The sequence below is a fragment of the Cavia porcellus genome, unplaced genomic scaffold (assembly GCF_034190915.1).
Source record: "Cavia porcellus strain 051 isolate PalLab524CR breed Dunkin Hartley unplaced genomic scaffold, mCavPor4.1 scaffold_1, whole genome shotgun sequence".
Lineage (NCBI taxonomy): Eukaryota > Metazoa > Chordata > Mammalia > Rodentia > Caviidae > Cavia > Cavia porcellus.
Genome location: NW_026947484.1, coordinates 195432462 through 195576640, shown reverse-complemented (window position 1 = coordinate 195576640; position 144179 = coordinate 195432462). Strand labels below are relative to the sequence as shown.

Sequence of the window (144179 nt, the reverse complement as noted above, 5' to 3'; positions counted from 1 at the left end):
GGAGAAATTTCCTCCTGAAAGGACTTTTGTTCTCATTATATATCAAATTATGATGGCAGAGACATTACAGTTGAATCACCTTTTAAAGGTCCCATCTCCAAACACTCTTAAAATGATAATAACATTTCAGCATGAGATTTTCCAAAAACAACATTCAAATCACAACACTAAGATTCACCAAAATGAATTATGAGAGCATAAGAATCACAACAGAGTTGGAAGGGAATAGGCAATGGAGATGATACTAATGGAGAGATCAAAGATTGAATGGGAATGCAAAGGCACAAAAGAAGACTTGACGATGGCTTTAGGACAGTCCAATTATGATGGTATCTGAATAAATGTAAATGGATGAAGGACTACATCATTGTGAAGGTGGAGGTGACAGCACTAGTGGAATTCTGGACATAATTGTTGTTATAGATTTTCTGAGTGGCTGTGCATTGGGTATAAGAGAAAGACAGACGTTAAGGATGATAACCAAAGAGAGAAACAGCTCAGCAGCTGAAATACTGGAGTTATAGTACCAGTGACTGGGTTGGGAATGATCACGTACATTTGAATACTGGAAGTATTTGTAAGATGAGATTTGTAACATTTGCAAGAGTAGAAATATATTATGACAAAATACTAAACCATGAAATGAAGATACTTGCAAAAATGAAGATGTCAAAAAATAGGATAAGTTATATAATTTAAAAGTGCATTTTCTTTCTGTACTCATTTTGAGTTACTAATTTGGGTTTCCTTGCTGTAGCGTAATTATGTGTACCCCAAGAAATGGAGAGCATGTGTGGCTGTGAATCTCAGCTCATGTGACTGATACACTGACAACATGGCTATACAGGTGTTATGGATTAAGAACTGGTGGTCAACTTAACGCCAGCTAGATTACATCAGCATGGCATTGAGCGAAGATGTTTCACCTGAGGAATGTTGCCAGGCTAAATAGGTAGAGAAGAAGGGAGGTGTTGAGGGTTGAGGGATTAAGGAGGCATTGTGGGTTCTCCTATGAGTTGCTGTCTGAGCTGTTGGTTCTGGAAAAGCTTTGGTCCTCACATCGAGCATTGCTTCCTGGCTCTGGAGGGAAAGACATGCTGCTTGGACTCCAGGATGAACTCATCATGCTACTTCCTGGCATGTACCTGACTGTGCTTGTCATCAGAGGAGCTCAGGGGCTCCGTGTTGCTGAGGACGGCTGTGGTGCCTTTCAGGATAGCCCTGGCCTTTGTTGTGAGTGTGACTTCTCCACTCCAGCGTAGAACACATTCCTTTACATAAACACATTCCTCCAGTGTAGAACACATTCCTTTACATCCCACTAGCACAGCTCCTTCATCCTGCTGGCATAGACTTTCTGGCTTCCACCGCTGACCCTTGGGTCTTACCAGTATGGCTCCATAAAAAAGACTGGTGTGAGTCCTTCTTGTGGGCTCTGGGCCTCCAGTTGGACTCGTGGGAGGCACTGTTCTGAGCTCTGGGTTTTTATCTGGGCTCATATGGGACATTGCTGTGGGGTTTAGGCTCTTGACTAAATAATCTATGTCTTTGGTGTTGCGGATAGATTTCCTGCATTTTCCTGTGTTAGCTCCCGGTGACCATTATAAAATATTATAAACTCCATGTCTTGATCCTGATCTCTGTGTACGACCCCTGACTACAACAACAGGGAATATTCTGTGGTTGTAACTGTTGATCATGGATCTGTCAGTTATTAACTCCCAATATTTCACTTTGGAAGGCACAGGCCTGATGTTTCTTCCATGAGCTTGATGTCTTTCAAATTATTATAACAGAAGCTTAATATTAATCCTCTAGTTCTCTTCACTAGCAACACCTGTGTTGGCATCAAGGCAGACAGCTTACTGACAAAGGCAGAGGAGTAAATCTCCCTGGATGCAGTGGTCCCTGAGATGTTGCTTTCTGGGAAACTGGATATGACCTTGTTGGCTGAAGAAGGATATAATGATACCCAAGTATTATTTGTCTTGTGTTTTTCACCTGGACACTAGAACTCAGATGTAGATCCCAGGGTGCAATGGTGGCAAACTTCCCCAAAGACATGGAGCAACCACTTCTGACAGGAGTCAGGAGCATCAGAGTGTTGACCTGGATCAGAAACAGTAACACACTGAATCCACACATATATATCTGGCTGATGCTGCAAGTTTGTTCTTCATGAAGCCAAACATTTGTAGATGTGTCTAATATGTTCCCTTTGCTTGTTAACTTCCTTTTCCTGCAGTTTTCTGTCTTAGTGTTTACCTTCAATAATGAAGCCTGCCTTCACCAGTGTGCACAAAGATGGAGATGTGGTGATTGGAAGCTTTTTTTTTTCATTTTATTTCTATATGTACTACATTAGTATCACTGATAAGACACCTAGGAAGGAATTTTCTGTATGGTGCTGTTCTTCATTTATTATTTCCTGGTTATCAGGATGTACACTGGTTATCAGGATGGACCCATTGATAGATTATCAGTTTTCTGTGTAATGCTATCCTATCATTCCCACCCACATTTATGTAGTAGGACTATACTTGTTTTCTTGTGCTCTTTAACTCTTTGAACGTGGGAAGAGAGTCTTGGTTTGTTTTCTGAGCTTCTTGCTTTCAGTCCTGGAACCTGAGATAGACATCACTGTCCAACTCATTCCATGATTAGTAGTCTTCCTCCTATATGGAAGCCACTACATGACATTAAATGATATTCTGTATCAAATCAATCCCAGCCCTTGGAATGGTCTCAAGTGAGTACTAAGTAACTTTTCCAAATGTGCCGTTATATGGTAGAAGGCCTGTTAAAATTTTTTAACTATGCATAAATTTCCTTTTGTTAGTATTGATTATTCTCCTTTTTTCAACCAGTCTTGCTTGAAGACTCTTCCTGGTGCAGATATTCACTTAGACCCTCAGCCAAGCGCTAGGTAAGCATCTCACAGCAGGGAAGGTCCCAGACTCCTGGCAGGCAGGGAGGGCCAGGAATAAGGAATGAGTGAGCTTTGTGTTTTACCCTGCCAGCATGATTTTTTTCTCATTTAAATACAGGTTTATTTTAGGTTTTCAACTACCACCACATCACTTCTGTTCTCATCACCAAATGTGCATTTCAATTATAAAATTGTCAAAGAGATGCCACAGAAAGAATGATTGATGATGTGTTTTATAAAATGCTGGACCTAGATTGGCATCTGCCTGTATTTGGAGAACGGGAGGCAGTACAAGGGATTAGAGGTTTTTTATCTGTAGATGGGGGTCTTTGCCTAATACTCCTTAGAATATCCAGATGTTTCTTATATTTTTATTCCTAGACACTTTCCCAAGTTTAGATAGTTACTGAGATGGAGTCCTGTGGTGTTGATTATAGTAGCAACAAATCCCTGGGCTCCAAGATTCCTTCTGATTCAGCCTTCAAGCAGCTGACATTACAGGCATTTGTCACTACACCCTGCATGTATGTTCTTTTTTCCATCATTTTCTTGCATGTATTAGACATTATTCTCAATTTGTGTTGTTTAAAAACTTTTATTATCATAGCTGATGCTGAGAATTTCTTCTCTGATTGAGACAGACCAGAAAGTTTTTTGAGTGGTTGACACAGACAAGCACGTACTGAATATTCTGAAACCTATTAAAATCATTAATTACCCATTAGCACTTATTGAAAATCATACAGAATTTATTTGGTCAGGACACAACCATTAGTATGCAAACTACTATATTATGGTTTGTTTTTGAAAAGCAAAATCTAAATGATGGGTGGGATAGTGGAATTTTAGAGCCAATTAAAGGAGAGGACACTGGAGGGGACATTAAGGAAGGACCACATGGGCAACACCGTAGTCTGGCTGAACCCATCTTACAGGATTCTAAACAAGGCCAGGCCAGCATGATCACACATCATCTGAGTTTACTGAGGAATGAGAAACTGATCAGAATAGAGAGTTATAAGACTTTAAGAATAATTCAAGAACGATGGATGCAGGCTCTTTTTCTCTTCCTAGAAGAATATGGAGGCCTTCATTTTACCTTTGCTATCCCCTTTCATGCCCAGAAATCTGGCTGCTTTTGCAGTTGTCCCTGTTCTAGACCCAAGTGCTGTGATCCCTCTCTATAGTGAGACCACACTCACACTTCCAAAAGCTTTTTCATGCCGACACAAGCTCAGGTATCCATAAGATTTTAAGGTCCTTATTAGAAAGTTTACATTACTTTTAGAATCAGAAGTATAAAGAACTTTTGGAAATAAAGTTATTTACAGATAAACTATATAGATAATACATATAGTTCATCTGTATATAGTCAACCTTAGAATATATGTGTGTGTGTATATATATATGTGTGTGTGTATATATATATATATATGTGTGTGTGTGAAATATATATATATTCAACCTTACATTGCAGAAGTGCTTCTATTATTTTAAAATATTAAACTTCCTTTTTTTGGATCTGATACCAGATTTTTCTTTGGATTCTTATGTCAACAGTATTTTTCTTCATGGAATGTCAATGCCTGATGTTCCTTCAATTCCTTTTGGTCTGCCAGTTTTCTGAATATTTATTCCTAGGCTTAGAGCTCCATACAGTGCTGTTATCCCAATACCAATACATAAGTACTGCATTGGTCACTTGTTTCAAGCAAAATGCTCTTGAGTTACAGCTTCTTAAAAAGCTTCATCCCGACTTCCGGGAGAACATGGCGGACAGATAACAGATAATGCGGAGGCTCTCTGAAAGGCTTGGTTCAGAAGTCAGGAAGGGTGTGGAGTAAGGAGAAACAAGCAGGTGGAGATATGCTCTGCTGACTCAGGAACGAACTGGGCTGAGAGAAGCCAACTGGGAATGCAGTCCTGGTGCTAAAACAGGAACAGAAAAGCCTCAGTGTGGAGGCTAGACCCCACGCCATTGGAAGCCACGATTTGGGTTTCCCACCGCGCGGCAGCTGGCTGGCTCTACAGCGGCTTGGCAAGGAGACTCGCGGAAGCTCTGAGAACTGCAATCTGCGAACAGAGTCAAAAACAAGACGGGCAGGGAGGCGTGCACTGACTTGTGGTGAGGTGAGTGAGAGAAACTGACACTGAACCACAGTTTGACTCCAGCGGAAGACTTTCTGGGCCTGGGCAGTCCTGCGGGAGCAGGGTGCGGTGACGACTCCAGCCACACATCCCCCTCTCGGGCAGGATTGGTGAAAAGTGCCTGGCCTGTGTGACGCTGCTGGCGGACCTGGTAGGCTGTCCTAACCCAGATCCCAGAGCCTGATGGTGGCCGGGAGGGGCGACCCCCATGTAGGCTGCCTGGTCCATAGGAAGAGAAGCTGGGTCTCCTATATAAGCTTGCATATATAAGGAACAGAGAATATGGGAAGAGGCAGCAACAAGAAAGGCTCCTCGGCCCCCAATTCTGAGAAACAGGCAATAGCGGACACCGCACCAATAGACATAAAGCGCCATATAGAGAACCTCATAGATCAGTTCAGGAATGAAGTTATCAATGACCTGAAGCTAGAAGTATACAGAATAGTTAGAGAAATGGTAAGCACCACCCAAGAAAAAACAGATGGTGGAATGGAAGAACAGAAAAAGAGGGGACAATTGTTTGATGGAGAAAACAGAGAAAGCATAGAGTACGTGAAGCAGGTTCAAAGGGACTACCAAGAAACTAAGAAGTCTATCGAAGACTGGCATAACAGCTTGAAAGAAACTAAGGACAGACTATCTGAACTGGAGGGCAGACTTGTAATATGGGAGAATGAAATGAAAAAACTTCTTAAAAATAACAAAGAAACAAACAGCAATAATACAAAGACAAGAAGATTATAAGAGGATCCATAACTTAAGGATTAAGAACATAAAAGAAGAAGTAGGGACACAAACAAGTGAACTACAAAAGCTATTCACAGAAATAATCCAGGAGAATTTTCCTAATTTAGCAAAAGGTAAAGATACTCAGATGTATGAGGCATACAGGACCCCAGCTACCTACAACCCAAACAGAGCAACACCCAGGCATATAATAATAAAAATTCCAGAAATTCAATACAAGAACAGAATATTAAAAGCTGGCAGAGACAAGAAACAGACCACTTACAAGGGAACATCCATCAGAATTACAGCAGATTTCTCTGCACAAACCATCAAATCACGAAGAGCGTGGGGGGAAATAATTCAGGCTTTGAAAGATAATAACGTCCAGCCAAGATTGAGATATCCTGCACAACTGTCCCTGGAAATTGATGGAAAAACAAGGTGCTTCCAGGATAAAGAGGAACTGGGGGAATTTGCAACCACCAATTCAACTCTACAGAGAGTATTGCAGGATATTCTAAAAAAAAGAAAAATACAAAGAATCCAGAAATAGTGGCGGGGAGGCCACAACGAATGGAGCAGAGAACAAAATGAAGAAGACAAACTGACAGCTACTGACAGAAAAAGAGCTCAACAGAAATGAGGCAGAGAAGATTGGATGATAGGAACAGCTATTTTGGAGAAAATGACATCTTAATAGGTAATACTGATTTAGTATCATCTTGTTTTGAAGTCTCATCTAGCTTTTGTTCTTCTGTCTCCATTGGTCTAAATAGGTTGTATCTTATTGGATTTTATTATGTAAGATAGTATAAGCAAAAACCTTTTAAAGACAAGGAGATTATACAGAAACCATTGTTCATTTTCTGTTAGTCGATTCTAAATACTCTGTAATGCTGTCATTCTCTTAAATGGTTTTACATTGTTTTGATATACTTAATGCTACAGTATACGAAGTTGTACTCAAGGATTTCAAGGAAAGAGACAATATGGTAACTACTTTTAGGTCAGGATTATCTGGTGGTGAAACACTATTCTGCTTAAATGGTTATGTTTTGATCTGCGCTGTTTCGCTGTTATGCCCTCTTTTATCTCAATCTCCACTCCATTATTTACTTTCTTAATTTTATCCTTTTAACTAAAGGAAAAAAATAGCAGGAAATGTTATAGTAACCCACTTTGACTTTCTATTATCTCGATTTGAAGCCCTGTATTACTCTCACCATCTTGTTTTTGACTGATGTTCCCCTATTCTGTTTTGCTGGATAGTATCAGGTTCAAAAGTTTGGGCATCAGCTGTGAAGATAATGAGATTCATTATAACACCCATTCTCGTTGACTTTTATCTACTTTTGAAGACCTACAATGTCTCCAATGTTTTGGTTTTGTCAGTTTTGTTCTTTACTGTTTTGTTCAATTGTATTATAACTAATGATATAGGCAATTCTATTAGAGATAGCGGGAGGCATTATGGTAACCATTGTTGATCACCTTGTATTATGTTTTTACATTATCTATTATGTCCACCCTTTTGACTTGACCGATTCTGTTCTGTTATGTCACATTTGGTTTTACTCTCTTCCAAAAAAGTAATAAGAACCGTGGGAGCAATGAAACCCAAAATGTGTAATAGTCATTGTACAAAAGAGAGGAAAAGAAAGTGCTCTAAACTATATAACTGCATGTATATTTAAGTGTATAAGGTAGAAAATGATATCACAGAGTTTTATTGGATCATTGAACAGAACTGTTTGCAGTATCATTGATGGAATGTCCACTTTACAAGCTTTAATTTTGTGACTTGAACAATTGTTTCTAAGATGACAATATGTAATTCATTAACTAGTGATTTCCTACTGTTTTTTTTCTGTTAATCTGTATAACTTGTACCCTTTCTCTGCTTTTTTTTCTTTTCTCCTTAAATAAAATTTTTTTAAAAAGCTTCATCCCCAAATATTCAAACTTTAATGCTTTATCAACAGCATGTTTACACTATTCTGGATGAAAGGTCTCTTAGGAGGGGATGAGTGGAGCAATTCTCTGCTTTGAGTCCTCTGGAAGGAGGATGAACTTCTATTCCTGACCTTCACCTATCTTTCTGGTGACTCATTGCTATATTCTTAAAGCAAAATCCAAGTATTGCCTTGAGATTGTTTTACCTTTTTATTTAATATTATCTTTAAATAGTTATCAAATACTAATTATATATATATTATGGTTGCAATGTGATGAGCCAATATGCCCATAATCAAATAGGTAAATCAGGCAGATCCATAATCTATGGTACCTCATAAGGTGGGTAAATGTGAAGAGCAGTTTTCTTTGAGTTTCACTGAATTAAAAATATTATAGAAATATTTCTTCTAAACAAATGCTTTCATCAAGAAATAAATGCTTCTTAGCATCAAAATACGTATGTGTATCAATATTTTGTTTTCCTCCTTGAAAAAATTAGAATATTTAAAATATATCAAATTTCTACTGACCTACATAGAGCCATTCTATACTCAAATTTTTATTTAAAACAAGCTTATGTCAATTTTATAAAACAGTCCTTTTGTCTTAGTGTTCTGTATTAAGTGTTTTGTAAACAAAAATTTTGTCCAGTAAACTTTCCTTCAGTACTGTGCATTGAACCCTTGGTCTTCATGCTGAGCCTGTCTGGGGATCATTTTTACTATATTGAACAGGCACGTGGTAATTCATGATGTTGCACAGAATGGGCCTTAACTTGGGTCTTCAGTGTCTCACGAACTGGGATTACAGGTGCAAGATACATGCCTGGCTTGTAGTTCTATGTTTTAGAAGCAACTAATTGTTCTTTGAGGCTCAGTATATAGTAAACATTTTATTCAAACTATTTGAAATTCCACAGAAAAGGATGTACAATGTTCACTTTTATTGTTGTAACTTTGTTATATTAATTACAATGTTAAACTATATTACTTTAGAAATTTCATATGATGAACTTCAAGTTGTTTTAAAGAATTTGTACATGGTTTCATGATTTTTTATTGCTGTCATTGTTTTTCCTAAAATTGTTTCACTTTATCATTCTTTTCTGAATAATAATTATTGTACTGATCTTAAAGCAGAAACAGATCCATTGAAAACCGTTCTTTGTACCGATGATATTGGTTTCTACTCTCAAATTACTTTATATTTTAAAATTACCACTTCTGATTCTTTTGATGTGAAAGCTTACTTTTTGTGCCAATAGTCTTCTCTTTATTGATTTGTCAAGAATTGCAATGCTTCCACAATTCCTTCAGAGCAGGCTTTTTTCCCCAATTTTCCCTTTCTCTACAGGTATCTGGAGAACCTCAATACTTTTTGCTGCTCAATGGTCCTACTTTCTGTGTGACTTAACAGTGATTCATCTCAGTGATTATTGATTTTTACATTGTCTGACTGGCTCAATATATTTTTGAATTGAATGAGGAATGTGTGTGTGTGTGTGTGTGTGTGTGTGTGTGTGTGTTCTATTTAGCAAGGAGTATTTTACATTTTCTTACACATTCAACAAGCTACTGGATCAGAAGGTCCATTTGTAATCAAAATCTTTCTCTTGTGAATATTTATTTGGCTGTTTTTACATAAAAGTGTCTTTAGTTGTTGCAGATAAAATATAATTTATATTCATTGGTTGGCCTTTTATTGAAGTTAGTGTTTTAGTTTTATAAATTATTTTATGGTGTCTTCATGTAAAATTAATCCATGCTAACCTTATACCCAATTGCCATATAGATATTTAGGGAAGAGGAGTGGTTGCTGTTATTGCTATCACAATAGAGTTTAGGTCAAATAGTGACAACAAAAATCTCTATTTAAAAAGTGGTACCATACTATTGTGCACTAGTACAGATCTTGATGTTCTCAGGAAAAAAGGCAGCAAGAGGATGGGAAAATAAAGAAAAGAGATGAACACTGAGGTCAGGTGCAGCCCTCTTTCCTCATAAGAGCAATAGGACTGCTCTAGCACTGTAGCACGTTTATTTTTACACTAAAATTTTTTATTTCAATTTCAAACCTTGTGCCTAAAAACTTGTTTGTCTGTCTGGCCTGGTCCCTTTGCTTTCTCATAACTGAAACAGCTTATTTATTTTTCACTTGGGGCTGCCACTGTTCTCAGGGCTAACCTTGTGTTAGTCACACACGTGTGATCAGTGTCCAGCTTTAGTCCATTCCTGTCTATCACTTTTCTGTTTTGTAGTTACAAGCTATGTGTAGTCAGTTGAAGTTGGAGGAGAGGTGTTTGGAGAATTCTGTAGATGCTCTTTTCATTTTTGTGTGTACTTTTTGTGAATGTATGTGTTTAAGTCAAAGATTTTCATTCCAAGAATTTTAAGTGGCTTCTGCAATTTACCCTTGTATGGTTCATCAATCCATAACAGTGTCAGTTAGCAGTACAGCTGGCAATTGTCAGAAATTGTTAGTGATTTGAGTTTCTTTCATAGCTAGCATATTTCTATAGAACTGTTTTACACAGTTTGTGGTTATACTTTTCTGTTGGATGCTCAAGACCACGTTAAAGTGAGATCTGTATTAATTACAATTAATGTCTTGCTATCTACAAAGGACAATTAACTCTCCTCAGGAGTTTCCTTGGAACCATGCATAGCAACTTTTAGTACTTCCATCAGTGTCAGCCATCTGGCCACTGCTTGATCAAGTTGCTTTCTATGAAAAGTTGTGAGGTTTTTCTCTTGGTGAGTCTCCTTAGACACACAACATGTTGTTGTTCATTTTCCTCTATCACCCCACAATCCCCTTGTTCAGATGATCAGGAACCCACAAATTAATAGGAATGTGGTAGCAGAGGTTCTCTTATATCATGGGTCTTCACTGACCTTAAGACCTGGGGGCAAAATATTGGCTCCCCTCTTAGCCCATCCATCATTCTAGCTCCTTGTTCTCCAGTGTAAAGGTGTTGCACGTCCAAAAGAAAAAATTGATAGCGACACAGGGTAGTAGAGGCAGTAAGCTTAGCATTATTACTTTATCTAAATATCAAGCACCTTAGAATGTAAAACGGGACCGTTGTTTTCTACTAACCATGGATGTTTTAATATTCGGATACCTATAGAATGTTAACAGTTGCATATTTTATATAGAACATTAGAAATCAAAACCATATACAACATTGTAGCATAAAATCATGGTGACATTTTTTAGCACACTTGAATTTACATTTTCACATAAAATATCTCTTCTAGTCAATTGTCTCATATATTAGAAGTTTTTACTTGTTAAATTTCTTATCTTGTTTTGAAAGTGTATATTGTTATTTTTGGGGGGTTTGTTGTTGTTCTTGTTACTTTGTCTCTTGATATTTGCTTTCATTTTCTGTGGTTTTTCTCTCTTTCAAATGAGAAAATACTGCTAAATTTAATGTCCCCTTATTCCATGTAACTTTCTCTTTTGTTAACTCCAAACACTCTAGAACCTATTCAGACCTTTGATATATGTTTTTAGTTACCATGTCCTGGGCATTATGGATCATTTCCTTCAATTGACTCCAGGTTGGTTTAGCCCTAACTCCCTAAGGCAAGTCATAGGACTCAACATCAACTTCTTGCATGGTGAAATCAACTCTTCCATACCTGGGTTGATGATAGAGCCATACTCCATGCTCCAGTACTGAGATAGTCCATTCATCATTCTCTGGAAAGACATAGACACTCTCAAGCCCAAATTAACACTCATCTGTGTCCTTTCCGCTGTCTTGTATGAAGTTCTTTCCAAAGGACCATTCCTAGCTTTTTTTCTTTTACCTGATTAAATTGTCTTTCTACTTCTGTAGTCCCATCCCTAGTAGGATTGATTTAATAGCACATACTTCCAAGTGAAGTCTATCATGAGGTGTAAATTTGGTAAGGAAGGATTCCTCTTTTTGTTTTTTAAGTATAATTTTGAGCTTATGGTGAGCATGTTTAACAATTTCAAGATGTTGAGGGTTATAAGGCATTCCCATGGTAAGGGAAACATGAAATGTTTTATAAAATATTTGGCAAATATCACTTGTATGTTCTGGGCCATTGTCAATCTTAAGTGCCCATGAGCAGACAAATGTACTAAGGACAGCCAAGTGCACTAAAGACATTCAGACAGTGAGCAATGATGTATTTAGCAGCTTTACTAGTGCAATCAGAAGCAAAACTAAATCCTGAGGAAGTGTCCACTGAAACAGGACCCAGCATGAAGAGCTAAACTCAGGAATGTGAATGGTATCCATTTACAAGAGATGATTGGGGTGTAATCCTTGTGATTAACCGCCGTAGACAGTGAGGGAAGTTGTATTGTGCGTGTGAAACATTGTTCATCAATTTGCTGAGCCGCTTCCCAATATTAAATGGAACTGTTTGTATAAGGCAGAAGCATTTTGATGGGCAGTGGCATAGTAAACAGAAGCCTCTTGAATAACATCTGAGGGAATAGCAGTTCATGGCAGTGGAATACAGTAAAAGCAAAAGGGCAAAAGAGGGGGAACACAAGCCTTTTTCCCTACACTGTACGCAGGTTACCCACATAAGGTGGGTGCACCATCCCTGTGCCTTCCTCATGCACAGTATAAGGATGTTTACAAAGTGAGGACCCCAACATGCCCCCAGCTAAGTCACTCAGCCAACCTTCTAAACTTCTCGAGTTCACCCAAGCTGTCCACCGTTCCAGTCCCACCTTGTCACCTTGGTAACCAGATGCATTTTTAAAATCAATTCCCAGATACAAAGAGATTCTTATTTTTTATCATCTCACAGCTTAAACATCAAAAGAAAGGTTTAACAATCCTTAAAAAGCAGTATTAAGTCCATCAACATTATATTACATTAGAACCATAATATTTCATCCTTGCAGTGAAAAAAAGCAACATTGTTCCACCCACCTCCCTTGTACAACCAAGCTAAAGGCTCCGTGTATCTGTTTAATTTTCTCCTCCACCTGGAATGTCAGTGAGAAGTGGTGAGTGGAGCTGAAAACATTAGTTTCACCCTTTAAGTCTTAGAGGTCTAGATAGATTTGTGCTGTTTTTTTTTTTTCTTATTGCTTTCTTACTTCCTCCTAAATATATAAATTTAATGATTTTTTTGTCCTTGAAATAAACAATCTCAGCTGGGTGTGGTGGCTCACCCCTGTAATCCCAGCACTCGGGAGGCTGAGGCAGGAGGATCGTTGTGAGTTCGAGACCAGCTTAGGCTACAAAGTGAGCTCAAGCCCAGCCTAAACTGCATAGAGAGACCCTGTCTCAAAAAGACCAAAAAAAAAAAAAGAAAAGAAACGAAAGAAACTCAAGAAATTTATCGAGCTATGCACTTTCAGTATATTGAAAACTAAAAATTAATATAAGAAAACAAAAAGAACTAAATAAATGTAGAGTTATTGTGATTGTAAATTTGAAGCAAGTACCCCTAAAATAAACAACAATTTTAAAAAACAACAGAGTTTGATAATTTACACTGACAAATATCAAGACTTACTACAAAGTCATAGTGAGATAGTGATTTGTTGGAGCCAGCCTGTTATCAGCTCATGAAAGCCAAATGTTGAGTTTTTACAGGTTTCACAGGGTGACTGTTTTATTGGTTATTTAAATTGTCTTTTGTGAGAGTACTTTTAAAACAAAAATCAACAAGCTATTAAATCAGGAACAAACTAACACTTAGCCTGCTGTGTCAGGCAGGGCCATGCCAACCCAAGGAAGCTGTCCACGTTGTAGCACCTCTGCTGATTGGCAGAGCTGCTGTGGCTCCCTGAGCTCCAAGCCCCTTTTAAAGACTGGGATATGGATGTGCCTCAGCATATGGGAGCCAGGGCCAATGCTTAGTACCTCAATGCCCACATCTGAAAGAAATAAATCTGTTTTCTCTCTTTGCTCTGGGTAGATGAATAACCTGAGTGATAGCTGCAAGTCTGCACTGATTTGAATCACCTCAGTCAGTGCAGCCCTTGTTTTGTAGGCTCTTCAAGCCTTTTCACACCTTTTTTTATATTTTCAATGGCCAATTATTGAACAATTAACTTAAGGGATGACTCTGTTCTATGAAATAGCAGCCTGTGATGTCACAAAACTTCCCTGAACTGGGAAGGTGGGAATTGCCACTTATGGCTCGGTTAAGGTTACTAGGGTGGCTGTTGTTCTGTCATCTTTTTCTATTCTATTTGATTTTAAAATGGTGCTCTGAGCCAAATCCTTTGTGATTGTCCCAACAAACATAATCATTGAAGCATCCCTTAATAAAAGTCCACAGAAATAGAGTAAATACAACAATCAATAATATAACAAACAGTTCCATATACATTTGGGGTTCTACAGAACTTGTTTGCCCCATACTTAACAACTGATAAAATCAGTACATGTATGTCCCTTTTGTTTCTTGTGAGCTATTTCATCTTTTGACTTCTCCTAAGCCTATTTCTCACTTTGGCTTCTTTTAAACCTGTATCTGTCTTTGACCACGGTGAATTCATTTTTTGATCCAAGTTTAACACCTGATGCTGTTACAATCAATTCATTCTAGTGATGAATGTTTACCACTACCAATGCTCTTCTCCCACTTCTGCATACACAATAGTAAGCGTCCCCACATCTGCTGTTTCTTCTTATCCAGATCCATGTTCATTCACCAGTTGCTGCTTATGCATGCAGCTCTAGATATTTCCAGGGGAAAGATAGTGAGAGAGTCAGAAAATAAAGAAAGGAGATGAAAATGGAGGTCAAGTGGAGCCCTCTGTCCTGATAGAAGAGAAGAAATTTATGTTTATTTATATACTCAGAAAGATAATATCAATTTCAACTCTGTCTAGCAACTTATTTGCCAGGCTGGCTGGGCCGCTTGCCTTCTCCGAGCTGAAAAGCTTTTTTATGTGGCTTTCTTTCAGCTTCCTTTTCTCAGTGCTTGCCGTGAAGATATCTTCAAACTAAAAGCACTATGTGAACAAGGGCTGACATCACTTGAAGCATACAGCATTTACCTACCCTCATGTATTATTTCCTCCTTGTGATAGATTGCTTCAATTAGAGGGTTGTTGTTATCCAGGTCAACTTTGACCTCTTTAATAATGAAATCATCTTCTTTCTGCATTAAGTTGGAAAGATAGTTCTGAGGGTACATCAAACTGGGTTGGAAGATGTTTTCTTTCAGGACTTAAAATACTTCCTCTTATTGAATTGAGGATTTGTGTTGAGAATTCAGCCATGATTTAAATGGACTTAACTTTATAGGTGATCTGGTTTTTTTTTCTCTCTAATAGCTTTTAATACTGTTTGCTGCAGAATTTCTGGGATCTTGATCATTAAGTATTTTTTCTCTTGTGCTCAACTTTGAAAATACCCTGTGTACTGCACATCTACAATCAATTTGCAGCACATTGAAGTCCATGAAAGAATAGTTGCTGAGTGAAAGAATCAGGAGTTAACATAGATTCTAGGTAGACCAAATATCAAGATTATTGAGCAAGATAAGCCAAGATGATTAGACATCATCTGTTAGATGGTGGGAGATGAGGGGCATCATTAGATACCAAGAGTGATTAGTTATAAATAGTGGGGGATTCTTGATAAAATACCTTTGTCTATCTAAATCTGGATTTTATTTATGAAGTACATATGCATCTGAGATGTTTAATAATTGTGACAAGTTGTGCTCACTACAGTGTAGTTCTCATGCTGTGCCTCTAAGTATATTCAAGTCAGTCTCTATTATATCGTTAGGTCAGTCTCCAGAACTCTTTTTCATCCTGCACTGAAACCCTATGTTTTCTGAAATAAAGTTTTCCATTTCCTTTCTCAAACCTCGGGAAGGCCCATTCTCCTTCCTTTCTTTATAGATTTGTATATTGCAGACACTGCACTGTTTGTCATTTGGTGACTGATTTATTTTTGTTAACGTAAGATGGTTAATGTCATGCCATGTCATATCATGTATTAGAATTTATTCCCCTTTTCAGCAATAAAATTACATTTCAGTTTAAAAAACATAAATAATGTGGTAATACTGTGGTATACTATGAATAAAAAATATGCAATAATTTAAAAAAGAAAACAGTATTGATGACAAAAAAAATCCATGTTGACTCTGAAAATACTTCCCTAAAGGAAATCACATATAAAATGCCATGTATTTTTCTGCAGAATGTACAGAGTAGTTCAGTCCCAGAATTGTAACAGTGAGTGGCGGTTGCAGAAGAATGATGCAAAGCTGGCTGAAAAGTTAACGTGCAGTGAGTGTACGATGGGGAATAGGAACCCTTTTAGGAAACTGAGAAGTTCTCAAATCATATAATGGTGGTGACTCCACAGTTTCATGAATGAATTGAAAAGTGGGACTGCATTAATATTTACCCATATCAGTTGTAGGGTGAGTGGTATGTATCAAAAATTGGTGGGATGTTTCCATATGTTTATTTGCCATTTGTATTTCTTCCTCTGAGAAGTGGATATTCATCTAAGATGTCAATTTTGGGGTATTTAAACTTTGGGGTTCTGATTTTTTTCAATTCCTACTATGCTCCAGATTTTCTTCTCTGACTTTGGGACAATTAGCAAACATTACTTCAAACACTGTAGTTTGTCATTTAATTCTGTTGTTGATATCTTTTTCTGTGCAAAAGCTTTTTAACAGAAAGATATCCCAGTTGTTGATTTTTTGTAGTATTTCCCATGCAGTTTGGATTTTGTTCATGAAATCTTTGCCTACACCTAAGCCTTCAATAGTTCTATCTATTGTTCTTCTAGAAGGATTAGCATTTCTGTTTTAATATAATGACTTGTCCCAAGTGTTAAAGAATTCTAGTAAATGACATGTTCTTTTGTGAGAAATGGAGATGTCATTGGAACACTGACTAATTGAGACTTATGGAAGATGATGTCCCAAAGTATTCTGGTGGCAGCTGCCCATGTTAAAGTTAAATACACAATAATATTCCATGATCATAACACAGTACGACGGCATTAGTTTAAGGAATACACACACGGACGCTTGTTGTTATTAAGGTGAGGGTGGGAAATATGACTGGTGTGTGTTTTAAGGGTAAGGCCCAGAAGCAGGGCATGTGTGTGTGTTGAGGATGAGCAAGGGATACAGGGCTTGCTTGTGTTTTAGCGTGAAGTAGAACAACGGGACCTGTGTGTGTTTTTTGGGTGAGCATGGGGAAGAGGCCATGTGTGAGTTTTTAAGGTAAACCTGGAGAATAGTTCATGTTGCATATTTTAGTGTGAAGTTGGGGAACTGGGCATGAGTGTGTTTTTATGGTGAGCCATGACACATTCCTCCTCTTGGAATCCGAGACCCTCATTTGGAGCACTAAAACATGACCCTGAACCCTAAAACATAAACCCTTGGCCCTAACCCTAACCCTAAACCTAAACCTAACCCTCTAACCCTAACCCTAACCCTAACCCTAACCCTAACCCTAACCCTAACCCAAGACAAAAGCTAGGGAAGGCAATGGTTAGCATCTCATGGCACTCATTGTCACCATCACAAGTCATGGGCATCAGAGGAAACGTGGTGTGATCCTTGGAGCAGATGGCATTCTGGGCAACTAGCTCCAGCCTCTATGGCTGAAAAGTGAGATGGGGAAAAAACCATGGGCTCAGATGCAAGGCCACAGGCAACCCCAGGAAGACGCGGGTCCCTGTGAAAGCCGGTGTCAGAGCACCTTCCCTAGCTTCCACAGCCTAAAGCTCTAAGGCTGAGCGTAAGCCTAACCCTCCCCAAGGGGGTGCCAACTTGCCTTCTGTGCCCCCCAACCTCCACCCCCATGTGACACGTACATCCCAGGATGAATGTGTCGCGTGCCATGTCTGTGATGGCTTTGCCTCTCTCTGTCTCCATCGAGTTCTGGATCTTCAAGTGTGGCTGGGTTTGCAGCTGCGCCCTCCAGTGGTCAGAAGATGGAATAGGCAGAGGTGTCTGAGCCCTGACACTAAAACTGCCAGCTTCCGAAGCCGATGCCAAGGGACTGAAGGTCCTGTGAGCAGCCAGGCTGTCCATCACACCCTTCCCACAGACCCCCTGCCCCAGGAGGGGAGGGTGCCCTGGGTGTTGGGTTCGGGGGTCTTCCCTAAGCCACTGGCTCGCTAATACCAGGGGCTAGGCTCACTAATCATCACTCTCTGCTGACACTAACCCCTGTCATTGCTGGCCACTCCTCCACTCTGTGATACCTATGGCAAACTCTTCATGGTAACACCCTGTATCAGTGAAAGGAGGTGAAACGTTTTGAAAATGCAAAGACACGAGATAAACACGACCATTCCAAAAGTTATAAATGGGGGGAATATACAGCATTGGGAACAAAGCCAGTCTAAGATCCCACAGGGCAAATATTAAGTCTTAGGGTTTTACACTCAGCAAATCGAAGCAACCTCTCTCTTTGTAAACTCTGATAGGCTTGGGTGACTCCATCCCCATGGAAGGCACTTCCAGGGATTTCAGCTCCTGTGGCAGCTTTTCTCTTAAAGCCTTTCTGCTCGCTGTTTGCAGCTTTCTTTTCCTTGGATGATCTCTGTACATGTTTGGCTTTTTAAAACTTTTGGGGTCTCCATTGCACCTTTGGCTTTACCCTGCTTTATCTTTAGAAATTGCCCTCTCAGGGGCACACTGCTTGACCTAACGCAGGCCCTTTGCGATCAATGTGGAAGCTGTCTTATCCTCGGAATTTGTGCGTTATTCTCAAATCTAAAATTGGCACTGTGTGGATGCCAGCAACTGCCAGTTTCCTGCCAGAAGGAGCTGTAGCCAGGTTTTTCTTCCTCCCTCAGCCATAGGGGTCAAGCGCCTGGATCACTGGGCTCCATTCACCTGACTATCTTGAAGAAAAGCTTCTCTGTGTTGCTGCTATTTTGGAACCTCATGTGGCATCTGCCAACGATGCAGAACTTCATGTGGCCTCTGTCACCATTTTGGAGCATGGTGCTCTGAAGCCTTCTCCTCTGCTCTGAGAAAATTCTTTCCGTTTTACTGTTTTGACCTGAGCTGTGCTGACCTGAGCTGGGCGGCCCCCACTCACATGGACGCCTCGTTTCACACAGTGGCTGCACCCAAACCGGGAAAAAAAATCCACAAAGACTTTGAACAGAAAAAGAAAGCTGTCTGGCTGGGAAAGTTTTAGTTAGAGTCTGACACTGATTTTTGGTTCAGCAGACAGACACCCACCCACACATTTGTCTCCCGCTTCCTTGGTGGAGCGAGTGGGTTCATTTGTCTGTCCTGCATGTAGTTAAGGTTCATTCTGCTTTTCTCATGGGACTCAGACCCTCCCTTGATGAATGTGGATCTTCCATGTTTCACAAAGCTCTTGAACCCATAACTGCCAGAAAAAGACAGACCTCTCCCATCGGAAAAGGTCGAGAGGGAATCTAGCATTGCTATTTGGTGTGCATGTGTTTGTTGGGGTGAAGAAAAGGGAGTGTGTGTGTGTGTGTGTGTGTGTGTGTATCAGGGTGAGGCTGGTGAATGGGACCTGTGTGTGTGCTTTACTGGGAGGCTTGGGAATGATGCATGTGTGTGTTTTTAGGGTAAGGGTGGGACTGAGGTTTGTGTGTGTGTTTTAGTGTGAAGTTGGGGATTGAGACGTGTATGTTTTTAGGGTGAGCCTGGGAAAAGGGGCATGTGTGGTTGTTAGGGTGACCCTGGAAACATCCGTCTGCTTGGCACCCCAGAGCTTTGCTTGGAGCACTGAAACCTGACCCTAACTCTAACCCTAACCCTAACCATAAGCCTTGCACAAAGGAAATATACTCCTCCTCGATCTGAGCCGACAGATGCTCATTGCCCACACCATCGAATGCCATGCCATGCCATGTCATGTGATCATCTGCAATAGAGAGAGCCCTCACTACCAGGCTATCAGCTTCCCTGAATGCTACTCTTCTGCCTGGATGAGACAGCACCCCTTGGTGGCTAAAAGGGACACGCACATCATCCCCAGAGCCACTGCCAGGATCCAGGTGCTCTGACAACCCCAGGGAGCCCCTCCCTACCTGCCAACTCCCAGGGGCAGGACGATAGCTAGGGAAGGCAGCCCCTGCAGTAGAGGGAGGACTGTGCTGTTCTGTTCTGCAGGGCATGTCAGGCCAGGGGGCCAGGCACTCAAGGCTCCTGTTTGCAGGGCAGTGGTTAGCATCTCATGGCACTCATTGGGTCCAGCATCACATTGGCACGGGAGGAAACATGGTGTGATCCTTGAGGCAGATGGCATTCTGGGCAGCTAGCTCCAGCCTCTATGGCTGAAAAGAGAGACAGGGAACAAACACTGGGCTCAGGTGCAAGACCACAAGCAACCCCGGGAAGATGCCAGTTCCCAGAAAAGCCGATGTCAGAGCACTTTCCCTAGCTTCTACAGCCTAAAACCCTAATGCTGAGCCTAAGCCTAACTCCAAGTCTAAGCCTAACCCTCCCGAAGGGGGTGCCATCTTCCCTTCTGTGCCTCCCCAACCTCCACCCCCATGTGACAGGTCCATCCCAGAACAAGTGTGTCATGTGCCCTGTCTGTGATGTCTTTCTCTGCCTCTCTCTGTCTCCCTTGAGTTCTGGGTCTTCAACTATCGCTGGGTTCGCAGCTGTGCCCTCTGAAGATAGAATAGGCATTGGGATCAGACTGCTGCCATGGAAACTGCTGTCTTCCCCTAACAGATGCCGATTGACCCAAGGCGCTAAATGTGACTGGCCTGGCGGTTGATCACGCCCACCCCAGCCACCCCCTCACCCCTTCAGGAGAATGGGGAGGATGGCCTGGATGTTGGGTCTGGGGGTCTTCCCTAAGTACTGGCTCACTAATCATCATCCTCTGCTGATTTAATCCCTGCCTTTGGCCACTGCTCTGCTCTATGATACCTATGGCAAACTCTTCACGGTAATGCCCTATATCAGTGAAATGAGGTGAAACATTTTGGAAATGCAAAGACACGAGATAAACATGACCATTCCAAAAGTTATAAATGGGGCAATACAAAGCATTGGGAACAAGCCATTCTAACATCCAGCAGGGTGAACATGAAGTCTGACAGTTTTATACTCAGCATTCAAAGCAACCTTGCTTGTTGTAAGCTCTAAAGGCTTGGATGATTCCACCCACATGGCAGGCACTTCCAGGGGTTTCATCTCCCATGGCAGCTTTTCTCTTAAAGCCTCTCTGCTCACCATTTTCAGCTTTGTTTCTTTGGGTGATCTACTTACGTGTTTGGCTTTTTTTAAACTTTTAGGGTCTCCATTGTACCTTTGGTTTTACCCTGCTTCTTTGGTTGAGCAGGTTTTCGTTTTTCTCATTGTATAGGTACTAACTACAGCTCATTCTGCTTTTCTCATGGGACTTGTACCCTGAATCATCTTCCATTTTCCTGGGTCAAATACAGGGCACTAGTAAAATGAAATGCCAGGCACAAGATGGATGGGGTCAGTTATGCCAAGCTACAACATGGGCCAGAGAGCAAAAAGAGGCAAAGAGACTGAAGTGGGTTCGTGAATGACAGACACAGAGAGGAAACCAAACAGCCAGATGGAGTTATTCACAGTCCGGTGAGCTGAGCTGAGCTGAGCTGAGCTGAGCTGAGCAGAGCAGAGCTGGGCTGGCAACCACCCCTTGCTTGGATCTCTTGTTTCAAAATCTCAGAGAGTGGCTGGCCCTGAGACAGGAGAAGAAAAAAATGACAAAGACTTTGAACAGACAGTGAACCACCACAAGAAAGATGTCCCACTGGGAAAGTTTTAGCCAGAGTCCGACATGGATTTTTGGTTCGGCAGACAGACAGACACAGACACCCACCAGTCTGTCTCCCGCTTCCTTGGTGGAGCAAGTGGGTTGATTTTTCTCTCCTGCATGTGGTTAAGATTCATTCTGCTTTTCTCATGGGACTTAGATCCTCCCTCCCTGAGTATGGATCTTCCATATTTCACAAAGCCTTTTCACACAAAACCACCAGAAAAAGACAGACAGACATCCCGTCAAAAAAGATCGAGAGAGAATCTAACACTGATATTTGGGTGGCATGTGTTTGTTAGAGTGAGGAACAGGGCCTGAGTGTGTGTTTTCCTATGAGGTTGGGGAGCAGGGCATGTGTGTGTGTGTGTTTTAGTGTGAGGCTGGGAAACAGGGCTTCTGTGTGTGCTTAAGTGTGAAGTTGGGGAATGGGGCATGTGTTTGTGTATGTGTTAGTGTGAGTTTGGGAAATGGGAAATGTATTAATGTGAGGCCGGGAAATGGGGGTTGTGTGGTTTTTAGAGTGAGCCTGGGCCCATCTATCATGTTGGCACCCCTGACCCTCACTCAGCACTGAAACAGGATCTTGAACCCTAAAACACTAATGCAGAGCCTAAGCCTAAGGCTAACTGTCCCAAAGGGGGTACCATCCTCCCTTCTGTGCCCCTCCAACACAGGACAGGTCCTTCCCAGAATGAATGTGTCACGTGCTGTGTCTGTGACTTCTTTCTCTGCGTCTCTCGGTTGAGTTCTGAATCTTCCAACTGTGGCTGGGTTTGTAGCAGCGCCCTCCGGTGCCAGAAGGAGAACCTATTCCAGAAGATGGAATAGGTGGCAGCGGCAGAGCACTGACACAGAGAATCAGCTTCCAAAGCCAATGCTGATCTCCTAAGACACTAACTGGGAATGGGCGAGCTGTCCATCTGTCTCAACAGACAAACAAAAGGGACAGACAGACCCTCAAAAGCAGAGAGAGAGAGAGAGAGAGAGAGAGAGAGAGAGAGAGAGAGAACAGAGGCAAAGGACTCTAAAGAAAGGAGAGCCTGAGGTAGCGGGTTCGTGAACAACAATATCAGAATCCCAATATCGGAATCCAGACAGCCATATTGATAAATTTGGAATTTAATTAACTGACCTCAGGATCACTCATTCATATACAGACCCCTCCTTCTGGTTCAGGGTTCCAAACAAATGACCCCAAACTGGAAATTGATAGAGTTTTTAAAAGAGAGAATCACAAAAGACATCCTGTTGGAAACAATTTGGCTCAAATCTTTCATTCATTTTCAGTTGACTGGCACCTGTATTGTGCTTCTCTACTTGAGGAGGTTTTCATTTTTCTCGTTCTGTAAGTACTACACTCATTTTGATTTTCTCATAGGAGTTGTACCCTGAGGAATCTTCCATTTTCCTGGGTCAAAGACAGGGCACTAGTAAAATGAAATGCCGGGCACAAGATGGACAGCGTCAGTTATGCCAAGCTACAACATGGGCCAGAGAGCAAAAAAGGCAAAGGGACTGAAGTAGGTTCCTCAATAACAGACAAAAAGGAATCCAAGCAGCCAAATGGATGCATTCGCAGTCCAGTGAGCTGATCAGAGCTGAGCTGAGCTGAGCAGAGCTGGGTGACCACCACTCTCATGGATCCCTTCTTTCCAAGTCTCACAGAGTGGCTGGGCCAGAACCAGGAAAGAAAAAAAAAATGACAAAGACTTTGAACAGATAGTGAACCACCACAAGGAAAGATGTCCCACTGGGAAGGTTTTAGCTAGAGTCTGACACAGATTTGGTTCAGCAGACAGACAGACAGACAGACAAACAGACACCCACTCCTCTGTCTCCCGCTTCCTTGGTGGAGTGAGAGGGTTGATTTTTCTCTCCTGTGTGTGGTGAAGGCTCTGTTTTTCTCCTGCAGCTTAGACCCTCCATCCCTGAGTGATCTTCCATGTGACACAAAGCTTTTTAACCCAGAACTGCCAGAAAAGGAGAAAAAGGCATCCCATCAAGAAAGATCAAGAGAGAGAGAGCATCTTGCATTGATATTTGGGGTGGCATGTGTTTGTAAGGGTGAGGAACAGGGCGTGTGTGTGTGTTTTAGTGTGACACTGGGGAATGGGGCATGAGTGTGTTTTTAGGGTGAGCAGGAAAATCGGGCATGTGTCAGTTTTTAGGGTGAGCCTCGACCCATCTTTCATTTTGGCACCCCAGACCCTCACTCAGAGCACTGAAATGTGACCCTGAATCCCAAAACCCTAACACTAACCTTGACCCAGAGGCAGGGGTCCTGGGGACTGATGGGGCAGGGATGGCGGCACTGGGGGGCCAGGGGACCAGGGCTGTGGGCCCATGCCCAGGGCTGGGGCCAATTGGGGCCTGAGCCAGGGACTTCTGGGATGAAGGGAGGGCCTGGACCGAGGGACCAGGACCGGAACCCAGACCAGGACCTGGTCTCGGTCGGGCTGAGGCCAGCTGCTGGGGCTGGGGGTTGCTGGAGCTGCCTGAAACCAAGACCGGTGCTGGGGCCGGTGGCCCTGAAGACTCCCCTCCCCGCAACCACAAGGAGACCTAAAGATGGAGGGAGCCCATAGGGAGCTCAGAGGAAGGCCGGGAGCCTGGGACAACCACGCCCCCAGGACTGAACCACCACTGGTGCGGTGCCCATCTACCTGCCTGTGTGTGGGAGACCCTAAGCCAGGAGGCTGGGAAGCCTGAGACTCCCTCCCCATCACCACCACCGCCACAACCCTGACCCAGGGAAGCTTGGGAGGCTAAAGGAATGCTTTTTTAGCTTTTTTTCCCCCGAAAAAAAGCTCTCGATCCGAGAACCACCAAAATGGGACGACAACCACGAGGGAGGGTGGCCAGTGGTGAGGACCCCGGGGTGAAACGAAGGAGGCAGGGAGCCTCCAGGCAGGGAGCCTGAGGAAGGCAAGGAGCCGGGGAGCCGAGGGAGAAGAAAGGGGAGCCAGGAAGCCGGGAGATCGGGGAAGCCATCCAGGGCAGCCAGATAAGGCAGAGAAGCCTGGGGAGGCAGGACATACCCAGGAAGCTCAGGGAACCCAGAAAACCCAGAGAACACAGGGAACCCAGGGAACCTTGACTAAACTGTGCTCACCTTTGGGACGCAGCGAGCCAGGGACTTGGGGACTGGGGGAACCTGGGGAGATGATGGGGAACAGGAGGCAGGGAAGCCTGGGAGAATTCGATGTTTGGTCAGCAGACATTCCCCCATGCCCAGGAAAACTTCACCTAGGGTGCCACATTCATTTTGGGTAGACAGGCAAAGGCAAACCTTCTTGCTGGGCGCCGATCCGATCCAGCCTCAGATGTGGCTTGGCTGCGGGGGTGTGGTGGACCAGGCTTCCCTAAACCCCTGGTTTACTAATCCCAGCGGCTGGCTCATCCTCACCCTCCACTCCTCCTAATCCTACCAGCCAGGGCCACTCCCCTGCCCTCATCCCGAACTCCTCTGAGCCTCACGAATTCCCTGGTTACACTCTATTCCACTCCCGGCACCCCATCTGCCACCCCCAGGCACCCTGCTCACTCACTGACTCACTCTCCCCTCTCTCTCCCCACCCCAGCCACCCAGAGCCCAGAGCCAGAAAAACAAAAAGAGCAGAAACTCAAAGAGCAGAGGGCCTGACAAAAGCAAAGAAAGGGACAGAGAGAGAGATGCAAAAAGAGTCAAAAGCACAGAGAGAGGGCAGGCAGGCAGGCGAGAAAAGGGAGAGAGCAGGCGAAATCAAACTGGGGAGGCAGGGAGGGATCGGAAAGAGGCAAAGGGACTGAAGCGCGTGCGCCTAGGACAGACGTGGGAATGTGGGAATGCGAGCAGCCAGGTCAAGGCAGAGGCTACATCTAGAATTGACTGAGCTGAGCTGAACTGAGCTGAGCTGCACGCATTAGGCTCCCGGGTGAGGATCAAGGCATAGGGGTGTGTGTGTTGTCAGGGTCTGAGAAAAAGCAGGGAGGGAGACAGTGAAAAGAGGCATAAGGCCACAAAAACAGCTGAGAGACGGCCAGTTGCATGACGAAAAGCAGAGAGAGGGCGAGTGAAAAGAGACCAAAGGAATGGAGAAAAGCTGAGAGTGCAAAATGCCCCCAAAGGGCCCTGAAAACAAAAGCAGAGAGAACCAAAACTAGGAAAGGTCCCTAGAAAAGCAGAGACCGAGAGAAAGCAAACAGAGGCAAATGGACTCAGGTGGGTTCCTGAATGATCTAGGAGTCCGTCCCATCGGGGGCAAATGGCTAGATACATGCATGCATACATACATACATACATACATACATATATTCGGAGTTTAGTGAGCTGAGCCGAGCAGAGCTGCATATGGTAGAGTGATGGGTGATGATCAGGGCATGTGTGTGTGTGCAGATGGAAGTGAGGGGACACGTGTGTTGTGAATCTGCAGTGAAAGGAACCCAGTGCGAGTCCGGGAGGCTGGGAGCCAAGAAGCTGAGCCTCAGCACTCTTTCCGTTTTTTCCCACAGAGCTCTGGACCTGGGAACCACCAAACCAGACAGACGGGTATCCTATTGGAAATGAGATTCAGATAGTCTGACATCGATTTTCGCTCAGCTTCAGACCAGCAGACAGACAGACAGACAGACACCCTTGTCTCCTGCTGCCACCGCCTCCTTTGGTGAAGCCAGAGGGCTGATTTTTCTCTCATGTGTGTGTGTGTGTGTGTGTGGGAGGGGCATCGCTCACCCTGCTGGCTGGCTGTTCTGCTTCTCTCATGGGCTTGTACCATGAGTGGGTGAGTGGGTGAGTGAGTGGTTTCACAATGCTACCTTTGGAACAGAGGAATGCAATAAAATGTTTCCATGGGGAAAAATTCAACCGGAGTCTCAAGTTGTTTTTGGTTGAACACAGCAACTTCCTCCCTGGGGTTGGGGTGGGGGAAGCGTCTCATCCAGCCTCTGAACCGGCATTCCTTCGTGGTGGGTGGGTGGGGAAGTAGGAAGTGGGGGCTCACAGGGATGGAGGCTTACCTAAGCCACTGGCTGGATCATTCCAGCAGGTTGTAATCCTCACCCTCTGCTAGACCTAACCTTAACTAGGTCTAGGGCCACTGAGGGCCACTCCTCTGCCCTAATCCAGCACTTCCCTAACTCTCCCAAAGAGCATCCTGGCTCCAGATGTCAAGTCCCACTGGCAATGATTTAACTAGCATCTGACATTCATTGGTCATCAGCTCATCAGAATTAGGGGTCTGTAGCCCCCTGTGAGAGGATGGTGGCAAATGGGTCACATTAGGCTCTGCTCCAGTGAGAGGCTCAGTCTCTCTAGGCGGAACTGGCACTGCTCACTCCTGAACCTCAGAGGAGGACCTGATGTCAGGCTGCTCTGTGGCCCCCAACATCCTGTTGGGGATGTTGGCTCTGAAGGGGAGCTAGTGGGCACAATGCAGAACCTCGTGTATGAGCCTGAAGTATGTATGCAGAGCCCAGGCTGAAGGTAGGGAAAAAGAACCCCATGGAGGGAGGGAAGACCACTGAGAGCAGGGATTCCAGTGGCTGTGCTCCTTTACAGAAGGACCCAGGCCAGACCTGGCAGACACTGGAGGCTGACCCAGCCTTATACACACACAACCCTGAGTTCACCTACAGCCCAGAGAGAGACAGAGAGACAGAGAGAGAAAGAGAGAGTGAGAGAGAGAGAGAGCAGACATCCCTTTCCACCACCTCATCAGACACGGCCACCACCATAGCACCCTTGGCAACAGGTATAAGGATGGCTCCCTCCTGGCCAGACAGACAGACAGACAGACAGATGAGGATGGGGCTGCAGGTTCCTCGAAGACATGGGCCTCCGGACAACTTGCCTGTCTGTGTGTCGTTGCAGTTCTTCTTTGGGCTCTGGCTTCTCGTCACCCATCAGGTCTTGGATGCAGCTCGCTCCTCACTCACACAAATAATGGTTCTCATGCTGCATGTCTGTGTTTCCCACATCTGGGAAGATTTTTGCAGGTGTTTAAGGACCCACATGAAGCCATAATGAAGATGGGGAGCTGCACCCACCCTGAAAGGGGCACCCATGTGGAGAATACTCTGCCTAGCCATACATGGTCGGGGACCCCTCACCCATTCCTGATTGAGGGAGGCCCATCTTCCCTTCTGTGCGCCACCCCCCCCCCCGCCACGCGACAGGTCTGTCCCAAAGTGAATGTGTTGTGTTCTGTCTGTGATGTCTTTCTCTGACTCTGTCTCCCTTGAGCGCTGGATCTTCAAATGTGGATGGTTTCACAGCTGCGCCCTCCGGTGGCCAGAAGATGGAATAAACGGCGACTTCAGAGTGTTGCCATCAAAACTGCCCGCTTCAAAAGCTGCGGCCAATTCCAATTGACCGAAGGCGCTGTGACTGGCCGGGCTGTCCATTGCACCTTCCCCACCCACCCCCTCGCCCCAGGAGGGGAGGGTGACCCGGATGTTGGGTCCGGGGGCTTCCCTAAGCCACGGTTTCACTAATCATCACCCTCTGCTGACCCTAACCCCTGCCACTGGTCACTGCTCCGCTCTATATCCATGGCAAACTCTTTTTTTTTTTTAAATTTTATTTAAAAGGAAAAAGAGAAAAAGCAAAACAAAACAAAGCAGTGTAAGTGTACAATTAATACAGAACTACAAAAAAAAAACAGAAGTCACCAGTTAATAGATTACAATTATCATCCTAGAGACAGTTGCTCAAGTCACAGTATCAAAGCATACAAAGTGGACATTCAAATGGTGAGACTGCAAACAGTTGTGTTCAATGACCCAACCAAAAACATTAATATGGGGATCGATTTAACATCCCTAAACACACTTGCAGTTGTATACTTTAGAGCACTTTTTTTCCTCTCTTTTTTACAACAAAATTTACACATTTTGGGTTTTATTACTCCTTAGTTCTTATTACTTTTTTTGGAAGAGAATAAAGTCAAATATGGCAAAACAAAGCTGTCAGTCAAAACCAAGGGTAGACATAGCACATGATGTAAAAACAGAGTACAAGGTTATCGACAATGGTTACCATAATGCCTCTTGCTTCCTTAAAAAGAATTGTCTATCTCATTAGGTATTATAAAGTTGAACAAAACAGTAGAGAACAAGACCAATAAAACCTAAACCTTGTAAACATTACAGGACTTCCAAAGAAGATAATAGTCAAACCAGAATGGGCATCATAGTGAATCTTATTGAATGGCAAACTCTTCACGGTAACCCCGTTATCAGTGAAACGAGGTGAAACGTTTTGGACATGCAAAGGCATGAGATAAACATGACCATTCCAAAAGTTATAAACGAGGGGACTATAAAGCATTGTGAACAAAGACAGTCTAACGTCCTGCAGGGCAAACATTAAGTCTTGGAGTCAGCATTCGAAGTAGTCTCTCTCACTGTAACCTCTGATAGGCTTGGGTGACTTCACCTCCATGGTGGGCACTTCCAGGGATTTCAGCTCCTGTGGCAGCTTTTCTCTTAAAGCCTCTCTGCTCGCTGTTTGCAGCTTTCTTCCCTTGAATGGTCGATCTATCTACCTATTTGACTGATTTTTTAAAACTTTTAGCGTCTCCATTGCACCTTTGGCTTTACCCTGCTTTATCTTTAGAAATTGCCCTCTCAGGGGCACACTGTTTGGCCTAACCCAGGCCCTTTGCAATCAGGGTGGAAGCCGTCTTACCCTCAGAATTTGTGCATTATTCTTATACCTAAAATCGACACCATGTAAACAAGCAGCTGCCTGTATGCTGCCAGCTGGAGCCGTAGCCAGGCTTTTATTTTTCCTCCCTTGGCTGTACGGGTCCAGGGCTCTGCTTACCTGATTATTGTGAGGAAAAGCTTCTCTGTGTTGCTGCCATTTTGGAAACTCACATGGCCTCTGCTGACATTCTGGAACCTCATGTGGCCTCTGTCACCATTTTGGAGCATGGTGCTCTGAAGCTTTCTCCTCTGCTCTGAACAAATTCTTTCACTCTTGCAGTTTTGAGGCTGCAAAAGAAGGCTGGAGACCCATTGCTTTCTGGGATGCCCCCGGCCATCCTGCTTATATTTTTGGGTTTTTTTCTCAGCCATTGAAATCTCAGCTCTATCTTTACAATCCACAGCTTTACTGGAGTTTCCCTTCTGGCCAAACTCACAGCACTTTAAATGATATCTTTGGGCTATTTGCTCTTGATCTATAACATATATCTGGCTAACAGCCCCCCAATGATAGCCATGCCACAGCCTCAATATTCGACGGCCTTGAAATTTCCTTTGCCAGACTAATTGGTCCATTTCCCTTCATCTCAGTCAGTCTCAGTCAAAGTCTCTCGGCATGAGCAAAATGCAGACAAACCTTCTGCCAAGCCATAACACACGTCGTGGGCAGTTCAAACAGCAACGCACTCCTTTTTTCCAACAGAAACCTCCCAAACCTGCTCTTTTTCCATCAGGCTTTCTATCAGGCTTCTGGTCTCCTGAGTTAAGTTCTGACCAGAATCTCCTCTACAGAACAGCCAAACCTGCTCTAGCTCTATGCCTCCAGGTCACACATCCAAATCTTTTAAACTCTGCCCACAAGCCATTTCTAAAGCCTGTCTCTTGAAAAACACATTCAGGTATGGTCACAGCAGTGACCCCACTCTTTGGTACAAACGCAGAGAATCAAAAATAGGCTCAGAGCCCTGAGGAGAGCAGAGACAGAGCAAAAAGAGAGTAAGAAATGGGGCTGAAGTGAGCTCAGGAATGATCTAAGAGGCCAATCAGTGTCCAAATGGATATATACATTTGGAGTTTAGTGAGCTGAGCTGAGCTGAGCTGAGCTGAGCTGGGAGACCAACTGTCACTTGAGTGGACCCCTTCACAGAGTGGCTTGACCTGATCTGGAAAATCACAAAGATTTCAGACATAGAACAACCACAAAAAAGAAAGACTTGCTTCCCCCTGGAAATGATTTAGGTAGAATCTGACATTCATTGATGTTTGGTTTGACAGACAGACAAAAAGAACAGGCAAACACCCAAAATCTGAGAGAGAGAGCAAAATGAGGCAAAGGACTTGAAAGAAATCAGAGGCTGATGTAGGGGGTTCGTGAGCAACAATATAGGAATCCAAGCAGCACACTTATAAATTTGGAACTTAATTAAGTGAGCTCAGGACCACTCACTCTTATACAGACCCCCATCACCGCCCCTGGTTCAGGGTTCCAAATAAGTAGCCCCGAACTGGAAAGTGACAGAGTTTTTAAAAGAGAGAATGATTTTTAAAAGACATCCTGTTGGAAACAATTTAATTCAGATCTTTCATTCATTTTCAGTTGACTGACATCTGTATTCTGCTTCTTTTATTGAGCAGGTTTTCATTTTTCTCAGTCTGTAGGTACTACAGCTCATTGTGTTTTGCTCGTGGGCCTTAACCCTAACCCTAATAATACTTTCCAATAACAGAGAGTCCGTTCATGGGGCCTGATTTCATGAAAATGTGGATATTCTTTTTAATTAATATGTCAATTTTTGCAATTTTAGGGTTGCTAAAGAGTTTATTTTTTAATCCCTTGTACATTTCAATGTTATATTATACAGGGTCCCATTTTTACCAATAGTATAAAAATAAAAATTAGCTCGTTTTTCCCAAAAAACACAAATTCTTAAGTTGTAGTCTACAAATGACATGTTTTCTAAAAAAAGATTAACAGTAAGATTACCAAATTATCTGGCTGTTATTTTGGAATATGCTTAATTAGACCACCATGATTTGATCTCAAAAGAAATAACCATGCAATTAACCAGTTTCATACTGTATATTGCTATCTTTGTTTTTAATCACAAGACTTGCACCATTGGTTTTCCCAAAAAAAGTGGATGCAGGTTGTTCTGCTTGATTAAGCATTCATTGACTTATAAGTTAAATCTTTCAAGTCACTGAGAAAACCAGACTAATGTTGGTGATATGAGTCTCCCAAATGACATCACCCCCATACAATGTAACCTCTAACATCAGAAATCAATCTAAAGAAGCAAACAACTCCATATCTACTAGCAAAAAAAATTAAGAAAACTGTTTACACTCTCCCAATGGGCCACCCCCTATTTGTTATCTGAATAATGGAACTCCCTCAATCAAGACATTTTCCCTTTTTATGTTGTGAAAACTGCTGCCCCAAATCCTCTTGCTAAGACATTACCATCCCCACCCATCCCACCACCACTTTTAACACCCCTGGGCCTATAATACTTGCCGGTAATTTAAGGACAGAGGCTCTGGTTTTTCATCTTGGTGTCTGCTGCACCTCCAAAGACAAGTAGATAAGTATCCTTTTTAAATAGCATGCAATAATAGTTTACTACAATCTTTACTTATCTGGAGCATAAGAAGTTTTTAGAATGTTGAAATAAATGAACTAAAATATTTATTTAATAAGTAGTAATTAAAGCATTCTTATTTTGCCTATTTTCATTCATTATAAAAAGAAGTTTAAAAAGTCTGAGAAGGCAAGGAGCAAAGGAAGTATTTTAATTATGTTTAGTTTGATTTTATGTGATGAAGAAGAATGTAAAGGGTTCTGCTAATAACCATCTTCTAAATTGTAATCATAAGGTAAATTCTCAATTACAACTTTCCAAATATACATGTACAACAGAAGGGAATTATCAAGGGTTACTAGGTTGGACCTCTGCTTGGAACACTGTCTCTTTCCATCCCTCCTTCTTGTTACCTCAGCTCATCTTCATCTTGATTTGGAAACCATTTCCTCAGCACCTCCCATCTTCCTCTCAAGGATCCTGCCATGTGCTCCAAGGCATGAAAGAGTTCCCTTATCAGAACACTTGCTATACTGCATCCTAATTATTTGCTTTTTAATTAGATTAAATGCCAGGATTCAGAATCATTTGAATCTTTGCTTCAGGACTGCAGGCACACAGAGAATATTTTATGGATTTATCAATGCAATTCACTCAGAGCACATTTTAAAAATCTCAGCAAAAATTAAGGTGGAATAACACTGAGTAGCCAAAATGTTCTATAGTCCAACTAGAGATGAAAATAGGTGATTGAAAATTTTCAAATACATAATTCAAAGCAATAGGCCCTATCCCTCAGGTACAGAAAAGGGTTCATGGGGGCTGGGGATTTAGCTCAGCGGCATAAGCATCTGCCTTGCAAGCAGGCAGTCGTGAGTTTGATCCCCAGTATCGATTAAAAAAGAAAAGAAAAGGGTTCACTGGCACTTAATTGTAAGTCATAGAGAAAATGAAAGGGAAGAGATAATTTAAAACACAAAATTATCCAATATTCATTGTTCCTACCATTAGTTTTCCAAACTGCAATATCTTCTAACAGAGTCACTAATAAAGGAGGGAAAATCATGTGCTTCCTCTTCTTCCATTTCTGCCTCCCAAAATCCTCAAGAGGAGCTGGCAATAGTCAAAAGAAGAATGAAGAATAAAGGCATGAATAATCACTGTGTTCAACTTTCAGTTGTCAGTTTCTGAGAACGGATCACAGTAATGCCGAAGGCTTGAACAGCATGGGGAGCCAGCACTCAGGCTCTGTATTCAGGCAGTAGTGATGGTCCTGCATCCCAGTCTGGACCTGTTGCTTAGGAAGCTTTCTTATAGGGCTACCTTGGACATTAGGTACAACACCCCTCACTATTACTGGATATCTATGCACCTGCACAGCCGCTGAGCTGCTGCATTACCCTTGGAAAGACAACCAATGATACTGCACTGTTCAATGGAAATGGTCCCGTTTGACTGTAACAGTGAAGAATGCTTTCTCCACAAGCTTGTCACTTGCAGGTGGTGCCTCTATTACACATACAGCCTCTGGAAGCATGGACAGGGGTGAATCTCTGCCCAAAATCAAACATGTCAAAGCAGATCAAAATATGAAGTAGTGCTTAAGCTGATGTGTAAGGCAATTTACAGGCACAGATGTCCAATTGTATTGTCTTTTTTTTTTTTTTTTTTGTCTTTTTCCTTTTTATCAGTACCGGGGATCGAACTCACGACTGCCTGCTTGCAAGGCAGGCACTTATGCCACTGAGCTAAATCCCCAGCCCCAGGCATCCAATTCTAAACATCGTCTTTGTTTCTATTGTTAGTTTCCAACTACTGTAGAAACCTAAATCGATACTGCATCACCACATTCTTCATTCTCAAACTCTACATCTACCTCCATTATCCTCAAAACCATTTCAAAACACACACACAAAAACACTCAGGTCCCACTACACATTTAGTACTAACCACTGAATTCTGGCAGAAAGGCGATGAAAACACAACATGGCATCTACAAAGAGAACCCAGGGAAAGCATCAACCCACTGACATACTTGCTTTTGGATACTCCCAGCTACCCCCAGGTTGTTTGTATGCATATCCTGTTGGAGAGTGACACTTTCCAGTTTAGAACAGCTGCTTCACTCAGCCACCCTCAGAAGGCTGCCTCAGGTAAAAGCCAGATTTTATGGTGATGCCTACAGATTAATAAAGCATGTGCAAGAGACAGCCCTCCAAATAATTAGGCTTCTAATTTCAGGTCTTGGGAAGTCATGATAGACCCAAGCCTGCCTATGGTTCTGGTTCCTTTAATCAGAGGAAATAAATGTTTTGTTATAAACTTTAGGTGCTTTCTGAAAACACAGGTGACACACTTAGGACAGAGTAACTTCTGGCTCTCACTCAAAACACAAGCATGATTCTCTCTCTGGGCAGGAAGGTCCAGTAGTGTGACCATGTAAGGTCCCAACTATACCAAATCTACATTTGGGAAGGGCTAAGAACAAGAACTAATGTGGGTCCTTGGTGAATCCATATTTTAGTATAGGTGCTACCACAGGCTGTGCTAAATCTGTGTTTAAGGAGGTGTGAAAAAGAGGACAGATATGGATCCTTTTGGGATCAATTCTTTTAGCTTTGTAAAGAATAAATGTGTTTGCTCCTGCAAAAGTAATTCATTTTCATTATAAGAATATAGATAATCATATGAGAAAAAATAAAATAGCAATAATCCACCCTCTGAAAGCAATTACTGTTAAGATTTCAGCGTAATTCCTCCTTCCCAAGTGTGTGCATGTATAATTTAGGCTAGGAGTATTATTTCATAACTATTCTTTTTAACTAAATAAGACTTCCATGTTACCAATATCTTGTACATTTTCTTAAAGATCTCACAGATGAGTGCTAAAAATAGCATTTGCTGAGCTGGAACCATTCTGTATTATCTCTCTTGATCTTCACAAAGACAATCAGAGTTACACACTGGTAGCTTTAACCATTTCATGAGAAGAAACAAATATAGAGATAATCCAGATGATGTCCACTTTCTGCTTCTCCTTTCCTTTGCCTACTCCCCCTACTAAGCAGAAAGAACACCGCAATGTAACTAGCCTAGGCCTAATGTTTTCCAGGCAGCTCTTCCCGGACCATCTCTACCAGGGCAGAATGGAGATACCTGTCCATAACCTTCAGGTTCCCAGCAACAGCCTCCTGACACTGCTACACCACCTACACCCGTGTTAGACCAAGGCCCATTTTTTGTGAGTGCAGGAGACACATAGCACCATTTTCTCTGCAGTCATTTTTAAGTAATAAACCACAGCCACTACCACCACTTCAGTCTGCCAGGACCAGGTATCACATCAGCTATATTTTCTCTTTACTTGAAAATGTTTAACTTTTTTCTCTACAGCTTTCTGGCTTTTGTTTTGAATTATTTTTCCCCTCGGTTTTGAGTTATTTTCTCCCATTGCTCTTGTCTCCCACTTAGTTTCTCATTTCCGATGGAGTTGGTAAGATACTGTTTGTCCTCCTTTCTTTTTTGGTTCTTTTTGTTAACAGAACCTTTCTTCTACCTTACTTGAGCCCTTCCACCAGCATTGACTTCATACTTTCATGTTCAGCGGATAGCACTCAGTAAATAGATCCTTTTCTTTTTTCCACTTGGTCTAATATGTTCAGTAAGTTATTCCTGATACACAGAGCCAATGAGAGCAAAATTGACGAATCTTCCCTCAGTACAATGAAGAAACAATAGAAAATCGTCCCATCCAGATGAATCTGCTAACTGCTGCCACGGTCAGGCACACATTCCTCCAAATAAATCAAAGCCACTTTTGTAACTTCCAATCTGTCTGCATTCTTCTGCTATGAGTTCAAGCTTTCATTTATTCCCAATGCAACCAAAACCAGTGTAATGTCATTGTGCCAAAAGGTCTTTCTTAGAGCCTCTCAGTCAGTGTTTTGCTTCACCACATGGATACTCTGTCACAAATGCAAATCCAAGTAATCAGTGGGGAAAAAATTACAGGCAGTTGATACAAGCAACTGAAGTTTAGGGGTCAAGACATTGATTTAGTGACCAGGAGCTTAGAAAAAGAGGTGAAATTGTGTGGGTTGCAGTTCCTTTTTTTTCCCTGACTGAGTCCTCAGCAAGGCTTTAGGGAGGACTTGCTTTTCAATTTTATTACACTCCCAAAGTCTCCAATTTCCATGAATTTTCAAAATGCTCTGTCATTGTTAAGTTTTAGTGTCAACTTGCTGGATCGAGTAATAGCTAGAAACCTGGAAAAGCACTATTTTAGATGTATCTGTTAAGGTTTTTGCAGAGGCCACTAGCATGTGACTCTAGGTAGGGAAGAGCAGCCTCAATCTGAGTGAGCACAACCCAAAAGGCTAAGGGTCCAAACAAAACAAATGCAGAAACCAAAATGGCACTTCTATGCCAACCTGCACACACACCCCCACCCAGAGTTGATATAAACTCATCTCCTGCCTTGGACCATAGACTTGCAGGCCTTCAGACTCCAGGACTTAGCAAGCCCCTTTCTGGGTACATGGGCTCAGACTCACACTGGTACCATCAGCTTCCTTAGTTCTGAGTCCTTCAGATTTGAGCCCTGTGACCAACTTCTCGGGGTCTCCAGACTTCAGGTGACCCATAGTAGGACTACTCAGCAGTTAAAATTGTGTGATCCAATTTCCCTCAATAAATCCTCTCTTATACACATACTGTTAGTTGTCTCACTGTAGAGCTCTAACTAATAACATTAATAGAAACTAAGCACTGATTATAGTGAGCTTTTTTATTATTGTTTTTACCACAATATAAAACAGAAAAGAGAGAGAGCTTAAGAGCTCCCATTAGAATGGACTCCATAAGCCTCCTGTTTTAGAGTCTTGGGTCGTCAGCAAGAATCTCTGCAAAGGACAAGTGACCCAGGCTAAGACTGTATGTTGTGGTTCCTCACATGGCTCGCTGCCTATAAATATGTCCTCTGATGTCAACACTGGATGATGACTTCAAAGACAGCAGTATTAGAGTGGAGAATGCAGGTCCATATTCAAATACTTATATGATCAAAATTATGTTTTTGCTTTGCCTCCATTCACAGCCTCTAACTTGAGGCAAATGATAGTGACATAACTGCTTTGCATTGCATTAAGGAAGAATTTTGCATGGCAGAAACAAAAAAGTCAGAACACAAACATCTCACTTACACCTCAGCACATGGAATTAAGACAAATTCTATGGAAAAATCAGAAGAAGCACTGATTTGGGAAGGTATCAAGCAGGTAGTAGTGAAAGGTGAAGTTTTAAATAGCTACTGCCAGCTATAAAATCAGTTGAACTGTAAATTATGAATGTAGGTTTCCTAAAACAGCAGAGAGAGAAATAATCCTAAAATTCTCATACACAGAAAGTCACTCAAGTAAATACTTCTAAAGGGAATCGATGCATTGAGAGGAAGCATTTGCACACTAAAAGTGACATAATGCACAGAAGCTGCTTCCTGACAGGATTCTTGTTAAAAGAATCCACTTGTGGCTCCAATATTCAGGGTCAGTAATTTCTCAGCAAAAAAGATTAATGGAAACAAAACAAAATTCAAAGCACATTCTCTGAGCCAGTGTAAAAGAAATCTAGGCAAAAATAAATACACTCTTTTTTTTTTTTTTTTATCGGTACCAGGGATCAAACTCACGACTGCCTGCTTGCAAAGCAGGCACTTATGCCGCTGAGCTAAATCCCTAGCTCCAGTAAATACACTCAGCATATTCTCAGGCTATAGGATGCAAAATTATTGCAGTATTCTTTTTGGTAGAGTTCCCAACCAATACAGTGGAGAAAAGGGGGAAGTAAGAATGGAGTAGGTGCATGTGAATGTGTGACTGAGCAGGTGGACTCGGCGGCCTCTTGCCACTCTTAGCCTGGGTTGTAATGATTCCATTTCTGAAGGAAGAGTATAGAAAATGTAAATAGACCTGGTAGTGGGTGGATACAGCTGGAAAATAATTCTCAAGTTAGCTTCTAGCTCTAGAAATTGCTGTGAAAAATTTATACATGTCACAGATTCACAGAAATTAAGAAGAAGTTGACCAAGAATAAAGTCATAAAACTTAATGGTTGTGGTCTGAGCATGCTTCCTGGAAAGAGCAGGAAAACTGGTCAGGTCATGAGCATTCTAGAAAGGTAGGGATCATGGAGTTTTGCTTGAAATCCATAGCAATCATCTTTTCTGGAGCGTAGAGATGAAGAAAGTCTCAACAATATGAATAAGAACCCAGCAAGAAAGGATATGAAGAGAATCTAGAAGCACCTCAGAACATAGAAGTTTTGAAGATATAGAACAGAATGTGAGGCTGGAGTGAATTCTTCCAGAAAAAGAGGGCAATGTTAACCAAGTTTAAATGACTTTTGAAAACCTCACCACTGCACTTAACAGGCCACACACAGATGTCCATATGGGTTGGCCACAGAAGTATCATGTGTTCTTTGACTGAGGGTGAAACATGCCCCAGGCTCATCCTGGAGGTCTCATTACCTAACAGACTCAGGGCTAAGTGTTCTGCATGTAACATGTAATCTTCATGGTACCCCTCACTTTTACTAAGCCCTCCCACCCCCCTGTTAAAAAGTAATGTTTGTGGAGAATGTGTGGATTCTACATTATTTATTTCAATTAAGATAATCAAAAAACTACACTCTAAGAAAGTCTTTAGGATCCAGCCATGATGGAACCTCAGCAGCTGAGCAAGAAAGAAATTCGCCTCCCTTCCTAGTAAGCAGCCCTGGCGCAAGCCAGGAGGAGAACCAGTCAGTGTTTCTGTGAGCCTATTGGTGCTCAGGCTGTGAATCAAACATCCCATCCTTCCCCCTAGCCCACTCCCACTAGCAACTCAAGAGCATCTCTTGGGACGATGACTGCATGCAATATAGCAAATATGGGGGATTTCCCTCTGTCTTCTGTTTGAAGGTTGTTTTCACTGTTTTGCTTTGTTCTGAATAATTGTTTTTCTGTTTCGATTGGTTTTATAATGTTCTGTTTTTGGTTTGATTATGCTATACCTGATTGAATGGACAACTATTATGAAGATAACAAGATATACTGTGGTACCTATTACTGCTATCCAGGTATTCTGCTGTGAAGTTCTGTACAATTTGACTGCATTGTCTTGATTGGCTTTATGCTGTCTTATTCTGTTGTGTTTTACTACCTTCAAAGTAAAATTTTAAAAAGAAAGCCTTTGGAATGCATACACTTACCCTGGTCCCTCTACTGTGATCACCTTGAGTGAAATAAGTACTCTGGAGTTGCAAGAAGTTTGCACGGTAAAAATTAGCCATATGAAAAGTATCATTGTGCCTAAAATAAGGATATTATTTACTAAACTATGCAGTATCCTTTTTATCAGTCCTTCGAGGTTATACTTCCTTGCTTTGTATTATAAACTGCGGAATGTCCCCTAGCACCTGGCTTGTCTTCTTTTTGCTTTTGGTGAGGGTTTTTGTTGTTGTTGTTGTTGCTGTTTTGCTTTATCTTTTGTCTTCTTAAAAGACAAACGATACTACACAGTTCAGGCTGGCCTTGAACTTGCTTTGTTGCCCAGCTGGCCTCAAACTCACAGCGATCCTCCTGCTTCAGCCTCCCAAGTGCTGGGATTACAAGCATGCAACAGAACACCTGGCTTGCACCTGGCTTATTTTTATGTGAGGCACACTGGTGTAACTGATCTAATTTCCCTATTTATATGGGAAGCTCCAAGCTAGATCTATAGCCCAACTTCATCTCATTTTTTCTTACTCTGCTCATTTACCTATGCTTTATCTTTATTATTTTCAAAAATTTGTATATTCTTTAAACTATCTTACATAAGATCAGGTATAAGTGCATAAATACATAATATGTATAGAACTAAAAGTGTTATGGCCAAATTTCAAAAATAGTATTGGCAATAAGGATTTCATGTACAGTTAATTGAAATTAATGAAATTCTTGTCCCCTGCTAATAGCAGTTTTTGTTAAAATTTACAAGTAACCCAGTTTTCCTGCTCCAGTTTTTATTAAGGAAACCCATTTTAAGCTGGTCAGAAACCTGAATTTATTCCTTACAAAAAGAACCAAGCTTTCTGATTATATGGAACAACTTCTCCCTCTATTAGCAAAACTTAATATTGCAAATAATACCCTGAAATCAAATGTTTCCTTTTTACTCTATGGAGATGTTTTCCTTGTTCTGCCTCTCAAATTTTTTTTACTGTTAATAATTCAATATATCTCCCTTGCCTTCAGCTTCTTGCCTCCAGGAGGTCATAAACTTGCAGATTTTAAGTGTATGCACTATCACAAACTGAGAAGTGTGCTGGACCATTGTCTACATCTCTCAAAGGAAGCCAGTAGGGCCAGAGATTTAGGTCAGTGGCATAATTGCCTGCCTGGTAAACACGAGGTCATGAGTTCGATTCCTAGTACAAAGAAAAAAAAAAAAAAAAAAAAGGAAGCCAAGCCAAATTTCTCAAAGAAGATAAAAAGCATGAAGCAATACTTTGCATAGATTTAATCTAAAACAACTTGAGACATCATCATCATCCTAAAATATGTTTGGGTTAAGTGAAATATTGGAAAAAAACATGTCAATTCTCCTTTTAAAATAGTTTATGAGTGAGAAAGCATATGGGTATCCTAAAGGGCAAATCCATTTTATACTATACCATAAACCAATAAGAAACATTGAGCCCAAGCCCACTGCCATTCCTTACCCAAAAACAAAACTTTACCTTTGAGGAACTCATCCTTTCTCTGACAAGGTAATCCAGCATTCTCTTAAACAAAATCTGTCACCCTTGAAATTTTTCAAACCAAAACTACTTGAAATCTCCATGATAATCCAACTTCTATGTGACTCTGTACATATGTAGTGAATTTACATATATGTATATGTATACATTTATATGTCCTATATTCTATCCCACAGACCTGAGATCAAAACCCAACTCTTCCACTTGTACAAAGTGTAATGCTTTGAGCAAGTCTCTTTTCTCTTTGTGAGTTTCTTCATATGTAAATGAAATACTAATAACTGCTTTGAAGAGTTATCATATTAAGATGATACTTGTAAAAATACTTAGCTGCTAGCAGACACTAAGTGGTAGGTTTTAATAGTACTTGTAAAAAGAAAAAGCTTTGTTACATTTCCATATAATCCCCAGGAACTTTCAATCCTTTTACTGAATCTCTTGCCAAAGACAGAAAGAGAGACAAACAGACAGACATAGACATAGACAGAGACAGAGACAGAGACAGAGACAGAGTGAAACAGAAAAACAGAGAGACAGAGAAAGAGACTGACTCTCTCAAGTGCTTCCCATTACTGAATGTTTGAAAAGAGCAGCCAGCAAAGCAGAACTGGGGTTCTCTAGATCCCACCCACAGCAATACCAGGCAAGCGTAGACAGATCCAAGAGACTGAGGGATATAAAAGCTTCTCCCTGACTAGCAGTGCCAATAAAGTATACCTGGTTTATGGTTCAGCAAGTAAGGAGCTGAGAAATCACAAATATGTCCTAACAAGTAAAAAGCCAAGCAAGCTTCAAGTCCGTAATTCTTAGATCCGTAAGAGAAATGGGGTGCAAAGTACTGCCTGTAAGAATGGACACACACAGGTAGAACCAGAAAGTCAGATCCAACAGGAACAGAAACCTGCAAACTGAAGCCTGCAGGGAGGCAAGAAAACCAGAGCTTAGACGGAACTAATATGCTGCTAGGGGCATAGTGTGAACAGTTTGAGCTGAAATCTGGAATAAAACCAGCTCCAACAGGTCCCACACATTCATTTATCTCCAGGAGCCTACCAGGTCCTCCCAGAGAAACCAGGGAAAACAACTCCTTGGCGTTTCAGCAGCAAAGGGAAAAAATAACTGTTTTGAAATATGCTGTTCTTATGAAATGCTCTGTTCTTATGAAAGCTTACTATCATGAGAAAGGATTTCACCAGAGCATGACCTCTGGGGTTTATCAGAGCCTATCTTTCTAGCGTAAGAGAAATGACAAAATCTAGCTCCATCTCATACTCAGACCCACCTGACGTGGGTGGGGACTGAGAAGCACTGGTCAAATTCACAATGGGAGGTAGGGGTGCAGGCTCAGGAAAAGATCAAGTCCTCATCAAGGGACCACAGAATGCTTCTCTGGCACCATGTAATAAATAGTAAGTACTCTTTTAAAGTTCCTTTATGCAGCACATCATGTTCACCATTCAATTACAAATTATAAGACTTTCTAAGAGGCAAAAAACAAAGTTTGAAGATAATAAGCAAGCAATGGAAATGGAGCCTGGAAAGTCTGAATTATCAATGTTTAAACTTACGATTAATGTATAAGGATTCTACGGGAAAAGTAGCATACAAGAATAGGTAGGTAATATAATTTATATAGCAATAAATTGGTTCACAATAGCAACAATGCACTTTATTAAATGTGCTTATGTATATATATATATATATATATATATATATATATATATGTGTGTGTGCTTATGTATGATTATGTGTAAGTGAAATTAATGACAGCTATGATAAAGAGACCAGAGAGTAGAATAAAATAATTTTACTCTTACAAAGTACTTACAGCACCAGTGAAGCAGAGTAGTGTGACTTTAAAGTGAACTTGGATTACGCATATGTGCCTTAGTTTACTAAAAACAGCTGAATGTGTAGAAAAAGGGAAAAATAAATCATATAAAATATTCAATTAAAATCACAGTGAACAAATAACATGGACAACAAATAGAAAATAGTAACAAATCTGATTAATATTAGCCCAAATATATCAGTAATCACTTTGAACGTCAATGCATCAAATTAAAGAAACAGAGATTGCCAAAGTAGATTAAAAAGCAAGAACTACAGGATGCAAAATCAACACAAAAATCAATAGCATTCTGTACACTAATAATGAATTCATTGAAAAGGAAATCAGAAAAAATTCAATTCACAATAGCTTTCAAATATTAAGTACCTAGGATTCAACCTAATCAAGAATGTGAAAGACTTCTATAGTGAAAATTACAGAACTTTGAAAAATTAAATTTAAGAGGTCATTAGAAATTGGAAAAACATCCCTTGTTCTGGGACCAGCAGAATTAATATTGCATAAATGACCCTATTACCAAAAGTTACTTATATAAATTTAAAGCAATTTCTAATAAAATACCAACAACATTCTTCATAGAACTACAAAAAAAAAATCCTAAAACTTGTATGCACTGTAAAAGACCCAAAATAGCCAAGGCAATTCTGAGCAAAAATAGGAAAGTCAGAGGCACCACATATGAGATTTCAAATTATGCTAAAAAGATGTAATAACAAAAACAGCACAGTACTGGTATTTTAAAAATGTACTTATGGACTAATGAAATAGAATAGAAGACAGAGCAAACACCCTATGAACTTATATCCATCTGATTTTTTTACAAAGAAGCTAAAAACATATATTAGAGAAAAGATAGCCTCTTTAACAGTTGATGCTGAATAAGTTGGATGTCCTTTTGCGGAAGATGAAAACTAGATCCCTCTCTCTCTCACCCTGTGTAAAAATCAATTCAAAATGTATTAATAGCCTAGATACAAGAACAAAAACTTTGAAACTACTCGAGAGAATATAGAGGAAACACTTATAGCCATAGACACAGACAAGGGCTTCCTAAGTAGGACTCCAATAGTACAGAAAATCTCAAAAACCAACAAATAGGACTACATCAAATTAAAAAGCTTCTGCATACCAGCAAAAACAATCAACAGAATGAAAGACAACCTACAAAATGGGAGAAAAAATGTTTTAGCTACTTTCATGGTAGAAGTCTATTATCTAAAATATACAAAGAATTCAAAAAAAGTTATCACACCCCGCCGCCAAATGGCCCTATCAGAAAATGAACAAATGAATGGAATAGACATTTTTCAAAACAAAAACAAATAGCCACATATTCCATGAATAAATGTTCAGTATCTCTAGCCATTAGAAAACTGTAAATCAACACGACTTTGAGATTTCATCCCACCTTGCTTACACACAAATGGCTGCTAGGAAAAATGTGTGGGAACACAGGGATTTAACTCAGTGCATAAGCACCTTCCTAGCAAGTATGAGGTCAGGAGTTCAATCCTGGAACCCAGAAAAAAAAAGAATTTAGGGTATTTGGGGCCAGGGATTTAGCCCAGTGGCATAAGCGACTGACTAGCAAATGCAAGGTCATGAGTTCGATGCCCTGTACCTAAATAAATAAATAAATAAATGTGTGGGAAAAGGAATCCTCTTGCACTGTTAGTAGGAATGTAAACTAGTATTACCAGAATGCAAATTACTAGGGAGATAGCCCAAAAAACTAAAAATAGAAATTTCATCATACTTGGCTGTAACCTCCCTGGGTATATTCCTAAAAGAATTAAAAACATAACACTATAGTAGTATTCACATACTAATATACACACACAATTAACAATAGCTAAGCTTGGAAACAGCCTAGATGCCTATGATCAGATGAATGGATAAGTAAAATGTATATACATGCAATGAAATATTATTCAGTCATATAGAGCAATAAAATTATGTCACTTTTAGGAAAACAGATGGAATTTGAGACCATAATGCTAAGTGACATAAGCCAGATTCAGAAAACTCAGTATTATGTTTTCTCTTATATGAGAAATCTAAAATACAAATGATTAAATAAATAAAATAAAAGACAGATAATAGGAAACTAAAGGTAGACTTTTACAGATGGAACAAGATATTAAGGGGAGCTGGTAGGAAGGGAAGGGAGATAAAGGAATTAAAAATGATCAAGACAGGTTACATGAATTTATTAATTCTTACCCCAAAACATCACAACAGACATACAATCTGGGCATAGGAGTGCACTCCTCTAATCCCAGGCTGAGGCAGGAGGGTGGCTGCAAGTTCAAGGCCAGCCCAGGCTACACAGTAAGTTCAAGTCCAGCCTAAACCATATAGCAAAACCCTGTCAAAAACCCCACAAATATACAGTAAAATAAATAAATAGCAACAACAACCAACAACCTAACACATGGTCCTGAGCAGCTCTGCTCACTGAGCCCCCTCCCTATATAGACAGGCTATTAGCTCACCATTCTTTAGTCCCAGGAATCAGTGGAGCAGCCCATTCTAGATAACTCAGACCACCCAGGACACAAGGAAATAGCTACACAGCCCCACCCATGCTAGCAACTAGATAGACCATTCTGAATGGGTTGGTCTTTGAGGCCCTGTGAAAGTACTTACACAGCTCTCTGGCACTGACACATCTGAAAAACTGGCTCTTCTGTCATTACCATTCTAGCCACACTGATCTGCACAGACCTTCTGGAGCAGTCCTACATCCATAAGACCTGTGAAAACTAATGATTGCTCTGGGCCTGCAAAAAGGTGCACATACCATGCCCAGAGCTACCAACAAAGCCAGTCTACCCATCTCAGGCAAGAAAGTCAAGAGGAGACAAATAGGATTATACCAAATTAAGATGCTTCTGCATAACAAAGGATGCCAATAATGAATAAGTGGGATTTGAAATGAAAATCACTGTTATGGTTTGTGTCTAGATGTCCCTCTCAAACATCAGCAGTCTTGGAGTTGGGGGCTGGCTCTCCAGAGTAGCTGAATGTAAAGTGTACAATGCTGGAATTATGGGTGCTGGGATTAATAGTGGGCAATTTTCAGATATCTCATCAGTGGCAAGATCCATTAAAGAAATAATTGACAAGCAGATTTCATGGAAATTAAAAACTTCTGCTTTATGAAACAAAGTATCCAGACAATGAGATAATAAACCATAGACTGGGAGAAAATATTTTTAAAAGATTTGATATCTGAAAATATTTGATAAAGAATTGTTATCCAAAACATACCACAAGTCTCAGTGGAACAGAATAGAAGATGTGAACACAACTACAAACACACTCAGCCACCTTGTCTTTGACAAAGGGGCCAAACATGTTCAATGGGTGGAAGATAGCCTCTTTAATAAATGGTGCTGAAAAAACTTACTTTCCACATTTCAAACACTAAAACTAGACCCATGTCTATCACCATGCACTAAACTAAAATAAAAATGGATCAAAAATCCAAATATTAAAACAGAAACACTAAATTGACTGTAAAATAACATAGGTAAAAATCTTGAAGATATAGGTGTAGACAGAGACTTCATAAACAAAACCCAGACCTCATGGGAAATACTACATCATCAACAAATGGGAACTCACTCTACTAAAATCTCCAACAGAGTGAAAGGACAATCCACAGAGTGGGGAAAAAAAGTATAGTCCGTTGTCCCTTAGACAAAGGACTTCTGTCTAGAATATATAAAGAACTGAAAAAGATCAGACTCCTGATTCAAAGACTCGATCCAAAAATGGACATCTAAGATAATAGACACTTCTCAAAAGAAAAAAATACTAATGGCAAATAAATACATGAAAAAGTGTTCAATATCTTTGATCATTCAAGAAATGCAAATTAAAACAACACTGAGATTAAATCTCATGCCAGAAAGAACAGTCGTCATGAAGAATTCAACCAATAACAAACGCTGATGGGGCTGTGTGGGGAAAGAAACCCTTCTCTCCTGTTGGTGGGAGTGCAGACGAGTGTAACCATTGTGGAAATCACTGTAGAGATTCCTCCAAAGACTAGAATTTGACTAGTCCCATTTGACTCAGCTATTACCCTTCTGGGTATTCCAGAAGAATTAAAGACACCATGCCACAGCGATATATGTGCACCCATATTTATGGCAACAGAATTTTTAATAGCTAAATCTCAGAAATAACCAAAATACCCTTCAACTGAGGACTGGATTAAAATGAAGAGTTTTTAAGAAGGATAAACTGGAGACTTTTATAGGTAAATTAATGCAACTTGAGACCATACTCATAAGTGAAATAAATTAGACTCACATGTGTAATCATCTCTCTAGAGTGAGAAACTGAACAAGGAAATAAGATCCAAAATGTACAAAACATATTGTGAATTGGGAAGAAATTTTTCAAAAGGAAAACTGTGATTGGGGAAAGGGGAAAGGAAGAAAGTGGAAAGGAAAAGATAGTTAAGATAGTTATACAGCTAGTTTCTCTTAGTTCATTGAAAAGGAAATATTATTTGAACAATATTTTATATATATCTTGTACTCTGAACAACTACTATGACGATAACAGCACACAAAGTATTAATCATTGTTACTCTCCAATGAGCCTGTTTTGAAACTCTGTTTTATTGTTATTTTTTTCTGTTTAAAGTAAAAGTTTTAAAAAAAAAAAGAAAGAAAGAAAGAAAGAAAATTTTAAAATGGCCAAAAGGGGGGCTGGGGATTTAGCTCAGCGGCATAAGCACCTGCCTTGCAAGCAGGCAGTCGTGGGTTCGATACCTGATATCGATAAAAACGAAAAAGACCAAAAAAAAGGCCAAAAAGAAATTCAAAACTGGGCAAAAGATCTATTTGTAGATTTCAATTATATGCAAAGATGTTCAACATAGTCATCAGAGAATTGCAAATTAAACACTACTACATACTTAATAAAATGGCAAAAACCCAAAACACAGACAACACCAAATGCTGCAAGAATATGGGGCAACAAGAATTCTTATTCATTATTGAGATGTTCATTAACATATAGTCACATTGAAAAACAAGTTGTAAATTCCTTATAGAACTACACAATATCTTAACAAACATTCCAGGAATCACTCTCCTTGATATTTACCCGAACAAATTGAGAATTTATATCCAAACAAAATCTTCACATAGACATTTATAGTAGTTTTATCCATAATTGCTAAAAGTTGAAAACAATCAAAATGTCCTCCAACAGGTGAATGGATAAAGAAACTATGATACATCATGACAATGGAATATTATTTGGTGCATAAAAGAAATGAACTATGAAGCTAAAATATGACATGGAAAAAACATAAATGCATAAATAAGTGAAATAAGCCAATCTGAAAAAGCTACATGTATTATGGTTCCACCTGTGCTACATTCTGGAAAAGCTAAAACTAAGGATCGGCGTTGCCAGAGGTTGGGAGGGAGGAATGATAAATAGGCAGGTTATAGAGGACCTTTAGGGCAGTAAAATGATCAGTGCTATAGACAATGTTCATCACTATATTCTAGTCCAAGCCCACAGGAGGTACAACATGAAGAACTAATGCTAACATAAGCCAAGAGTGTACAATGACAAAGCTGTGTAAATGTGGACTCACCAGCTGTAACACAGGTACCACTTTGGTGCAGAACTTCAACAATGAGGGAGTGTGGTGAATTGATAACTGGTGGTCAACTTATAATACCAGCTGAACTAAATCAGCAAGGTGCTAAAGATTGTTTCCAAGATAAAAAAGGGAGAACTAGAGTGGGACCAGTTGATTCTTTTGGAGCTGTTGGTTCTGCTGGAGAAGCTTGTCATGCTGGCTTCCCTGATACTTTTTTTGCTGAGAATGGCTGCGGTTCACTTTGGGGGAGCTCTGGTCTTTACTGTTTCCTGGCTCTGCAGAGGAAGAGAGTGTGCTGTTCAGTCTCCAGGAAAAGACTATCACGCTGGCTTCCTATGGACTCAGCTGCTCCCATCATTAGAGGGCTCGAGACCTCATTGTTGCTAGGTATGGCTGTGGTACTTGGAGTTCTGGTCCTTATTTTGAGTGTCACTTCCTGGTTCTGGGTACAGAACCCTCAGCCTACTGGCACAGATCCTTCATCCTGCTGGCACAGACCTTCTAGCTTCCACTGTTGACCATTGGGCCCTTGTAGCGCAGATCTGTGAAACAACTTGCATGAGTCATTGTCGTGGGCTTTAGGCCTCCAGATGGATTCATTAGAGCATTCTCTTGGTCTTCAGATGGACTGATACAGGACATTGCTGGATTCCTTGGGTTTTAATATGTGGATAGATTTCCTGTACTTTTTATGTTTAACTCTTAGGCTGGCTGTTATAAAATTATACTGTAAATTATGTGTCTTGTACATAACTGTTTTCCTTGTAAACCCTGACTACAACAGGTAGGAAGTCACAAATCGTATATGTGCACTTTCTGTATTTTCTATCCACATTTTCTGTAAACCTAAAACTACTTTTTAAAAATAAAGTTTATTAATCCCTTTTAAAATTCCTGTTAGTGCATTGCTGGCCCAGGCAGGACCAGCACTAGAAAGGTCTGAAGCAGCAGTGAAAACATGAGCCAACCATTGGTAATTTAGGTGAGCCAGTGTTGGGTCCATCACACAGACATGTGGAACAGAAGTGCATATGGCTGCCATTCTATGTCAAAGGGCTCCAAAAGAACTTTAGCAATGAAAGAACACATCCAGAGGCCACGATCAGTCCCATACTCAGCACAAATCCCTCTGCAAACTTGGCTGGAATGCACAGCACATTTCTGAGGTCTAACTTGAACCATGCCAGAGAACTGTGGACACCAGAAGAATTTTACTACCTTTTTGGTTTTGGTTTGGTTTTGTTGTTGTTGTTGTTGTTGTTATTGTTTATTTTTATTTTCCTTCTTTCATTTTTCACTATTTAGATTACTTACCTTTTCATTTTCTTCTACTTGTCTTCTCTCTTTTCTCAACTGTGTCTTGACTTTATATTTTCTCTCTTTTTTTGCTTCCATTCATTCTTTGTTTTAAATTTTATTTAAAAACAAAACAGAAAAAAGGGTAGAAATAATACAGAATTTCAAAAAAACACTAAGAGATCACTAGTGGATAAATTACATATTGTCATCTTAGAAATAGTTGTTCAAGTTTTAAAATTAAAGCATAAAATGTGGATATTCAAACAGTGAAAGTGCAAATAGTTTTGTCCAATGATCCAACTAAAACTTAGTAATACGGTCACCTATCTTACACATTTAAACATACATACAGTTATATCCTTTAGAGCAATTTTATTTGCATGTGAGTGAACACTGTCACTTTTCTTTCTGGTTCACTTCAATACTTACTATTGTACACTTTCTCTTTCATTTTTTCCCTCTTATATCCTCCAGTTTCCCAAAACTTTGCCTTGCAGCCTTGTTCTTACTATATTTGACTTTATTCATCTCTCTGTCTTGTCCCCATCCCTCTTACACACACACACACACACACACACACACACACACACACACACATCAGGGTAAAATCACTCCATTAAGGAGTATGTCATTGCACATAAGTTCCTGATACATTATATTTTGTTACATAGTCATAGAATTTGCTAAGCTATGAGACTTATTAACACGGTTTATCGGTAGCTAAGCTGTGTTTGATGTTGGAGACCACTACGAAGCAGCTCTGAGCAGAAGTTAAATTTTACTAATTGGCTTTCTATGTTTATCTGTGAGTCTCTCCTAGGCCTAGACCCCTTACCTGGCGACAGGAGCTGATTCATAGTAAGTGAACATCTATGAATCACTGGTCCTGGCTGAGGCCTGTAGTGGCCTATGAGGCCAGAGGTACCTCAAAAGGTAAGATAAGGCCACAGCTGCAGACACTCTGGTTCCAACCCCAATTAACTAGGTAGAGACTGCAGCTGCAGAAATTACTCCTACAGTCTCACTTCTACCATGTCTTCATGATAAGACAGTGCTACAAATTGACTTGATTTATAACTTGGAGACGTCTTTGAAGTGACTCCCAAGGTCCTGCTCATTGCCTGCACTTTCCTCAGTTTCTCTGCCCTTTGTCCTTGGTCCTAATATAAGTGGACTGATCCAGAGAAGTCTTTGTCTTTACCTTCGAAGCCTCGAGCTTAATTAAAGGGTTTTGACCCTCCTGATTGAGGAGCCCTAACAATCATACAATTTGTCTCTCTTTTTTTTAAATTTTATTTAAGGAGAAAAAGAAATAAAGCAGAGAAAGGGTACAAGTTATACAGATTTACAGAAAAAAATAAACAGTAGGAAATCACTAGTTAATGGATTACATATTGTCATCTTAGAAATAGTTGTTCAAGTTACAAAATTAAAGCTTATAAAGTGGACATTCCAACAGTGAGACTGCAAACAGTTCTGTTCAATGATCCAACAAAACTCAGTAATATCATTATCTATCTTATACACGTAAATATACATGCAGTTATATCATTTAGAGCACTTTCTTTTCCTCTCTTTTGTACAATGACAATTACACATTTTGGGTTTTGTTGCTCCCACAGTTCTTATTACTTTTTTGGAAGAGTAAAACCAAATGTGACATAACAGAACAGAGTCAGTCAAGTCAAAAGGGTGGACATAATAGATAATGTAAAAACATAATACAAGGTGATCAACAATGGTAACAATAATGCCTCCTTCTATCTCTAGTAGAATTGCCTATATCATCAGTTATAATAAAATTGAACAAAACAGTAAAGAACAAAACTGGCAAAACCAAAACATTGGAGACATTATAGGTCTTCAAAAGTAGATAATAGTCAACCAGAATGGGCATCATAATGAATCCCACTATCTTCACAGCTGTTACCTAAACTTTCAAACCTGGTACTATCAAGCAAAACACAATAGAGGAACATCAGTCAAAACAAGATGGTGAGAGCAATACAGGGCTTTAAATCAAGATAATGGAAAGTCAAAGTGGGTTACTATAATATATCCTGCTATTTTTTATTTATTTTTCCCTTAATTAAAAGGATAAAAATAAAAAAGTAAATAATAAAATGGAGATTGAGATAAAAGAGGGCATAACAGCAAAACAGCGCAGATCAAAACATAACCATTTAAGCAAAATAGTGTTTCACCACAAGATAATCCCGACATAAAAGTAGTTACCATATTGTCTCTTTCCTTGAAATCTTTCAGTATAAGTTCATATACTGTAGCATCAAATATATCAAAACTATGTATACAGGGTATTTAGAATCAACTAACAGAAAATGAACAATGGTTTCTGTATAATCTCCTTGTCTATAAAAGTTTTTGCTTATACTATCATATATAATAAAAACCAATAAGATACAACCTGTTTAGACCAATGGAGACAGAAGAACAAAAGCTTGATGAGACTTCAAAACAAGATGATACTAAATCAGTATTACCTATTAAGACATCATTTTCTCCAAAATAGCTGTTCCTATCATCCAATCTTCTCTGCCTCCTTTCTGTTGAGCTCTTTTTCTGTCATTAGTTGTCAATTTGTCTTCTTCATTTTGTTTTCTGCTCCATTCATTGTGGCCTCTCTGCCACTATTTCTGGATTCTTCGTATTTTTCTTTTTTAGAATATCCTGCAGTATTCTCTGTAGAATTGGATTGGTGGTTGCATATTACCCTAGTTCCTCTTTATCCTGGAAGCACCTTGTTTTTCCATCAATTTCCAGGGATAGTTGTGCAGGATATATCAATCTTGGCTGGAAATTATTATCTTTCAAACCTTGAATTATTTCCCCCCACGCTCTTCGTGATTTGATGGTTTGTTTCAACTAGTTGGTTTGTGTAATTCTGATGGGTGTTCCCTTGTAAGTGATCTGTTTCTTGTCTCTGACGGCTTTTAATATTCTGTTCTTGTATTGGATTTCTGGAATTTTAATTATTATATGCCTGGGTGTTGCTCTGTTTGGGTTGTAGGTGGCTGGGGTCCTGTATGCTTCATACAACTGAGTATCTTTACCTTTTGCTAAATTAGGAAAATTCTCCTGGATTATTTCTGTGAGTAGCTTTTGTAGTTCATTTGTTTGTGTCCCTACTTCTTCTTTTATGTTCTTAATTCTTAAGTTATAGATCCTCTTATCATCTTCTAGTCTTTATATTATTGCTGTTTGTTTCTTTGTTATTTTTAAGAAGTTTTTCATTTCATTCTCCCATATTACAAATCTGCCCTCCAGTTCAGATAGTCTGTCCTTAGTTTCTTTCAAGCTGTTATGCCAGTTTTCGATAGAGTTTTTAGTTTCCTGGTAATCTCTTTGAACCTGCTTCATGTATTCTATGCTTTCTCTATTTTCTTCATTAAACAAATCTCCCCTCTTTTTCTATTCTTCCATTCCACCATCTGTTTTTTCTTGGGCAGTGCTTAGCATTTCTCTAACTATTCTGCTAATGTCTAGCTTCAGGTCATTAATAACTTCATTCCTGAACTTGTCTATGAGGCTGTGGAGATAGCGCTTTATGTCTATTGGTGCTGTGTCTGCTATTGCCTCTTTCTCAGGATTGGGGGCCGAGGAGCCTTTCTTGTTGCTGCCTCTTCCCATATTCTTTGTTCCTTATATATGCAAGCATATATAGGAGGCCCAGCTTCCTTCCCTGTCAGCCACAGTCTGATTGAATTGCACCGGCTAGGTGTTCCCGCTCACCGCAGCTTACCAGGAAGTTGCAGACCAGGCAGCCTATGCGGAGCCCACCCCTCCAGGTCACCTTCAGGCGCTGGGATCTGGGTTGTGCTAGCCTACTGGGTCTCAGCCAGCAGCGTCACGTAGGCTAGGCACTGCTCACCAATCCCGCTTAAGAGGGGGATACGTGACTGAAGTCACTGCAGCGCCCTGTTCCCGCAAGTCTGCCCGGTCCCAGAATGTCCTCTGTTGGAGTCTCCTAAACTGTGGAAGAGTGTCAGTTTCTCTCACTCACCTCGCCACAAGTCAATGCACAGCTCCCTGCCCATCCTGTTTTCAACTCCGTTTGCCAATTCCTGTTCTCAGAGCTTCCGCGCGTCTCTCTCCCTGCCGAGCCGATGTAGATGCAGCCGCCGTGCAGCGGGAAACCCAAATCACGGCTTCCAATGACGTGGGCTCCAGCTTCCACACTGAGGCTTTTCTGTTCCTGTTATAAGCACCAGGATTGCATTCCAAGTTGGTTTCTCTCAGCCCAGTTCATTCTTGGGTCAGCAGGGCATATGTCCACTTGCTTATGATTCCTTACTCCGCACCATTCCTGAATTCTAAGCTGGGTCTTTCAGAGAGCCTCCGTAGCTGCTGCTATCTGTCCTCCATGTTCTCCCGGAAGTCCAATTCGTCTCTTTTTATTTAACCTCCACCGTATACTCATTTGGGAGATTGGGGATCTAGGATAGAACCCAATAGTTTGATGCTATTGTTATTGCAAATTGTACTTACTTTAGCAAGGATGTCATACATATTATGATCAGTTTTTCTCCTTGTATGATAAAACTGTGATTGCATGGTGTTATTACCATCACCATAGTCCAGTGGGCTAGGTGCTAAGCCAAAGAGCAAATTTTCATCCTTAATAAATTGGGAAAGTAGGTTCTTGGGATAGACATAAAGACCAAGAACCACCTACATCTAGAAGACATTCCTGAGGAATGGATATTTTCTATGGAAGCCTTAATACTAGTGATGAAACTATCTACCTTAAGAGATCAGCAAGCATCAACATGAAAAACAAAAGAAAATAAAAAGTGATAAGACACAGAAGTAAAATGTAACCCCAAACTCATATAGGACAAGTCCAGAGTACAATGAGAGAGGAAATCAGAAACTAAGCACTGGAACTTTCTGACATTATAGCAGCAGAAGTGGGAAAAAATAATCTCTCAAGTACAAAAGGTAAGGAGAATCAAAACGAAACATTGGAACAGACACAAATTTTAAAAATAGATCTTAGTAAAATTATGGGAACCATGAATGCACAACATAGGAAAGAAATGGAACTTACAAAACAGAGCCAAGCAGAAATCCAGGATATTACAATCACCACTGAGTATATGCAGCAGATTTAATGAAGGCAGGGATAGACTATCAGATCTAGAAGGCAGGATTGCAACTAAGATATCTTAAAAATAGCAAGAGACCATGAAAAATCAATCTGAGGCCTACAAGATTATGCAAAGAACAACATAAGCTTGACTACAGCCAATAAGAAAGCTAGAGACAGTGTAAATGCCATAAAACTTCTGTTATTCCAAAAGCCAATCACTAAGACATTTTCATAAAGTAAAGTGTGCCATCTATGAAACTACAAAGACCTTATGTAAGGGAGCATGATTGAGGGTTATCAATCGTGGCACTTTAGACAGGTTGCAAGAAGGAGAGAATGTCTGGCCCAAGAGATGACAAGAGCCTACCATATGAAGAAGTACAACAGCCTGGATATGGTCATAGACCCTTAAGTGTGCAATATTGCAATAGACTCTGCTAGAACTAAGACCTCACACAAAAAAACGCTTCCACAAGGATATCCACCCAATCATTGCCTGTCCAAGCTTGAAGTGATGCCACTCTTATAATTGATTTCTGTAGCCAAGGATAACTTTTTCAAAACAATTTGTATAATGCTTTTTCATTTTTCCTTTAAAAACCCCTGTCTTCTTTTGTTCACTTGGATTTGCCCACAATACAATAAACATTATATTCCCAATACAATGTTTATTACCAGGTAAGTTGATTATCTTTACAGAAACTCATTTTTTTTTTCATTTTTTAGAAAGGGTTTCACTATGTAGTTCAGTCTGATCTTGAACTTGCTCTGTAGCCCAGATTGGCCTCAAAATTACAGCAATCATCCTGCCTCAGCCTCCCAGGTGCTGAGATTACAGGTGCATGCCCCCATGCCTGGCTCCTATTTGTTATTTTGGACTGGTATTTCCTTGACCTAAATACTAGAAAGGATTAGGATTTTGTTATGGCTGTCTCCATTTACTCTCTTCCTGAATATCTCACCAAAATATTTATTGATAACCTTCCAAATGTGATCTCTAATTGTACCTCTCTGCTGTATTTCGTATTCATGTAACACATTTCCTGAGAGCTTCATAGATACCCAAACTGCATACAAATCTATTGAGTCCAAAGTAGAACCTGACCCCTATTCCCTTCAGAAATTCCCTTTCTTCTGCAGACCTCCTTATCTTGGGAATGAGCACAACCTTCCACCAAGTTGATTAAATTGAAACCCTACGAGTCATTCTTGATTCACATCTGTTTCTCACATTCCACATCCCATGTGAGTACTATCACAGGTTTCCTCCAAAATATCTCCCCATATGTTTACTTCTCTCCGTCTTTTCAAACTCCTCCTCACCTCAAACCCTCCAGCATCTCACTTTTCATTTCTTTTTTTTTTTTTCACTTTTTTTTTTTTTTTTTTTATTGGTACCAGGGATTGAACTCACGACTACCTGCTTGCAAGGCAGGCACTTATGCCGCTGAGCTAGATCCCCAGCCCCCAGCATCTCACTTTTACCCACTCTCAAAAGCAACATACTTGATCTTCCTGCCCCATGGCAGTCTCCAAAACTTTGAAGTTTTTCTTGTAAAATATAAATCAGAGTGCATTTTTCTGTCATTAAATCTCTCCAGTGGAATCACCTACATTTTGAATAAAATCCAGATGCTTCACTTTCATCAGCAGGTCTTTCAATGTTAAGAGTTTTGCTTCTTGTTTAACTCATACCACGAGCTCCCCCGGCTCACGGTGCTCTGATTTTGCTGATCTTGCTAATTCTCACACTTGTCACAAAAAAAAAAAAGGGTTTTTAAAGGAAAAATGAAAAGCATTACATAAATTGTTTTGAAACAGTTATCCTTGGCCACAAAAATCAATTATAAGGGTGGCATCACCTCAAGCTTGGACAGGCAGTGATTGCTGCATTTTAATACTGACAACTTTCAGGGTATATATGAAGTGATTGAATGATACAGTGAATGTTTAAATATTTTGAGGAAGATTAAAGGCAGTGTATCTTGTACTGCCACAATTTTTTAATTTAAACATTCATGTTTTATGATCCCCTCACTGATCAAATTTTATGGCAATTTCCATCAAATAAAAACACTACAGTGTGTCTCCACCTTATTCACCAAATGTGGCACTGTATGCAACTGCTGGCTCTTTCTCAAAGTTAAAATGACCATGAAGATAAATATTTAGAGTCAGTTCAGAACACTGAGGCAGCCATGACAGCATAGCTAAAGATAGGAAAGAGGATTTCCAGACCTGCTTCAGAAAGTGACAAAATGGGCTAGGTGTATTCAAAATGAGGAGATGTATGACGGAGATTAATGGTGATGTGTCCTGTACTGTAATGAATTTTTTAAAAGTAAGCATTTACTGTATTTTAAAATCACATTTCATAGAACTAAAGAAACAGACAAAGTATACTCATTGAAATAAATGGAATATCTAAAGGATGGTATCACTGGGACAAAGAAGGTATAATTAGAAGGCAAATGAGACCAAGGCTGTTAAAAAGCTAAAAGATGCTGTTGTCCTAGCAACGTGGAAGTAAGTCATTCATATCCTCAATGACAGGAATTTCCAATAAGTGATAACAGTGAAAATGTTTTATATGGTAAGAGCTTCTGTCAAAATGATGAAGTAAGAATCATGAAACTTTCACTATAAATCTATATATATATGCTGGTAAAATGTATTTGAAAACTTGAATCCTTCAAAGAACTAGTAAAAGGAAAAAGAAAATTCTTAGAAAGCCAAAAGTGACTAGAAAGTTGAGAGCCAAAGTATCCTAGGAATCCAAATCTAATAGCGATCGCATGAGGAAGTAGAGTACCCTGGGTAGTTTGTACCTGAAATGTGGCACATTTCTGGTGTAGGAAATAACAGCCTGAGAAATCACTCTACAATTACAGTACTACCAATGATATTCCTAGGGTATCTAGCAAGTACAAATGCAAATCCATCTAACAGAAACACATCAGAAAGTCATGTCACATGGAAATCCCATGGCAAGAGAGAGGATGGCGGCTTAAAGTACACAATTGGAAAAAGTATGAAAACAATCAGAAAAAAAAAATCTAAGGACTTGCCTCCCAAGATAAAAATGTAACCTATTACAAACTATCAAACTATAAAATAATTTTAAATTTATCAGAGATTACAATAAAGTAATAAACTAGCCATTTCATTTACTAATACTGTTTTAATAGTTTGCTTAATAGCTTTTTTCAATTAATTTCTTTTTCTCTTTGATTAATTCTAATAATGGCTTAATCAGGGCAGGAAGCCATTAATAAATTAAATTAATAAAAAAGTAATAATCTACTAAGAAAATAAGAGAATTATCATTATCAAAGCCATAAAACATATATGCAAAAATAAATTATGAAGTATAAAGAAAAATGGAGGCTGAGGACATAGCACAGCAGTTGAGTACTTGCCTAGTATTTATAAGACCCTGAGTACAATCCCCAGCCAGGGTCGAAAAGCAAAAAATAAAAACAGAAAGAAAGAGAAGGAGAGAGGGAGGGAAGAAAATGGATCAATCTACAAGATAGTGATGTCAACACCCTCTCATATGAAACTGAGAGATTGAGGAAGGGTAAAAGCATGAATGAGGATGTAGAAGACAAAAAAAAAAAAAAAACAAAAGTAACAAGCTTGAAGTAAGCCATACAAAGAATAAGCCCTCATATTGTCCATTGTGAAAAACTATGGAACTTATGATACAAATTATATTAGAATTAAGAATTAAAATATTACATTATCAAAATACAGGAGGTAAAATTAGGAGTTTTGAACGCATCTATAGGAATAAAAGGTATCAAACATTAAATTCAAGGAGGTAAGGAGAAAAAACAAGATAACCCTATTGAGACATGATGAAAATGGACTGATTAGATACTTCTTCATAACTCAACCCAAGATTCTTTTCTAAGGTGAAATTATTACACCTGCATCCAACGAGGCTTATGGCAGCAAGATTTGAAAGGTGAAAAATTTGAAACTGTCTTTCAGGAAATAATGAAAAAATGACTTATTTATACAATGGAATATAATACATTTCATTACATTATAAATAAAGAAAAACTAAAATGGGTAAATCTCATAAACTTATTGAAAATTTTCAAAATAATATGGGCAACATCATGCCATTTGTGTACATTTTAAAAAGAAATTTAGCTGCAGATGTAACTCAATGATACAGTGCCTGCCTGGCAAGTGCAAGGTCCTGAGTTTCTACCTGGCCGCATCCCTCACAGGGACTTAGGCATAATTTAGATAAGGAGAGTGCAAGGCCTCTGTTATGTCCCATCTCAATTGCAGCCAAAATGCAAGTGAGGGCTCAATATGCCACCATGACTAGTGTTCACCAGTCTTGGTGCACAGATGGAGCAGCCTATTGCTTACGCTGTCTGTTCCATTCAGTCACAAATTCATTCAACAGACAGTCAGAAATTAAACATTCCAACCCTTTTCCTTTGACTGTGGTCCTGACTAATGAGAGTTGATCAGACTCTCCCTCTGCTAGATCTGAGCAAGAGTGACAGACAGACTAACTGGAGTTATTGCTAGAATCAGGCAAGCAGGCAGGCACACAGACTGCATCCTCTTCCCTTTGCAGTCCAGTGTGAGCTGCTGAAGTGGAGAGCCAAGAGTCCTCCTCCAGGGAAGGAATCCCTTCAAGAGGAATCAAGAAATCTTGACAGCACACCTTCCCATCAGGACCTGGAGAGGTCTTTGTTCCATCCAGAAGGGCCATGACTGGTGACCAAAGATGTTAGCAGAGTTGGTCTTCCCAGGTGATGCATTAGATGCAACAGTAAGCAGAAATACCAAAATGACACCAGGGTTTGGAGGCAGACTTATTTTACATCAACGGGCACTGGTCTGGAGAGTACTTGGACATCTTTGATTGGTTCTTACAATATGCATCACAGAGATCAGCTCTGTATCACAGTGACTAACCTTTTCTAAGACACAGAGCAACTGAAACTGAAACAGAAACTGTCAGCTGGGCAGCTGAAGTATACTAACCAGGGGAAGTATTTTCTGCTACATAACACTCAGACTGCCACTTATCTAAGTTACTAAAGATTGGCATTTCTTAAATACTTATGTAAAATAAGTCATATCGCATGTACTTACTTTTGGTCTAGCTTTTCTTACTATTTCTTACTCTGCATAATTATTTTTAAATTCATTCATGTTATTGCATGTTCAATACTGTAGTTTGTTCCTTTTCTTTGTTAAGTAATACTCTCATTGTAGCCAACTGTAACAATAAAAAATCATACTTTCAGTGAGGATAGGTTTTGATTTTATGTTTTAAATAAAGAAAACATAAAATAACCAACTGTGTGCTCCTCACTTAATGAGACAGGATGGAGAGGACAGAACTAAACTCATTAACAGCAATTGGTAGTCCATGGAGGGTATAGTTTTCTATAGTTTTTGATGGAGCATGTGTGTGTATGTTTAGTTTTTTGCAATAAATATCTTTTACTTTTATGATGATAGTGAGTGATATATAGAATTGTTCCAAATGTCACCTCACTTTAAAACCATTTTTGTTTTATAATACAATAGCAAATGTCTCCTTCCAGAACACTTCACTTTGTTTTCTCCAAAAGCTGTACCAAAAAACCCTACGATAATGAGCAGTTTATTTGCAGTGATAATGTATGGGCTCTGCTTAGGAAACAAGCTTGCAGATTTTTTCCCTATGGCAAAAAAATGTCATACACAGCGACCTTACAATGCTTATGCTAACTCTGGCATTTGCGCACTTGGACTCCTTATTATACTCATTAATTTTGTAATTGTTAATAGTATCACTATTTATATGATGACTTAGCCTTTACAAATTTCAATCAAGATTTCAAAACTCAATAGAAAACGTGTCTAGAACATAGGGAGGTATGTCTCAGAGTAATTTTTCCTAGCAAGGAGAATATTTTGGTGTTATATATAAACTGTGATGTCTAACTAATATTTTCTATTTATATTATGATTCTCTAGCAATACTGGGCAAAGTGTTTCACTGGTCTCATCTAAAAATAAGAACAATGTTTTCTAAAAAGGATATCAACCTGAGGCATCTAAAAATAAATCAAAAAAGTTATTTCACTAATAATGAAAATCTTAACTGACCTTTCATAAAATATATGTATGAATGCCAACATTATATACAAAGTAAAAACAACCTGTACAGGAGTTTTCTAGATGTTCTCTTTTATATAATCTCAGAATCAGAACTTTAAAGTAGGAAGTTTACTTTGTAGCGAAAGCTGTTCTAAGCATAAGATTTGAACAGAATAAATTGTAAAATTCAAAAAGATAAAAATACAGGGATTTATCTACTGTGATTTTTGAAACCAAAACATCCCAAAAGCATATTGCTTTTGCCAACAGATGATTTAAGCCATGTTGCTCAGGAATTTTATCTTTGGTCATAGAGATGTTAATGACATAGGCAATGTCACTCATGTTTCCGTACAGCTGTGAAGGGCTTTAGAAGCATTATTAATGCTATTATATATGATAAATTATAAAAGCAGTGATGACTGTTATAATTTCTATCTCTTTTGTCCTATAAAACAATACATAAAGCATGAGAGTTATCTACTGTGTAGTAGAATCATATGATGTCAAAAAAAAAAATCAATGACTAACACAGCATTCTGTTGGAGATGGAAACTGCTGACTCTGGTGGTGGGAATGGTTTTGTCCTGGGCCCAGAATGCTAGGAAGAGCTCTGCTGCAGCACTGCAATCCAACTCTTGTTGGTGGGAATGTAATTCATTATAGTAATTATGTAGAAATCATAAAAGGTCCTCAGGGAACTGAACTACCAAGTGATCCATCAACTCTACTACCAAATGTGTCTTAAAATAAGAGAAATTAGCAGATGTGGTAGTCAATTGTGGTCAACTTGAATGGATTAAGAAACACCCAGCAAGTGTTTAACCACGTGGAGTACAGTTCTTGGTATGTCTCAATGGTTGAGCCACAACCTGAAGAGGGAAGACCTACCTTGGATGTGTGTGATACCAACCAAAAAGCATATAGCCTAGACGGGATAAAAAAGCAGAGAAGAAAGAAGTCTTCCCTTTTCACTTCTTTGGGAAGCTCTTGTCTTCACCATCACCTTTGAACACTGTCCTCCAGTTCTTTCAGGCTTCTAGTGCAGACGTTTTAGACTCCCAGTGCAGATCTCTGGCTTTCCCAAGGACTCACACTGAGCTCTGCGGTGAGCTCCGTCTTCGGCTTTGCCTGGACCTCTGTCTGTCCACCACTCAGATGGCTCACTTGCGTGCCTTCACTTCTGACTCCTCAAGCAGCCATTGTAAGCCTATTTTGTAAATCTGTTACATATCATTTTTACTTAATTACTGAGACAAAATATCCAACAGCCAAAGTAGAAGGAAGAAAAGTGTATTCAGTTCACAGTTTATAGAGGTTTCAGTTCATACTTGGCTGGCTCCAAGGCAAGGTAGCATGGCAGAGGGGCCTCACAGAGGAGAAACAGCTCACAACAGATTGAAGGCAGCAGAGCATCAAAATGACAAAGAAGCAGCAATCAACAAGCAGTGGTCACCTTCCTGTCCCCTGTATTTTATCCAAGCTGCCACTCTTAAGGCAGATAGCACTCACACCCAGGGAGGGGCAAACTTAACTCTAGCACTGCACCGTGAATCAAATCTGGCATCACATCCTTGATCCCAGTGTCACACACCCTAGGTCAAGCCACCTCCGAAAAGCCTGCCTGTGACCATGTGAGGCTTTGAGGGACACTTAGACATGAGCCGTAACAGGTCCACGGAATAATAACTATTGCTGTTCTTTTATTATTTGATTGTGAAAATTTGTTTTATTTTTCTTGAAATAAAAAGGTAAAATACAATGAAGAATCAACTAAGGTTCTAATATATGCATATATATATTTATATATAGACATATCAACTGGTGATATTTATATGTATATAAGCAGGAAGGTGATTTGAAAAACTCAGGGTGTGAAAAGATGGGTTTGGAGCTAAGGAGAAATAGTTTTATAATCTCCATAGGTACAGTTTCCATGGATATAGTATTTTTTTTTGAAAAATTTGCAAGAAGAATATATTTATGGTATTTTGATACATGTATATATTGCAGAATGCTAAATTAAGCTATTTTCATATATTTTACTGCACATACTTTTTTGTTGATTCAAATACTTAGCCTTTCAGCAATTAAACATACAATCTATTGTTATTAACAAGTCACCATGATGTACAGTAGATCCCTTGAATTTATTGTTCCTAACTGAAATTTTGTGTCCTTTAGCTAACTTCTTCCCAATTCCCTAGCTACTCCCTAGCTCTCTGACAACCAACATTCTACTTCCTGTTTTTATGAATTCAACTTCTTGAGATTCCATGTATAAGTGAGATCACGTGGTATTAGTCTTTCTGTACCTGGTTTATTTCACTAAACATAGTATCCTCCAGGTTCATCCATATTTATTGCCACAAATGACAGGAATTTTTTTCCATTTTTATTATTTATTAATTTATGTTTGAGACAGGGTCTCACGATGTAGTCCAAGTTGGCCTTGAACTCCTAGCCATCCTCCTGCCTCAGCTTCCTGAGTGCTGGGATTACAGGCATGTGTCACCAACCCCGTCTTTTTCCTATTTTTAATATATATGTATATGTATTTATTAATAATAAATACAGGGAGTGGGGGATACAATCAAGTATTTATCTTGCTATTCTTATAAGAATTAGACTTAAGGAGAACTAAACAGAAATGAAGAAAGTATTTTCAGTTATGGACAAACAAAAATCACAAAACACCCATCTACACACAAAAACTTATAGGTTTTTGAGATTTTATTTCCAAAATGATTTCAAGGACAGTGGTGGGAGGCATACAACACATGGATCATAGGCATCTTATCGCTGCTCATGATACAGAAAGCAACATAAGCACCATGTAGTTTCCCTGCCCCAAGTCTGACAAGGGTGATGCGGAGAGTGCTGAAAGGGCCCAGCAGAAGCAATGTGTTTGGGTCACAACAGGAAATGCTGAGCTCACAGCACAGTGAGCATGGCAAACAGAAATACGTGGATGTGATTAAACCAAAGACCTTGAGACGGTAAGACTAAGGATAATCGAGGAATGCAGTGCATGTGGCCTCCAGAAGTTGGGAAAGCAAGGAAGGGGCTCCCCTGGGCACTCCAGATGGAAAGCCAACACCTTGATGTTAGCCCGTCTGGAGTCCACTTCAGATTTCTAGTCTCTATAGCCGTAAGATAAAATCTGTGTTATTTTCAGCTAGTAAATATTTAGTAATTGTTACATATATAATAAAGTCTAAAGCAGGGGAAAAGGAATTTTTAAAACCTGCAGGGACTCATTATGTCTCCTTTTTGATCTGGACAGGCCACTATAGGGGAACTCGGCAGAGGGTGTGCTCCACCAGAGGACCACTGTCTTCAGGATATCAGAACCTATTATGACGACTCAAAAGGTCTTAAACACACACCAGCCAGAAAAAAAATCAGAAAATTCAAGCTAGTGAGAACCGAAGACAAAACAAAATTATAAAGGTAGTGATAAAAAGACAATTTACCTTCAAAGGAAGATTTAGCCAACAGTGAACTTCACAACAAATGATATGGGGCAGCCTGAAAATATGGGTATTTTTAAATGCTAGAAGAAAATAACTGCCAAACTAGAATTTACTATCTAGAAAGCATACCTTTCAAGAATGACAATAAGCAAGGCATAGTGGTACGCACTGGTAATTCCACTACTCTGGGAGGCAGAAGCAGGATGATCACAAGTTTAAGCCCTGTCTACAAAGTTTAGCAACTTGGTGAGACCCTGTCTCAAAATAAAAACTAATTGTAATGAAAAGGGCCATGGTGGTAGCTCAGCTTAATCTCTAGTACTGGGGGAAAAAAGAATGGCTGAAAAAGACATTTCTTAGCAAATAAAACCTAAGAAAAACTGTCACCTGCTATCCACACTAGAGAAATATTAATGAGTATCATTAATGAAACAGGAGAAATAATCCCAGAAGGAACATTGAACATATGGGAAAAAAAGAATAACAAAAATGGTAGATGTATGCTTAAGTATAAATAAATATTAACTTCATCAAACCGTAATGCCTTAAAGAGTTAACATCTATGAGTATAAAATACAAGATAAGAATGTCATTGAAAGGAGAACAAAAGAATTATAAGAACCTGGCAGTATGCAGGAAAGAGTTAAAGTAACAACATATTGACAATGAATTCTGTAATGTCTTAATATTAAAATAATATCAAAAGAGGTTTAGAAAAATAATAATAACAGTAAATTTTCAGGGCCTCCAGAGTAGGAACTAATTACATCATAGCCATTTTTTGATCCATCATACAAAGCTCCTAGCAAACCCACTTTGTTCATTGAGTACTGAGCACTGCACCCTACATTGCCTCTGAAGACATTCAGGGAATGTGAAATTAAGGTAGAGGCCAGGCATGAGGACTATGTCTAGAATCCTGACACTCCAAGGACACAGCTCTGAGCCAGCCTGGGATGTAGCTCGGTGCGAAGGTCCTTTTTTCAATTTCCAGTGCCACAAACGAGCAAAACACTGGGCAGAGGGAAAAAGAGGAAGAGAGGAAGGGAGGAAAAGAAGAAAGGAGGGAGAGTATTTACTCTTAAAGCTTACCCATCTCTCAGCTTTTCCTGGTTATTACTACATAGCCAAGTTCCACCAGCAGAGGGCAGTAGTTGACCATTCTTCTATTTATTTACTTTTGTTACTTTCAGAAATGAACTTAAAATGGACAGAACTGTAGCTTTTTGTATTGCTATAATTTGTTTTTATGAATATAAAGGTAAATCCAGGAGTGCCATGTTAAAAACAAAACAAAAAAAAAATGAAACTAACACTTGAACTTACAAGTGAAAATGAGATGGCGAGACAGGAATCAGTGCTCCCCAGGGGATTCTTGCTGGTTTTTCTTCCACAGGTGCCCCAAATGCCTTGTAGTTGACACAGCTATGTCGGGTACCTCGCTATCACTCCAGGAAATATTTATGTTGGCTGCAGCAAATTTTGGAAGAAGACTTACCCCGGATGACTGCCCTGCTACCTCTCTGGATGACTCCTCCACTCTGGAGCCGTAATCAGTGAGATCCATAGGAGCACCTTCCCTCCCGGTGACAGAACAGTAAGTCAGACATTGTGCATGAGAAAGCCTAGCTTTTTCCCTGTGTAAGGAGCCTCCCCATACTCTTAGGTCAGTCTGTACATTGTTCCCCCTTATTTTGCAGTGTATGGTCTAAGAAAGTCTATTTTGGAAGGTGTATTTTTGCCGAGGCATGATTTTCAGCTCAAGCAGAGCATGCTAAGTTCATACACTAAGAGCTTCTCTGATCAAAGGTCACCAGTGCCAAATCAGTCAGCTGCCAGAGCTGGTGAAACCAGAGGTCCTCGAGGTCAAAAACAGTCAGTGCAGGTTCTGGTGACACTGACAGTGACTAGGAGCAACAGCTCTACAGCGGGCAGAAGAGTTCCTGAGGCCTTTTGCTGGCTGCTGGGTACAAGCGATGAGGACAGCCAGTAACCATAAAAGCTGACAGCGCCACCATTCAAAGCTCAGGAGAAGCGACACTTTGCCAATTTATGATTTCCATATGAACTGAGCAGGAACCGGAGATGCTAACTGGGAACACCTTAGAAGCCTAGTGGAAACCTTTCTCCCTCCTGGGCCCTCAAGAAAAAAGCAGACGATGGAGACGTGATCCATATCTGATTTCCATTTCACATGCAGCTAAAGACTCAACCTAGTCATGGCAAAAGCAATCTCTTCAAAAACAGCAGGCAGAAATGAGCTACATTAGGGACAAGCTTACTATTTTGTTTCTATTCTCAATTATGACGACTATTAAATATTTTTCTTGAAAAAATTAAGTCAACACCAGCAGCCTTAGAACATGTTGGTACATTTTATGTACCCAAATACATTTAATGGATCAGTCCTACAGGTGTTACTCTCCACTTCAGAAAACAATATTCAGAAAGTATATAGCAAACTGTGTGAAAGATGGGACACCAGGAATTATGTTCCAGTCTTGAAATTCACACTCAAGTTGTCCCTGATTTTCCTCTTCACCCCTATAATAAAGACTTCCTTACTTGAAGGATTCTAAATTATAAGGCTACATCAGAGATCTCTGCACTACCATCAGAGAAACCATACTCTGAAATTAAGTAAAGAGTTCACAGCTTGATGGTGATTGAAACTCGGTCTCCGTACTTTTAAGTCCCTCCTGTATTTGTTTGTTTGTTTGCTTGTTTTTGAGATGGGATCTAGCTATACAGATCTGCCTCATTTTGAACTCATTTTATAGACAGGCTTTGATCTTCCTGCCTCAGCCTCCCAAGTGCTTAGATTATAGGCCTGTAACCACTATGCCCAGCTTTCTCCTTTTTTCTATAAAATACAAATAATTTAATTTATAACTTTAGAGTATCTGACTGTTGTGTTGCATAATTGCTAAAAGTGTGATATTTGAGGTAAAAACACCACAAACTCCAGGATCCCTATATGGGAGTCTGTGAACTGAAGCAAGTGATGTACCTACTCTGAACCTCAGTTTCCTTATCTATAAAGTGGCAACAATATTACCAACTACAAATAGCTGTTGTGAAGATTAATCTGAACATTTAATAGCATTTGGTTTTTATTAGCTATATTGAAGGAAACAGTCCTTAATTGTACAATCAATTGGCTGGAGGATCCTGGGAAGGCAGCTCAGAAGATCAGGTGTTTATGTGATAAGAAAGACAGCAGAAAAATGTAATACATGGCAGATATGGCAGAGTGGAAAGTTGGATGCTCATAGAAAGCAAAGATGGTATTGATCTGATTATAGGTATTGATCTGCCTTTTTCCTTATTACAAATATACTTTTGGGTTTTTAGAGGATCAGAAAATATTTATTTAAAATTTTCACTTGGATGGAAAAGATATATACTTAGTGAATAATTTAGGAGTTCTAGAACCCCTTCAAAAATTCTAGAGGATCACTTTATACCTCATTCAGTGACAAATAATTGTCTTCTGGGTTTTTAAAGACCGTTCTGGACAGCAAGCAGGTTAACAGAGACAAAAAGCAAGTAAGAGAAACAAATTAACAGTGAATGCCATGGCTCTTGTCTCGATGTCTCCCCACAGCCTCATACAGTCATTTTGCTTTTTCAGAGAAGCTGAAACTAGAGAATGAGATGCTGGGGTTAAGGGTGCGTGACTGCAGATCAGTTCCGACCGGATTGGCACCAGCCTAACACCCTACTCTCTGTTATTTTACTGTCTTCCACCACCATGAACAGTTGCCCCTCTGTCATGTGAAACCCTGCCTTGGAGCCAGGATGGAAACCTCTACAAACTGTGAGCTAAATAAACCTTCCTCCTTTAACTTTGGGTGCTGGATATTTTGTCTCAGCAAGGACAAAAGTAAGACAATGAGTCAGATTCAACAAACTTATATTAAGCACAGAATACCTGCCAGGTTCCATGCTGAGGTGATGAACACATGGACATAGTTGCTGCCCTCATAGAGATGTATGTCTCTCTATATAGAGAGATAGGCAGAGCATCCCTGGTCTGTGGATATGCTACAGCAGAATTTCCTATAACAAAAATCAAATTTTTAGAATCTAAACACATATGCCACCACTGACCTAATGAATCAGCTATTCTGGAAGGTAAGGAATACAGGAGACTATATTTTTAAACTCCAAGAAACACCTATAGTGCTTCAGCCTCTAGGAATACAGGATATATATTATCAATGCACTGAAAGGCCTGGAAACCATTGTGCTGACTCTCTCCTCCTCTCTCTCTCCCTCTCCCTCTCCCTCTTCTTCTTTCTGTCCCAAACAAGGTATCACCATGTAGTTCAGCCTGGCCTTGAACTCACTGTGTAACCCAGGCCGGCCTCAAACTTGCAGCAATCCTTCTGTTTCAGCTTTCCAAGTGCCAGAATTATAGGTATACACCATTATGCCCAGCCCTATCTAGGGTGTGTGTGTGTGCATGTGTGTGTGTGTGTGTGTGTGTGTGTGTGTGTGTGTGTGTGTTTTGTTTGTACCAGGCATCAAAACCAGGGCCTTGGGCTTACCACGCAGGTGCTGTACCACTGAACTACATCTCTGGCTCTGTCATTGTCTGGTATCGCTTTCTATTAAATAATATAATTATGAAAGTACACTATAAGGATGACATGGAATTGAGTGAATATTATTCTTAGGAGCTTTTTTTTTTTTCTGATACAGGGTCTTGCTCTGTAGCCCAGGCTTGCCCCAAACTCACAGCGACCCTCCTGCCTAGCTTCCCAAGTGTTGGGCTTACAGGCACGCACTACTACATCTGGCAGGACATTTCAATAGACAGCGAAATCCCAGTTTACACAAGAATAGTCATATGCCACATAATGGCTTCTAGGTCAATGACAGATGGTATATGCAACAAGGTTCACAAATTACACCACCTACTGATGTAGCCATCTTAGTTGGTGTAAGCATCCTCCATGATGTACGGTGTTATCACTTTAATGGCATTTTTCAGGCTGTATTCCCACTGACTGTCAAGCATCAATGATTATAACTGAAGTCAGTGTACAACAAGGAGGCACTTCACAGAATTTAACATGTCTCTGATCATCTTCATTGTTCTTTTAGTAGCAGAAGCTTCTGGACTATAAGGAATCCAGCTAGGACAGTGGCATTACTCATCTGATGGCCCTAAGACCTCTGGCTGGAGGAGCAGAGCTGTGCTGCCTGAACAGTGACCATACTTGGGCAGTTTCCTCCCAGAATATCCTTTGAGGACATTCACTCTGTCAGTGCTGGCAGAGCATTTGGTATCAAGACAAAAACATTTATTAAGAAGAACCTGTGAGAACATAGTAATATAGTTCTAACCTCTTGAGTATGTAGCTTTCTCAATAGAACATGAGATCCAAAGTCAAGATATAGGGTTCAGCATGAGGAAGAAACTGGTTAGGCAGCAGGGGACAGGCAGGTGGCTGGGCAGGTCACTAAAATTCCATTTAGTTGGGACAAATGACAGGACAGATTCCTCTGAATTATCCAGATGGTAATGCTACAATGGGCTGGGAACACAGTGTGGTGATCACAAAGTTACATAAGACCAATGATGGAGACATAATGGGCTTTACCCGAAAATGAGTCAGGAAATTGTCATAGTATTATTATGGTGTGTAGCTGAAATGTCCCCCCAAAACTGGTGCTAAAGGCTTGTTTGCCAGCTGATGGGCTTTTGGAGAAGGGATGAGATAATGAGGGCATCTCTAGCTTCATCAGCAGAGTAACCTACCAATGGGATCACAGTGTGATAACACCATTATCTGGGGGCCAATGGGAGTAGATCATGGGGGTGCTGGGGCCTATATTTGTTTCCCCACCCTTTCCTCTCCTTTCTGCTTCCCAGCAGTTGTGAGGTGGGCAACTTTGGTCCACAGTGCCCTTTCACCATGTTCTTCTGCCTCACCTTGGGGTCCACAGCAATGCAAACAGCCCACCATGGCCTGAAATTGTGATGCAAAATAAAATATTTCCTCTCAGTTATTTGGTCTCAGTGATGAAAAGATTAACAGAGTAAGAAATACATGAAGAAAAATACAACAGTGCAACATGTAAACACAAGAGGAGAAAAAGTATAGTGAAAAATGAGATCAAGGAGAGAAGTGAGTCACAGAAACAGAGGATCAGAAGACCAAAAAGGTGAAAATTTCAGGGAAAATTAGTCACTGGTGTTAAACATCACTGAGCAGAAGCGAGGATAAGAACACAGAGAGAAGGTGATCGTGGTGGTGCAGTGGCACACACTTGTGATGCCAGCACTCAGAAAGCTAAGGAAGGAGGATCCCTGCAAGTCTGAGGCCAGCCTGGCTACACAGTGAGTTCAAAGCCAACCAGAACCATATAGCAAGACTCCTGTCTTACACACACACACACACACACACACACACACACACACACATTCAGCATGTCATCAGCGTGTTACTGGTGACATGTCAAACAGCAGCACAGTGGAGAGATGTGGGAACTATTCTGTTCATGGTTTTGATCATTGCATACAATAATCTCAATCCTCTATGCAGTTGTTTTTTTTTGTTGTTGTTGTTGTTTGTATTGGGGATCGAACTCATGACCTCGCACTTGCCAGGAAGGTGCTTATGTTGCTGAGCTACATCCCCTCTCTACGTAGTTCTGATTTAATACTTTTTGGTCAAGGATGACCAGTTATATGTATGTTGACCTTGAACATGAAGACTTTTACTTTGTGATGGGTAAGTAAAAGATTAGCTGGACACATTCTGTTCCCATTGTTCAGCCTTCTACCCACCCTCACCTCCTCCAGGCTTAAGGGGATTATGGTATTATTATGCTTCAGAGTTGGTGGTGACTCTCTTGTGTCAGTGCACATTCGACAACAGAAATTTTGTTCAATGAACATGAGTGGAAGGGATTTAAGAAGTAGGTGGGACGAAAGGCTCTCCTATGGAAAATAGTCAATTGCTCCTTGTTTCAAATTGAATAAGACTAGGAGTTGCCCTACAGTGTACAGCCTAGCATAATGGAAGAAGGGCTAGTCGGATAAGAATCAGAAATGCTGAACACTAAGTCTCAACTCGGGCACTTTCATACGTGCGACCTCTCCCCTTCCTAGGTGGCTGGAAGAGTCCAGCTGAGAAAAGTTCTAACCACAGAGCTCTGCGCCTAGTAGAGCAGCAAATGATAGAGGTGGCACGGCCATTACTACTAGCCCTTGGTCTTCCCACAAATTGCTCAATCAGATAAAAAAAAAAAAAAAAAAAAAAAAAACTACAGTTACTCAAGATAGAAAACTAGTGACTCTCAAAATAATTTGGGCAAGAAAAGCTCGCCACTACCTTTCATCTATAAAGATCCTAATCACTTTTTAAACTCACACTTACCCGAGAGGGCAAATCACCAACCAACACTAAAGCAGATCTGGAGAAGGCCCGGGTCATTTCTCTGTGACTCAGATCACTGAACAGCATGCAATATAAAGTGAGTGTTATTACAGGCTTAAAACATTTTTACTCATAGAAATTTGCATTTGTAAGTCAAAGAAACATTGAAGTCCTATCCCAATCGCCAGCAGGATGCTAAAGTCCACTTGGCATGCTTTGTACAAAGAATTAGGGTGAAGTGGGGATGGGAGGTGACAGACACAGTGGGAAGGGAAGCGAGAATGTGGGGAGGGTGAGGTGACCACAGGGCCTAGGGCAGTCTGATAACGCAGCTTACAGTTATGGAATAAGTAAGCAACAAGGGAAAAAAACGCATTTTTTCCCCCAGCCCTTCCGCTAGCATGCTAGCACGAGCTGGGAAATCACATCCGATGTCCAAATAGAAGCGGGTATCACCCTCCTCTCAGGCTCTGGGCAGGCAGAAGACGACCCACAGGAGGAGGCGCCGGCCACTTCCTGCAGCCCGCCTTCCCGACCTCCGCTCCAGCTGGGGAGCAGCGCCTCGGGCCCGGTGGGGGCGGGGCGGGGAAGCGGCTGGCCCGCCCCCAGGAAGGCCCCGCCCCTGCGCGCCCCTCCCCCGGAGGCCCCACCCTCCCGCGGCTGCCCGGTCGCCAGCGCCCGGCCCGCCCTGCCCCGTGGGTGTCGGCTGCCCGGGCCGCGGGGGCGGGGCGCGGAGGCAGAGGCGGGGTCGCCGGCCACGCGTGCGCGCCCAGCTGCTCGGACCCGCTCGCCGGAGCCCCTCTGCGCGTCCTGCCGTGAGTACCGATTCGGCCCGGCCGAAGTCCGCGCCCCCGCTCGGGTCGGGCCTTTTCCGCGGCCCGTCCGGGGATGGAGCGACTCGGGGGAGGCCGAGGGGAAGCGTTCCTGCGAGTGACCTCTCCACCCCGATCGCTATGTCGCGGCGGGGCCTGGAAATGGCTGAGCCTCGCCTCGCCTGGGCTGCGAATGCGGCTCCGGAGTCCTGCCCGGGGCAGCGCGGCCGCGCGGGGAGACCTCGCCCGCGGTGTGCGGGCCTCAGTCGGGAGCCCTTGTTCGGCTGGGTTGGAGGGCGAGAAACAGGCGCTGAGTTTGTGCGGGCTGAGCACAAAGGAATCCCCATGAAGGAGACAGGGGTGAGGTGCAGAGACCCTCTCAAGTGAAGGATCAAGCACAGAGCCCACCCTAATTTATTAAAAACTCTCGCCGAGATGGCTTTCCTGATTTTGCCAGGAAAGCAACTGTACATCATCATTCTCGTGCCACACATCACCCAAGTTCCTAAACTTTTTGTGACCTCCATATGCCCTTTACACTCTTAGAAATGAGTATCCCAAGGGACCTCTGTTTATATGGGTTATCTATTGCTATTTGCCATATAATAAAACAAATTTTTACCATATTTAATCATTCAAAATAAGAATAGATTATATCGTAATATAACTAATTAAAATCTATTTTTAATTAAGAATAGATTATATCGTAATGACTTTAATTAAAAATCTCGAGAGTTTCCAATCAGAAAGTTATTGAAAATAGGCAATGTTGTACATTTCTGCAGATTTTTTAAATGTCAGGCTTAGTGGAAGACAGCTAGATTCTTACCTGTATCTGCATTCAGTGTGTTGCAGTAATTTCATAACACCTTCTGGAGAGCCCACAGTATATCATGACGTTTATTCTGAAAGTGGTTTGGTGATGCTTAGGAGTTCTCTGCACCACACTTTTAGAACTACTGAGATAGCAGTGCTTCTTGGGCTTAATTCATTTGGTCTACTTTTTGTTTGTGATTCTGCCTCAAAATGGAAACAAAACCACCCCATGTCATGGATAGTGTTAACTTCTCAAGTGAAGGACCGAGCTTGACCTAGCATTGGAAAGCAAATATTAAGTTTCCTGCATGTGGTGATGAATCTTTCTGGCCTAAAAAGTCAGCAGGCTCACCGGTGGCTTCAGTTGTTTCTGTGCCAGCAGAGCTGACCTGTCTGCTTTGGGAGTTACAGCAGCAATGTGGCAAATGGGACCTGTGGGTTCAGAGAAACGCCTACAGGGAAACCATGCCAAGCCTGTAGGGGCTGGTGTTGAGAAGTGCCAAGTAGTTGAGAAGTTATTTCCAAAGTAACAAGAGGCATGCTTATATTTCCAAAGTAACAAGAGGTGACTCCTTTAAACGTGCTTGATTTTGTTGCTGTTACGTGGTTGTTAACCTTGAGTTTGCTGGAATATACTTCCCACTCTTGAGACACTTTCTCTTGCCACTTTCAGAAGTATGTCCTCCACTCCCGCTGTCCAGCATTTTGGTGTGTGGTGGTGGGATTCCTCATTGAGTTCTTTCCTTGGCTGCGTGCCCTGTCACCATAATTTGAGATAGAAATGATCCCGAAGAACCTGTCATGCTCAGGAGCAGATTGGACACCCTGACTGATGGGTTAGAAATAAGCCATGTCTTAAGTGTTTTGCACACACTCTTGCATAGCACAGCTGGGAGGAAGAGAGGGTGTCTGGACTCTGAACACCTCTTAATGTTCTTTGTAGAAGATTCCACTTAGGTGGTGGAGTGTCCATCATCTCTTTGTTAGACATTTGTTGACCACCTGCTAGTATTTGTCACAGGCCCAATTTTATACTGGACACCAAGGGAGCAGTGAGTGCAAAAGATCCTATCCCTTTCATCATGGAGCTTCTAGTCAAATAGCTGGCGGTTAATTGAGATAATCCATTGTCACATTATTCACCTGAAGTATGGTCCTGTGTGCAGAACAATGTCACCTACCTTAAGTGGGCTTCAAAAGCATGTGAAACCAGAGTTCCAAACTGTGAAGTTGATTTTTAAAAAAAGATCAAAATTCCTCCTTTTACAGAGGAAGTAAGTAACTCTCTGTGAAGCAACAAGACTGTCTGTACAGGGAAATTACTTTTAGCCTGCTACCAGTCTCTAGGCCAACCTTGGGGAAAATACTTGATTTCTCTGGGCCTTAGTGTTTTTGGCTTTAAGGTGAGAGATTGGGCTATTCATAGCAGGTCTCTCAAATAACCAGTGGCTTAACTGTAAATAGTATATATTTGCATTTGTGCATGCCTTCCCAAATCTGTGTTCAATGGCATCACATTTGTTTAGCTTGAAGTAAGCTGTGGCATAGAAGTATTTACACTGTGGAAATTAGCCAGTGCTAAAAATCTGGACTCTCCTCCTGAAGAGCAGGCTAAACATTTACCAGCACACCACTGCTACTGTCAGAGCCAAAGTGCTTTTAGTTTGTTTTTTAATAGGAAACAGACAGTAGCCTGGATAGAAGATACTGGCTATATAGGGTGATATTCAAGTCCTCTAATATTTTTGATAGAGAAAATGTGTTTTTATCTATCATAGAATATAGGCCAGCAAACTTTTTGTGTCAGGAGGCAGATAATAAAAAATTTAGGGTATGTGAAATGAATAATCTTCATTGCAACTGCTGCTGTTGGGTAGAAGCTGCCATGGGCAGTAACAAACAAAGTATGGCTGTGTGCCAGTGAAACTTAGTTTACAAAAACAGGTGCCAGGCTGTGGTTCCTAAACTCCTGTCTAGCATATCATAATAGGAACCATGCTTTGAGGAAGTAATTTCTAGGAAAGAAGTTTCTCCTGGCCTTCGTGTGAGTACCAAAGACCTGAATGAATCTTGAAGATGAATGTACCTGTCAGTAGGAACTACAAAAAATTCGGTGTCAATCAGAAAAAGGAGTCGTTTGCTTAAAAGAAAACGAAGGAGTAGTTTGCTTAAAAGAAGACCAGGTAACTCAAGATTTGGGGCACAGTCATGGAAGATTTATTTTCCCCAACTCTCTTTCTGGAGCCACTTTAGATGTATGTTATGCTAGATTGGACAAACCCATTGAGTACATTTTAGGTGTTCTTATGCAGAAAGCAGAGGTGTCTCTTAACAGCTCTCCTGATTTCTGGGACAGAACAAAGGAAGTGCTTGAAAAAAGAAAATCATATAGATGGATAAATGTATCTGTATGCATGGTTTTATGGTTGGTTTGTTTTGTACAGGGGATCGAACTCACGACCTTGTGCTTGCCAGGCAAGTGCTTAAGCCACTGAGCTGAATCCCCAGTCCTTGTACATATGTTTCTATATAAATGTTAAGTACCTAAATTGTATGCATGTGTGAGTACATATTTCATGTATTTAAAGTAGTCTGATAAATCTTCAGAAGAGGAACTATTAAAATAACCAGTTTTGAGCAGTGGAATGGGGTAAAAGGCAGCTTGTTACTTTTTGCAGTGCTAGATATCTTTCTGTTCTTCAACATTCATGTGTTGTGTGTACAATTTATTCTTTTTTTTTTTTTTTTTTTTGTCTTTTTCCTTTTTATCGGTACCGGGGATCGAACTCACGACTGCCTACTTACAAGGCAGGCGCTTATGCCGCAGAGCTAAATCCCCAGCCCCGTTGTGTGTACAATTTAAAATCCCATTAAAATATACTTTTAAAAGGAAGATGGGGTTGTTTCTCCAGTAAGAATGCTGGCAGCACTCGTTCCCCCAGTGAAACAAATTACTTTGTCATGTTTCTCAACTAGTATGTTTAGTATAGTGCTGGTATATATTAACTCAACATATTGAGAGCAAGACCTGATAACTAAAACATTAGACTGTGTTAATGTTTGACTTAGACTTCCTGCCCAGGGTTAGAGATACCAGATGATTCCAGAAGTAATGGATTAATTGGCCACTTGCACTGGTGTTACAGAATGTTATTGCACATTTTTAAACTAAAGCATATTACATGGGACTGTTTTCCTGTGACCCTCTTATTTCTGAGGAGAGAATATGAATGTGTATGTAGGAATAGGCATTTGCCTTGGTAAAGGCAGTGGATTTGCCAAAACCTGGAAAGGTTTTCTCTTGGAGGGGCACATTTGGTTTTTAGATTTTTTTCAGCTTTGTTTATTGTTTTCCAGAATTAACAAATGCTAAATTTAAAATGACTAAAATCGATCCCTGTTGTGCACATTATGTTTTACATAATACCCTCAAAACACAGTTGAGCTCCATTTTTCTTAGACTGGCTTAACACACCCCTGCCTGGTAGTAGAGCCCTGCTTCTTTTTCTCCGTGGGTAAGGGGAAAAAGCAAGTGACTAGACTGAATCACGGGGAACTGAAAATGTGCACCGGTGACCTCTGTAGTCACACTGTGCTGTGTCATCTGCCATGTGCAGTCTGTTCCTCCCCTCTAATAGACCCAGAGGGTAGGGAGTTCTTCATAGGTGTGGCACTGTCACCTGAGAAGCTGTCAGCTCTGTCTAGGTTGGTTAGTCTTTATTTCTTTCTTTTTTTTGTCTTTTTGAGACAGGGTCTCTGTGCAGCTCAGGCTGGCCTTGAGCTCACTTTGTAGCCCCAGGCTGGTCTTGAACTCCCAACAATCTTCCCACCTCAGCCTCCTGAGTGCTGGGATTACAGGCATGAGCCACCACTGGCAAGTCTTTATTTCTTTTAATATATTTTTAATGGGAATTTTTGGACATACAAATAAGTAGAGTACAAATCCCCAGCTACAATTCTGGATATTAACAACTGGCTGATCTTGTTTGCACTTTTATCTTTCCTCTGTCTCACTTTTTACCTCGTCTAGGAGCTGTCACCTTCATTTTCACTTATTTATAAATCCATTCCGTTGTGTCTTCTTAGCGGAGAATAGTACTGATTATCTGTCATAGCAAAAATCTTTAAACTGTTGTGGGGTGTAATAGCATATGCCTGTAATCCCAGCCCTCTGGGAGGCCAACAAGACCATTTCTCAAACAAACCAACAAAAAACCAAACATGATGGCCCAACTTTGTAGTCTTAGCACTCAGGAGACTGAGGCAGGATTGCTGCAAGTTGAGGTCCAGCCTGGGCTACATAGTGAGTTCAAGGCAAGTGATGGGATGGAATTTTAGACCCTGTCTCAAAAAACAAAAAAAACAAAAAAAAACCCTTTTTTTTTAAAGGTCTTAGGGATGTAGGTCAGTGCAAAGGTCTGGGTTCAGTGCCCAGTCCTGTAATCCTTTCTACCATAATTTCAGCCAAATGGAACTCATGAATGGTTGGTCCTTGAGCCCTTGCTAGTATCCTGTGTCTCTGCTTCTGCCTTTGCTCCTCTCTGTGTCTGAGTCTAACTTCATCTTTCTTTTTCCCTGTCTTTGGGTTTTTTTTTTTTTTTTTTTTTTTTTTTTGGTCTTTTCCAGACAGGGTCTCGCTGTGTACGTCATGATGACCTGGAGCTCACTTTGTAGCCGAGGCTGGTCTCAAATTTGTGATGATCCTCCTGCCTCAACCTCCCAAGTGCTGGGATCACAGGCATGCACTACCACATCCAGCTCGTTTCTCAGTCTTTCTCAAATCTCATTTGAACTATGTCTTTCCTTGACCTGTATTATGATCCTTATTTTAAGTAATTAACTGGGTTCTTGTCTTCCTTTCTTTGTCCAATTGCAGTATTTATATAAAAGGAAGTCTTCCTGTGGTACTTAGCAATGCTCCATGCAAAGAAGATACTCTGGAAATACATTCTAAATTAACTTGAATTGATGTATGAGATGAATTCATCACATTACCGAGGACCAAGAATATTTTTTCACTTGCATGATTTTTTAAAAGGTTTTAAAGAATACTGATAAAAATAGTCTTTAATTTGAGCCATTATAAAAAGGCAGCTTTTTAAAATGAACTATTTGGGCCGGGATTTAGCTCAGCAGTACAAGCGCCTACCTGGCAAGCACAAGGTCATAAGTTCGATCCCTAGGGCCAAATAAATAAATAAATTTTAAAAGTGAAATATTTTATTCACATATATATCTGGAACCTTTAGGTCTTTTCTTTATGTTAGAACGCACCCAACCTGAAAAACTAAATAGTGTTGGGTCGCTTTTACTGGATAAAAGTAATTCTTCACTATATTGTTAAGTATTCATTGTTTTAAAAATGTTCAGTAAAAGAAATCACCTCCAATTTGAGCCCACCAAGCTTCTTAAAGGAAGTTCATGAGTTCCAGCTGCTTCCAGGGACAGAGTTCACAGTGTACCCTGTGTTTCACATGTTGCTTCATTTATTTTCCTAGCAGTCTGGGCAGAGCAATATAGACTCACCTAGTTATTTTAAATCTGCAAAGAAGTAAACTAAAGTTAAACAAGCCAGAGGAAATATTGTCTGTAGCAGTGAGTCATACAGTCAGATTTTAAGAGCAGGTTAGAAATAAAAAGGCTTTAGGATTGATGTTGCAAAGACAAGTCTGTTTTGCTAAGAGGTGCATGCATTTGGATCTCAGAACAGATTCTTATATCCTGTAGTGCCTGGCAACTAATGGTATCACACTCTGTGCCATGTGTTTCTCAGATTCCTCACTTTTTGCTTTAGTGTTTGTGGTTAGCAGTTAACTTGCTTGTGGAGAAATAGCAGCTTCTGTCTGCATGAGCGTCGCTGTAGCTCTGTGTTCCATCTCTCTTGACCTAAGTAGCACCCTGAGCCTGCATCTTAGGATAGTATGATTTCCTTTGAGCCAGTGCTCCAGCAGAGGCTTTGGAGCACTTAATTATTCATTATCCTTGTCATACTTTGTATCCATTATTCTAGAAGTACAGAGCAATAAACAAGTTAAGGCATAGCTCATGAAGAAGGGGCATCTCTCTAAGATAAAGTATCCCACATGATTCACCATGTTTGAACTTTTGGTTAAGAGGAGGACCAATGCATAAGCCATTGCTGAGGATCTGCTGTTAGGTAAGATCTACAAAAGTATAATCATATTAAGGGGAGATCAAGACCAGCCTTGAGTTTAAAGATGTTAGGTTTCATAAAATGTTTTTTTCTCAGATAAGAAGTCACCTTCTAAGTTCTGGTGAAATCTCTATTATTAAAATCAACCCATTTGTTGTTGTCAGAGTTTACCTGGGAAAATATTTATTATAGGACACATACTTTGTAGAATAATTTTTAACACTCAACTAACTGAAAGAGTCAAATGCAGAAGAGTATAGGAGATCTGTCCACTCACTTGAGACCCAAAGAATCCAACTGAGGGTCTGGATCCCACAGCAGTATCCTGTTCAAGTTCAGCTGACAACCTAGAGCCTATGGCAGTGTCCTCCATGAGTCCAAATGGAAGCCTAGAGCCCATGAAAATTGTCTCATGCAAGTCTCTATCAAGAGAAGGCCCAAAGATCAGTGGTGGAAACTAGAAAGTCTGCTAAGATAGAACAGCTATTTTCCTATCAGGAAAACTAGAGTAACAAGCTTCTTGGGGAGGATCAACAGCCCACCATCTTCTCTCTCAGTTCTCTTTTTATATTCTTGGCAACAGTCCTCAGATGGACCTTCCACACCTACCACCACGTTGATTCAGTTCAGCTGGGTGTTACAAGTTGCCCATTAGTTAATCCACCCCACATCCTTTCAAACTTATTATACAAGTTTTTCCAAAATCAAGAACATCTTTGAGAGGCTTATCATTGACTGTCTGGACTCCCATAGGTTCTTTAGAGTTTGAAGATGGTTGTAAGGTGATTTTTAGTACTTAAAATCCATTTAGTTAATTTGGATCTTTGTATGTAAAATGGTACTTTTTGTGCTCCCTGTAGAGAGGCTGCATGGTGGGTATAAGAGAGTTGGCAGTAGCACTAGGAGGCTTCAGTTTTACTCTCAACTTTGTCAGTAGGGCAGGAGCCCTTGGCAAGTGATGTGGCAACCTCTCTGATGTTGACTTCTCAGCTATAAAATAGGACGGTGCACCTTTGACACAGAGCCACTAAGAGACTGTTGCCCGTGGGAGGTCCCTGGGCTCCCACAGATATTCGGCTCATGTCCAGGCTGCAGTGCCGCCGGAGTCATCCCTTAACACTTAACATTGCTGCTATTCCCACAACTTGGTTCACGCTCCCCCTCCTGAGCTGCAGGCCCACAGATTGAGCTGCCTTCTGAACATCTCCATCCCAGATTCGTCATGTCCGAGCCCAGCATCCTGGTCCCTGTCTGTGTCACTGGATCTGATACATTGTCCAAATGAGAAATGAGAATGATTTTGGACCTCTCTGATCTTCTCACCTGTCCCTCCTGCATTCTGCCTTTGTAACTATCCACACGGACTTTTCCCTCCTGTCGCACCTCATTGCTTCTGCTTTCTTTCTCTGACTTGATGACTGAATAATACCAAACCTGTCTCCCTGGAACTATCTAGCTAGCATTATGTATGCTCATAAAACCAGAGCCATGTGGATGCTGCCAAGGTCTACCATCAGCACTATGTGGACAGAGCAAAAGCCTGCCATCAGCCTGAGCAGTAGACAGACTTTTTGAACAGGGCTGCAGTGGATGACAGAAGAGGGGTGTGAATGAAATTCCAGGATATCAGTTCTTGAGCAGATTGCCTTTTAGGGCTGTCTTCTCAAAATCCTGTAACTTCTCAAAATCCTTGCAACTTTGAACATGTGAGGGTGGGGCCCTGCTGATACTCACGATACCCTGGAGGCATACTTTCTAATGTCCTGACTCAGACTACTTGGCCTCTTTTTTATGCCAATCTTTTCAGCAGCCATGTACACCTCTGTTCCAACTTTATGGACTCTAGCTTTACAGGAGCCTCTTAGGAAATGCAAAACTTTAAAAATCAATCAACTGTGTCTTGTGCTCTTGATTCTCAATATTGAGCTGGCTAATGTCTCTAACAGTACCCATGCCACAGCTTGAATATTGGACTGCCAGAGGACAAATTTTTCTGCCAGAGCAAAACACACATGGCCTGGAGGTGGTGCTTTTTTTCCAGCTGAAACATTCTGAGCCTGGTGTTTATAGTCTGTATTTCTATCAGCATTCTCCTCCTTTGCACTCCAATCACAGTCACTCATCAAATTCAGCCTGCAGCATTGTGGAACAGCTTCTCCAGCAACCCTCTTTAGGCCTTTCTAAATTCCTCCCAGGAGCTAGTTCCTAATACTTCTAAACCACATAATCAGGTGTGGTCCCGTCAATAGCCCCACTTCTCTGATACCAAAATCTGTCCTGGTCACTGTTTTGTTCCTGGGACAGAATACGTGACACTCACAATTTAAGGAGGAGAGGTTTATTTTGGCTCACATTTTAGAAGTTTCAGTCCTTGTATTGTTGGTGGTATGGTGGAAGACCTGGGCAGAGAAAAGCTGTTCACATCCTGACAGTGAGGAAAAGGTTGAGGGAAAAAACAGGGAGGGAGATACACTCTGTAAGATTGTGCCCCAACCAAGTCCCATCTCCAAATGCAAAGTCACCTGTCATGTAACCATATTTAGTTGCTTCCCAAAATCCCTGACTATGAACACCTGAGTTTTTGGAGGGACCTTTAGACATGAGCCATAACAAGGAGGCTGGGAACTTTTATCCTTTCATTTCAGTGATAAATGTATGAATGAATCCCTGTCAGTTACACTTCTCTTAGTCCAGAGAGGCCAGGATAAATCCTTAATCAAGTACCTCGAGATTTGTCTGTTATTTGTCACATTTTGAATCAGTGAAACTGGAGCTCTGTGTAGAAACCATATCACTGTGTATATCGCTGCGATTGAGCTGTGGCATAGTTGCCTTAGAGTCTGATGGACTTGAGCTTTTGTTCGATTCCTCTTTCAACATGTGGCATCTGGCTTCAAACTCCCAGCTCTTACTTGTGCTTCTATTCTGCTGTAGGGAAGGAATGTACTGGTCAAAAACAGGAGCATCAAGTTCTCCTAGTGGTGTCTGTTCTCATGGATTATCAGCAAAACAAGAGTTTATACCTTAAACTTCTGGGAACTTTATTAGCATGAGTCACTGTCTTTGAGTTCAGGCAGTTCTGAGGCCCAGACGAGACCACATTGGCCTCAGAAATTTGTTGAGTTCGTGGAGATAAAGGTAATCCTGTGAGACCTCTGGCAGCTAGTCACTGAGCTTTTTGATGCTCTTTCTTTCTAATTTCTAAAATTTAATAAAAATATAGCCAGGATTTACAAAATGTGTTTAGGAGCTTGAAGAAATGCAGCTCTACTAGACTTGCCCTATAATGCTTTTAAAAAATACAGCTGTTTTCTTCAAAATAACTGTTCATACGATCACAGACAATAAAATCAAACACCCCAGAATAAAACCATTCCAATTAACCAATGAAAACATTATAAGGCTTCAAAACAATAAAATGGGGAATCATGATTACCACAATCTTTTATGTATTCTTACCATTTCTTACACTAGGGAAACTATTCGGTTTTTGAAATCCCATCAAGCTTTTGTTCTTCTGTCTCCATCGGTTTTATCATGTTGTATTTTATTGGATTTTATTATATGTGATAGTATAAACAAAATGTTTTATAGTCAAGGAGATAATACAGAAACCATTGTTCGTTTTCTGTTAGTTGGTTCTATATACCTGTAATACTTTTACCCTCTTGAATGGTTTTGCATTGTCTTGTTATGTTTGATAGTATACGATGGCATACTCAAATATTTCAAGGAGAGAGACACTATGGTAACTACTGTTAATGTCAAGTTATCCTGTGGTGAAACACTATGTTGCTTAAATTATTCTGTTCTGACCTGTGTTGTTATGTCCTCTTTCATCTTAATCCCCCCTTTATATATATATATTTTTTTTTTAAGTAAAAAATAATACAGCTTTGTGCTCACCACACCCGCTCCTTTTCCTTCTGTCGAGACTTCAGTGTAGAAGGACTCAGCTGGGGGTCTCTGGAGGTGTCATTTACTAAGCTTCAGGAGCTCCCCGTCTGCCTCCCTGGCCTAGTGTTCATGGCCTTGGGATGACCTGCTTTTCCTACCCCATCTTTGGAATCTAAATACAAAGTTCACCAAGCCTTCTTGTGAAACCACCTGTATTAGCCCACAGTGATACTAAAAAAATAAAAATGGATGTATCTGTTGCTACACTTAAATGAGCTTAAAGATTCTGTTAAGACTTTCTTGTTGGGAGCTGCTTGTGACATGTGAGCCCAGAACTGGGGAGCCTTACAGAAGCAGGGAAGCATCATCCGGTATTGCTGTGGCTCAGCCCTGGACCCCCAACCCTGACCATGATTTTGGCAGTGGTTGTGCACATCTGTCATAGTTGTTTCTAGGGTACATTCTGAGAATTGCCAGTGTTGCTTAATGAAGTTTAGAGAAACAAGGGGTTAGGTTGGATTTAGGAGCAGCCACTGCAGTGTAATCTAATATAATGTACTAGATTTTGACATTGGGAATCTACGTCTTACTAGGTATACACCCACAACTTTCTGGTTTTTCTTTATCAAGCCCACAGTGACCAACAAAGCCTCCTGTAAGTTGACCTCTGCTACCTCCCAAATTTTTCTGCCTCCTCTTTGGCCTTCATTTACTCTGGACTCCTTTCGTTCCTTAGACCCACCATGCACACCCCTACCCCAGGGTCTCTGCATCAGACTTTACCACTCACCCAACTTACAGAAAGTTGTACCTTCTTCCTTTCAAGGTTCTTCTCAGGTGGCTCCAGTGTCATTGAGTCCTGACATCCCCCAAGGCTTCTGCATTCCCTGCTGCCTCTTGGTGCTTATGAACAGGAAGGACACTGTGTAATGGAACCCGGTTTGCTTGTTTATTTGTTTTGTTGTTGTTGTTGGTCTCTTTTCACTAAAATGGAAGCACTAAGGCAGGAATTTTTCCTCTTTGTTCACTGGTACTGTACATCTCCAGGACCTAAAGTAGTTCCTGGCACATATTAGACAATCAGATACATACACATTTAATGCATGAATCCCACATTTTTTCCTTTAAATGAACTTTACAGAATCATCAAACAACCTTATCATACACATTGGGAAACTGAAGTGCAAAAAATTTCAGTGACTATTTAGAAATGAAACTTAGTTAACCGCCATGACAATTCTACTTTTTTTTAAAAATCTAGAAATATACATTGAACATTCTGTTCAGTTATCCAGAACAGGTCAGCAGAAAGAGTAAATAAACTAGTGACTTAAACATTGAACAAGAAGGGACAAGTCACTGTGATGGCAGACCTTTCTGTCACGTTAGAAGCAGCTGAGTGGTGTTTATCTCCATAGCATACTGTGCACTTTGAAAGTAATCAGAATAGCGGGGCGTGGTAGATCACGCCCTGTGACCCCAGCACTCGGGAGGCTGAGGCAGGAGGATCATTGTAAGCTGGAGACCAGCCTGGGCTACAAAGTGGGCTTGAGGCCAGCCTGAACTGCATAGCGAGACCCTATCTCAAAAAGACAAAAAACAAATTTATATATAAAAAAAGAAAGTAATCAGGGCTCAAGAAAAAACATGCTGCCGTTACGATTTCACCAAAAGCTAGAATGAAAGTGGCAGTTTTTACTTCTTTTGGCAGGTTTGTTAGCTTTTTTACAGTTTTCTTCTCTTACCAAGACTGATACAAACATGTTCAGAATTTAAAGAAAAAGAAAAACTGTGCTGCTGGATTTGGTTGTTATAGACGATTCCTTTTTCTAAAACTCTTCTGTTCCCATCTATGGTTTTTTTTTTTTTTCTCTCCCCAAATAGACATTTGTCCTGGCTTGAAAATTTTTATAGTTACAGATACCAAGATCCTTGTATTTAGTTGCAAATTAAGAGGTTTTTGTTTTGTTGAAATTACTTCTATGAATTACTGAATCAAAGAGATAGCCTGTTTAGGAAAATCTAGAAATAATTTATACGGTTTCTCACATGCATCTACATGGAATGAAGCAAGGAACTAGCATGAGCCCAAATAAACCTCTCTTCAGTTGAGAATGTCAAATATTTTGTCCCAGAGAAAAAGAAAGACATAAGCTAAGTCTCTCCACCCCACCAAAACAAAAACCAAAAAAGACCAATTAAGCTATCAGCCACTCCCAAAGCCAGTTTAATCTGTTTTCTTTCCCTCTTTTATTATTATTGAGTGGAGATTAGATAAAACTGAAAAGAGGCAGGAGCCAAGCCTAGAGTGGGAAGGAAGGGTGATAAGAAAGAAATGAAGGAAGGAAGGTTCTCTGACCAGTTGATAGTGTTCCTAGATAAAGCCCAGGTCTTAGTGCTAGTTTGGAGTCTTTGGGGACTGGAGAATTTGTTAATGCTTGAGGATTGGGGCTGGGTGGACTTCTGACCAGGGACCAACACAATATGTAGATTCTGCTGTGAATCTGGGGTTGCTCCCAAGCTCCCTGCATTCCTGAAATACAGTTGTTTTGGGCTTTTTCATGGAATTTATTAAACCATGGTGCTGCTATAAGATTTAAAACTTTGGAGTAGCTCTGAGTTCCAGTATCCTTTACATAGAGGGACCATTGCCCAACTTCCAAGCAAACCAGTTTTTAGTTGCTGTAACAGTGCTGCTGTTGTTTTCTGTTGACCTGTGGCTTAGTAAAGAGTGCCAAAGGACTTGTGCAATCCCTGGTTCAGACTAAGGTGCTGGAGGACCCTTGGAAAGAAGTAAAGGCAAGTCCCACACTGAAACCCAAGTCGCGCTTCTGTGGCAGCCTTTGGCTTTCAGAGCCAGCTAGGTGACCTCTTGTACCTTCAGGGCAGAAGTCCTTTATCTCGAGAGGCAGTGTGGAGGTAATTAATCAAGGTTCAAAACCTAGCTCTACCTCTTACTAGATGTGTGCCCTTGGGGCAAGTTTTTGCATCTCTCAGAGCTGCAGTTTCCACAACTGTAAATAAAAATAACAACAGGCTTTCCTTTATGGAGCTGTTGTTGCCAGGATTAAAGAAGATGGGGTAAAAAGCTCTGGACACATTCTTGAATTTAGTGAATACTAATTGCTTCCTCCCTCCCTTAATTTTTGTAGGTAGAATTTGTTTCATGCTTCTAATGAAACTAATCTGCTATCTAGTTTCTAAGGAAAATGTGAGACAGACACTGTCGTTCTATATACAGGTCACTTCCTGTAAGAGCCAAATTGGTCTGTATCCATCCTCTGATACTGCAGGAGATTAAGAATAGCAGGAGTCATGTAAGGCTTCCAGTGTTATTCCCCGAGCATTGCTAATCTGTGGAGAAAAGAAATAAATGCACATTTGGGTACAATTTAGCAACTTGTTTTGTAGATAACACTAGACCTTGACTTCTTTGGAATTTTGCATAGAGATAGAGACAGTTCAAAAACTTAAAGCTGGTGAAGAGGTGGGTTCCCCATCTTGCTCAATCCTGCCAGGGTTATCCACTACTTCATATGGGACAGAAATTCTGAAACATCCCACAGCCTCTGTTGAAGTGACCTTCTGTTGATTGACTTTTCCAGGGGGCCAGAACAGTAATTTTTCTGTGGGAGTTGCTGCTGTTTGGGGTAGAAAAGTTAAGTCCTATGGACTGAGGTGCAGGTGATGGAGTATGACCCTTCTAAATATACATCATCAGATGGCCATTCAGTAGAATCATCTGTCTTATTTTCTGAGCTCACAGATTTATAAACTACTTCTACTGAGAAGGTGATATGTTTCTTACACCTTGAATAAGACAGAGTGTTGGCAGTGTTTTCTCTTCCTGGCTGGCCTCTCACTAAGACGGAATTACTGACAAGTTTCTAGCATTTGTGTGTCACTTTATCTTACATAGAGACGCATTTCAGAACCTAGAGCCGCTGTCCCTGCACAGCCTAGGCCACTCTGCTGGAGACATTTTGGTTGTGACTCTCATTTTGGAATGTTCCTTTAGCCTTTTGCTATGTCAAGTACATTGCCCTGTTGCTTCCAGAATTGAGTATGGGTTCCTCACGTGACATGTCACAGCATCCAGCAGTGGTTGTCAGAATGTGTGCTAGAATCACCTGAGAGGTTAAAGGGTGTTGTGATTCCTGTCCCTGCCCCCATCTGTACTGATCAGGAATCTATTTTTGATAGGAAAGATGCTCTGGTAAATCTAATGCAGCTGGCATAGGGCACAAACTATTATAAACAATTCTGGATGTTTCAATATCCTCTACTGGCCTTCCTTCATTTAGTTTCTTTTTCCGTAACTCATGGAGAAGAAAATCGATTGCCCTAGGTGGGTCAGGTACCTTTCCTCTACTGCTAAGTGGCAGCTGCTACAAACATGTGAAATGTGGGGAGAGGCGTGCCACGGAAAGGGGTGCTGAACATAACCTCATTTTCTTCAGTTCTGCGTTGTCTCATGCCTGTTACAGCTATCTGTGTTGCTTTCTGTTGCCCACTATACTGATAACTCTAGGAAGACAAAGACTGCTTCTCAGTAAAGTACCTAGTACAGGCTAAATACTATTTATTGAAACGCAGGGGACGAGAAGCATTTCAAGTTTTAGGTTATTTTGGATTTTGGAATATTTGCTTATATATAATGAAATATCTGTTTTGGAGATGAAACCCAAGTATCAACATGAAATTCATTTATTTTTATATACACTGTATACACATAATATAAGTGTAATTTTATACAGTATTTATAGGGCACCTGTGTTTTACCTGCAAATTATCACATGAAATTAGGTGTTAAAATTTGCACTTATGGTATCATGTTGGCTCTCAAAAAGTTTGGATTTTCGATCATTTTGAATCCGATTTTTGTACTATAGATAGCATATTCTGGACTTTGGATAGAGATGTACAAATACACATTTCTGTTAAAATGCAAACAAAAGTTATACAGTAAAGTAAAATACTCAGTCTTCTTCCCAGCCCTGACTTCTAGGCCTTACCCCTCTGAAGGGAACCCTTTCGTATCCGTAATGAAGTTCAAGTTTTACATAATTTTATAATGTCACTTGAAATGGATTCTTATCTCCTCCGAAGCCGTACATGAGTCCATCTCGGGTGTCTGTTTGTATAAGTCCCACTACCCCCAGTTTTGAAGAGAAAACAAGTGATTTTTTTAAGTAAATAAGAATCATTGTTAAAGACAGCCCAACCCCCAGGTTAAAACTTAGCTTCTTTTTCAGGTGCACATTACCACTGGAAATTATGAAGAACCCGTTCGCACACTTGGCTGAGCCCTTGGATCCTGCACAACCAGAAAAGAAATTCTTTAATTTAAAAAAATTGGAGGATTTAAGATATGGTAGGTATATGATTTCTGTGATGTAATTGCTTTGGTAGCAATGAAAATTAAATTCCAATTCCATAACAATTAAGCTATGTGATTAATTAGCCTTTAGGAGAAATGGAAGAGGGAATAACAAAGAATAGATGAATGTTCTTGTAATAAATACATGGGCATACCACATAAACCACACACACACATACACACCACCCCTTTCGTACACTTGGTTTTTTGGGTAGGTAATGATGATTATGTGCGGGAACATTATATAACACATAGAATATGCCGTGTTCGTATATACATATTTTATGTGAATAGCAACCGTCAGGGTCATGTCTATAAAATAAAAGAAGTCTTCATGATGTTGAGTCCCAGAAAGAGGGACACATGCTCAGATAACATGAATATGAATAACAAGAGGACAAGAATGCAAGTCTTCTTTATTCCTGTTTTCCAAATATTGGCAAACAATTTTCGTATAAAGGTGAAACTTTTATTTTGTAAATAAAATAGGCTTTCTTATAAATTATCAGTGTTTTATCTTAGCAATCAATACTGTTGTGTCCATGCTGCATGGTGTTTAGGATTTTATTTTCTTGGAAATGTGTGTGCCTGTGGGTCTAACTACACTAATTATAAAGCATTATCATTTCTTAAGACTAGTTTTCATAAGAAATACTACTCTTATGCATATGCTAATAAATATATCTATTACCTGGTAACATATTTCAGTAAATAGGTGGATTGACAGTGAGATGTGATGATTCGACTTTCTGCTCTTGGAATTCAAGGCAAGCCAACCATTTAATATGAGAGAAATAAGCTGTATTAGTTTGTTTTCACCTGTATTTTCTACTACCGAATGTCCCTTCAACCTATTCATTACCCTTATAAACTGTCAGTTATTTTGCTTTCTTCATCTGTTGGAAGAATAACCTGATACCTTGTATGTGGTTTATATACATGTTAACTTTAAAGAGATCTCTTAGAATAAGGTGTCTGTTGTTTTCTGTTTTTTTTTTATAATGCTTTCTCCTTTATTCTCAGAGCACTTACCATTTTCTATTAGAGTTCTCCTGGAAGCAGCCATTCGGAACTGTGATGAATTTTTGGTGAAGAAAGATGATGTTGAAAATATTCTAAATTGGAGTGTCATGCAGCATAAGAACGTAGAAGTACCATTTAAACCTGCACGTGTCATTCTGCAAGACTTTACGTGAGCCTAATGTCACTTCTTTTTCTTCTACCTTTTTGTCAGCCTTTCAAGAAAAAAAAAATTTTTTTTTGTTTTAACAAACAGAAAAGCCCTACAGTGATCCGGACAAAAAAGGCTCTTGTCCATGGCAGCAAAAATAAACTGGGATTATCTGAAGTATCCCCACCTTTCCCAGTGTCCAAGTTCACTGTCCTTTATCTTGAGTCTCCTAGTCCTAGGTGAAGGAAATGTCTTGGAGCTATCCTGGAAACTTGCCTGTGAGGGGAAATAATGTATTTCAGAAGGCCCTACTGTTAGGCCTCAGCTCATACCCTGTTAATCATAAGAATCTCTGCCTGTCATTGAGCTATATTCCTGGCCTATTTTTCTATTTTTAAGTAATGTTGTTGTATTCCTTCTAGAGAATATTATTTTTCTAGAGGAAAGTCACACAAATTTTATACTCGTAAAACAAAAAAAGAAAAGATTCACTTACCTCCCGTCAGTCTGATTGCCTACGTGTTGCATTATATCCATCCCTTTCAATTTGGCTGATGTTGAAGGTGTGACCAGCCTGTCTTCTCCAGGGCTTTGTCCACTTACCTTGTGAATCGCAACAGCCATGGTAGGACAGCTGCTCAGGAGCAAATGTGCCAGCTTTCCCAGTTTCTGTCCTTGGTCACTTAGTCCTAGCACTTATTACCTATGTGATTCTGCTGCTCGAAGAAATATGCTTGTGACTTTCACTTTTAAGTCACTTGTTAGCTGCTTTGATGAAATGTTTCCCTGTCAGTATTATTACTGGTGGCAAAAAGTTGCAGATTCCAGTCATATGTGTTTAAGGCTTATTTTTTACTCAGTTCTCTCCTCCTTTTCTCAGGGGTGTGCCAGCCGTGGTTGACTTTGCTGCAATGCGTGATGCAGTGAAGAAGTTAGGAGGCAACCCAGAGAAAATAAACCCCATCTGTCCTGTTGATCTTGTAATTGATCATTCCATCCAGGTCGATTTTAGCAGAAGGTAAAGAGAAATTAAAATGAATTCCTAGGTTTTCTGCAAATCTTGGAATACACATCTTTTTTTTTTTTTTTTTCCCCCAATGTGTATATGTACTTAAAAGAAGAAAATCTTTAAACTCTATCAGGAAAATTCAAACCTAACATAGATTTTCTAATGAATATTTTTTAGAGGAGTGTTTTCTCTAAAAAATTCTTTTTGCTTGTGTGTTTACTTGTTGGGTAGGATTGAAGCCAGCTTGAACTCTGAATGAAAATGCATGCATTTTCTGCAGCAGGAGCATTTTGATACAAGTGCTTGTTTGACTTTGAAAGAGTTAGATTATTTTTTATTGCCCAGAGCATCATTCCTTTTTTGATCCCAAGTAATTGTTTCATGCTTGGCTATCTGTACCTTTCCATGTATGTTTCTAAAATAACTATCCTTTTTTCCCCATTGTTTCTTTTGTTGTTTGGGGTACCCTTTCCTCTCTTGCCACTACTTTGCCGGTCTTTCATGTCCAGTTTAAATCCTCTTCTGTTAAGATTCCCTCACTCTCTACCCTACATCAAGCTCCATTAAGCTTGATTTGCTAGACTAAGTATCTGTGGTAGGTCTGTAGTCCTTGGAGGGAAGGTGTCACTTGAGTTGCCTTGGTAGGTAGACTGTTGGCTCCCCGAAAGCAAGAGAGCTGAACATGTAATAGACACTTAACGCATACTAAACCAGGTCGTCTTAAGCTATCTTTGGCCTCAATGAGAATCTTGATGGCTAAGTTAAGGGGCAAGTGGAAAACCTCAAAATCTCTAAGGACAGATAGGTTTTCCTCATTTTAAAACTTGGCTTCCAAAGGTAGAGGTATTAAAACATCTTAGTAAAGAGAGCCTGTGCAAAGAATAAAATTGAACATTTGAATATATAGTTGTAAACTAGCAACTCAGGCATGATCTCTTAATAAACCTTTATCTACTTCTTAAGCAAATTATATGTAACAATGGTGATCCTGGCTCATTGACGAGATAACGTATAAACTCTGTGAGACTAAGAGTCAAGTAGTAATGGTCAATTTCCCTGACCCAATTTATTTTAATGAACTTTTATCCCTCAATCTCATTCTCTAGAAGCCTTTACTTTAACTTTAAAGTATTGAGAGTAAATAAAAAAGCTTATAAAATATTAAGAAAACTATGCAACACTTGAGTCCAAGTGAAGCAATTCAGTAATGTGATGGAACTTAAAAGAGCACCCAATGAAATTAATTTGAAAAAAGAGAAACTAGGAATTAAACTTGAGGAAGTCAGTCCCCTTTGTCCTTTGCATCAAAATGGCACAGGCAGTTGGGAAGAAAGCAAAGAGCAAACTGCTATTTGCCCTTTCCTACAAAAAGCAGTTTTCACTACCATACCATGAAGACTTCAGGATAAAGATAGGCATAGTGATACACTTGTGTAATCCCAGCACTTTGGTAAACTGAGGCAGAAAGATTGCAAGTTTGAGTTCAGCCTGGGAAACTTAGTGACGTAGCGAGACTCAGTCTGAAAATAAAAAGTACAGAAAAAGAGGAAGGGCATTGGGCCTGAGAATGTAGCTCAGTGGGAATGACTTGGGTTCAAACCCCAATATTGTAAAAACCATGAAAAATACAAATCAGCTAAAGAAAATTATGTATTTCATAATAAAAGGCAATGCAAATGCTACACAGTGAAGTTTTCAATCTTACAAGTAATGAAAATTAAAAATAATTATTTGAGATACCATTTTCTCTTACCAGTATTAAGTTTAGAAAATAGCAGTTAACTATGAAAGTATCATGGGAAAGACAGTTTTATACACTGCTATTAGCACTGTAAATTAGAAATGAGAAAAGTAATACGTAGCAAGACCTTAGATATTTCTATGTCCCTTTCCAAAAATTTCTACTTCCAAGCAAACTTTTAGTAGATGTCTAAAATTCAGAAAAAGATTTGTGGCCATTGATGTTTATTAAAATCATATTTATAAATGAAAACCTAGAAACTTATTAAATGCCCAATAAAGGAAATGATTTACTAAATTATAATAATCCTGAAAGTGAAGTATTGAGGTAGTCTTTTAATTTTATTTATAAAGTACTTAAAAATCTTGGACTAGATTTACATTGTAGCCTAATTTCCAGATACTACATTGTATATCCATTAAGCAATCTCAGCTAAATCTAAAATTATATGGAATTAAAAGATTGAAAAGAGGTGTCAAACTACAAAATAATCATGTGTACCCAGTCCTTATTTTTTACAGTATAAAAAGGTGTTTTTTCAGTATTTACTTATTTATATGTTAATTTATTTATTTTGTGAGAGTATCGTACACTCCAGATCTAGCCACCCTTGAAAAAACCCTGTCCATGACTGTATGAGGCTTTGGGAGACATCCAGACACAAGCCATAACACTGGGCATTGCCAGTCATACCCAGCTAGTTGATTCGCTTTTTTTCAACAGATTCTGAGTTCCAAGCAGGCAGTGATTTTGCTCCTTTATATACCATAGGCTCTCAGTGGATAATTAGTAAAGAAAAGGGTTAGGCAAGAAATAAGAGTGGCTGCGATAGAGATCCAGGGCCAGTCAGATTCAGGTGACAGCTCTGTAATTTCCCAGATGGTGGATGAATTATCTGGCCTTTCTGTATGTGCTACATCAGCAGTTTTTGTAGGTTGAGTTGAGGATAACAGGAGTCTGTGAGGAGTTGAGGTAACAGTGAGAGCGTGTCTATAAAGGACTAGAAGCCTGGACATATGTGTACTTTAGCTCCTGCCGGTATTATTGCTATAGTAGTGCTTGTTATTGCCTTGAGCACCTTTATAGCAACAGTCTGTGTAACTGCCCCTGTAGCGGGGCAGCGTGGACTAGGGATTAAGAGTGTAAACTTTGAGTGAGAATGTTTCAGTTCCATTCTTACCTTTGCTATCCTTCTAGTGCTCAGCAAGTTTCTTAGCCTCTCTGTGTGTCATTTTCTCCATTGGAAAAATGTGTGTATTAAAATATACCTAACTCAAAGCATATTGATGGACACTAATTTAAAAAATTAAAGCATTTAAATAGTAGCTGATTCCTAATAATGTCAATAAACATTAATGATTATAATAATTAATTCGGATGTGGATCTTAGCTATTAGTTTTACTGTCTTTCCTTAACACGTGATATACAAATTATGGGAGCTCTTGCTGTGCTAAACCCACAGAATTGTGACTGTGACTTACTCTGTTATGACACAGAACAGTGCAGTTGATAATAAAATTCCTGGAAAATCACCTTGGTGTCCTGCATTGCTAGTGTCTGAATTGAATACCTTGAGTAACCTCAGTACATAATATGGGGTTTACATGTGTTCTTGGATAGCGTCATCTTCTTTATAAAGCCTTATCTGAGAGTTAGGAGATTGTGACTTGGAAAGTGACTGAGGCTGTTTACATTGCCAGTTCACCATCCATCTCCCAATATAAGCATGTAAAAATGCTACCCCAACATGGCAGCTCAGAGAAGTGACAAGATTATAGATAAAAAGAGGATACAAAAACAGGGTTCCATAAATGTCTAAGCTGCTCTTGTAATATAAATGTTTTAAATTTGTTTCTGTGAATTGGACTTTATGACCAGTTTTAACTTGAGTTCAGCTCATGTTTTCTGTTTGTCATGCTTGAGGGCATTGTAAGAATAACGTGCATCAAATAATCATTCTATGCACTTTTTCTGTTTACTTTCCCTTTCCGGATGGTAATAGTAAAATTTATAATACCACCCAGCAAGCTTGCAGCTGCAATTTCCATTTTGTTTACTTGTCACCAATAAAATTGACCAGTAACATTTTAAGGCTCAGATTTACACATTTCATTTTTCTCTTGGACAGGGTAGACAGCTTACAAAAGAATCAAGACTTGGAATTTGAAAGAAATAGAGAACGATTTGAGTTTTTAAAGGTATGAGCCATGTTTTACTTTTCTATATCTGGGGCACAAGAAAGGAGGTGTTCAGGAGTTGGGCTGAGGAGAAGTGTGTAAGTATTGATGGTATTCTTTCCATTGTACAATTCTAGTGGGGTTCGAAGGCCTTTCGCAACATGCGGATTATTCCCCCTGGCTCTGGAATCATCCACCAGGTGAATTTGGAGTATTTGGCAAGAGTAGTATTTGATCAGGATGGATATTATTATCCAGACAGCCTCGTGGGCACAGATTCGCACACTACGATGATTGATGGTTTGGGCATTCTTGGTTGGGGTAAGTGTTTTTCTGTGTTCCTATTCCATATGTGCTATTCTAAAGCATGTGGTTTAGATCACTTTGATGCTGTTACATCTCAGTGACATAGATTTGCATGATTGTGAGTATAGGAGAGGAAGTTTTGTCTTTTTTTTACCATTCAGAAGTCATTCAATATGTTTGGAAAAATGAACTGGAATAAGGGAATAGGGCATTTTGTGTAAGTAAATCAGAAAATCAGCTGATAAGCTTGTTAATTTGCCCCCCCTTATTTTTCTTTCAGCGTATGTGCTGCTAGAGCAAGCACTACCCCCCCCCCTTTTTCTGTTTTCTGTGTGTGTGTGTGTGTGTGTGTGTGTGTGTGTGTCCTGGGGTTGGATCCAGATCTTGGTATTTTACTACTGAGCTACATTTCCAGTTCTTTAGTTGTATTTGCTTTGGAGGGGCAGTGTTGGGGGTCATATTAAAAATGGAGATTCCTAGCCAGGTGCAGCGGTACAGCAATCCCAGCTACTCAGGTGGGAAGGCAGGAAAATCATTAAGTTCAAAGCCAACCTGAGCAATTTAACCAGTCCTGTATGAAAGTAAAATACTCTGGTTTGTCTTTAGATTGCATAAATCTTTTACCTCAGAGTAAAATAAAAAGGGACCAAGAATGTAGCCTAGTGCTCCCTGGGTTTAATTCCCAGGTGTGGGGCTGGAGGAAGAACGGAGACCCTTAGCTGTATTCTACACTGGGTGTCATTGTGGAGCTTTTGATGGAGGTATTGGAGGGTGGCCACACTTTGAGAAACACTTGTTAAAAATTCTGCAGAGGTGGGCTTGAGGTGTAGCTTGGAGAGCCCTTGCCTGGCGTGGAAGAGGTCCTGGGTCCAATCCTTAGCACACAAAAAAAGGTGGGAGGAGTCGAGAAAATGATAATTGTCCTTTATAGAAACATAACTGTGCCAGTTAAATACTGTAACTGTGTTTACTGAATTCATGCTTGAGGGATATAGTAAGGAGTAATGAAAGCACTATTCTAGGCACACCTTTCATTGCAGGTGTGGGTGGAATTGAAGCAGAAGCTGTAACGCTGGGTCAGCCAATCAGCATGGTGCTTCCCCAGGTGATTGGCTATAGGCTGACAGGAAAGCCTCAGCCTCTGGTAACATCAACTGACATTGTACTCACCATCACCAAGGTAACAACATACTCCCTCTTCTGTGGTCTTGGAAACAGCATAAATGCACAATGAAGTATAATCTAGCAATGCTAGGAAACAACACATTTATAATTTTATAAAGAGATAAAGGGAATGTTCTGTGGTTAAATGTTTCTTTTACTCTTCTTTTGCTGCATAGACTTACATCTCAAGTTTTTAAATTATGACAATTAAAATACACAGAAATTAAAATGATATTTATATATTCACCACTTAGATTTACAGATGATAATATTTTGCCCTATTTGTTTCAGACATCCCTGTGTTTGTAAAGAAGTAACAAAATGTTTATGGCTGAAGCTACCCTCCCCATTCCTAGAAATAATCATTATCCTGAGATTGTTAAAATTATCCCCATGCATATATTTGCTACTTTTCCTATATTTTTTCCACATGATTCTTATTTGTAGGTAAACAGCAAATAGTCCATGAATAATGTATGGCTTTTTAAATTTTTTCCTTTGTATTCTAAGTTACATTATTGTAACAGATGTTTCTCCAAGTTGGAAAATATTAGCATTTTTTTCTTACACTTCTGTAGGAAACTACATTTTTCTGAAATTTGCTTGCTTTACAAAAAGAAGGAATTTTCGGGGCTGGGGATTTAGCTCAGTGGCATAAGTGCCTGCCTTGCAAGCAGGCAGTCGTGAGTTCGATCCCTGGTACCGATAAAAACGAAAAAGACAAAAAAAAAAAAAAAAGAAAAAAAAACGGAGGAAGTTTCATTTTAGAAAGCTATTGGAAAGTGGTAGTTTTTTTTAATCACAAAAAATACAAACGTATTTTTTTTTTCCTGTTCATAGGGTTTAGAGGATTGGAGTCTTTTATATAAAGACATCATACTATAAATGGCCCAAAATAGTTTCTTTTTGGTTTAATGTTTATGGCATTTGGAATTGGATTTATTTGAACAATGTAGTTTATCAAAAATATCTGCAGTGCTGTTAGGAATAATATAAGGCTGGGCAGAGCCACATAACTAAAGAACCTTTTCTTCTGTGTGATGGTCAACCGCCCATGATGCTGGCTTCATGGAAAGCTGAGTCGCCACAGAGAGCCCCACCCTTAGCAGGTGGTTTCTGTGGAAATGCCATCACGGGCTAGGCTGTCGGGAGCCTTTCCTGACGTTTGACTTGTACCTGTAACAGGAGTTTTTTTCATTACATTCTTCTAAACAAGCCATTGACTTGGTGTGATTGAATAATGATTTACTGAGGTTTATTAATTTTAGCACTTCTAGACACATCCAATAATCTCATTAGGGAGTGTTTTTCATTTTGAAAACCTTTTACGTATGTTATTTGTGTTTTGAAATTTCTTCTTTTTTAAAAAATAACCATTTTGACATTGTCATAGATTGACAGGAGCATTGCTGAAAAGATTATACAGGGAGTTGCTGTTACCTTTGCCAGTTTCCTTTATGGTAACATCTTATGTAACTGGCATTTTTCTCAAAACTAAGAAATTGACATTAATGTACTCTTCACTGCAGATGTGTCAGTTTTTTCAGTAATGTCTTTTTGCTGTTCGAGGATCCCACCCTATATTCATGTTGTATTTAAGTGGTGAAGCTTTTAAATTTGAATTTTTAAAAATAATTTAAAACACATTGAGTTAATTTATTCTTTATGTTTACCTTAAGATTAGTTTATAAGTATTGCAAAGTGATAGTTCTGCATTTTAAATGTGGACTCTTAAGTCTCAGGCTTTTCTGGTTTTTTTCTGCTGCTTAGCACCTCCGCCAGGTTGGAGTTGTGGGCAAATTTGTTGAGTTCTTTGGGCCAGGAGTAGCCCAACTGTCCATTGCTGATCGAGCTACGATTGCCAACATGTGTCCAGAGTACGGAGCAACTGCTGCCTTTTTCCCAGTTGATGAAGTTAGTATAAAATACCTGGTGCAAACAGGTAAGTGACAGGCTGCAAAAACAGAGGGCTCCTTATTACAGTTTTGTAGACTATAAGAATCTGAGCCCTGCTTTCTGTCTCTGCCCCACACATTGTTCTTGAGTTACCTAGCTGTTTTTTTCTCTATGTGATGTCAGAGTGGATTTTTCAGGGTTAAGTTGGTGTGAGATGGAAGTGGTGCTGCAAATATAGCTCCAATACTCTGCAAGCCTAGATACTGATGCCAGTCTTCTCTTACTAGTGTTTTTGACATTAAAAGAAGTGATCTTAGTGATGGCTCAGTATCTGCTATCAGTGAGGTAACTGTTTTGTACCAGGATCTTGGTGTACATGTGCTGTCATCTTCTTCACGTCTGTAGGGTAGATAGATTAGATAATTAGGCAATAGGAGCAAACCAAGGACCAGAGAAACATTATCACATATGCTCTTGGACAGCATGGCTAGCCCACAGGAAGGCCCAGAGGCTGGCCCCACCCTTCTCTACTGCTGGGATCTGGATGAAGCGTTTGGAAAGAGACAGTGTGAATGTCAGCCACACAGCAGGACCCCCTGGCCCAGGTGTACAGGACAGTTAGGTGAACCAACCTCATGCTTGGGAATAAAGACATACAGAATAGAAACAGATGGGTAGACTTCCCCTGCTGTATGTCTGTCTCTTTCTTTTTTTCCTTTTTCTTATCTTTTTTTTTTCTCTTTTCTAAATGACTGGGGAGAGCTTCAGCCATAATAAACTAATCCCATTCTCTAAACCCAGAGACCAAGGTCAGATAATTCCTTGCTTACTCTTTCATTTTTTCTTTTCTGCCTTCTCTAGTTTCCCAAAGCTTGCACAATCATGCTTTATACTCCAGCCTGGCTTCTACTTTCTTTTCAGTTACCTTTTTATATCTACTGTCTTTCTTACCTTTCCCCATTGCAGGGTGAAACCACAAGGGGAAATATATTCCATATTAACTCCCAACTTACAATCCGTTCAGTAATATATTTGTAAATTTAGCTCCTATGGTTTAAAGTACAAAATGAAAGTGACCAGTTTGCCATTCTTGATGCTATTGTGAGTGCTAATTATACGACTTACCTGGGATGTCATATTTGTTTTAATCAGCTGTTGTCACTTCTGTAACAATACTGAGAAGTTCTCGGGTATTAACTCACCCCTCCCAGCAGCAAAAGACTGGGGACTGAGCCAAACAGATATCAATGTCTCATTCTTAATTAATTGAAAAGGTAGAATCTTGAGACAAACACAAACCAAGAACCTCCCAAATACAGAAGACATCCCTAAAGAACAAACCTTGCCTACAGGGGCATTTATACTAATGATTAAGCTACCTACTACACAAATTTACAAGGATCAACATAAAAAACAAAATAAAAACTTTTGAGATAAATAGAAAAGGACAAGATGCAGACCCAAAATGCAACCTCAGACCTCCAACCCACCCAGAATGAGTCCAGGAGAATGAGATAGAGGAAAATGGAAGACACACACCTGACATTTCTGAAGTGATAGCAACCGAAGTAAAGAAACAAATCCATGAGGCAACAGAAGAAATCAGATCAGAAATAATCTGTCAGGAAAAAAAAGAATATCAACATTGATAAAGGAATTGTTCAGCAAACCTAGAGTAGAGATGGGTAAAAAAATTAGATGGTGATAGGAAAAGGATGGAAACCATGAATCAGCAGTATAGGAAATAAATAGAATTGAATGAAATAGATTCAAACAGATATCCAGGAAATTAAAAATTCCATTGAGCTGACAAAACCATTTGAACAAAACTAAAGGCAGACTGTTAGACCTTGAAGGCGGGATCGTAATTTCCCAACTATGGGAACAGAATCTGACATACAGATACGTGAGGCATATAGAACCCCATTAGCCATAACCAAAACAAATCTACATCCAGATGTTTAAGAATCAAGATCCAGAAATTCAACATGAGAACAGATTATTAAAGCTGTTAGAGAAAAGGAACACATCTCATAAAAGGAAAACCCATCAGAATCATGTCAGACTTCTCAACACAAACCCTCAAATCAAGAAGAGATTGGAGTGAAGTATTTCAAGACCTGAAAGAAAACAACTTTCAAGCAAGATTGATGTACTCTGGAAAACTAACTTGCAAAACTAAGGGAGAAATAAGATACTTCTGTGACAAAGAAAACTGAAGAAATCTATGCAAACCAAACCAACATTACAGAGGGTACTGAAAGATACTATAGACAGAAATAAAAATGACCACAATTCCAAGAACAACTACAGAAAAAAAACCACCACTCAGGGAAAGCAGTTAGTGAGGTAAAACAAGGAACCAACAACAGGAAAATAACATGACAAAGATAAATCAGTACATATCAGTTATAAACATCAATGTAAATGGCCTCAGTTCACCAGTCAAACAGACTGGCAGAATGAATCAAGAAGCAATATGCTGTATACAAGAAATACATTTAACTCAAGTGAAATTCATAGCCTCAAAATCAAAGGATGGAAAACAATATTCTATGCAGTAGGAACCTAGAAAAAAGCATGGGTAGCTATTCTGTTTGCAGACAATGTGAACTTCAAGAATGATCAAAAGAAATAAAGTTACTATGTACTTATTAGGGGAAAATTTTGATAGCAGGAGATAACAATCGTAAATATATATGCACTAAATGCAGGATATAAGACTCTATATAAGATAAATATTAATAGCCTTAAAAAGTCAAATAGGCAGTAACACAGTTGTAATGGGGGACCTTAATACCCCACTGTCACAAATAGATCAAGCAGACAAAAAAATCAGGAAGTACCAGAACTCAACCAAACCTGTGAACATATGTACTTGGTAGATGTTTACAGAACGTTCCACCTAACAGCATTAGAACATACATTCTTCTCAGCTGCACATGAGATGTTCTCTAAAATGGACCATATACTGGCCCACAGAACATTCTTAAGTAAATAAAAAGGAATTGAAATTCTTCGATGCATATTATCTGACCTTAGTGTACTGAAATTAGAAATTAATGACAAAAGAAACCACAACTCCATAAACACATGGAAATTAAATAAATTCTTCCTGAATAACCAGTGTGTCACAGATGCAATTAAAGAAGAAATTAAACAGTACCTACAATTGAATGAAAATGGCAATACAACATACCAGAACCTGTGGGACACAATGAAAGAAGACCTAAAAGTAATGAATTCTCATGTCAGGAAAACAAAACAAGCATAAATAAACCACTTAATGTTGTACGTCAAGCTTGTAGTAAAAGAACAAGTTAAGCCTAAAGCCCATAGAAGGAAGGAAATTACAAAGATCAGAGCAGAAATTAATGCAACTGAAATTAAGAAATCAATGTAAAGGATGAATGAAAGAGTTGGTCCTTTGAAAAAATAAACAAAATTGATAAACTCAGCAGATCTTACCAAAAAGAAAAGAAAAAGGAAAGAAAACTCTGAATAAGGAATGAAATGGGTGAAAGCATTACAGACCCTGTGGAAATTCAAATCATCAATACCTATTTTAAAAACTTTTACTCTCATAGAGTGGAAAACAGAAGAAATGTACAGATTCCTCTCAAATTGGTAAAGCTGAATCAAGAAGATGTAAAAATTCTGAATAACCAAGTATCAGTCAATGAAATTGAAAATGTAATTAAAAACTTAACCAACAAAGAAAAAGCCCGGGTCCTGATGGATTCTCTGCTGAATTCCACAAGAAATTTAGAGAAGATTTAATACTAGTATTCTTTAAACTCTTTGATGAAATTGAAGAAGCATTGCTCCCTAACTCATTCCTGGAGGCAAGTATTACCTTAATACCAAAGCTAGAGAAAGACCCAGCCGAAAAAGAGAGCTACAGGCCAGTGTCCCTAATGAATGTAAATGCAAAAATCCTCAGTAATATACTAGCAAACAGAAGGCAACAAATCATCAATAAGATTATATACCATGACCAAATAGGATTCATCCTAGGAATGCAGGAATGGGTCAACATTTGCAAATAAATAATTGTAGTAGACCATATCAAAGAGTCAGGGACAAAAATTAAAAAGTCGTCTCAGCAGATGCAGAAAAAGCCTTTGATAAAATCCAACACTTCCTCATGATAAAAATCATACAAAAAATTAAAAGACATGGTTTTTTTGTCAGTCTGATAAAAGTCAATTTATGAGAAACCAACAGCCTGTATCATAATCATACTAAATGGACAAAAACTGAAAACTTTCACTCTAAGATCAGTAACAGGATAAGGTTGTCCACTTTTACCACTCCTATTCAATATAGTTTTGGAGTTGTTAACCAGAGCAATTAGACAAGAGAGAGAAAAGGAATAAAGATAGGACAGGAAAAAGTTAAATTATTACTATTTGCAGATGATATGATACTCTACATAGAAAACCCCCAAAACTCCACCAAAAGATTTGTAGATTTAATAATCACATTCAGTGGTATAGCTGGATACAAAGTCAACACTCAAAAATCAATGGCATCCCTGTACACAAACAACTCACTGAGAGAAATTATGGAAACCACACCCTTCATAGTAGCATCAAAAAAATGAAATACTTAGGAATCAGTTTAACAAAAGAAGTAAAAGATCTGCGCAGTGAAAATCACAGTATTCTGAAAAAGGAGATTGAAGAGGATATCAGAAAATGGAAAGATAACCCTTGCTCATGGATAAGAAGAACCAATGTAGTGAAAATGGCCATACTCACAGAATTATTGTACAGATATAATGCAATCTCAATCAAAATACCATTAGCATAACTCACAGAACTAAAGAAAACATTTCCAGAATTCATCTAGAACCAGAAGAAACCCAGAATAACAAAGTCATTCCTGGGCAGAGGCCCCGTCCTTTGTCTGGAGGAGGAAGGGTCCCGGGTTCCGGGGGCACCTCGGCCCGTACCCAGCAGCGCCTGGCCGTCGGTGAGCGGAGGAGGAGCTGCGCGGACCCGGAGCCGCCTGCAGAGGCCCCGTCCTTTGTCTGGAGGAGGAGGGGTCCCGGGTTCCTGGGGCACCTCGGCCCGTACCCAGCCGCGCCTGGCCTTCGGTGAGCGGAGGAGGAGCTGCGCGGACCCGGAGCCGCCTGCAGAGGCCCCGTCCTTTGTCTGGAGGAGGAGGGGTCCCGGGTTCCTGGGGCACCTCGGCCCGTACCCAGCAGCGCCTGGCCGTCGGTGTGTGGAGGAGGAGCGGCGCGGACCCGGAGCCGCCTGCAGAGGCCCCGTCCTTTGTCTGGAGGAGGAGGGGTCCCGGGTTCCTGGGGCACCTCGGCCCGTACCCAGCCGCGCCTGGCCTTCGGTGAGCGGAGGAGGAGCTGCGCGGACCCGGAGCCGCCTGCAGAGGCCCCGTCCTTTGTCTGGAGGAGGAGGGGTCCCGGGTTCCTGGGGCACCTCGGCCCGTACCCAGCAGCGCCTGGCCGTCGGTGTGTGGAGGAGGAGCGGCGCGGACCCGGAGCCGCCTGCAGAGGCCCCGTCCTTTGTCTGGAGGAGGAGGGGTCCCGGGTTCCTGGGGCACCTCGGCCCGTACCCAGCAGCGCCTGGCCGTCGGTGTGCGGAGGAGGAGCTGCGCGGACCCGGAGCCGCCTGCAGAGGCCCCTTCCTTTGTCTGGAGGAGGAGGGGTCCCGGGTTCCTGAGGCACCTCGGCCTGAGCCCAGCCGCGCATAGCCATCTGCGTGCAGAGGAGGAGCGGGGTAGATCCGGAGTGCCCGCAGGAGGCCCTTCCTTTGTCTGGAGGTTTGTGGATATCTCTGCCAGCAGGGAGGGATCACAGGCTCCTGAGGCACTGCGGTCTGTGGTGAGTACCCTAACCCGGCTGCGATCCAAGAGCTGTGGATCTACCAAGGGGCAGGTGGGTGCACAGTGTCCCTGAGGCCCAGCTTGTCTGGAACCGCGGAGTTCTGATCAAGCAGAGAAGGGCCATTGGTTCTGCAGGCCCAATGGCCTGGGGTAGAGGGGTGCCAGAGTCTCAGTAGCTGCAAACATAGAAGGGGATTTTCAACAGATCCTGAGGAGGCTTTCAAATAACACTTGAAACACAGAAATATAGGAAAATGACAAAACGAAAGACCAAATTACAACCTCAAACCTCCAGCCCAACTCAGGAAACCCTAGGAGAAGTGTATTTAGAAGAAAATATATCCCATCCTCCTCATATATTAGACACAATAGCTACTGAAGTTGACAAGCAACTCCAGGAAGCTTTAAAGAAATTCAAACTCGAAATAATTTCTCAGATAAAAGAAGAAATGATAAAAGAAATGAAAGAGATTCTAAATATATCTAAAGAAAACACAGATAAAAAATTGGAGGAATTAAACAAAAAGATAGAATCCCTAGACGAGCAATATAAGAAACAAACAGAATACATAATGCAGATGCACAGAGATATACAGGAAATAAAAAACTCCACTGAAAGTTGTAAAAACCGCCTTAATGAAAGTGAAGACAGAATTTCAGACCTTGAAGACAGGATTGCAGCAAGTGAACAGGAAAGGAAAGATCTTTTAAAAATAACAAGGAATCAGGAAATAACAATTCAACAACTGCAAGATGATGCAAAGAAGAATAACATAAGAATGATAGGGATTAATGAAAAAGAAGGAGACAACATAAAGGATATCAAGAGGATATTTAGAGAAGCAATAGCTGAAAACTTCCCAAGCATGAGATCAGAAACTGACATCAGGATCAGTGAAGCATATAGAACTCCAAATAGTCATAACCAAAATAAAACTACACCCAGACATATAATAATCACCATCCCAGAAATCCAACACAAGAATAGATTATTAAAAGCTGTCAGAGAGAAAAGACAGATCACTTATAAAGGAAAACCTATCAGAATCACAGCAGACTTCTCAGCACAAACAATAAAGTCAAGAAGAGCATGGAGTGAAGTATTCCAGATCCTAAAGCAAAATGATTTCCAACCTAGACTGATATATCCTGCAACACTATCATTTAAAATAGATGGTGAAATACGAAACTTCCATGACAAAGAACAGCTGAAGAACTTCATGAACACCAAACCAACCCTGCAAAAAATATTGAAAGACAGTTTAGATACACAAAGGAAAAAACCACTAAGCAAAGCAAATAATTAAACAGAACAGAAAGATAAAGATGCAACAGCAGAGAGATAAGAATCCTACAATTAAACAACATTTAACAGTAATAACCATTAATGTAAATGGTCTCAATGCACCAATCAAAAGAAACAGACTAGCAGAATGGATCAAGAAACAAAATCCAACCATATGCTGTTTACAGGAAACCCATCTAACCCAGAAGGATACTCACAGACTGAAAGTCAAAGGATGGAAAACAATTCTTCATGCAGCAGGAATCCAAAAAAAGGCAGGAGTAGCCATTCTGTTTGCAGACAACGTGAACTTTAAACCAACAATGACCATAAAGGACAAAGAAGGTCACTACATACTCGTAAGGGGAAAACTCCAAGAGGAAGAGATAACTATCTTAAATATATACGCACCAAACTCCAGAGCGCCCAGTTATATAAAACAATTATTAACAGAAATGAAAACTCAAATTATCAGTAACACAATTGTAACGGGAGACCTTAATACGCCATTGACACCAAGGGACAGATCGACCAGACAGAAAATGAGTAAAGAAATAACAGAACTGAATCATACCTGTGAACAAATGGGTTTGATAGACATATACAGAATGTTCCACCCAACAACATCAGAATACACATTCTTCTCAGCAGTACATGGATCATTTTCTAAAATAGACCATATATTAGCTCATAAAACATATTTAAACAAGTGCAAAAGAGCTGAAATCATCCCTTGCATGTTATCGGATCACAGCGCTCTGAAATTAGAAATTAATGATAAAAGATACCGCAAAAATCCCACAAACACATGGAAACTGAATAACACACTCTTGAGTAATCAGTGGGTCACAGAAGAAATTAAAGAAGAAATCAAACAATACCTAAAAGAAAATGAAAATGCAGATACAACTTACCGGAATCTGTGGGATACAATGAAAGCCGTTCTGAGAGGAAAATTTATTGCACTGAGTTCCCACATCAGGAAAACAGAACGAATACAAATAAATAACTTGATGCTACACCTCAAACAGCTAGAAAAGGAAGAGCAAGTCAAGCCCAAAGCCAAAAGAAGAGAGGAAATTATAAAAATCAGAGCAGAAATCAATGCAATAGAGACTAAGAAAACAATCCAAAGGATCAACAAATCAAAGAGTTGGTTCTTTGAAAGAATAAATAAAATCGATAAGCCCCTAGCCAACCTTATTAAAAAAAGGGAAGAAAAAGCTCAAATTCATGCAATAAGAAATGAAAAAGGAGAAGTCACTACAGACCCAATAGAAATACAGAAGATCATCAACACCTATTTTGAAAACCTCTACTCTCAAAAGTTTGATAACACAGAAGAAATAGACAGTTTCTTAGAAGCATATGAAGTGCCAAAGCTAGATCAAGAGGATGTAAAACTGTTGAATAACCCAATCTCGGTTACTGAAATTGAAAATGTAATTAAGTCCTTACCCACCAAGAAGAGCCCAGGCCCAGATGGATTCACTGCAGAATTCTACAAGAAATACAAAGAAGACCTAATGCCGACACTCCTCAAACTATTCAATGAAATTGAAAGGGAAGCAATCCTGCCTAAGTCATTCCTGGAAGCAAATATCACTCTAGTACCAAAACCTGAGAAAGACCCAACTAAAAAAGAGAACTATAGACCGATCTCCCTAATGAACACAGATGCAAAAATCCTCAATAAAATATTGGCAAATAGGATCCAGCAAATCATCAAGAAGATTATACACCATGACCAAGTGGGATTCATCCCAGGAATGCAAGGATGGTTCAACATACGCAAATCAATAAATGTAATTCACCATATCAATAAAGCCAAAAATAAGAATCACATGATCATTTCTATAGATGCAGAAAAAGCCTTCGATAAGGTCCAACATTTATTCATGATAAAAACTCTACAGAAAATTGGAATAGATGGTCTTTACCTCAATATAATAAAGGCCATTTATGACAAACCAACAGCCAGCATCATACTAAATGGCCAAAAATTGAAAGCCTTTACTTTAAAATCAGGCACAAGACAAGGATGTCCTTTATCACCACTCCTATTTAATATAGTACTGGAAGTACTAGCCAGAGCAATTAGGCAAGAAAGAGAAATAAAAGGGGTAAAGATAGGAAAAGAAGAAGTTAAGTTGTCATTGTTTGCAGATGACATGATACTCTACATAGAAGACCCCCTAAGCTCCATTGAAAGACTCTTAGATACAATAAATAAATTCAGTAATGTGGCTGGATACAAAATCAATACTCAGAAATCAATAGCATTCCTATACACAAACAACAAAACCACAGAGAGGGAAATAAGGGAAACTGGTCTATTCACATTAGCAAGCAAAAAAATGAAATATTTAGGAATTACTCTTACAAAAGAAGTGAAAGACTTATACAGTGAAAACTATATTACACTGAAAAAGGAAATTGAAGATGATCTCAGAAAATGGAAAGACATCCCTTGCTCATGGATAGGAAGAACAAACATTGTGAAGATGGCCATTCTCCCAAAACTCTTATACAGATTCAATGCAATCCCAATAGAAATACCATCAACATACCTTATAGATCTAGAGAAATCACTCCTAAATTTCATCTGGAACCAGAAGAGACCTAGAATCGCAAAAGCAATTCTAAGCAGCAAAGACAAAGCAGGAGGCATCACAATCCCTGACTTGAAATTATACTACAAAGCAACAGTAGTAAAATCAACATGGTATTGGAATCAAAACAGAGCTGAAGATCAATGGAATAGATTAGAAGATACAACCACAACTACAAACACACTCAACCACCTTATCTTCGATAAAGGAGCCAAGCAGGTTCACTGGAAGAACGACAGTCTCTTTAATAAATGGTGCTGGAAAAACTGGCTCTCCATTTGCCGAAAACTAAAGCTAGACCCATGTCTATCACCATGTACTAAATTAAAATCTAAATGGGTCAAAGATCTGAATATTAAAACAGAAACGCTAAATCTATTGGAAGACAAATTGGGTAGAAACCTTGGAGGCATAGGAGTAGGTAGAGAATTCATGAATAGGACTCAAACTGCACGGGAAATACTTCCCAGAATCAATAACTGGGACCTCTTCTTATTAAAAAGTTTTTGCATGTCAAAAGAAATCTCCAGCATAGTGAAAAGAAAACCCACAAACTGGGAAAAGATTTTAGTGAACTCTCTCTCAGACAAGGGCCTCTTGTCTAAAACATATAAAGAATTAAAAAAACTCAGACCTTCAAAATTCAAAGATCCAATCCAAAAATGGGCATCTGAGATGAATACGCAATTCTCAGATGAAGAAATGCAAATGGCAAATAAATACATGAAAAAATGCTCATCATCATTGGCCATTAGAGAAATGCAAATTAAAACCACACTGAGATACCATCTCACTCCTGAAAGAATGGCCAGGATCAAGAAAACCAACAACAACAAATGCTGGAGAGGCTGTGGGGAAAAAGGAACTCTCCTGCACTGTTGGTGGGAGTGTAGACTGGTACAGCCTTTGTGGAGATCTGTCTGGAGGTTTCTCAAAAAGTTGGGATTGGAAATCCCATTTATTCCAGCTATTCCACTTCTAGGCATATTCCCAGAAGAACTGAAAGCATCATACCACAGGGATATATGTGCACCTATGTTTATAGCAGCACAATTTGTAATCGCCAGATCTTGGAAACAACCCAAGTGTCCATCAACTGAGGAATGGATAAAAAAGTTGTGGTATTTCTATACAATGGAGTATTATTCAGCTATAAAGAAGGATTGCATTGAGATATTTATCAATAAATGGGCGCAGCTTGAGACCATACTCATAAGTGAAATAAATCAATCTCGCATGTATGAATACCGAATAGTTTCCCTAATGTAAGTAATGATTCAAATATATAAAAATATGTGATAATCATGATTCCCCATTATGTGGCCTTGAAGCCTTATAAAATTTTCACTTATTAATTAGAAAGGCTTTACTCTGGGCTTTTTGATATGGAAATATTTGAAGCTATAGTATATGAAGTTTTATCCAAATATTTTAAGGAAAAAGACAGACACTATGGTAACTACTATTCTTTAAAAAAATTATTTAGCTATTTCTTATGTTTATTTTAATTAAGGGAAAAACTTAAAAAATTAGGATATATAGTAGTAACTCTTTTTGATCTCCTATTAACTTGTTTTGAAGTCCTGTAATACTCCCAAGATCTTGTTTTGACTGATTAGACTCTGTTCCATTCTGTGCGACAGTAGCAAGTTTGAAGGTATAGGCAACTAATTTGAAGGCAATAAGATTCACAAAGATGCCCATTCTGGTTTGACTATTGTCTCCTTTGGAAGTCCTGCAATGTTCACAATGCCTAAGTTTTATTGGTCTTGTTCTCCACTGTTTTGTCCAACTTTATAATATCTAATGAGATAGACAATTCCTTTTAAGGAAACAAGAGACAATGTTGATAACCATTGTTGATGACCTTGTACTCTGTTCTACATCATGTGCTATGTCTATCCTTGGTTTGGACTTACAGCTTTGTTTTGCCATATTTGACTTTATTATCTCCCCCCCAAGAGAGTAATGAGAACTGAGGAGTAATAAAATCCAAAATGTGTAAATTTTGTTATAAAAAAGAGAGGGAGGGAAAAAAAAAAAAGAGCTCTAACGGATATAACAACAAGTGTGTTTAGGGATGTTAAATAGCTGACTATATTAATGTTTTTGGATCATTGAACACAGCTGTTTGCAGTCTCTCCGTTTGAATGTCTACTTTGTATTCTTTGATACTGTGATTTGAGCAACTATTTCCAAGATGATATTATGTAATCTATTAACAGGTGATTTCTTACTGTTATGTTTATTTTTTTTTTGTAGTTCTGTATTATGTGTAACCTTACACTGCTTTGTCTTGTTTTGTGTTTTGCTCTTTTTCCTCTTAAATAAAAAAAAAAAAAAAAAAAAAAAAAAAAAAAAAAAAACAAAGTCATTCCTGGCAACAAAGGCAAAGCAGGAGGCATCGCAGGCATCTTGAAATCATAGTATAAGGCTACTGTGATAAATCAGCTTGTTACTAGCAAAAAAAAGAAAGAAATCTGAGAATCAGTGGAACAGATTAGAATGTGCAGACACAACTACAAACACATTAAGTCACCTTGTGTTTGACAATGAAGCCAAACATGTTCCCTGGAAGAAAGCCCCTGTAATAAATGGTGCTGGAAAAAACTAGCTCTCTGTATGCTGAAGACTAAGACTAGACCCATGTCTGTCACCATGCAATAAGCTAATGTCAGAATGCATCAAAGATCTAAATAATAAAACAGAAACACAATCTGTGGGAAGAGAAAACAGGTAGATATCTTGAAGACATAGGTTTGGTAGAGAGTTCATGAACAAAACCCATACTGTGTGGGCAACCTTTCAAAGAGTCTACAACTGGAATCTAATCTTATTAAAAGCTTTTGCAAAGCAAAAGAAATTACTAACAAAGTGAAAGAACAACCTATAAAGCGTGAAAAAATTTTAGCCAGTTGTCTGTCATCCAAGAGACTTCTACCTAGGACATATAAAGAACTGAAAAAAATCAGACCTCCCAAATTAAAAAATGGGCACCTGAGATGAGTGCACACTTCTCTGATGAAAAAATACAAAAAGCAAATAAATATGTGAAAAAATGTTCAATATCAGTGGTCATTTAAGAAATGCAAATTAAAGAACACTGAGATTCCATCTTATCCCAAAAAATGACCACTATCCAAAAATCAACCAATAATGAAGCTCAGCGGGCTGTGGAGAAAAGGAACTTTGATGGGAATGCAGACTGGTGCAACCGAGATTCCTCAGTAAGCCAGGATTAGAGGTCCCATTTGACCCTGCGATTCCCCTTTTGGGTATCTTCCCAGAAGAATTAAAAACATCGTACTGCAGCAATATATGTGCACCTATGCTTATAGCACCACAACATGTAATAGCTAAGTCTTGGAAACCACCCAAATGCCCAGCAACCAAGGAATGGATTAAAAAGTTGTGGTATTTTTATATAATGGAGCACTACTTAGCCATAAATAAGGTTAAATTTGAGGCTTTTGTAAGTAAGTGGATGCAACTTGAGACTATGTTCATAAGTGAAATAAATCAGGCTCACATGTGTAAACATTGTAATTTTTTCTTGTGTGAGAAATTGAGAGGGTAAATAAGGTCTGAAATATATAATAGATATTGTGAAATGGGAAGAAATTGTTCAAAAAGAAAAACAAACTAGGATGGTTGAATGGGGAAAGGATAGAAGGGAAAAGGGGAGGGGGGAAACAAGTTATATAAAAGCCTCTTAGTTCATTAAAAAGACAGGTTTGTGCTAACATTGATTGAACAGATTTTTATGCCATAACTTGTACCCTGAACTACTACTTCAAAGATAACAAAATGTGTTGTATTAACTATTGTTATTCTCTTACTACTTTATTATGAAACTTTATTTTATCTTTTTCCATAAAATAAAAGAGAAAATACTGGTAGATAGAAAAAAAGAGTTGGAAAACTTTTGAAAACAATGCACTCCCACGGACCAGCAGTGGAGAAGCAAGTGGGAGAGACGCTCTAGAAGATGCTTTCACGGGTTTTGCTCTTGTTTATTACAAAGCAGACATACTTTTACTATCCACTCTGGCAGTCATGCTCCTGGTGTGTACTCGGAGCTGAATGCACATCCGCTCAGAAACCTGCACGCAGCTTTTCTAGCTGTTTCACTCATTGTTGTCAAAACTGAAAACGATGAAGATCTCCAATTTATCCTGTTCACAAAGGTGCTTCTGAACATACTGTTTTTTCTTCCTACTTATATATTTTGTAAGAATTTACCTTTTATCAAATTCTGTGAAAAGCCATTGTCATAATTTTGTCATTGTCATGTTTTTATATTTAGATAAAAAAACTATTTGTAATATAAATAACATAAAACATATTGATAGTTTTCTTCCACTTCATGCTCTTTTGGCTGTTGTGTTTTCAACTTACCTTTCACATTTGTATCTACAAACCTGTTACTATTACTTCTGCTATGTTTTTATAGCTGTTATTCACAATTTCAATGTAATAGTCAAGAGCATCTGTACAAAAATGAAGACATTTATTCTAGGAAGTATTTCAGAGAAAGGTTGGAAGCAAAGAAGTTAGTAGTGGCTACAGAACGTGTGAAGAGAGTTTTAGGAGACTAATCTTGAAGTTAAATTTGCAAAGGGAACATAATCTATGCTTTGGTGAAAAGATTGGATGTGGTTGCTGGAGAAAAGAGAGGTTTTGCAAAGCCCACTAGATGTTACCTTTGATCAGTCAGTGCCTTGAAAATTTTAATGTGCACATTAATCATCTCAGACCTGTTGATCTATTGTGTCTAAGTTGCATCATAAGATTCATCATTTCTCACAAGCCCCAGGTGATATTAATGCCACACACACTATACTTTGAAAAGCAAGGATTCAGAAACATCTTTCTAAGAAGTAAAGTATTAAGCCAACCATATTCTAATATTTGCTTTTATTAAAACCAGAAATATATTATAATAAATTTTCAACTATTCCAGGTCTGTTCATGTGCACTACTCCTTTTCTATTTAGAGTTAAATAAAGGAATAACAACAAAATTCAAAAAATGATAGTGTACGAGAATCCAGACCTGTAGCTGCCAACAAGAACACTGCGGTGCCCCTCTCAGGTTGTTCAAAACTGAAATTAAAGCTTGCAGAAGAAGGCATTTTACCTCAGCAAATGTTTAACTTTGTATAAATTGGTTAAGAAGTTTGACTATTCTCAAGTTTAGTTTTAAAACAAATAGTTACTCATTTAAAACATTGTCAATACTGGGTCTAGGTCTCAGACATATGGTAGTGAACAGAAAAATGAAGTCCTGCCATGGTGCAGCTTACATTCTCATGAGAAGCAAAGAACAAGTAAACAGATACAAATGTGTGATAAGGAGAAAAGAAGTAGGTGAGATGGGTGCAGTACCTGAGAGACCTTTTTTACAGACAGAAAGATTAGCAGAGTGCTCGTGGAGCTAGAATTTGGACAGTTGTCTGAGCAAGTGAAGGAGAGCTTTGTGAGAATCTTAAGACAGTGCAGGTAAATTCAGGTCTCTGCCATAGTCTGAGGAAATTACTCATTTAAAAATGTTTTTATTAAATATAGCCACATTAGAATGAACTCATTCTTAATCCCCAAAGGATTAGAAGTGAAAAAGTAGAAACAGAAGAACAGAATACATAGTTGAGGGCTTTCACCTGAGGAGGAGGAGGGAGGGAAGGGAGCCAGGGAAGGGAGGAAGCTGCTGGATGCGGTCAGATGTCAGGTTTGTTTCTGGGTACTGGTGGTGCCGCTGAATTTCTCAGTGATCTAGAGCCAAATATGTAACACTTGCTCAGTTGGAACAAAGCACTGCTTCATAAGAGTGAAACTCTTGTGGTAACTCTCTGGAGAAATCTCTCTGTTAATCTGAAGAAGACACGTGGCATGTTTTAAGTAGTGGGCTTAAAAATAGACCTTGACAAACGCATTGATGCTCATGCACTCGTCTTTTACCAAGTCCTTGCTGAAAGCCGATGACCTTCACTGTGCAGTGAGAACAAACAGGAAGCATTCATCATATTGCATGTCTCATTTAACTGTCAGAGAAACAACAGGACTGCATGCCTAGTGGGTTTCGTCATAAATGTCCTCTACATCAGGATATTGATTAAGTATTAAATAACAGAGGCTCAGGGTCATAATCCTGGTGACATAGCAGTGTGCATTAGGACTTTGGAGTAAACTCAAGTTCAAATCCTGGTTGTGCCATTTGCTGGCAGTGTCCACAGACGAGTTACTCGGTCTTGAACCCTGATCTCCTCATCCATAAATGAGGATAATAATAGTACTTGTCTAACAAGGTCATAATAAGGGATTAAAGTTTGAAGTAATATATTCAGATATTTAGCAGAGTGCCAGGCACATAGAAAATGCTTAATGGCTTGAGGTTTGTGGTGGGGTGAGTAATTATTTTAACAATAGTAATGTGGTATACCAAGTGTTTTTGTGGCCACTTGAAGGTAAATGCATGGGTGCACTTCAATAATTAGCTCAGGTTTATTCTTCTCTTAATTAAGGGCTGTAACCAAAAGAGAGTATCTATAAGTAGGAGCAGAGTATTTTCCAGAAAACAGTGTGATAAGGATAACTGATCCGTTTATGATCCCCTAAGAAAAAGCAGGAACAGCCACAATATCCAATTACAAGCCTCAAAGCAAGAAAGTCAGCAGTTGTTGTGTCTGTACATGGAATGTGTAGTATTTACATAACTGCTGACAGATATTAATTCATGGTCTGTGTGATCAGGAAATAATGATATACGTTCTTTGCTATACTACTACCATTTAGGTCGTGATGAAAACAAAGTAAACTACACGAAAAAGTATCTTCAAGCTGCAGGAATGTTTCGTGATTTCAGTAACCCCTCTCAAGACCCAGACTTCACCCAGGTATAAATGCTCATATTCTTAACAAGGATGCAGTTTTAGTTGTCTGATTTTTTTTTCCTTGGGGGTGGGGTAGGGATAGGGGTGCAGTGATCTACTTGTAGGAAATCAGTCACTGCCAAGCTATTGCAGAATAGGATATTAAAAGTCTGTAAAGTGAAAAGGATTACAAAATTATAAATACAGCAGTATAACAGTGTTTTCCTACTGGTCTAATTATTATAAATTGAATACGTGCCCCCTCTTTTGAATTCTTGATGCATGGCTTCTACATGGAAGACATTTGAAAGGCTTGATTAAAGGAACTAGAGCTATTTAAAGGCTAATCTGTCCTTGCTATACTCTTCAGAGAAGTGAAGGTATGAACATAGCAACTAGTTTTATTTACCCAGTGTCTAACCCAGTCGTGGTGAACCTATGGCATGTGTGCTGCAGCGAGCTGGTTCATTGGGAGCTCTGAAAGGTTATATTAAAAGTCTGACCTGTATTCTCAGCAGTGCAGTCTCTCTTTTTCCAGATAGCCCAGGTTGGAGGGTAAACCAGATATGGGATCCTTGTTTTGTTTCGTATTTCTCTGAGGGAAGGAAGTACTCAGACTGACACCCTTTTCCTGCCATTGATAACTTAGTAACTGCGCGCCTTCCAAATCACCTTAGAAGGTGGTTTATGTATCCTTTCAGAAGAAAACTTGTCTCAACCGAATTTAGGAAATAAAATGCATGCATGATCTGCTTTACAAAGATGGATGAGTGAAAGACACTGGAAGCAACAAGTGTCCACTTTGGTCTTAGAGCTGCAAAGGCATCTGCCTGTCCATCCTAGCTAGGTGCCATTTTGATCTTCAGGAATTAATTGCTTAAGTATTAGAATGAACATTGGTGTCCTTGTTTGGAATATGGTAGTTTTGTTTATTTGCTTATTTTTGTTGTTGTGATGTCTTAAATTCTCTGGAATGGCTTGGGTTTCTTCTTGGTAAGTATAATGTGGATGATTTCTGTAATTTCTTTTCACTTGGGTGAACAGGTTGTGGAATTAGATTTGAAAACAGTAGTCCCTTGCTGCAGTGGACCCAAAAGGCCTCAAGACAAAGTTGCTGTGTCTGACATGAAAAGGGACTTTGAGAGCTGCCTTGGAGCCAAGGTAGGGGCCTCCCAGCTCTGCCCTCTCCTAACACTCAGGCTCTCACATCATCTTGTGCTGAATTGTTCTCAAGTCTGATGACACTGAGAATGTTTCTTCTCTGTTTTAAAATCCTGATGACCGTTAACAGTGGGCCAAGTAGCTTCCTTAGAGCACAGGATCCGCTTTTCACATGACTCACCGTGTTGTTCATTCTGCTCACCCTGGCTTTTTAGGCTTCTGTGCTTTGTTCCTGCCACCTCCTGCCTATGTGTCTCTTTTCCACTTATTGGGTCTCATTTCTTTCGTTTCATAAGCCTTTGCTCAGATACTGGCTCTTCTGCAACACGGCTCTAATAAACCAGAGCTGAAACTTGCCTTTCCTCACTTGAACTGTATGGCACTTAGTCTAAAACCTTTGGTACAACTCCATATTTTTAAACTTAGTTATTTTTCTTTTTTTGCATGTATGATTTCCCTTACTGAACTCCACTTTAGAGCCTAGGATTTGTGTTAGAAACATTTTGAAGTCCAAAGAGTACTGAGCATAATGTCTTACACACAAATTTTCAGTGAACTCTTCCCAAATGAGTAAGATATGAGATGGATTTTACTGATGGGATACCAGCCTTACACTAGATCTTCAGCTACAATTTGCATTACTGATCATGATTAGCTGAACCTCAAAATTGCTTCTTTCTCTAAACTTCCAAAAGACTAGATTCAGTAGCTTTAGTCTGTATCCAGTAGTATGTAATACTGTTACAGTACAATGTCATGGAATTCTCTAGAGACCAACTTTAAATTCATACTTTTTGTATTTTCAATTTTGAGAAGAGAAAAAAGTAATTGTTACTAATTTTAATATAGGGTAAGATTCAGGAGTTATAGCTGCCTTTTATCTTGATTAAAAAATAGAAGTTTAACTTTTCTGTATTATTTTGGAATTATTGGCAGAGATATTTGTGTTTTTAATAATTGACCTCTAAAATTATAGTTAGGCATGGTAGTGCATGCCTGCAATCCCAACTGCTTAGTAGGCTGAGATAGAAGGATCACAGATCAAAGACCAGCTTGGATAACTTAATGAGAAAGACCCTGTCTGGGAAAACAAAACAAAAGGTTAGGTTTATAGCTCAGTGGAGTGCCTCTAGGCTTGATTTCCCAGTATAAACACACACACACACATACACACATCAGTTAGTTACCAAAGTATTTTTCCTTCCATATGTTTTTTTCCTTCTTACAGCAAGGATTTAAAGGTTTCCAAATTGCTCCGGAACGTCTTAATGACCATAAGCTGTTTATCTACAATAATAATGAATTCACCCTCACTCATGGCTCTGTGGTAATCGCTGCCATTACTAGCTGCACAAATACCAGTAATCCGTCTGTGATGTTAGGAGCAGGTAAGTAGATTCATCCATGTGCTTGTGTGGATGTGCAGGCCAGGGTCCTCCAAGAGAAAACCCAGAGTCAGTAGTTGAAGTATAATTCCCTGAGCAAACCTCATCTTTCTGGATCCCGAGATCCATTGGCTGAGAGATATCTATACAGACATCCAAAGCATTTTTAAAAATTGAAAATGCATAATAGTCTGTCTCCTTAGAATTAGCACAGAAAATAAGAACAGCAAAAGAAGCTCATTCTGGCAAAGCTTAAAATGTGTTAGACTTGAGAAAAAAAGAGGAAGAAGGAAAAGAAACTGTTACCAGTTATAAACTTTTTTTCTCTGTGAAAGCCCTGACCAGGGAAATGCAGTACTGTCATGGTGCGTTGGCAGGTGCATCTGAATTAGGGCATAGGGCACTGGTTGGTAAAACTCAGTGCACCTAACCCATTGTGCAATTCTGGCTAAGCAGTTAATATTTACATGCAGTGTTCTGCTAACACAAGATCTCTTTAGTTTCCAAATGTTTAATCATCCCCAAGAATTTCCATCATTCCACAGACCAGCGGCAACAGTTCATTCTTTAGGGAAGAAAGGAAGACTTTCTTTGTAGAAGAATTCTTCAGTTGCCACTTAAGCTCCCCTTGTCTGGAGCAAACTACTTTTCTTGGGACACGTCACCAGGTTGTCTGGGTGTTCTTTTACACCCTTTCCTCTACTCCTTTCTGTCCAATCTCTGTGACACTTCAGGGTAGCTAGTGTTCCGGTAATAGAATAACTTCTGTATTTACCCAGAGTCCAGAGGCTCAGGGACTTCTTGATTTTCTACTTCAGAGATGTAGGATTTTTACTTTTCTGATGACTGTATTTCTCACCACCAAGACACAATTCATATGTATTCCATTCAATTATAAGAGTTTTTCCAGTTATAATTTTCATCCAAATCAAAAAATTAGAAAGATCACTCAGAAATTAAAAGATCACTTCCAGAAATTAAAAACTGAGTTTGTAGCATATTCCTGAGTGGAATTGGGGTTTGTCGCTTTAAAAATGAAAAGAAAACACATGTCTTTCTTCCTTTCCATTATTACTTCTGAGTCTACTGCCTGGATGTAAATGACTTTATTTCTGTTGGACAGAAATGCCATTAGGAAGGGAGACTTGTCAGGCAGTAGCAAGAAATGTGCCTAGCAGATCAAGCTCTTTTCCTGAAGTGTCTGGCCCCTTGAGTTATCCACACTGTTTCCACTTCACAGGACTGTTAGCAAAGAAAGCTGTGGAAGCAGGCCTGAGCGTGAAGCCTTACATCAAAACCAGCCTGTCTCCTGGAAGTGGTGTGGTCACCTATTACCTGCGAGAAAGTGGAGTGATGCCTTATCTGTCTCAGCTTGGGTGAGGGACAGTTTTCTTGTATGTCATGCACTTGTACTGGTTGTTCACTACACAAGGGTGCCACTCAGGCTTTCTGAGCTCTGGGCTCTGATGTAATGTTGCACCCTTCAGAGGAGAGGTGCCCGTTCTCACGTGGACTGACACGGCTCAAAAAAATCCGACTTTTTGAGACAAATTATTTATTAGTTACTGAATACGGTTTCTTCAACGTCCATCCTAGTTTGGATGATATGTCTTAATGATATTCAGAAGTCCTTGGGATTATATAATAATAACAGTGAATGGAGATATTAAATGGCATATCTAATTTCAGCTTGTAAAAGTTCTAGATCATTTGATTTCTTAACAAAAATTGCTAATGTTTTTCTTGGATGTGTTTTATGTAAGTGCTCTTCAGAGGACAAACTTTATAGAAGTAGCCCTGTCTTGAATTTATTTGTGCTGTACTACTCTTTTGTGACGTGTGGTCTGCAGGAAGTGAGCCGAGGGATCATTGGAAGTGGTTGTCTTTCTTGTGCTTCATTTTGATACCTAGGTTTGACGTGGTGGGCTATGGCTGTATGACCTGCATTGGCAACAGTGGGCCCTTACCTGAACCTGTGGTAGAAGCCATCACTCAGGTAAGAACAGAGGGCCAGTAGATGTCTTTTTTTGTGATATGTGACACAAATGCTGATAATTTCAAGACAGTTTGTGAACTAAAATTGCTGATTGTGTAACCTTGGGCATCTTAATTAGCATTTCTGTGCCTCAGTTTTTATAACTCTAAATTACAGCTGATAATCATGTCTATCCTACACAATTGTGAGGTTAAAGGATGGTGAATGTAAAACACTTTAGTATTATACCTGACACCCAAGTATATGGCCAGCACATGTCTGGTTTGACTTCAGAGAATTCCAGGATTCAAAGTCAAACTTGTCTCCACATAAATGCATCTGAACTGTATTGCACTGGCTTGATTTTCGTTGTAAAAATTTGGTGCCCCCCCCACCAACACTTGAACCTGTGTATACCACTGTGGCTTCTGTTAGCTACCAACTTTCAGTTTCTCACACCTGTTCTTAGGAGAGGACCGAGTGAAAGGTGGACGCTACGTCAGGTGATGTGAAAACAGTTGCTAGTGATCTGAGGTGAGAAGTCTAGGCCATTGTGTCTCCTTGTGCTAAGATTATCTTGTGTTTTATGCAGGGAGACCTGGTAGCTGTTGGAGTACTGTCTGGAAACAGGAATTTTGAGGGTCGTGTCCACCCCAACACTCGGGCCAACTACTTAGCATCTCCCCCCTTAGTAATAGCCTACGCCATTGCTGGAACCATCAGGATTGACTTTGAGGAAGAGCCGTTGGGTAAGATTTTGTTGGTGTGGCTGTGATTTTTTTTCTAGTGAATTCAAAAATATTACTGGAAGAAAGCTGCTGCTTTAGCTAATAAAAAAGATCTATAAACTTCCAGAGATAAGGCAAAAGGAGAATCTTTTCAGTGTTTTCCAGTACACAGCTAAGACCGAACTGAAGTGAAAACAATCTAATGAGATTAGAGAAGTAAATACCAAAAGCAATAGACATTTGATTTTCTGGTTTCTTGTATTCTTTCCTTTTCCACACTCACTGTACTCTAATGATGGGTATTGTTTTAATACAGACTTTGTAAAGACACTTTCCTGGTATTTCAGCTTCTTAGACTTCAGGAGCATGACTCTTTATCTCTTTTCTTCTGGCTTCTTGCTTGATATAGTGTCCTCAACCTATTATAGGAAGATTAGATCACTTGGAAACAGTGTCCCTTAGGTTTACTTTTAGGAAATTATAACTCAGAGGTATAATTGATCCTCATTACAGTAATGCCTTGGTTCATGAATTCTTTCTGCAGTTCTGGTTGCAGTGAATTGCAAGAATATAGGTAATGTGGGTAATGTGCCTTATGGTTCACAAAGGCATCACTCAGACCTGAGTTAGAGTGCTGTTGATTGAAGGGAATGAGGCCCCAGTATCTCTGAGGAACTGGTTTCCAACACCTCCAGAGGAAACTACCAAATACACAGATACTCAAGTAGCTTATATAAAATGGCATAGTATTTGTATATAATCTACACAGATCAGCTCCAGATTACTTGTAGTACAGTGTAAATAACCCTGTATAAATATTAATTGTTTAGGGAATAAGGATGAGAAAAATGCATATGTTCATTGTAGATGCAGCTTTTTTCCTCATTATTTTTGATCCTCTGTTAAAACTCAGATATTGAGGCCCAAGTGTATATTAAATGTGATGGCTTTAAACAAAGAACACATAAAAGAAGGTTATATATTGATCAGTTGATGAAAGCATGGCCAGAAGCACCCAGAAACCTGATGTGTTTTCCCTGGGCAGTGGTTCAGTATTCATTAATTCAGTGTCCCCAGACTTTGTAGGAAGTGTGTGAGCACCTGAAGGATAGAGACCTAACTGTGCAGTAGTGAAAATGGGGTATTGGATGAAGTTTTTCTCAATAAATGTGTTTCTTTCAGGGGTAAATGCAAAGGGACAACAGGTATTTCTGAAAGATATCTGGCCAACTCGAGATGAGATCCAGGCTGTGGAGCGACAGTATGTCATCCCTGGGATGTTTAAGGAGGTCTATCAGAAAATAGAGGTGAGATCTTTGCTGCCCTCCTCATCTCTCAGCACCTAAGACAAAGCTTCTCTCTCCTGTGTCCCATCGTGGACCCTGAGGTCAACAAGAATGTGGACAGCAGAAAGTAACCAGTATTTCTTTCAGATAACTGGGGAAGTGGTCCTCAGCCATTTTTCTTATGTGGCTCACATTTTTACCAACCTGTATTCCCCAGGTGTTCCCAGATGTAGACAAGTGTGTGACATATAGCCTCAAGAAAAAAAACTCCACGTTCATCTCTGTATAGCGCCACAAATTTTTCACATACCCTGTGGTGTGTGTCAACAGTGCCAAAGACCCTGATGGTCACTGTAGTATGTCACTGAGGTGGAATCAGTGCTTGCATGATCTCTCAGTGCATTGTTTGGGTACTTACAAAAAATTAAACCACTCTGTAGGAAGCAACAGGCTGCTGGAATAAAAACTTTCCGTGTACTTTGTAATAGCGGCCTGTGTGGAGCTCAGTGTCCTTCTCTAAGCTGTTCCTCCTCTCCGGCTGCTATGGGCACCTGATGGGGCTGGTAGTGTGTCCTGAAGGCAGTACACCTTGGGGCAGGTGTGAGGGGCTGTGGTGCTGCACTTTTCCTTCCTCAGGAGTGCTGTTGGGGAGCTTGGCTGCCATGAGTTTTAACTGCAGTTCTCTGAAGGCTAAGTGAATGGCTCTGTGAAAAGCATTAACACGCCACAGCAGTCCATCGCTGTCCAGTCCCCTGGAGTCCATGCCCCAAAATACTCTGAGTAAATGACTTCCCCTTTGGTCGAGTCTGGATTACTATTCCATACATTGTCTTTAAGTATACGCTTTCAGTACAATTGCCGTAAAACATGCGCAAAACTTAGTAAGCAGAAGTATTATGTTAGTTTCTTTGGGTCAAGAAACAAATTGTAGCATCTGTGGTGCCCTGACAAGGCTTGGGGGCAGTATCGCGTGATGGGGCTGTCGCCTCTGGGGAGGAGCCACATAGGCTCACCTGTGCAGCTGCCGCGCCAGAGCTCAGGTCCTCCTTCAGTCCCAGCCTCAGCACTTTCCTCCCAGGTTTTTTCACAGCTCACAGCAAGGAATCTGCTTCCTTCAGGCCAGTGAGCAGGAGGCTGGAACCTCAGAAGGCGTGGTAGCTTTATAGCCAGCCTTGGAATGAAGTCACGGGTGCAGCCCACACAAGGCAGTCCCAGGAAGCAGCATCATTCCTACCATCCAGAGTTTATGTATTTTTAAATTAGTTTATGACATTAAATTAGAATAAAAGTACTGGATGTGATGGCACGTGCCTGTAATAACCAGCACTCTGGAGACTGAAGCAGGAGGATTGCCTTAAGTTCAAAGCCAGCCTGGGCTACACAGTGAGTCCCTGTCTCAAAAAAAAAAAAAAAAAAAAAAAAAAAAAAAAAAAGGATCAAAGGACTCTTCTGTGTCTATAAAGAATAAAAATGACTTTCATTATACCTCATTGCTGGAATGTTTTCTACTTATGTAAATTTTCCCTGGAATGGAATTATTAGATCTGTCTTTCTGTTTTCTTTTTTAAGACTGTGAATGAAAGCTGGAATGCCTTAGAAGCCCCATCAGATAAGCTGTATCTGTGGAATCCCAAATCTACCTACATTAAGTCACCACCATTCTTTGAAAACTTGGTATGACTTTTTATTTTTTAACAAAGCAGCTTCTTTATAAAGTGGACTTTATCACCTCATAGCTTTGATTTTAACTACTCCTTTGAATAAAATCTGTGCACAGTCCAACTGATCATGCAGGGGAATGTTTTAGGTGGTTGGGATATTTGGCTGCAGGGGCAGTTCCTCGGTCCAGCAGTTCTTTGTGGCTGTGCAGAGGCACTGTGGGGAGCAGCTGCCACCTGGATTGTCCACAGTGAAGTCAGAGCCTCGGTTCCAGCAGAATAACTGGACCTGCTACATTTCAATCTTACACCCTTGGGCATCTGCCTTCTGTCATGGTCACTGTGGGGAGAGGAGGAGGCTCTGCTTATCTTGGGTATCCGAAGAGTTCTGAGTAGAAAGGGCATTGTGTGCAGCTGCATTCCTCTATAATGCTCATACTTTTTCTGCTCTTCAAGATTTGAGATAGAAATGTTGGGAGTAAACTTCCCTTACCTTTTTAAAGAAGCACCCTTAATAAAAACCAGAAAACTAGAATTTCCTGTGTGTTAAGGTAGGGCTATCCTGTGCTTTTACTCCACAGACCAGGAAACACTGACTGCTTATATTCTTTGCTAGACTTTGAATCTCCAGCGTCCCAGATCTATAGTGGATGCCTACGTGTTATTAAATCTGGGAGATTCAGTAACAACTGATCACATCTCTCCAGCTGGAAATATTGCAAGAAACAGTCCTGCTGCTCGCTATTTAACTAACAGAGGGTAAGTGGGAGAGAGGTGGAAAAAGACTAAAGACAAAAGTGGAATAAATGGAGTGAGTGAAGCCAGTGTTTCTTCACACGGTCTCTTTGGAATCAAACTTTTCACTGGAATCAAGTTTTTCACTGAAGCCTTGGGAAACCAAGGACTTTGTCTGTTTGTAGCTTAGAAACTTCAAGGAAGAATCCATCAGCACAGGACGGGGAAGAGGAAGTTGACCTTTTCAGCAAGTGTGTGCTTTAGGCTCAGCTTCATTCTGGCCTCCAGCTTGTGGAGGCTGCCAGTGCATGAGGCTGAACAGTGGCACAACCTGAAATGTATTTATCACCTTGTCTTGGCAGCAAACATAATGTTTACAGGAAACAGCTTCAAGAATTTTCATCTATTCATGAGTCCTTCAGATAGATGTACACCAATATTCTATAGGTAGCATATCAGTATTATCTGTTGTTATCTAATGTGCTGCTATTATTTGAGGTCTGCACTTCCAAAATCTGATTCCTTTCAAGAATCATTGAGAGAAATGACAATTTCTGACCCATTTCTCCACTTCCTGCATCACCTCTTCAGAGATGGGGCCCAGAGCAAATTTGAAAAGCCAATTTGAGAAATCTCCATACTTTTTGGTTTTTATTTTGATTTGTTTGTTTATATTTCTGGATACTGGGAATTGAAATAGGGCCCTCATTATGACCTACAACCCCAGTCCTTTTTAAAAATTTTAAATTTTAAAATAGGATCTTGCTATGTTACTAACTTTCCCAGATAGGGCTCGAACTTGCATTTCTCCTGCCTCAGCCTCCCAGAATGCTGGATTATATGCAGATGCCACCACTCCCAGCTCACATGGTTTTTTTCTAATGGTGATTCTTGACCTCTTTTGACACATGGACTCTTTAGGGAATTAAAAGAAAACAAATATAATGTTTTCCACACCAAAAAATGCATTTACTCACGTTTTGAATGGAATTTCAAAGATTCCTATGTACATTTGCCTGCTCCAGAAACCCTATCATAAACTCAGTTCTCAAATTAAATCTAATTATTAAATAATATTAACATCCACACTCCATCCCCTAATCTTTTAAGAAATGCCCTGCCCCACGTAAAAGAAAAAGGCCAGTGAAGTACTCTCCGTGTTAATTGTAAGAATATATCAGTTTCCTCTCATTGGTTCCCACAGACAAGAGTTTTCTCTGAGTTGAGACCAGGCAGAGTTTTTTTAGCTCTGGTTTTTTACCATATGAAAATTGTAACTTATTTGCTACTGTGTTTCTTCCCTTTGAACTGAATGCCTGATAACTTGGGGACAAATTCAGTCCTGTTTCTGCTTAGCTTATGGAACATTTTCTGTTGTTCTCTGTTATTATCTCTGTCTGACTGCCCTACCTTGATCACTCTTGTTTGTTTTCCTACTTTCTTTTTGGTGCCAGAGTTCAAACGCACAACTTCATACTTGGGCCGCTGAGCTGTATTCCCAACTCCTGTTTTCTTACTTTTAGCCTTTCACCATCTGTGAAGATTTGTAGGCTACCATTCTAACTACATAAATACTCCTTTCAGAATGTCTCTTGATTTGAGAGACTGTCAGTTGGCCCTAGAAGAAGCCCTTCATCACCTGCCTCTCATCTACCATCACTGGAAGCTCTGAACACAGCTTTTCTGCCATAGACAACAGTGACCAGCAGATTTAAGAGAAGCAGCTACGTTTTGGGCACTTGCTTTTTCTCGGTGTAAGTGTAATTTTTGTTTGCCTTGCTAACCTAGCTCCTTTCTTGTTTTGCCTTCTAGCTTAACTCCACGAGAGTTCAACTCTTATGGCTCCCGCAGGGGTAATGATGCCATCATGGCACGGGGAACATTTGCCAACATTCGCTTGTTAAACAAATTTTTGAACAAACAAGCACCACAGACTATACATCTCCCTTCTGGAGAAATCGTGAGTATTATCTCTTTTGCTTCCTTTAGAAATCAGTATTTGTCGGGCTGGGAGATTGGCTGTTTACAAAGTGACTTTCTTTTAGCTTTTTCGTCACTGCTGTATCTCACCCCTGGCTTCCTAGATGGTTCCTCTTGCCAGGTGCCCAGGTGTATTGAGTTTATCACTGATGACGATTAAAAACTTCTTACTTAGAGATTTCTCACCATAGTTTAACTAAATCTTGTTTCTTGGAAATTGAGCCTAAAAATCTTTTGAGATTTCATCAAACTACTTGAAAGGGAACTTCTAGGTTAAATTGGAGGATATTTATCAGGACATGCTACTCTATGGTCTAATTAATTAAATGCTAATTAGCAGTTAATTTAGTGCACTGTATCCACTAGGAGAAGAAGGAATATGGAGGCCTTTAGAGACCTGCTTGAGTCCTAAAAGAAGCCATCTGGAGCTGGTACACTACACCTGGGGCTGTTTGTCCTTCGATGTCGGATGTGTGAGAGATGGGGACACCTGCACTTTACTAAAGCCACACAAGTTTGGGTTTAAATCCCAGCTCCACCTCAGACTAGCTGTGGTCATTATTTACTTCTCTAAATTTCATTTTTCTTATCTGTGAATTGGAAATAATATTTATGTGTAAAGCTCCAAGGCATAAAATGAAATAGAATGATATGAAAACTGTCATAGCTTTCCCATATGTGGATCTTCAGTGTCACCTTCCCAGGAATGCTATAAAACTATCTGAAAATCATTTGATCTACTTAAGAAATAACCCTTACTTGAAATATTAGCTCATAGTTCCATGAACCTTACTATATTCCATCTCCTATTCTACACCTTTTGAATATACCAACTCATTTAATCCTCATAACAACACTTCAAGATAGGTACCATAATATCTCTGTTTAAGTTGACAGCTGGAGACAGAGAAATAATTCCCTAAGCTTGCTTAATAGAAAAGCTCAAATAAAGACTCAGGTTGTCTGACCCTGAAGGCAATGTCCTTTGCCATCGTGTCAATTGCCTCACTGTATTTCTGTAAAGTAAACTTGGATTTTAGATAATTGGGCCCATGCCAGAATCTCCTAACAAACGCTTATGCAGTGGATAGCAGAGATAATAAATCATTGGATGAAAAAGATGCACATTGAATGATGGAATACCTAAGAGATAACAGGAAAAGATTTGCAGTTATAGACAGTGAGAGGCCCCTGATAAACTGCTGAAGTGACCTTCACTTCATAGGCCTTGCTATGATATAAAATCTTTAGTCAGATGTTTAGTACCACATCTTAAATGGACAGAATCAGGGATGGACAGACATTTGAACCAAGACTTAAACTTGAAAGACAGACAAAGAACAGTGGGGGAAGGGAAAAGTAACAGATATTGCAAAAAGTAGAAGAAAACTTTTATGAAAAAAATCTTTTCGTTAGAGCTATGAGTTAATTTTCCATTGCTGAAAAGTAACAATTCAAAGACACGAGCTTTTTAAACTGAAAAAGTGTGCATCCTGCTTCCCAAATAATTCAAAAGAACCAGTGATTAGTTTAGAAAATCTCCTGGAGTGTAGAATGGAAATACAAAGGCAAAATTAGAGAAATATTATAACCAAAGTAAAGACTGAACTGAGGAGACCAACACCTGACTAAACAGAGGAACTAAAAGAAAGCATAGAAAGTGGAAGAAGGTAAATTATCAAAGGATTAGCACAAGGTATATTTTTCCCAAACTACACTATCTGAAAAATCCAGATTGAAAAGATCTGCTGAACACCCAGCCAAGTGATTTACAAAGACCCACTCAAGTCAGGTGCATTAAACCCATTTATGCCATTTATGCCTTGAACTATTGTATAAAATTCATATGTATTACCTAGAAAAATTCAGGGTATAAGAATGTGAAAAGAACACACTGCATTATATTCCATTGTTACAGGAGTTCCAAAATTGAGTCACGAGGCACCAAAGAGCTAATGACACATTCATTTTGTCAGATATTTAGAAGCTTAAAAAACATCAGTTACGGGGTTGGGGATTTAGCTCAGCGGCATAAGCACCTGCCTTGCAAGGAGGCGGTTGTGAGTTCGATCCTCGGTACCGATAAAAAGATAAAAAACAAAAAAAACCACATCACTTACTCCACTCAGGAAGTCCTTGGTGAATGTGTTTCAGTGAAATGAGGGAGTAAACAAAACGGGAAGATGTAGGATCCAGGAAAAAAGAAGAAAGGGAGTACCCAAGGTGGTGGGAAAGGAAGCTGCTTCTGTACAGGGATGTCCCACACATCACTGAGAGCACTCAGTCCAGGTGGGAACCAGACCATGGATCTCAAGAGTGCTACTGCCACTAGGAAGAGCCTCAAATGGTGTATCGCAAGGTGTTTCGAGTGCCTGTAAAGATTTGTTCTTTGAGCAGAGCAATTAGAAATTAATGGGTAGGGACACAGATACGATGAGCAAAATAAAAAAGAAAGAAAGGTCCAGTACAAACGTTGTAAAAATTGCCAAAAAGAAATCAGTATATTACACAACTTGTCTGTAAGTAGAAGCTTCTTAATTGTAATGATGCAGATACCAGATAACTGGCCCGAAACTGTGGCAAAAATTTTTCAGGAGGTTGGAGAGAGAGAACATAGGGTGCAAGCAGCACACGTTGGATGTGATGTTGAAGAGAACTAAATCCTCACCAGGTTAGCAAAAGGACCGAAATTAGCACCAATGGAAAAGTAAGAACTGGAAGTTTAAACTTTGTGCCTAGAGACACAGAGGCACAGTAACAAAGAAATCCTACACTCGTCTGTGCTCTCTGTTTTGGAAGAGGGAGTGCAGGAGACTGCTCAGAAACCTTAGAAACTGTTGAGAGCTCTCAGCGTGGCTCATATCATAGAAACATCAGGACAGCAGATTCTAGAACTGCTCATCCCTTTGAGATTGAGCAATGCAACCTGCAGTGCCCTCAATTCTCAGCTGTGTAGTAATTCTGAAAAACATACTTCCACTTTTATTTTGTTTTGTTTTATATTGGTACTGGGAATCGAGCTGACAACCTCATGCTTGCTAGGCAGGCACTGTGCTGCTGAGCTATATCCCCAGCCTGTACTTCCACATTCTTAATACACAACATTAGTAATCTGAAAAGAGCAGGTGAGTGTCCCCTCCGCCCTGCAATGGTCCTGGAAGACTCCTGACCATTTGGTTGGGCAGAGGAATACACTATTTTTGCAATAGTTTCTATATTCATGTGTTCTATCCAGCCAAAAGCATTACAGAACTCTCCCAGATTTACATAATACTACATGAAATTACCCACAGTTCTATCAGTCCATCAAAATATTAATTTGTGGAACGCCTACTTCAGTTTGATTAAATGCTTATCTTTTATCTGACTTACATAGCTAGGGAAAATAATTGTCTCAGATGTCTTGATGCCATCTCAACTCAGCATAATATTCAGATTCTTGCGAGAAACATCTACTTGTGTAAGGTATTTCTTTCATATTAAAATATTAGCTATTTATTTCCTTTTGATAATTGGTGCCTCCATCCATATTTCTACTATATGTAAACTTTCATGTAGAATGAAAATAAAAATTTTCACTTTATGTAATTTCAGTGCATGTTACTTTATATTTTACTATGCTTCATTGCTGACCATTGCTGAAACTCTGATATTGGGTCAAAACTCAGACTTAGGTAGGATTTTTTGATTTGAAGTTTTAAAACAGTTTAGTTAATGGAAAAAACCAAATCTGATTTAGTTGCTTTTTTTTCCTTATTGCCCCAGGATCTGAATGTTTTTATAAAACTGGACAATGATTAGACATTTCAGTTAAAAGAATGTAAAACATGATTTGATAGACATAGGTGGAATAAGTGGGGTTTGTAGACCACCTGGCCAGTTAGTTGAGTTTTCTGTTGGTTTCACATGGACTTGGCCAAATGCCGACCCTCTGATACTGCTCTTACCAGGGCATCCACATGCTTTACCTTCTATGTGTTTGTAAAGCCTTTGTTTTCTCTCCCTCAGCTGGATGTGTTCGATGCTGCTGAGCGGTACCGGCAGGCAGGCCTTCCTCTGATCATTCTGGCCGGCAAAGAGTATGGTTCAGGCAGCTCCCGAGACTGGGCAGCTAAAGGCCCTTTCCTGCTGGTGAGTATGAAGTGGAAACTTCCCAACAGCAGCTATAAGGAAAGCCAGGAAAGTGCCCAGGATAGATTCTGTTGCTTTACCTTTCAAGATGAAAGAGCAAGTTCTGAAAAGCATTTAGTATTTACCTTCTGCTTCTCGGTGGATATACATTTACTTCACTTAGTGAAGTAAGAAAATCTAACACTGCATTAGTCCTTTAGGTCAGACTTTCATACCATAGCAGCCACTGGGCTTTGGGGTGTGTGTAAACCAATTTGAGGAGGAAGGTTTGTGAAGTCCAACATATTCAAAATGTTTATCTCTGTGTCCTCTGTAGAAGTTTCATGTTATTCAAATAATTCTCAGAGGTTGGGGACCCAATATAATTAGGGCCGTTGTCCCGGGTAAATGTAAGCAATAGGCAGATTCACAGATGAAAACAGTGAGGAATCCAGGTCTTTTACAGGAGTTACTTTGGCAGGAGTCGATGACAGGTTTCTTGGAAAAGTGAAGAGCGTGTACTTTTTAGTTGCTTTTCACTACCTGTAAAAAATCTGATAGTGTCTCAGTGAGAAAGAGGAGCTCACTGTACCTAGCAGACAGCTTTCCAGGCTTCAGCCATTTCAGCGATTTATCTTGTTGAAGTGCCCCATAGGAGGGGTGGTGCGAGCCGCTAAGAGCTTTTACCTCCTGAGCATTGGCTTGCCCTAGGAGCAAGGAGGAACCATTCTGCCAGCTTCAATCTCCAGGGGAGGGTGAAGCGATTTAACTGATGTTAATTTAAGTCATTTACAACTCAAACAAATCAGTGCCTTTGGGAAACACTAAGTATCCACAAGCACAGTAAAAAATGTGGCTCTCTGCCAGGCAACCATTAAATGTCATTGGATACCACCCCAGCTTTTTTTTTAATTATTTTGTTTGAGTTACTTTTTATCGTTGCTGGCACAAAATACTCAACACCCACAAGGTGAAGAAGGAAAGGTGTATTTTGGCTCAGCAGGTACAGGTTGGCATGGCGGAGGGCACTGCTGAGGAGACTTGTGGGTGACATGGCATGGCAGTTGGAAGGAGAGAAGGAGGAAAGGAGGAGAAGGCTGTATACTGTTCCAGGCCACACTCACAGTGACCCACCTCTTCCCACCAGGCTTCATTTTCAAACATCCTATCTAGCTCTAAACCCATCTGTGTACTAATCTGGTATCACACCCCCATGATTCCATTACCTCCCCAAAGCCCCAGCTATGAGCACATGGGATTCTGGGGGGAAATCTTAAGTATAAGCCATAATATACATACTTTGCTCTAAAGAGAGAAAAAAAATATATGTGCTCTAACTAGTTGGTAATAGATCAAAGCCTTCCCTTTTCTGGAAACTGCTAAAAAGAACCAGAGAAATTACACAAGAAGGGTTTTATGCAGAGGATTAGGGGTAGACAGTAGGATTAAGACCTGCACAGTAAGTAGTCTGTTGCGCACTCTAAAACCTAACAACAGAGGACAAGAGAGCTGAATCCTCTAGGGCACCCTGGAGTCCTGGCTTCCTGCAGAGTGGCTGAGGGGCACTTCCCAGGAAGCCAAGCAACTGCACTCTGTGGCCTCCCAGGCTGAGCCACTCAGCAGTGCTGCATGGTACGCTGGAGAACAACAGTATGGTATCAGCACCAGCAGCACAGACCTATTAGTGGGAAGCTGTGTGATCAGAAAGCCTCCCGCTTCCCCCCAGATATACACACAAACAGATGAATCTGTAAAAAATACCTGCTGTCCCAAAAGACTCTGCCCTTTCTCTGCCGCAGTGGTTCTTAAATTTAGAAATACCTGTGTCTTTTTTTTTTTTTTAAAGTAACTATTCTTAGATCTAATCCCCCAGGATTCCATTTTACTTGCCCAAGAGAAAGGCCCCGAAGGCTGGAATTTTAACAAGCTCCCCTTGGTGATTCAATTATGCAGTGACCTTTGAGAACCCTTGCTCAACAGCTGTGGTTCTCTGGCCCCTCCTGCCCAAAGCTCCCTCAGTTGAGCATAACGCAGCAGATCTAGGGTAGCATCCAAGAGTCAGGATTCTGGGGAGGAGGTGGAGAGGGAGTTTGGTTGTTTGGTTTTTGTTTGTTTGTTTGTTTGTTTGTTTGTTATTGAGAGAGGGTCTCACTGTGCAGTTCAGGCTGATCTTAACTTTTCATCCCAGGTTGCCCTCAAACGCACAGCAATCCTTCAGCCTCCCGAGCACTGGTATTATAAGCATGCACGACCATGCCTGGCTTAGAATCATATTTAATAAGCTCCCTTGAGTGAGTCTGAGGCAGTTGTCTCAAAAATGTGTCCTAGTTATTAAGAGACCTTTTAGTGTAGTTAATATTTATTAAATTAATATTAACTATTAACTACAAGTTAATGGGGAATTTTAATTAGATATCCTGCTTTATTGATTATTGCTCTATATTGTGAATTACATACTACATATAAACTAACAGGAAGCTTAATGTCAAGACTGTTCAGCACATGTTGATCGTTTAACAGCAGTATGCAGGAACCACTTTGTAGTAGTATGTTCTGAAAATTACTTCTGTTCATTAGTATTGGAGTCGAAACCAGTGAGTGCTTAGCTACATCTGTAGCACTTTTTTATTTCTTTGTGAGACAAAATCTACTGAATTTCCCAGGCTGGCCTCAAAGTTGTAGATCTTCCTGCTTTAGCCTTTCAAGTTGCTGGAATTACAGGTATACGCCATCTGTCACATCAAATCTGAAAATTGTTTTTGATTAAATCTTCTGTGTCTCCTGATACATTTGCAATAATTGAAAATTTCAAGGGAATTTTCTTTATGTCTAGTATAGATTCTGATGCATGGAAGTTTGCTAGACGATCTTGTCTCTCAAAGTGGCTGAGAACATGGTTAGACCACGTCGTTCAAATACCAGATCTTACCACTGATCACTGGGTATAGAGGGCCAGTGATGGCATCTGCTGGAGGGAAGAAGGAGGGCATTCATTTAAGTGCTTTCATAGCACTGGTACATTGTAGGTATCAGGCTCACTGCTTTCTTATTTGTAACTGAGGATAATGTCTTTAGATAAAGGTTAGCCGGTACTTAAAGTGAATTTAACTGTGAGAAGTCTTGACTCAAAAATCCTTCTGTAAAGTTTTCATGTACCTGAAGAAAAAACTGGGACTGAGTCGGAACTGCTGTCTTTATCTATCAGGGAATCAAAGCGGTTCTGGCTGAGAGCTATGAGCGCATTCACCGCAGTAACCTGGTTGGAATGGGAGTGATCCCCCTAGAGTATCTCCCTGGTGAAAATGCAGACTCGCTAGGACTCACAGGGCAGGAACGGTACACTATCATCATTCCAGAAAACCTGACACCACAAATGAAAGTCCAGATCAAGGTAAGTCTACCTTGTCCATGCTAGCTCCTCTTCCAAAGGGTCCTTTGCTTGAAATCAAGCTTGCTAAAAGGAAATCAGTGGGATCTGGGAGAAAAAAATTAAAACTCAGTAGAACTCCATTCAACTTGGAATCCTATTAGCACAACACAATGAGGATGATGCATTTTGATTTATTATTTACCCATACGGTGATCATCAGTGCCAGTGTTAATTCCTGTCCCCAGCCAGCCTGTCTCCTGTTTCTCTAGTCCCACTCAGCCCAGAGAAGAGTAAGGAAAGTTCAGGAAACTGACATTTTCATATTAGCTAAAAACTCTCTTGTTATGAAAATGTGACCAACATGCACATTAGCCCCTCCTTATGCTTCATTCCGGATCCAGGGGTAGAAATTACAGGTTGCTAGATGAGAAAAGAATGAAATGTCATGCACCAGGCTCTGGGGTGACATTGCATACAGGCACTGGCAGCTACTGAAGTCTGTGTTCTGGCGAGTGCTGGGCCACTGCACTCGGTGCAGTGGTGACACTTCTGTTCCCAAACACTGCTGTCCCCAGGGAGAAGGTGTAGAAAATAACATCATCTTTTAATCATTGGCTGCTGTACTCAGAACCAGTTTCTCTCCAGGTGTCTCTCACCTCCATCATTCGTACCTGACCTCCCCGAGGGCTTATCAGAAGGAGGTTCTGATCCTGTGCACTGGGCTAGGGCTGAGGCTGCCTGTCCGCATGTGGAGCTCACGCTGCTAGTGTGTGCGCCAGAGGAGCAGCCAGGCAGAATCACCCAAGACAAGGTGTCTCACCGCCTCCCTCATCAGTTCTTTGCTGCTTTGTCATTGCAGCTAGATACTGGGAAGACCCTCCAGGCTATAATGAGGTTTGACACTGACGTGGAGCTCACTTATTTCCACAACGGGGGCATCCTCAACTATATGATCCGCAAGATGGCCAAGTAGCCTGTTTCCTAGAGAGCTGCATTTGGGGCTGCCCCAGGGAGCACCAGCCAGCACTCAGCCAAGACCAGATGAAGAAGCTGCCCTTCCTCTACTCAGGATGTTGCCTTGGACACAGCTGCGGAGTACTGCTGTTTGGGTGCCATCCCTGAAGGCCTGAAGCCAGAAGTTTCTGTGTTCTCTGTCTTTGTTAAATTGTTTTATCTTTTTCAGAATTTGGAAGCTAGAATTGTGGGAAGATCAGTAGTGCCAGAAAGAGAGCTGGCTTGTCTTTGAAGTTACTGATCACGGGATATTGATTTTTCATTCTTACCTATTAATTAAACTTCAGATGAACACTAGCAAGTAATTTCAGAAGCATTTCTCACCCTTTTTATTGTTTTTCTATGTTATCCTCTGCTCAATGATACCCTTCCCTTGAGGGCCTTTTCCTTTGTATATTTTATCTCTATTAACTGATATAGGTAAGTAATAACTTTTTCACACTTAAATCATAATACTGATTATGATTTCCCCCTTCAGGATGAATAATCCAAACACCTGGCAGTCAGGTCCTATATTGAAATTTTTTTATTATGTACATTATAGTAGATCAACATAAAACGAAAAATGTTTTTATCTTCAAAAATTTTTTCCAGAAAATACTTCATCAAAGGGAAACTTTTTGGAGGTGGTTTGGGATAAAAACAGAATATTTCTAATTTGAATAAGATTAAATATATTTTCATGGAAATGTTGTTGCACTTGGAATTGAGATTCGCTGGGTGTGTGGCCATCGTTTTGTGTATTACAGCATAAGATCCTGAAGCCTGGATGACCTCCACGTTCTCCTGTTTCTGCAGCCACTTTGGAACTGTGTAGGTGGAATGAAAGTGCTGAAGAACTAACATATTACCTGCCTCTGGTGGGAATAACAGATAAGGAAGAGTAATCTAAGAGCAGTAGCAAGGAAGTATATATGGTGCACAGATCCTAGCCTTTTTGTGTTCTGAAGTTGAGTTGCTCATTTCCACCATTAAAGTCCTTTAGGGCATGTCTTCATCTGCTCTGGCTGCCATAACAAAATACCACAGGCTGAATGGCTTAATCAACAAAAATTTATTGTCTCATGATCCAGAGCCTGAAAGTCCAAGTCAAGTTTCTAGCTGTTTCAGTTTCTGGAGAGGACTCTCTCCAGGCTTGTAGATGACTTTTCCTTTATACATGTAACAGAAGAGGAAAATAGTGAAACAACTAGCTTTCTTATGTCTTTTCTTAGAAGGACGTTAATTGTGTAGGATAAGGATCTCATCCTTATGACCTCATTTGACCATGACATTTTTTCTGTATATTATTTTAGGAGTTAAGGCTTTAACATAGAACTTTTTGGAGGACACATTCAGTGCATAACTTGGCACCTTATAAGGTTAATTTTTTTGCAGTGATTATTTTAAACTTACGTTTTAATATAAAGTTAACAGCAGTAGGGCCAGGGATATAGCTCAGTGGCTTGGTGCCTGCCTGGCAAGGATGAGGTCCTGAGTCCCAGTACCAGAATAAATAAATGAGTAAATAAATATGATCTCCCATAATAAGATTAGCAACACAGAGAGCGGAAAAGTATTAGTTCCACTGTACACATTAGAAAAGTTCAATAATGAGTCATTGTAATAAATGGAAAGTACCAGAACGTCAAAGCTGATTTTCTTAATCTCAAACTAGACACTTTTCTAAATTTCTAAAATTAACATCTGAAATGGATCTTAGCAGTTTGTAGATCATGCACAAATCCCTTTATATTTCTTTATGTCTTTCCCTATAATTTTATACAGCGATCAGCCTAAGTACCATCATTGCTACTCTCCTCTTGACCTTGAGCTGCTATGAGCTCCTCTCTAGTGCCCTAGGCGCACTAACTGTGTGTGAGGACCAGAGAGCTAAGGATGGCAGCCTGGCACCGGATGCTATGGTGTCAGCCTTGCATTCAACTCAACCAGCACTTCTGTTATGGAACTAAATGGAATTTGATGTTGCTTTTTTGCTTTGTATCTGTTAATTTTTTCAGCACATAAAAATTGTGTGTATTCACTATATACACCGCGTTTGGAAATAGTCGTAGAATACCTGAATTGAGCTAATTAACGTATATTACATACTTTTGTGGTGAGGTTTCAAGAATATATTATTAACTGTGATCACATTGTACAATAGATCTCTTGAATTTATTCCTCCTAAATGAAAATTTACATCTTTAAACATCTCACTAATACTCCCCCAGTCCTTGGTAGTTACTGTTCTACTTTCTGCTTCTGTGTGAGTAACTTTTTAGATTTCACTTATAAGATCTGCAGTATTTGTTTTTGTGTACCTGGCTTATTCTGATATCCTCCAGGTTCACCCATATTGTCACAAAACACAAGATTTTGTTCTCTAAGGTTGGATCATCTTCCACTGTTTGAGTGCCACATTTGCTTTACCCTTTAATCCACTGATGGGATTTAGGTTGATTCCTTGTCTTAGGTATTGTAAATAATGTTGCTGTATGTGAGAGCAGCTGTCTCTTCACCATACAAGTTTCATGTCTTTAGATGTACTTTTAGGTGTGGGATTTTTGGATCATACAGTGTTTTTAGTTTTCTGAGGACCTTGTACTGTTTTTCATAATAGTGGTACTAATTAACATTCTCGCCCACATTGTATAAGCATCCCTTTTTCTCCACCAGCACTTTTTGTTGTTGTTTTGCTGAGACAGAGTCTCAGCAATTGTAGCCCAGCCTTGTCTTGAACTCCCAGTGATTCTCCTGCTTAAACCACCCAAGCACTGGGATTACAACAGGCATGAGCCAGCATGCCCAGTTTACTGACACTTAGCTTTCACCTTTTTCATACTGGCTGTTCTAACAGATAGGAGGTGACATTTGGCTTTAATTTTTAGTTCTGTGATGATGAGTGAAATTGAGCATTTTTTCATATACATGTTAGCCTCAAAATGCCTGTTCAGGTCTTTTGTCCAGTTTTAACTAAATTATTTGACATTTTGTTGTCATTTTGTAAAAGTTTTTTTATATTCTGGGTATTAGCCCATTTGTCGAATAAAGATATGGTTTGCAAGTATTCTCTCTCATTCTGTAAGTTCTCTTCATTCTATTTCTGTGGCTGTAGAAACTTTTTATTTTGACACAATCATATTTGTTTTCATTTTTATTGCTTGTATTTTTGAGCCATATGCAAAAAATCGTAACTTTGATCATTGTCATGGAGTTTCTCCCCTAAGTTTTCATCTAGTACATTTCCTGTGTTGGGTCTTATGTTTAAGTCTTTAATTCACTTTGAGTTGATTACTGTGTACGCTACAAAGTGAGTCAAATTCAGTTCTTTTGCATGTGAGTATTTACTGAAAAAACTATCCTTTCTCCTGTAGCTCTCATAAAAAATCAGTTGCTTATGCATATATAGGTTCTTTTGTGGAATCTCTGTTCTTTTCCCTTGGTCTGTGTCTGTTTTTGTGCTGCTTCTATTGTGTTTTGATTGCTAGAGCTCTGTAGTATATTTTGAAGTCAGGCAATGTTTCCAGATTTGTTCTTTTTGCTTAAGATGGCTTTTATATTTGAAGTCTGTTGTTGTAGTACACAAATTTTAAGGTTGATTTTGTTTCTATTAAAAAAATGTCATTGGATATTTGACAAAGGGTGTATTGAATCTGTACATCACCTTGGAAAGTATGGACATTTTAATATTCTTTCCTTTGTGTGTACAGGAACAGTTGTTTCTTTTTTTATACTCTTAAATTTCATCAATGGCTTGTGGTTTTCAGAGTATAGATCTTTTACTTCCATAATTAAATTGATTCCTAGGCATTATTTGTACCTATTATGAATGAGACTGTTTTCTTGATTTCTTTTTCATATGGTCTCATTTTTAAATGTATGGACATGCCATTGATTTTTTGTGTTCTATATCTTTACTGACTATATTCTGACAGTTTTTTGGTGAATTTCATAGAGTATTCCATATATAAAATTATGTTAATTATGTTTTAGAATCGTGTTACAAACAAAGACAATTTGACTATTTTAATTTAGCCCTTTTATTTCTCTTGCCTAGTTGTTCTAGCTAAGACTTCTAACGCTATCTTTTTTTTTTCTTTTTCTTTTTTTTTTTTTAATTTAAGAGGAAAAAGAGAAAAACACAAAACAAACCAAAGCGGCGTAAGGGTACACGCAATACAGAACTACAAAACAAAACAAAACAAAACAAAAAAACATAACAGTAAGAAATCACCTGCTAGTAGATTACACACTATCTTCTTGAAAATAGTTCCTCAAATCACAGTATCAAAGAACACAAGGTGGACATTCAAACAGGGAGACTGCAAACAGCTGTGTTCAATGTTCCAAAAACATTGATAAAGTCAGCTATTTAACACCCCCAAACACACTTGCTGTTATATCCGTTAGAGCTCTTTTTCTTTTTTTTTTTTCCCTCTCTTTTTTACAACAAAATTTACACATCTTGGATTTTATTACTCCTTAGTGCTTATGACTTTCTTTGGGGGCGGGGGGAGAATACAGTCAAATATGGCAAAACAAAGCTGTCAGTCAATACCAAGGATAGACATAGCACATGGTGTAGAACAGAGTACAAGTTTATCAACAATGGTTATCAACGTTGTCCCTTGTTTCCTTAAAAAGAATTGTCTATCTTATTAGATATTATAAAGTTGAACAAAACAGTAGAGAACAAGACCAACAAAACTTAGGCATTGTAAACATTACAGGACTTCCAAAGAAGACAATAGTCAAACCAGAATGGGTATCTTAGTGAATCGTATTGTCTTCAAAGTAGTTGCCTATTTCTTCAAACTTGATACTATCATATAGAATGGAACAGAGTCTAATCAGTCAAAACAAGATCGTGGGAGTACTACAGGACTTCAAAACAAGTCAATAGGAAATCGAAAAGAGTTACTATTTATATATCCTAATTTTTTTGAATTTTTTCTTTAATTAAGACAAACAAATGACTAATTTTTTTTGAAACAATAAGGGGGAGATTGAGATAAAACAGGACATAACAATATAACAATAGAGGTCACAGCATGACTGTTTCAACAACCTAGTACTTCACCACCTTATAACCTGACTTAATAGTAGCTACCATAGTGTCTTTTTCCTTGAAATATTTGGATAAAACTTCATATACTCTAGCTTCAAATATTTTCATATCAAGAAGCCCAGAATAAAGCCTTTCTAATTAATAAGTGAAAACTTTATAAGGCTTCAAGGCCACCTAATGGGGAATCATGATTACCACATATTTTTATATATTTGAATCATTATTTACATTAGGGAAACTATTCGGTATTCACACATGCGAGATTGATTTATTTCACTAATGAGTATGGTCTCAAGCTGCGTCCATTTATTGATAAATATCTCAATGTGATCCTTCTTTATAGCTGAATAATACTCCATTGTATAGAAATACCACAACTTTTTTATCCATTCCTCAGTTGATGGGCACTTGGGTTGTTTCCAAGATCTGGCGATTACAAATTGTGCTGCTATAAACATAGGTGCACATATATCACTGTGGTATGATGCTTTCAGTTCTTCTGGGAATATGCCTAGAAGTGGAATAGCTGGAATAAATGGGATTTCCAGTCCCAACTTTTTGAGAAATCTCCAGACAGATCTCCACAAAGGCTGTACCAGTCTACACTCCCACCAGCAGTGCAGGAGAGTTCCTTTTTCCCCACAGCCTCTCCAGCATTTGTTGTCGGTTTTCTTGATCCTGGCCATTCTTTCAGGAGTGAGATGGTATCTCAGTGTGGTTTTAATTTGCATTTCTCTAATGACCAATGATGATGAGCATTTTTTCATGTATTTATTTGCCATTTGCATTTCTTCATCTGAGAATTGCATATTCATCTCAGATGCCCATTTTTGGATTGGATCTTTGAATTTCGGAGGTCTGAGTTTCTTTAATTCTTTATATGTTTTAGACAAGAGGCCCTTGTCTGAGAGAGAGTTCACTAAAATCTTTTCCCAGTTTGTGGGTTTTCTTTTCACTATGCTGGAGATTTCTTTTGACATGCAGAAACTTTTTAATAAGAAGTGGTCCCAGTTATTGATTCTGGGAAGTATTTCCCGTGCGGTTTGAGTCCTGTTCATGAATTCTTTACCTACTCCTATGTCTCCAAGGTTTCTACCTATTTTGTCTTCCAATAGATTTAGTGTTTCTGTTTTAATATTCAGATCTTTGATCCATTTAGATTTTAATTTAGTACATGGTGATAGACATGGGTCTAGCTTTAGTTTTCGGCAAATGGAGAGCCAGTTTTTCCAGCACCATTTATTAAAGAGACTGTCGTTCTTCCAGTGAACCTGCTTGGCTCCTTTATCAAAAATAAGGTGGTTGAGTGTGTTCGTAGTTGTGGTTGTATCTTCTAATCTATTCCACTGATCTTCAGCTCTGTTTTGATTCCAATACCATGTTGATTTTACTACTGTTGCTTTGTAGTATAACTTCAAGTCAGGGATTGTGATGCCTCCTGCTTTGTCTTTGCTGCTTAGAATTGCCTTTGCGATTCTAGGTCTCTTCTGGTTCCAGATGAAATTTAGGAGTGATTTCTCTAGATCTATAAGGTATGTTGATGGTATTTCTATTGGGATTGCATTGAATCTGTATAACAGTTTTGGGAGAATGGCCATTTTCACAATGTTTGTTCTTCCTATCCATGAGCAAGGGATGTCTTTCCATTTTCTGAGATCATCTTCAATTTCCTTTTTCAGTGTATTATAATTTTCACTGTATAAGTCTTTCACTTCTTTCGTAAGAGTAATTCCTAAATATTTCATTTTTTTGCTTGCTAATGTGAATAGTCCAGTTTCTCTTATTTCCCTCTCTGTAATTTTGTTGTTCGTGTATAGGAATGCTATTGATTTCTGAGTATTGATTTTGTATCCAGCCACATTACTGAATTTATTTATTGTATCTAAGAGTATTTCAATGGAGTTTAGGGGGTCTTCTATGTAGAGTATCATGTCATCTGCAAACAATGATAATTTAACTTCTTCTTTTCCTATCTTTACCCCTTTTATTTCTCTTTCTTGCCTAATTGCTCTGGCTAGTACTTTCAGTACTATATTAAATAGGAGTGGTGATAAAGGACATCCTTGTCTTGTACCCGATTTTAAAGTAAAGGCTTTCAATTTTTGGCCATTTAGTATGATGCTGGCTGTTGGTTTGTCATAAATGGCCTTTATTATATTGAGGTAAAGACCATTTATTCCAATTTTCTGTAAAGTTCTTATCATGAATAAGTGTTGGACCTTATCGAAGGCTTTTTCTGCATCTATAGAGATGATCATGTGATTCTTATTTTTGGCTTTATTGATATGGTGGATTACATTTATTGATTTGCGTATGTTGAACCATCCTTGCATTCCTGGGATGAATCCCACTTGGTCATGGTGTATAATCTTCTTGATGATTTGCTGGATCCTATTTGCCAATATTTTATTGAGGATTTTTGCATCTGTGTTCATTAGGGAGATCGGTCTATAGTTCTCTTTTATAGTTGGGTCTTTCTCAGGTTTTGGTACTAGAGTAATATTTGCTTCCAGGAATGACTTAGGAAGGATTGCTTCCCTTTCAATTTCATTGAATAGTTTGAGGAGTGTCGGCATTAGGTCTTCTTTATATTTCTTGTAGAATTCTGCAGTGAATCCATCTGGGCCTGGGCTCTTCTTGGTGGGCAAGGACCCAATTACATTCTCAATTTCATTAGCAGAGATTGGGTTATTCAACAGTTTTATATCCTCTTGATCTAGCTTTGGTACTTCATATGCTTCTAAGAATCTGTCTATTTCTTCTGTGTTATCAAACTTTTGAGAGTAGAGGTTTTCGAAATAGGTGTTGATGATCCTCTGTATTTCTATTGGGTCTGTAGTGATTTCTCCTTTTTCATTTCTTATTGCATGAATTTGAGCTTTTTCTTTCCTTTTTTTAATAAGGTTGGCTAGGGGCTTATCGATTTTATTTATTCTTTAAAAGAACCAACTCTTTGATTCATTGATTCTTTGGATTGTTTTCTTAGTCTCTATTGCATTGATTTCTGCTCTGATTTTTATAATTTCCTCTCTTCTTTTGGCTTTGGGCTTGACTTGCTCTTCTTTTTCTAGCTGTTTGAGGTGTAGCATCAAGTTATTTATTTGTATTCGTTCTGTTTTCCTGATGTGGGAACTCAGTGCAATAAATTTTCCTCTCAGAACGGCTTTCATTGCATCCCACAGATTCCGGTAAGTTGTATCTGCATTTTCATTTTCTTTTAGGTATTGTTTAATTTCTTCTTTAATTTCTTCTGTGACCCACTGATTACTCAAGAGTGTGTTATTTAGTTTCCATGTGTTTGCGGAATTTTTGCAGTATCCTTTGTCATTAATTTCTAATTTCAGAGCGCTATGATCCGATAATATGCAAGGGATGATTTCAACTCTTTTGCATTTGCTTCAATACGTTCTGTGAGCTAAGATATGGTCTATTTTAGAAAATGATCCATGTACTGCTGAGAAGAATGTGTATTCTGATGTTGTTGGGTGGAACATTCTGTATATGTCTATCAAACCCATTTGTTCACAGGTGTGATTCAGTTCTGTTATTTCTTTGCTCATTTTCTGTCTGGTTGATCTGTCCCTTGGTGTCAGTGGTGTATTAAGGTCTCCTGTTACAATTGTGTTACTGATAATTTGAGTTTTCATTTCTGTTAATAATTGTTTTATATAACTGGGTGCTCTGGAGTTTGGTGCATATATATTTAAGATAGTTATCTCTTCCTCTTGGAGTTTTCCCCTTACGAGTATGTAGTGACCTTCTTTGTCCTTTATGGTCATTGTTGGTTTAAAGTTCACGTTGTCTGCAAACAGAATGGCTACTCCTGCCTTTTTTTGGATTCCTGCTGCATGAAGAATTGTTTTCCATCCTTTGACTTTCAGTATGTGAGTGTCTTTCTGGGTTAGATGGGTTTCCTGTAAACAGCATATGGTTGGATTTTGTTTCTTGATCCATTCTGCTAGTCTGTTTCTTTTGATTGGTGCATTGAGACCATTTACATTAATGGTTATTACTGTTAAATGCTGGTTAATTATAGGAATGTTATCTCTCTGCTGTTGCATCTTTATCTTTCTGTTCTGTTTAATTATTTGCTTTGCTTAGTGCTTTTTTCCTTTGTGTATCTAAACTGTCTTTCAATATTTTTTGCAGGTTTGGTTTGGTGTTCATGAAGTTCTTCAGCTGTTCTTTGTCATGGAAGTATCGTATTGCACCATCTATTTTGAATGATAGTTTTGCAGGATATATCAGTCTTGGTTGGAAATCATTTTGCTTTAGGATCTGGAATACTTCACTCCATGCTCTTCTTGACTTTATCGTTTGTGCTGAGAAGTCTGCTGTGATTCTGATAGGTTTTCCTTTATAAGTGATTTGTCTTTTCTCTCTGACAGCTTTTAATAATCTATTCTTGTGTTGGATTTCTGGGATGGTGATTATTATATGTCTGGGTGTAGTTTTATTTTGGTTATGACTGTTTGGAGTTCTATATGCTTCACTGATCCTGATGTCAGTTTCTGATCTCATGCTTGGGAAATTTTCAGCTATTACTTCTCTAAATATCCTCCTGACATCCTTCATGTTGTCTCCCTCTCTTTCATTAATCCCTATCATTCTTATGTTATTCTTCTTTGCATCGTCTTGCAGTTGTTGAATTGTTGTTTCCTGGTTCCTTGTTATTTTCAAAAGATCTTTCCTTTCCTGTTCACTAGCTGCAATCCTGTCTTCAAGGTCTGAAATTCTATCTTCACTTTCATTAAGGCGGTTTTTACAACTTTCAGTGGAGTTTTTTATTTCCTGTATATCTCTGTGCATCTGCATTATGTATTCTGTTTGTTTCTTATATTGCTCGTCTAGGGATTCTATCTTTTTGTTTAGTTCCTCCAATTTTTTATCTGTGTTTTCTTTAGATATATTTAGAATCTCTTTCATTTCTTTTATCATTTCTTCTTTTATCTGGGAGATTATTTCGAGTTTGAATTTCTTTAAAGCTTCCTGGAGTTGCTTGTCAATTTCAGTGGCTATTGTGTCCGATATATGAGGTGGATGGGATATATTTTCTTCTATATACATCGCTCCTAGGGTTTCTTGAGATGGGCTGGAGGTTTGAGGTTGTAATTTGGTCTTTTGTTTTGTCATTTTCCTATA

The 144179-nt window shown here is 39.8% G+C and overlaps 1 protein-coding gene and 2 long non-coding RNA genes across 4 annotated transcripts; 2 read left to right on the top strand and 1 right to left on the bottom strand.

Annotated features, from left to right (window-relative positions):
• Nucleotides 1-65284: 65284 nt before the first annotated feature.
• LOC134474093 (uncharacterized) lies at nucleotides 65285-67903 on the top strand. The gene is made up of 2 exons (XR_010044699.1): nucleotides 65285-65652; nucleotides 67690-67903. It is a non-coding gene; the product is annotated as an uncharacterized LOC134474093 (long non-coding RNA).
• Nucleotides 67904-72111: 4208 nt separating this feature from the next.
• Aco1 (aconitase 1) lies at nucleotides 72112-134676 on the top strand. Of its 2 annotated transcripts, XM_003470822.5 has the most exons (21): nucleotides 72112-72264; nucleotides 88384-88502; nucleotides 89532-89700; nucleotides 90560-90697; nucleotides 94559-94628; nucleotides 94745-94928; nucleotides 95954-96093; nucleotides 97848-98019; nucleotides 114509-114609; nucleotides 115630-115746; nucleotides 116975-117134; nucleotides 118372-118507; nucleotides 119043-119127; nucleotides 119699-119855; nucleotides 121017-121141; nucleotides 122690-122794; nucleotides 123395-123537; nucleotides 125326-125473; nucleotides 129502-129624; nucleotides 132809-132994; nucleotides 133833-134676. In XM_003470822.5, exons 2-21 carry the CDS (start codon nucleotides 88406-88408, stop codon nucleotides 133944-133946), a joined length of 2670 nt encoding a protein of 889 aa, XP_003470870.1. In that variant the 5' UTR covers nucleotides 72112-72264; nucleotides 88384-88405; the 3' UTR covers nucleotides 133947-134676. The 2 variants fall into 2 exon arrangements, with proteins under 2 accessions (XP_003470870.1, XP_063082882.1); XM_063226812.1 differs by lacking the exon at nucleotides 72112-72264 and having other exon boundaries at nucleotides 89554-89700.
• Nucleotides 81554-88385, bottom strand: LOC134470746 (uncharacterized). The gene is made up of 2 exons (XR_010039896.1): nucleotides 83928-88385; nucleotides 81554-82159 (listed from the first exon to the last, which is right to left on the bottom strand). It is a non-coding gene; the product is annotated as an uncharacterized LOC134470746 (long non-coding RNA).
• Nucleotides 134677-144179: the final 9503 nt, after the last annotated feature.

Bases quoted from the DNA above. Each gene is read 5' to 3' on its own strand.
- Aco1 (XM_003470822.5), top strand. From the start codon at position 88,406: ATGAAGAACCCGTTCGCACACTTGGCTGAGCCCTTGGATCCTGCACAA. The intron at 98,020-114,508 runs GTAAGTGACAGG...ACTACCATTTAG, and splicing joins AAAATACCTGGTGCAAACAG to GTCGTGATGAAAACAAAGTA. The intron at 119,128-119,698 runs GTAAGAACAGAG...TGTTTTATGCAG, and splicing joins TGGTAGAAGCCATCACTCAG to GGAGACCTGGTAGCTGTTGG.